The sequence below is a fragment of the Lampris incognitus genome, chromosome 2 (assembly GCF_029633865.1).
Source record: "Lampris incognitus isolate fLamInc1 chromosome 2, fLamInc1.hap2, whole genome shotgun sequence".
Classification (NCBI taxonomy): domain Eukaryota; kingdom Metazoa; phylum Chordata; class Actinopteri; order Lampriformes; family Lampridae; genus Lampris; species Lampris incognitus.
Window position 1 is genome coordinate 124,531,696 of NC_079212.1, and position 144,179 is coordinate 124,675,874.

The 144,179-nt window shown below is 43.5% G+C and overlaps 5 protein-coding genes across 10 annotated transcripts in view; all 5 read right to left on the bottom strand.

Annotated features, from left to right (window-relative positions):
* Nucleotides 1-10,253: 10,253 nt before the first annotated feature.
* Nucleotides 10,254-42,325, bottom strand: LOC130107915 (ras-related protein Rap-1A-like). 5 transcript variants are annotated; one of them, XM_056274713.1, is made up of 8 exons: nucleotides 42,196-42,325; nucleotides 36,743-36,831; nucleotides 31,926-31,994; nucleotides 31,499-31,555; nucleotides 30,462-30,602; nucleotides 24,605-24,748; nucleotides 22,515-22,643; nucleotides 10,254-11,385 (listed from the first exon to the last, which is right to left on the bottom strand). In XM_056274713.1, the coding sequence occupies exons 2-7, from the start codon at nucleotides 36,797-36,799 to the stop codon at nucleotides 22,554-22,556; spliced, it is 558 nt and encodes a 185-aa protein (XP_056130688.1). In that variant the 5' UTR covers nucleotides 36,800-36,831; nucleotides 42,196-42,325; the 3' UTR covers nucleotides 10,254-11,385; nucleotides 22,515-22,553. The 5 variants fall into 5 exon arrangements, with proteins under 5 accessions (XP_056130688.1, XP_056130692.1, XP_056130691.1 ...); XM_056274717.1 differs by lacking the exon at nucleotides 42,196-42,325 and adding an exon at nucleotides 40,875-40,907; XM_056274716.1 differs by lacking the exon at nucleotides 42,196-42,325 and adding an exon at nucleotides 40,871-40,898.
* A 713-nt stretch (nucleotides 42,326-43,038) lies between these two features.
* On the bottom strand, nucleotides 43,039-61,194 carry timm17a (translocase of inner mitochondrial membrane 17 homolog A (yeast)). The gene is made up of 6 exons (XM_056274718.1): nucleotides 61,130-61,194; nucleotides 59,897-59,996; nucleotides 49,339-49,402; nucleotides 48,304-48,432; nucleotides 47,852-47,962; nucleotides 43,039-43,981 (listed from the first exon to the last, which is right to left on the bottom strand). Exons 1-6 carry the CDS (start codon nucleotides 61,153-61,155, stop codon nucleotides 43,905-43,907), a joined length of 507 nt encoding a protein of 168 aa, XP_056130693.1. The 5' UTR covers nucleotides 61,156-61,194; the 3' UTR covers nucleotides 43,039-43,904.
* Nucleotides 61,195-64,855: 3,661 nt separating this feature from the next.
* On the bottom strand, nucleotides 64,856-71,326 carry lmod1b (leiomodin 1b (smooth muscle)). Its single transcript, XM_056273524.1, has 3 exons — nucleotides 70,731-71,326; nucleotides 67,526-69,334; nucleotides 64,856-67,434 (listed from the first exon to the last, which is right to left on the bottom strand). Exons 1-3 carry the CDS (start codon nucleotides 71,001-71,003, stop codon nucleotides 67,408-67,410), a joined length of 2,109 nt encoding a protein of 702 aa, XP_056129499.1. The 5' UTR covers nucleotides 71,004-71,326; the 3' UTR covers nucleotides 64,856-67,407.
* A 2,854-nt stretch (nucleotides 71,327-74,180) lies between these two features.
* On the bottom strand, nucleotides 74,181-81,174 carry shisa4 (shisa family member 4). Its single transcript, XM_056275299.1, has 5 exons — nucleotides 80,945-81,174; nucleotides 76,643-76,820; nucleotides 74,889-75,007; nucleotides 74,469-74,663; nucleotides 74,181-74,255 (listed from the first exon to the last, which is right to left on the bottom strand). Exons 1-5 carry the CDS (start codon nucleotides 81,027-81,029, stop codon nucleotides 74,215-74,217), a joined length of 618 nt encoding a protein of 205 aa, XP_056131274.1. The 5' UTR covers nucleotides 81,030-81,174; the 3' UTR covers nucleotides 74,181-74,214.
* Nucleotides 81,175-94,419: 13,245 nt separating this feature from the next.
* ipo9 (importin 9) overlaps nucleotides 94,420-144,179 on the bottom strand; it is a 55,767-nt gene continuing 6,007 nt past the window's right edge. The window contains exons 7-24 of one of the 2 annotated variants that reach the window (XM_056275262.1): nucleotides 144,113-144,179; nucleotides 143,303-143,403; nucleotides 143,004-143,062; nucleotides 142,333-142,484; nucleotides 141,620-141,718; nucleotides 139,049-139,155; nucleotides 138,560-138,699; nucleotides 136,732-136,894; nucleotides 129,363-129,589; nucleotides 128,697-128,845; nucleotides 119,428-119,556; nucleotides 118,440-118,715; nucleotides 111,062-111,228; nucleotides 106,466-106,599; nucleotides 96,855-96,974; nucleotides 96,131-96,244; nucleotides 95,913-95,989; nucleotides 94,420-95,333 (exon numbers count right to left, since the gene is read on the bottom strand). The exon at nucleotides 144,113-144,179 is cut by the window's right edge and continues 53 nt beyond it. In XM_056275262.1, the coding sequence (XP_056131237.1) occupies nucleotides 95,223-95,333; nucleotides 95,913-95,989; nucleotides 96,131-96,244; nucleotides 96,855-96,974; nucleotides 106,466-106,599; nucleotides 111,062-111,228; nucleotides 118,440-118,715; nucleotides 119,428-119,556; nucleotides 128,697-128,845; nucleotides 129,363-129,589; nucleotides 136,732-136,894; nucleotides 138,560-138,699; nucleotides 139,049-139,155; nucleotides 141,620-141,718; nucleotides 142,333-142,484; nucleotides 143,004-143,062; nucleotides 143,303-143,403; nucleotides 144,113-144,179 (2,392 nt within the window). In that variant the 3' untranslated portion in view covers nucleotides 94,420-95,222. Of the gene's footprint in view, nucleotides 95,334-95,912; nucleotides 96,009-96,130; nucleotides 96,245-96,854; nucleotides 96,975-106,465; nucleotides 106,600-111,061; nucleotides 111,229-118,439; nucleotides 118,716-119,427; nucleotides 119,557-128,696; nucleotides 128,846-129,362; nucleotides 129,590-136,731; nucleotides 136,895-138,559; nucleotides 138,700-139,048; nucleotides 139,156-141,619; nucleotides 141,719-142,332; nucleotides 142,485-143,003; nucleotides 143,063-143,302; nucleotides 143,404-144,112 lie in introns of both variants that reach the window. The other variant, XR_008809874.1, reaches the window with a different exon arrangement.

Genomic DNA, 144,179 nt, shown 5'->3' on the forward strand with positions numbered 1-144,179 from the left:
TTAGTGAAAGGGGTATGACTCCATCAAAAAATGTGGTACTCCTTTATGCGTCTTATTGACCGTTCGACGTGTATTCTCAAGCCAGCAATACTCTGTGTGTCTGTGAGCTCATCACAGCTAAACTGTCCACTTGGGCCTAAAAATGCAGGGATGACAAGTTTTACATCTATTTCATCGAGCAGGTCTTTGATAAGGAAGCCCTTATCGGCCATGACCTCATCACCTGACTCTAAGAGGTCCAGAACACCTGACCTCTTAGTTATCCCCTTATCAGAAATACATCCTGTGTATAGATTACTTACCAGGCTAACTGACCCTGAGGGAGTGATCCCAATTAGGGATTTCAGTGTAGTGTTACTTTTATAATGGGAGTATGTCATGGTGTTCAAAACCTTCGAACTAGCTGTCTCGATGCGGCTCTCTGTGCAGTCTAGTATCACTCTTGAGTTTGAGTAGAATTCCCTGAATACTGGTGGCATTAGCGCATCTACTGCTGCTCTACTAGGCCACATTGGGAGGGTCCCTAACATAAAGAGCAAATAGTTGGCCCACGTCGTACAGTTCCTGCTGACTGTGGCCGGCGACACATTGAATCATACAGATAAATCCAGAGCAAAAAAGCCCTGCCTCACACGGCACAAGAACAGGAAAAACTGATCAATCAGCGATAAATGCTCTGCATGGAAGCCAGACACAGAAATGTGTTCTAGGTTATGGCTGTTCCTTTGCATTTGAGTCCATCGCACCATGGACTCTGTTGTAGGCTGTAAAGCTAGGACGAGTGCTTTGAGGGTGTGGTAATCCTTAAAACCAGTGTAAAACCTGATCAGATTGGGCGCACACTGGAAGCGTTCTAGACCAAAACGCTCACTTTTCAGCTTTTATTTTCGTCCTCCAGGAAAGCGATGCGTTTCTTTACTGCGTTAAGCTGGTCTTCCACAGAAAGGGGCTTCACGTCGTAGTCATGATCAGCTAGAGTCGCCCAAACCTCACTGGACACATGAGGATATGTCATACATGTGGGAAGCAATAAAAATCCACACATTTTCCTGTTATCAAGATGATGTGTCAGAACAGAGCTATCCACTATTGAAAGATTAGTGAATATATATATATATATATTATACGATGCAGTAATCTACATGTTTGAAAAATTGTGTTGTACTGACAGTAACAACTCACCTATCTCCCTCATGTTCCTCTTCATGTCCTCTTCATCTTCTTCCGCTATTAAGTCACCAATGCTACTACAAACAGGAGCAAACATTTCTCAACGTCAAACTTCTGTCTCCCTTCTAATGTTTTAGTCACAGTGAAACTGGTCACCCCAATATTATTTAACTGGCTGTACATGGTGCAACCTCTGCAGCTCAATGCATACAGTAACGTTAAATGTACATGCAACCTCTGCAGCTCAATGCATACAGTAGGCCTACATGTACATAATGTCTGTTGCAATAATAGCAGGAGGAGTAAACATTTAGCCATATGGCATCTTAATGTGTCAGTTGAATTTAGGATGGTACACAGCAGTACGACATGTTGCTTCCAGCAGTGTTTTCAATGAAGTAAGAAGGGGGCATGGCTAAGTTCCCACCGCTTGGGGGTTTTTTTCATCCAAGATGGCCGCGGCGTGAAATGGGCGTATTGCGAAAAGTTTGAAAACCCATTCCTTCGGTCATCTTTTATTTGCACATTTCTATTCTAAAGACGGAAATTCTGTAATGTTGTTATGTTTGGATGTGTGTTGTGTAAGCAGTGTATGTTTAAGTAAGTAAGTAAGTAAAGCACGGAGAACAGTAGTAATGATCAATTGTTTGTTATTCTCTTCTCTCTTACGTTACACGCAACAAGGCATTCATAACATTGGTGCCCCCTACTGGCGTGTGCATAGAACACAACAAATGTGTCACGTGGTACTGCGTAAATTGAACGGTGAAGAAAGATATTGTAGTTTCTACCGATACACAAAGAGGTCAATTTGTCATAGTGTAGATCAATAAAGTATCTCCATATGTGGATTAAAACACCTCATTTTGTGGATTAAAATTTGAATACCTTCCATTGCTTCCAATGTCTGTGTGACGAAAGCAACCCAATACTGATGTATGACGTCACCACATTACATCACATCACATCACAATTACAATGACCTCGAATAAAAGGAGCACTTTCGCTATAAATGGCCATCACGTAACTCACTTACGTAATCTTCTTCCAGTATTTCTCCAAAAAATTCTTACCCTACTCAACCCAGGCATTTTCACCTCGGTTTTGAAGGAATCTCGAGGACCATCTTTGACAAAAGTGGGGGGGGGGGCAAATGATCCCCCCCCCCGTGGCCAAGCCACTGCCATCAGGGAATATCGCTGCCATGAAGGGGTGTACCTGGTCTGTAACTATGTTTAGGGAGGTGGCACGTGTCAAAGTAACGTCCACATGAATACCAGGACCCAAGGTTTCCCAGCAAAACATTGCCCAGAGCATCACACTTCCTCCGCCGGCTTGCCTTCTTCCCACAGTGCATCCTGGTGCCATCTCTTCCCCAGGTAAACGATGCACATGCACCTGGCCGTCCACGTGATGTAAAAGTGATTCATCAGACCAGGTCACCTTCTTCTATTGCTCCATGGTCCAGTTCTGATGCCCACGTGCCCATTGTAGGCACTTTCGGCGGTGGACGGGGGTCATCATGGCATTCTGACCGGACTATGGCTACACAGCCCCATACGAAGCAAGCTGTGATGCATTGTATGTTCTGACACCTGTCTATTATAGCCAGCATTAACTTTTTCAGTACTTTGAGTTACAGTAACTCTTCTGTTACATCGGACCAGACAGATGGCTTTCGCTCCAGACGCGCATCAGTGAGCCGTGGGCGCCCATGACCCTGTCGCTAGTTCACCGGTTGTCCTTCCTTGGACCACTTTTGGTAGGTACTGATCATTGCATACCAGGAACACTCCACAAGACCTGCCGTTTTGGAGATGCTCTGACCCAGTCCTCTAGCTATCACAATTTGGCCCTTGTCAAAGTTGCTCAGATCCTTAACGCTTGCCCATTTTTCCTGCTTCCAACACATCAACTTCAAGAACTGACAGTTCATATGTATCCCACCCCCTGATGGGTGCCACTGCAACGAGATAATCAATGTTATTCACTTACCTGTCAGTGGTTTTAATGTTTTGGCTAATCGGTGTATGTATATATGTATACTTTCTTTAATTACAACAGGGGGCGGGGGCAGAATGGGGGGGGGGGATTCCCATCGGGCAGTTTGAGGGAAATGACGGTGGGCGTCAATTTAGAAAAGGATAATAAATGCAGAGGAAGTGTTTGATATTACTGCGCTTCTCAGCCACTAAAGGGATTAAGGGGCCGATCAAGGCTGCAGTTGAGGTGCTAACAGTCAGAAACAAGAGCGAGGAGTGAGTCGCGCGTGCTAATTCCTCCTCAACCGTTCTCACCAGCAGACATTCAGCATCCTCCTCCACTTGACACCTTCTCCTCGGAGACATAAGGAGCTTAGATGATACAGCAACTTTAAAGGGGGAAAAAAACTTTAAAAAGTGCTTGAGCTCCCCATCTGTGCCTCTTCCGGGCCTTCTGAGAAAACGCCAACGCTCGCCTTTTTTATTCTTGATGTGAACAGAACAGCACAATATTGAAATTGGGGGCTTGCCGTTTTAGCAATGCAAGGAGGCATCTATTACACCCATCAGAAATAAAGTAGGTTAGAAATGTTGCCTGAATTTCCAGCTGAAACTAAGTTAGTATATGCATGAGAGTGTATGTCATGTTAACATGGTTTTGTAGAGCCGAAGGAACGGAGAAGACCGTAGGTTCACACTTTAGCCGTGTAGGCAACTTTCTTTAATCCACGGTAAATCAGAGAGCAACCAAACCACAGCTCGACAGAGCGGAGGTGGCAAGAATAATCAGAAAACTGGCTGGACAACCATAACTTAACCCTGCGTTAACCTGCCAGGGCAACCATGACTTAACCCTTAGTTCCTGGGTTGAATTCTGTCCCCAATACGTGTCCACCACATGAGCCCCCCCAGAATTCGCCCTAGTAATCGAAGTCAGGCAGGCGCGGGGGGACAACAGGCCGTCCGCGGCGGCTCCGGATAACAGGGGCCGGAGTGTCTCTGGGAGGCATTGACGCGGGCCTGTGGAGGTCGGCCTGAGGAGCAGAAGAGGCAGCTCGGGCCTCCACGGGGGGAGGAGGCGGAGCCGGGGGACGACCGCGACGAGGAGGTTGGGCTAACTCCAACGGCTGCGTCAAGTCCAGGTGTGCGGGTTTAACTCGGTCCACTGAAACATGCTCGGCCGTGCCCCCAAAATCCACCACCAGGTGCTTAGTTCCCCGTTCCAGGACGCGGAAGGGGCCGTCATAAGGGGGTTGCAGAGGGGGGCGGTGTGCGTCGTGACGGATGAACACGTAGTCCGCTGACTGCAGACCTGGGGGCACCTGGGACACCGGCGCGCCGTGTTGGGCGGTAGGGACGGGTGTGAAAGCTCTGACCCCGTCCAGCAAGGAGGCTCGTTGGTCCACAGCTGACCAGGGACGCGTTGCATTGGGCATGAAATCGCCTGGGACTCGCAGCGGCGTGCCGTACACCAGCTCTGCAGAGGAGGCTTGTAGGTCTTCCTTCGGGGCGGTCCGCAGGCCCAGCATGACCCATGGGAGCTTGTCGACCCAGTTGCAGTCCTTGAGAGTAGCCCGAAGCGCAGCCTTCATGGACCGGTGGAAGCGCTCACATAGGCCGTTCGCCTGAGGGTGGTAGGCGGTAGTGCGATGAAGCTTGACGCCCAGAGCCTCACCCACAGCACTCCATAGCTCTGAGGTAAACTGTGGCCCGCGGTCAGATGAAAGGTCGGAAGGCGTACCGAAACGTGAGACCCACGACCCAATAAAAGCCCGGGCCACATCAGCAGACGTCGTGGATGCCAGGGGAACAGCTTCAGGCCAGCGCGTAGTCCTGTCCACCACAGTGAAGAGGTAGGTGAACCCATGGGAGGGGGGTAGGGGACCAACCAGGTCGACGTGGACATGGTCAAATCGTCTCTCCGGCACTGCGAAGCGTTCCAGGGGCGCCTTAATGTGGCGGTGTATCTTAGCCCGCTGACAGGCAACACACGAGTCGGCCCACGCTTTCACGTCTCTCTTAAGTCCCTCCCACACAAACTTAGCAGAGGTCAGGCGCACGGATGGCTTACCGCCTGGATGAGAGAGGCCGTGCACAGCTTCAAATACGGGGCGTCTCCAGCTGTGCGGGACGATGGGCCTGGGCTGTCCTGTGGAGACGTCACACAGGAGGGTGGCACCTGTGTCGCTGAAAGGAACGTCCTGCAGGCGGAGCCCCGTGTCGGAGGCCCGGAGACGGAGGATGCTCGGGTCCGTGGCCTGGTCAACGGCCATCTGTGCATAGTCAAGGCCTAGGTGGACCGCTCCAATCACTGCCCTAGAGAGGCAGTCAGCTACCTGGTTAGACTTACCAGCGACGTGCTGGATGTCGGTAGTGAATTCCGAAATGTAGGAGAGTTGTCGCTGCTGGCGAGCGGACCATGGCTCGGCCGTCTTGGACATGGCAAACGTGAGGGGCTTGTGGTCCACGTACGCAGTAAACTCGCGGCCCTCTAGCAGGAAACGGAAATGCCGGACAGCGAGCCAGAGACCGAGGAGTTCCCTGTCAAAAGTACTATACTTGCGCTCTCGGGGTGTAAGCTGGCGACTGAAAAAGGCCAAAGGCTGCCAAGCCCCCCCCACCCACTGTTCGTGAACCGCACCAACAGCATAGTCCGATGCATCCGTGGTTATGGAAATAGGCGCTGTAGGTGAAGGATGCGCTAGCAGGGTAGCCTGGGAGAGCGCAGCTTTAGTCTCGGTGAACGCACGGTCCCGCTCTGCTGTCCAGTCGACCGCCTGGTTGGGGGACATGCCTTTCAGCGCCTCGTACAGTGGCCGGATGATAAAGGCGGCTCGGGGAATGAAGCGGTGGTAGAATGTCACCATCCCGATGAACTCCCTGAGCGCACGAGCTGTTTGGGGGCGCGGAAAGGCCGCCACCGCTTCCACCTTTGAGGGCAGGGGGACTGCCCCGTCCCCAGTGATGCGATGCCCGAGGAAATCAATGGCTGTCAGCCCGAACCGGCACTTCGCCGGGTTGACGATCAGCCCATGCTGGCTGAGGCGTGTGAAGAGGGCATGAAGATGGGACAGGTGTTCTTCCTTGGAGGCGCTGGCGATGAGTATGTCGTCCAAATAGACGAAGAGGAAAGGAAGGCCACGGAGCACTGAATCCATCAGCCGCTGAAAGGACTGGGCCGCGTTTTTGAGTCCAAATGGCATTCGTAGGAATTCAAATAGGCCGAATGGGGTAGTCACCGCTGTCTTGGGGATGTCTGAGGGGTGCACGGGAACTTGATGATAACCACGGACCAGGTCGACTTTTGAGAAGACGCATTTGCCAGACAGGTTTGCAGAAAAGTCCTGGATATGCGGGACAGGATAGCGGTCGGGCGTGGTGGCGTCATTTAGTCGGCGGTAGTCCCCGCATGGGCGCCAACCTCCATCAGGCTTAGCGACGATGTGGAGTGGGGACGCCCACGGGCTGTCGGAGCGGCGGATGATCCCCATGCGTTCCAGGTGCTCGAACTCAGACTTGGCAATGGCGAGTTTGGCGGGGTCGAGACGCCTGGCTCTGGCGTAGACCGGGGGCCCCTTCGTAGCAATGTGATGCTCCACCCCATGCTTAGCGGTGGGTGCAGAGAAGGTAGGCTGGGTGAGGTCAGGGAACTCAGCGAGGAGGCGGGTGAACTTGTCTGCCTCTGAGAGAGAGTTGGCTAGACCTGCATAGGCCGCTTCCCTCCGCGTACATGCGAAGGAGGAGAAGGTTAAGGCATCGACCAGACGGCTGTTCTGAATGTCCACTAGCAAACCGTAAGCGCACAAAAAATCAGCTCCGAGGAGGGGAAGCGTTACATTGGCCATGACGAACTCCCACGTGAAACGTTGTCCACCAAAACACAGTTCTACAGACCGCACGCCGTAGGTGTGGATAGGGCTGCCGTCAGCCGTCGCCAACTGGGGGCCCCGCTCCCCGCCCATGATGTCGACGTCAGTAGCAGGGAGCACGCTTCTCTGTGCGCCCGTGTCACAAAGAAATCGCCGACCGGAGATGGTGTCGAGGATGAAGAGTAGCCTGCTCGTATCGCCAACACTCATGGCCACTACTGAGTGTTGGCCCTCTCGTTTCCCGTCGGCCTGTAGTTGCAGGGGGAACGGCACCGTTTAGCTTTCGCACCAAATCGAGCGTGGTACATACAGAGTCCAGAGGGCTTGTAGCGGTCTGATGCTGTGGCGCCACCGTCGGGCCACGCCCGCGATGTCGGCGGGGGGCCAGTGAAGGTAGGAGCCAGCACCCCGGCATGGGAGGAACGTTGTGTAGCGACGAAGAATCGGTCAGCCTCCTTTGCCAGCTCACGGGGATCAGTGATGGTGGAGTTAGCGAGCGCAGTCTGGACGTGGGGCGGCATGTTGCGCAGAAACAGCTCCATAAACAGGAAACATGGCTTTTCTTGACCCAGTAGGTTTAACATCCTGCTCATTAGCTCCGATGGTTTGCCATCTCCCAAGCCCTGAATTGCGAAGAGGCGACGTGCTCTCTCCGTTGTTGACAGTTCAAAAGTTTCAAGGAGGAGATGTTTAAGTGCGGCGTATTTACCATCGGCCGGTGGGTTGGTTATGAAACCGCTTATCCTGGAAGCCGTAGCGCCCCCCAGCGCTGCCACTACGTAGTAGTACCTGGTCTCGTCTGCTGTTATGTCTCTGAGCGCGAACTGTGCCTCAGCCTGCGCGAACCATGTAGCCGCGGAAGACTCCCAAAACTCCGGCAGTTTAATTGCAACGGCGTTCGTAGCCATAATGTGTGTGGTTTCAGAAAACTTATCCGAAAACCGACGTCGGGGTCACCAGTGTAGAGCCGAAGGAACGGAGAAGACCGTAGGTTCACACTTTAGCCGTGTAGGCAACTTTCTTTAATCCACGGTAAATCAGAGAGCAACCAAACCACAGCTCGACAGAGCGGAGGTGGCAAGAATAATCAGAAAACTGGCTGGACAACCATAACTTAACCCTGCGTTAACCTGCCAGGGCAACCATGACTTAACCCTTAGTTCCTGGGTTGAATTCTGTCCCCAATACGTGTCCACCACAGTTTATGTAATACATCGGTTAGTTGCCGAAAGAGAAAGAAAGAAAGAAAGAAAGAAAGAAAGAAAGAAAGAAAGAAAGAAAGAAAGAAAGAAAGAAAGAGAAAGAAAATGTGATCTTTAACTGCTTTGGGTGGACCAAGTAAAGCGCTTACTGGTCTTTGTTTTTATGTTGCTGTTTATGAGGCAACAAATGATTGCTTAAAGTCCAGTTGCACTTTTGGATAACCATGACCTGGATGAATGAGAACATTCACAGCCAGATCGTTCAAACTAAGCTTTGATTCCTGATCTTCTTTTCTTTTTCTTTTTTTTTCTTCTTTGAAATCACTATGAGCTAACAGAAAGCCTGTGTGTGAGGAGAGAGGATGGATTAAGTCTCGCAGAGGATGAACTTGTTAACATCTTAAAAGCAGAATCACTAACTGCACTGCTCTGCATTATGAGTTACTTTCACATAAGGCCACCTTATGTAACATGACAGTTACTGTAGATATAAGCTCTTATTCAACAGGCTATGACAGCTTCCCACTGGAGATGGGGACAGAGGAGCGTTAATGGCCAGAAGCCGTATGAAGTTTACCGTCCTATACTGCCCCCTAGTGGTCACCAACAGATATCAGCTGTATTCCGCATGTTGGCCTGCCCCAGAAAGCAAAATTGCTGTGGCCCGGATCTGTGCCACACCGACACTTTCATCCCGCCCACATACCGCGTGGAATGACGGCACTGGGGCGGTCCGCTCCTTTTTGCCAGATCTGGACCAGAATCAAGCCATAGCAATGCCGCATGCGCCACATATTTACCAAAGATGGCCCATATTCACCATTTACCACACGGGCCAGTTCAGGGTCACATCCACATTACATGTGGCCGGGAGCAGCGCATCTTTGCCCAAAAAAAACCACGCATTTGATTTGGCATATTTGGGCCATATTTGCTATTATACATGTGGGCCACTTCAGGCTCACATCCATTTTGTCAGGGCCAGAAGAAGGCCATCAGTGCTGCATCATTGCCTGAAGTGGCCCACATCCGGATGCTATCTGGGACATCAGTTTCCTCTGTTTACCCCTCTGTCATACAGATTTTCATTTTAATAGTCAAGCCTCCTTGTACCTATTTGTCAGATTTGTCACACCTAACATAATGAAGCACTATTAACTCCAAGCAGGCCTCTCTATTCAGGGTTACATAGAAAGTCTGCAGTATAGGGGAGGTACACTACATAGCCAAAAGTATCTGGACACCCGAACATCACATCCATATGTGCTTGTTGAACATCTCATTCCAAAACTATAACAGCCTCCACAGCCTCCACTCTTCTGGGAAGGCTTTCCACTAGATTTTGGAACATGGCTGTGGGATTCATTCCCATTCAGCCACATGAGCATTAGTAAGGTCAGGCATTGATGTTGGGGGGAAGGCCTGGCTCACAGTCAGCATAACAGCTCATCCCAAAGGTATTGGATGTGGTTGAGGTCAGGGCTGTGGAGCGAAGTGAAGTTTTTCTACACCAAACTGGGCAAACCTTGTCTTATGGACCTCGCTTTGTGCACAGGGGCATTGTGATGCTGAACAGGGGAGGGCCTTCCCCAAACTGTTGCAACAAAGTTGGAAACACCCAGTTCTCTAGAATGTCATTATATGCTGTAGCATTGGAACTAAGGGGCCTGAGCCCAAACCATCAAAAACAGCCCCAGACCATTATTGTCCTTCAGCTTACAGTTAGCACTATGCATTCAGGCAGGTACCACTCTCCTGGCATCTGCCAAACTCAACACATTTTAAAGTCAACTGCAATATGGAAAACCACACTCCAAAGACAGACTAGTTATGTGATGTGTTGGGCAAGGGCAGGCTGTCCTTTCCTAGGCTCATGGTTGCACCATGTATTGATGGAACTGATTTGGCAGACTGCATTCACTGTATGGAATCAATAAGTAAATAAATCAACAGATTTTTGCACACTGGAGCTGGCGTGCAACTGTCAATTTCCCAACTGTTCTAGTAGAATACATGCTCATTAGTTTGCCATGTCACACTTTAATTTCATGTCTCTTTAAATCAGTCAACTCCACTTTGGATAAAAGTTTAATTCACAAAAATACATTGACCAATATAATGAAAATGTACTAAAATGTACTTTAATAATCCATAAAAGCTGGAACATCATTTGACAGAAAAACACAAGAAGCATTATTAGAGTTGGTTTAGTATAATATATTTCAGCTTCAAGAGACATAGAAATCAATCCTTATTTTTCCCCATATTTCTTCTATAAAAGACCCATTTTTCTGAAGCATTACTATGCAAAAAATGGCATTAGAATATATTATGGGAGCTATGAAATCCCAGTGACTGAGTATAAAATTAAGTCACATCAGAGAGATTTGCAGAAGAGAAAAGTCCATGAACAATAGGGAAAAATAAAACAAAAATACATATTATGGATCTTGTTCTATCACCATTGACATGACAGGCATGGAGGATAGGTGTATGGCTATAAAAAAAAGTTTTCACTTTTCCACTTGAAAACATCTACACTTAATAACAGATGTGTTTTTCATGCTCATTTTTGAATATTCATAATTATAAAACTTAAGAGGTCAACTTCAATGTCTTTCAAATGCGCTATTAATATTGCAAAGATGAAAAATACTGAATCAAAGTATATGTTTTTGTTTTATCTTCTTAATGCTGTTAATTTTTCCTTTTTGTTAAACTTTCCGAAAACTGAAAATAAGGGCTGCTCTCTGGCCTGATAGGAGGATCATGGACATGTAATGTTTTTTTTTCCTGCTTTGAGAGGGGCTTTTGTTAGGCTCTTGACCATTGTTATGGTCGGTTCGTGGTGGTGTTTGTTTGGTGTGGAAATGGAAACTGTCCATTCTGAGTCAACCACTGATGCAGAGACACAGAAGAAGGTCCTCAGAGGTGAGAGACCACAGTCTTCTCTCCAACTCTCTCTCTCTCTCTCTCTCTCCTTTTTCTTGTTCTCTCTTGCAATCTCTTTCTCGTTTAGATCATCCTCATCTTCGATAGGAGAAGGTCAGTCAGCTGATTCACCGTTTATGGCCGATGGTGTGCATGTGGGAGGGAAGGGGCAGGGGGCTGTCGGAATGCTGGCACGTTCCAATCAGGGCAACAGTTCTTCATTACAGCATTCTTAAAAAAAAAAGGAAAAGGAAAGGTGGGACAGGAAAGAAGATTACACCACATATCAACAATAAAAGAGATTAAACTACCTTTTCCCCATGCTTTTTAAAAGTATTGGATTTTTATAATACCATCGCATATTCCATTATTCATCTTGACTCAATAACAATTTTGCACCTATAAGTTCTTGTTTCCCCCTAGTGGCCAAACAGTCACATCACATCCGTCAGCCTGCCTTGCTCCACGGTCAAGAGCAAGGTAGTTGGCATATAAAAAGGAGTTTGACTCAGTGAGATGCTCACAAAAACCCAAGGAACCTACCCAAATTTTAACAGTTGGTAAAACTTAAGTGTCAAGAGAAGAGTGTTTAAAAATTCATCTGCACAACTCAGAATATCAATATCTCATCCTTTAAATGCCTAAGGGATATGGGCAGTAAAATGGAATCTTTGTACAGGGTGTAAAAGTTTGCTCAAGAGAAATTTTTCAGGGGGTAGGTTTTGACAATACAGTATTTACATTGACTACTGCACTATTGAGAATCCTTTTGCAAAGGTGAAAAAACATACACAAATTTAAGTGTGAAATATAGAACTGAGTATTGCCTTTTGAAAGTGACTTTAAAATTAACACAGCATGCAAAAAGGCTCATAATAAAAAAGAATAACAGTCAAGATAACACTTGTGGTTTAGCAAGAAATGCAAGACCTGCAAGGTAAATGCAGGAAATGACATTATACCATATCACAGCCAGTCTTAACTAGAACATAACTGCAAGTACGCAGGTCAGCTCTTCAGCATCTCCCTGAGGATTTGTAAGATCTCCATTTCTGACCAGCTGTGATGACAATGTCTCATCTTGCATCAACATCCTAGTCTGATAGCAGGAAGAGTAGCCAGCTGTGAATGAGGTAACCATGAGGAAGGGAGGGGGCCCTGCCCAAAAACAACTACACCCCTCGATCCAGACATATGTTTAGGTTTTTAAAAAGATAAACTGAAGCAAATATCAAGTTAAACATTTATAGGGATTAAGCTATGCAGGGTACAAACGATTCACTTAAGTAATAGGCAATGAAGTCCTTTTAACGGCAGTCAGAGGCCACCTATGCAGTTTACCCTGAGAAATCTTGGTAACAAAATTTATGGTTTCCTCATTTTACTTTCTAAAGAGCACGGAAACGTTCATAATAATCAATTATAATAATCTTTTAGCAAATCTCTGATAAAAGTTTGTCTGTTCTGCAGCTGAGTCAAAATGCTGCTACTCAAGTCCTTACTAACACCAAAAAAAGTGGATCACATCGCTCCAGCTCCGAGGTCACTATACTGGCTTCCTGTCCGTCGAAGAATTGATGGCAAAACTCTGCTCTTGGTTTATAAAGCACTGAATGGTTTAGGGCAAAAATAATTTCTGATCTTCTGCTACACTATGAACTATCCAGACCTCTCAGATCATCTGGGACAGATCTATTTTCTGTCCTCAGAGTTGAAATTAAGCATGGAGAGGCAGCTTTCAGGTTTTATGTACCACATATCTGGAACAAACTCCCAGAAAACTGCAGGTCTGCTGTGACTCTCCCTTCTTTTAAATCAAGGCTGAAGACCTTCATGTTTACCACGGCCTTTTATTAAATAAAATTTGAAGCTTTTGATTATCATCTTACTGTAACTTTCAGTTTTTGTTTTCAAATGTTTTATTGACTTATGTTGCTCTTCTTAATGCCTTTTATATTTTATGTAAAGCGCTTTGAATTGCCTTGTTGCTGAAATGTGCTATACAAATAAATCTGCCTCGTTCTATATCAATAGTGAGATCAAGGGAGTCTTACAAACATGCTATTACCACTAGGGGGAGACGTTTGTGTTTTGTTCATAAAATGTTCCCTGGCCTACTAGATTACAGATGTAGTTTTCATTATGCTCAAAGAATTGTTTTAATATCTCAAGTATCAGGTATGTAGGCCAACAATCACTATTTGAGTCGAGCACTGCAGGTAGACAAATCAGTGGGCTAACATGGCATCAATGTTACAACTTTGAGCAGATGAACTGCAGAACAAATACAAGACTTGAATTAGATGCAAAATGTAGATGAGCACTAGCATCTTTCCTACTCACTAAGACATATTAATAACATTGTAATCAAGTTATGGGATGGAGCAAAGTAAACAGGAATGGCTGTTATGTCCAAACAATAATAACAGCCAGCAGCCATACCAACATGTACCCTGGCTCTGCTGAAAGACAGAAGCTAAGCAGGCAGGGCTTGGCTAGTACTTGGATGGGAGATCTCCCAGGAAAATGAGTTGCTGCTGGAAGTGGTATTGGTGGGCCAATAGGGGTCAGTCTTCCCTCTGCTCCAGTGAAGGGGACACTGTGCTGTAGGAGATGCCATCCTTCGGATGAGACATTAAACTGAGGTCCTGACTCACTGCAGTTGTTAAAGATCCTATGCCACTTATCGCAAAGAGTAGGGGGTCCCCCGGTGTCCTGGCAAAATTCCCAACCTGGATCTCTCCATCTGGCCACCTAATCATCCCCCATGTAATTGGCTCAATAATTCCTCCCTCTCCACCTCAAACTGATCTGTGGTGAGCATCCTGGCTGCCCTGCTGCCTGGTGGTTGAACAACAGAACCACCCACATATTCTTTGTTATCAGAGGTGGCATTTTCGTATTTGTGCATGCAGGCCTCCTCAACCCCAAGTGAGAGTGTTTTCTCCACTGCTGGAGACACTATTTGTCCAGAAAGATCCCGCATACTACCTGAAAAGGCTGATATGCTGATCTTTCTGAAGAAAAACTTCAGTTATTTTTTGCATAGTCATACATTTTACAAGCAACAAGAAACTCAAAATGTTATTATCCACAAATAGTTCAACCATTACTGCTTTCCACTGTGTTGTTGTCAGGTGGAATATATGAGAGATTAGAGCATTTTCCACTACTAATTATCTACAAATATGACTGTGTTGTTCGGATACCAGTATTTTCCTTGGATGAGTTGTTTATTTATATGTATTTACATTGTTAATGTTCAGTTAATGCTTAAAAATATTAAGATATTTTTGTTATCTAAACATTTGACCTGTTTTTTTTTTACCATGTTGGAATCGAAACTTGGAATCGATAAGAACCGGAATCATTAAGCAGAATCGGAATCCATAAAATTCAAACGATACCCAACCCTACATATTGGTGGTCTTTGAGGTGAGTCCCCCCCCCCCCCAATGTAAAGTGCTTTGGTGTCGAGATAAAGCACTATATAAATGCAATCCATTATTATTAATAATAATAATAATACAGCAAAGCCTTCTCTCTGTAAGAAATGCAGTCAAAATGAAATGATGCTAGAGTGGTCAAACTGATGCCATGGTGATAAATTCTGCACACAAAAAAAAAAGACAACATGTCACACAACAACTACGAAGGAGAAAATCAATGCTTTCCGTTTTTGTAAAACAAAAGTTTATATTTTTTATATGAAAACTGCTACATAAATAAAGTTTTACTTACTAAAGCAGTCTACAATCTAGTGTTTACAATGCTGCAGTGAGTGCACCAAAGTAAAAAACCAACAATAAAGCCATTAGTGGACTGACCTTTAAATCGTATGCATGCTTCTGTAGCGATATCACAAATATGACCATGCATTTTCATGGTATTTTTCTGTATTCACATCTTCTGGTCTACGAACGTCCTTATGGACAGTCAAAGGGAATCAGCATGTGTAAGGCATTTTGCCTGTCCTGCACCTGGCAGTCAATTAACATTTTAGCAATTTCTCCCTATTATCATTTACTGATTTACTGATTCATTTTACCATTTACTGGTTTACTGATTTACTGATTCATTTAAAAAAAATGAATAAATGGAAAGGAAAAAAAAAACACAGGTGATAAACAATTATTCAAGAGGGCAGCTAATATTGGAGACTGACCATGTCAGCCATGAGTCATGTTGAGATAAATTTTAGGACAAGCCTGTTGTACCCAAGTTAAATATCCCAACAACTATGTCCCATTCAAGCTTTGTCCTCAAACTTGCCTTAGTCTAGGGTTTGAGAGCTGGTGGGAGCGGTGCAACAGTAGGGCAGTAATCCCATTAGTATTGGTTCATTGGGTAGCCCAGCATCGGTACGGGGGGTGGCGGGGCAGCCACCGCCCCAGGGGCTGCCGACAGAAGCCTGACTTTCACACTCTCTCTAAAATCCCTCTAACCCAACAACACAGGCAGATAATGGAGTAGTAACACAGTGGGTAGTTCAGTTGCAGTGATGTAAATGTTTTGTTGCTGTGTCAATGTCTGTCTCACTAATCCAGAGTTGCGTTTTTTTTTTCTCTGATCACAAAAACTAAATAATGTAAGCAAATACAACAGTACTACGGGCTGGTTGTGCTACATTGGTTTGGATGTATGCCAACACTGAGGCACAACTCTGATAATATGCTTTGTTTCCACATGTGTAATTAGTGATAATCAGGCTGTCTCCTAACTGAGTGGACTCTGACCAGAGATGAAATACTAATGTAGTCCTGGTGACACTGTGCAACTAGAATTTTCATTTTCAGGAAAAATGAGTTGTAAATCTGACACCATCAGTCTAAATGTCCAAAGGCATCATCAGAATACAGAAGGCAGTAACACCTGTCTGCTGTGGCAAAGTTAGCCATTGATCTCTAGTGCCATGTTTCCACACAAATGATTAGTGACTTTTACGCAATGCTTTTAAAATACATATGGGTGAAAAAAATTCAAATGTTAATCGGTGGTGTGGACAACTAAATTAAACTTAAAATTATACATATATATATAGTGGTGCTTGAAGTTTGTGAACCCTTTAGAATTTTTTATATTTCTACATAAATATGACCTAAAACATCATCAGATTTCACACAAGTCCTAAAAGTAGATAAAGAGAACCCAATTAAACAAATGAGACAAAAATATTATACTTGGTCACTTATTTATTGAGGAAAATTATCCAATATTACATATCTGTGAGTGGCAAAAGTATGTGAACCTCTAGGATTAGCAGTTAATTTGAAGGTGAAATTAGAGGCAGATGTTTTCAATCAATGGGATGATAATCAAGTGTGAGTGGGTGCCCTGTTTTATTTAAAGAAGAGGGATCTATCAAAGTCTGCGCTTCACAACACATGTTTGTGGAAGTGTATCATGGCAAGAAGAAAGGAGATTTCTGAGGACCTCAGAAAAAGTGTTGTTGATGTTCATCAGGCTGAAAAAGGTTACAAAACCATCTCTAAAGAGTTTGGACTCCAGCAATCCACAGTCAAACTGATTGTGTACAAATGGAGGAAATTCAAGACCATTGCTACCCTCCCCAGGAGTGGTCGACCATCAAAGATCACTCAAAGAGCAAGGTGTGTAATAGTCGGCCAGGTCACAAAGGAACCCAGGGTAACTTCTAAGCAACTAAATGCCTCTCTCACATTGGCTAATGTTAATGTTCATGAGTCCACCATCAGCAGAACACTGAACAACAATGGTGTGCATGGCAGGGTTGCAAGGAGAAAGCCACTGCTCTCCAAAAAGAATATTGCTGCCCGTCTGTAGTTTACTAATGATCACGTGGACAAGCCAGAAGGCTATTGGAAAAAAATGTTTTGTGGACGGATAGAAAATAAAACTATATAGATAACCACAATAGAACTTTTTGGTTTAAATGAGAAGCGTTATGTTTGGAGAAAGGAAAACAATGCATTCCAGCATAAGAACTTTATCCCATCTGTGAAACATGGTGGTGGTAGTATCATGGTTTGAGCCTGTTTTGCTGCATCTGGTCCAGGACGGCTTGCCATCATTGATGGAACAATTAATTTTGAATTATATCAGCAAATTCTTATGGAAAATGTCAGGACGTCTGTCCGTGAACGGAATCTCAAGAGAACATGGGTCATGCAGCAAGACAACGACCCTAAACACAGAAGTCATTCTACCAAAGAATGGTTAAAGAAGAGTAAAGTTAATGTTTTGGAATGGCCAAGTCAAAGTCCTGACCTTAATCCAATCGAAAAGTTGTGGAAAGACCTGAAGCGAGCAGTTCATGTGAGGAAACCCACCGACATCACAGAGTTGAAGCTATTCTGTATGGAGGAATGGGCTAAAATTCCTCCAAGCCAGTATGCAGGACTGATCAACAGTTACCAGAAACGTTTAGTTGCAATTATTGCTGCACAAGGGGGGGGGGGGGGGGGGGAGTCATGCCAGATACTGAAAGCAAAGGTTCACATACTTTTGCCACTCACATATGTAATATTGGATCATTTTCCTCAATAAATAAATGACCAAGTATAATATTTTTGTCTCAATTGTTTAACTGGGTTCTCTTTATCTACTTTTAGTACTTGTGTGAAAATCTGATGATGTTTTAGGTCATATTTATGCAGAAATATAAAAAATTCTAAAGGGTTCACAAACTTTCAAGCACCACCTAATATAGCTATCCATCCATTATCCAAACTGCTTATCCTGCTTTCAGGGTCACGGGGAGGCTGGAGTCTATCCCAGCAGTCACTGGGCTGCAGGCGGGGAGACACCCTGGACAGGCCGCCAAGCTATCACAGGGCCCACACGCCCACACACACACACCTACCTATGGACAATTTAGTATGGCCGATTCACCTGACCTGCATGTCTTTGGACTGTGGGAGGAAACTGAAGCACCCAGAGGAAACCCACACAGACATGGGGAGAACATGCAAACTCCACACAGAGGACGACCCGGGACGAAACCCAAGGTTGGACTACCCCGGGGCTCAAACCCAGGACCTTCTTGCTGTGAGGCGACCGTGCTAACCACTGCGCCACTGTGCCACCTATGATTTATATATATAATCAATCTAGTTTATATTATTAAAATATATTATAAAATTAAACTGAAAATTATCCAAATTAAACAGTGAAGAACTGCTCCGTAAAAAAAAAAAAAAAGAATTGTTGACTAGAATTACTTGCTATTGGAAAAATTAAATCTATCAATTTTTAGATATATAGTCTTTACCAGACCATAAACATTGCCACCTGATGCAAGCACACATTTTTTTCTGGTATTTTCCAAGATTCTTTGACATCTACACATTTCCGTTAAGCTTTTCTTTCACACAGCTTTAAAATTTACATTGAAAAATACCTCAGTAGAAACACAGATACGGATTCAATTCAGACTGAAGAGGTTTTGCCGTCATGTTTATCCACACTCAGGTCCTATGCATTTATTAACATGGCTGTGCTCTGGCATTTTTCCATCCATGACAATTACCGGTATATACAATAGGAAAGTTACTTCAGTTTGTTGCTTCAGTATGCTTGTGGACACAGGGGCTTAAGTGAGGGTCCTCTGATGGGAGGGCAGTCCCCTGAGTCAGTAGGCCTTCCTGCCAGCCATTACTTTGACTGACCAAAATCAGGGGCAGTCCATTTTGGGAGTGCTTCCAGACATATTCCCCACCAAGGCCTCTGTCAGGCCAACATGCACAAACGAGCTAACACAAAAGAGTTGTCCAGCCTCACTAGCTGAGATGATTGGAAACATGGGGGCACCAAGCCAGTAATCTTCATGCAAGGGTAAATGCAGAGCACAATATTCAAAATGGTTTTTTTTGGGGGGCGCTCAACACAACGGCCTCCTGATTTTTTTTAGAAATGGGTTGACTGATGCTTGATAATGTCCTATATTGCACTCTTACTCAAATTGGCATGTTAATTTACCTACTCAAATTGTCATGTTAATTTAATTAGTAAATTAACCATACATAGTCTGAGTTATCATTTACACTAGCACTCAGTATGACATTGAGCTATTAGGCAAGTCCATTTTGTTAAATTTTAGGACTTAAAGATAACAATAAATCAATCTACAGTGACTGTAATAACTTCTCCACTGCCAACATATGGCAAAAAAGACTAAGAAATAGGGGTTTGACTTCTATTCTACTGAGAACCGATCGAAAAGGACTTTACAAACCAGTACCCCTTTTCCACCTAGGCAGTTTGAGGACTGATTCGGAGCTATTCCCTAATCTCGAACCAGTTGTTCGCATTTCGACAGTCAAAGAACCGGCTCTCGGCCAGGAAAACTGGTTCCAGAGCAGCACCAACTCTTTGCTGGGCTAGAAGAAAAAAAAAACATCAGGGGCTGTGGGCAGGATTATCATGAGAAACAAGACCAATAGAGGATCCATTACTCGGCAGCAACAATCAGTTCTGACGAATAATGCATGCACCCCTTAACACTCAGTAATGGACACTTCAAATCAAAGTTTGATAGGAATCAAATGGTTTCATCAGTGCATACTTTATTTGGTTAACTTTAACAGAGTGAATTTGAAACCCCACATTAATTTTTCCGCATATAAAGCCTAATTTTTGGAATAACTATCTGAAAGCCTATGCTTACAAACGCATCAACAAAGAACACCAGAGTTCGCCCTAAGAAATATAGAAATTAATCAAGGAAACCTTGTAAAATTCAGACCAATCGGGTGTCCAAGTGGCGTGGCGGTCTATTCCATTGCCTACCAACATGGGGATCGCCGGTTCGAATCCCCATGTTACCTCCAGCTTGATCGGCGTCCCTACAGACACAATTGGCTGTGTCTGCATGTGGGGAGCCGGATGTGGGTATGTGTCCTGGTTGCTGCACTAGCGCCTCCTCTGGTTGGTCGGTCGGGGGCGCCTGTTCAGGGGGGAGGGGGAACTGGGGGGGAATAGTGTGATCCCCCCCACACGCTATGTCCCCCTGGCGAAACTCATTACTGTCAGGTGAAAAGATGTGGCTGGCGACTCCACATGTTTCTTAGGAAGCATGTGGTAGTCTGTAGCCCTCCCCGGATCGGTACAGAGAGTGGAGAAGCGACCGGGACAGCTTGGAAGAGTGGGATAATTGGCCAGATACAATTGGGGGGAAAAAGGGGTTAAAAATCTACAAAAACAAACCATCCGTCAACAGGGAAATACAAGTCTCTTGTCTATGAGACCGGGCTCTTGAGAGAGCTCCAGCCAGCTCACAGTGGGGTCAGTGAGCACGACTGCCCGGCCAGTTGCCAGTTTGTACAGCCTCTTAACTAAAACGTTGGAGCAAATTTTCCTTGTGTCATCAATTTGTGTAAAACTGCCAATATTCGAAATCTGCACAGTTAATTTCTTGCCTCAAAAATTCTCATGCATAACTTTAACGATGATAGCATCTGAAAATTGTAAAAAATTCAAAATCTACACAGTTGATTTCTCACCTCATCTTCAGAGACGTATACAGTGACGTAATGACATGGCTCTCTAATCAGCTTTAGTCCGTGGAAAAGTAAACTGGTTCTTAGAAGGTTCGTAAGTTGAACCAACTGCAAACAAGTTGAACCAACTGCAAACCTGCACAAGTACCAGCCCAGAGCTAGAACTAGGTTCGTGTTGGTGGAAAGGAGGTACAGGAACCAGCAAGTTGTTACTGTCATTTATTTTAATGACAGTAGTGGCACGAGAGTGGGTTAACAGCTTCTGCCCACTTGCATAGATAGCTTTACTCCGATTCCACCAACACTTTTGAAGTTTGATATATGTGATCTAGTTTGGATAAGTGTTCCAGTTTGGATATGTGTTCTTGTAGTTTTTGGATATGTTTTTGTCTTTGTGTTGCACTGTTGTGGGAAACGATATTTTGTTTCATTTCATGTATGCAAGTACATGAAGTGAAATGACAAATAGCGTCCCTGATTCCTGACCATGCCGATCCTTTCCCACTGGTCACTGGCTAATCAGAGAGAAGGCAAAAATCAGTTCTGTGTAGCAACGGTAGCATTGTTGAAGAACCTGAAAATGCCTGTGTCAAGAGTACCCCAAATTATGACACCAAGTCCAAGGTATGGAAAAAATTAGGCACCATTTTCTCTGGATTTTTTTTCCCCATCGGCAGACATGCCAAACTGGTGCTAATTAACAAAGCTAAATTACCAAAAGAGACAAAAATTCAACAAGCTATGATGTTTAAAAAATCTCCCCTAGTGAACCACAGGTGATGGCAGCAGACACCAAGCTAGCAAATGGACAATCTAGTGAGCTCTGTACAAGATTGGCAGCATTAGCAGCAGTTGCTGCTTTTTGATGTGTAAAGCCCTTAACAGTTGGAAAATGCTAAGACTTAACAAGCTAATACAACATCATGCTGAGATTGTGTTCTATATCTTTCTCGTTTGCCTTCAAATCCAGCCAACACACAATGATTCATTCACTGGCCACAGATGGGACCATTGTGAAAAATTTGCCAATGACAGCACTGCTTCACACCAAATCAGGTCTGACTCGGATATGTCAGCCTATTCAGAAACATTTACTGTGCCTGTAACGAATCAGCTGCGCAGGCATGCCAAGTCATCATCATGAGGTGTTAGCTGTGTCAGTTACGGAAAGCAACTGACACCTCCTACATATATCCCCAGCCAACAAGACGCCCAACTGATCCATGGTCACATGGACTGCTTCCTACAGAGACAATGACTAGATTTTTAATCCAGGCCAGAGTTAGATTTAAGCAAACAAGGAGTCAGGCAGTTGTGTTAGATTACTCTTGCCTAGTTAACATGGTGGTATCATCACACTCCACCCCCCCTTATCCAGGTCAATACTGTATACACATGGCCCTTACCCTAAACAACGTTCCTACAAATGCACACTCTTATCCTTTCTTTATGCAGAGGCTTGTGTTTTCCAAACTTATATCTTACTCTCATGTAAAGTGCATTGTATTGCAATTTGGAGTATGAATTTACTATATAAATAAGATTTGATTCACTGATTGATTTATTGATGTGTGTTCATTTAGAGTAACATGGTCCTGTTAATTGATTACACAAAACCAAGATGAACAATGTCAGTGTTAGACTAGAGGAAGGAACTGTGCTGACTGGGCGAAAAACAGACCGATATTCCTTGTGATAGGTGACCAAATTATGATCCACAAAATATCTTTATACAAAACTATTATTATCGATATCCATCAATCAATATGAACATCCAGGCTTGATTTTTTTTCTGAACTGTGACATCATCTTCTGCATTGTGACCATGTGAGTCTGACTGCATGGGTTTTTATAATGTTCTTGATATCAATTTCACAAACACACCTGGCTCAGAGCTGCTGCAGGGGTAGGAAGGGGGTGGTTTTAAAGCAGGACACAGTTGGATTTCTTTTTTGCCTTCTTCTTTTCCACTGGCGTTTTCCTATTTATTTGTCTGACCAGGTCATAGAAGATCTAAAGAAGAGAGAGTCAGGCAAGAGAGGGAGAGAAAGAGAAAAGAAAAACTGAGTGCACTCACACAGACAAGAGTGCTTTTGTCACCAAGGCAAACCGGAATACACCATATCGCATTTAAGCAAACACTTACCAAGGCCTGCATCTCATACAGGATACAGATCATTGCAACCACACACTATCTTTGACAAGGATGTGGGTTTGTGCATAGGGTACATCACAACCTAGCTCATAAAATTGTCTTTATGCATGCTCAATAATCCAGGTAAAGAAACCACAGAAAGTTCAAACAGTTCATCTGACACAACGTTTAGGGGGAGAAACATTTCATCACTCATCCAAGTTACCTCGTAAGTCTCAACTGACTGCAGGTATCCCCCAACCTTATAAACAGCACAATCATATAATGACCGAATCCAACGATTGGTTTCATATGCTAATTAGCATGACCATTAACTAGAGTTACAATGGCCATGCATACTATTCACAGAGGAATGGGGAATAGTTGCAATCACAGCATTGTAAAGATGGCGACAGATGTACTCTTAGCCTGCCCCCCAGTTCAGGGATGGAAGATGCCCAAACAGTGCACCAGCCAATTGGAGAGAGGAGAAGGACAACAGCTGTCTAAGTGTAAACCAGTGGTGATTCCATATGTGGTGGGAGTGTCAGAACAATTGAGACTTGTATTTTCCAAACACCGTGTCTCAGTTGCTTTCAAACCCCAAAACATGCTGTGTCAGAAATTGGTCCACCCCAAGGATCGGATCCCTTGGCACAAACAGAGCAATATATTGTATGCTGTTAAGTGCCAGCAAGATTGCCGTGATTTGTGCATCGGGGAAACCAAACAGATGCTGGCCAAGAGCATGGCACATCACAGAGGAGCTAATACGTCAGGCCAGGACCCAACAGTCTACACCCTTCTACAGGCCAGTGGCGACTCTTTCAAGGATAAGGATGTGCTTGATAGGGAGGAATACTGGTTTGAATGGGGAGTCAAAGAGAACATCTATGTGAAGAGGGAATGACCATCCCTGAACCGAGGGGGCAGGGGCTAAGAGTACATCTGTCGCCATCTTACAATACTGTGATTGCAAACATACCCCAGTCCTCTAACAGTACACATGGCCTTTGTAACTAGTTAATGGTCACGCCAGTTTGCATATGAAACCAATCGTTGATTTCGGTCATTATGCAATTGTACTGTTTATAAGGTTGGGGGACACCTGCAGTCAGTTGAGACTTAAGAGGTCATACTTGGATGAGTGATGAAATGTTTCTCCCACTAAACGTTGTGTCCAGATGAACTGATTCAACTTTTTGTGACCAGCTCATAAAATTTCTGCATTTCAAAACGCCATGTCACAAATTCAAAACACATCTCCTGTTCATTTTCCACATAAAATACAGAGCTTACCATTCGTTTACAGGAATGCCATTAAATACAAGTCACTATTTTAATGCCTAGCTAAAAAAGGAATACCTCCTAAAGATGCATCTAGTATTGTGGCTAGTCTTTGTAAATCAGCTGTTTATTTGATTTTGATATACTTGACTGATCCCAGCAGGGAAATTACCCTCTGCATTTAACCCATCGTAGCTGTGTAGCTAGAAGCAGTGGGCAGCCGCCGTGCAGCACTCGGGGACCAACTCCAGTTCTTCTTTCCACTGCTGTGGTCAGGGGCACAGACAGGAGTATTAACTCCAACATGCATCTTTTTTTGATAGTGGAGGAAACCAGAGCACCCGGAGAAAACCCACCACAGACACGGGGAGAACATGCAAACTCCACACAAAGGATGACCTGGGATGACCCCCATGGTTGGACAACCCCGGGCTTCAAACCCAGGACCTTCTTGCTGTGAGGTGGCAGCGCTAACTACTGCGCCACCTTGCCGCCCACGGTGGCAATATGGGCAAGGCCATCTTTCTTGCTTTTTGTGCGTGCTGAAACTCACGTCGAGGACGTTGATCTTTGACTTAGCGGAGGACTCTAAAAAGGCACAGTGGTTCCACTGTCTGGCTAGATTCTGTCCCTGCTCCTTCCCCACCACACGCTCATCCTCAAGGTCACACTTGTTTCCCACCAAGATCATTGGCACCTAGAAAAAATAAATAAATGTGAATCACAAATTATTCCCACGTTTAAATGACTTGCGCTTTTGTGTGCAAGTGCAATAATTTCATTTAACAGAAAAATAAAACAGCAGGTAATCACAGAGAGGAAATTTACATTTACAATTAATCGTTTCAAATATTTCAGTCTAGTTTTTATCTGCAATGAAAAAAAGAGTCCATGAAAAGGTGAAAGAAAAAAAGGCGGCTGGATAAATTAGGAACAGGAAAGGAGGCAGCAGATGAGTATAAAGATGAGAAAAGATAGGGAAAAGGGAGATGGATGGAGGAGAGATGGGGTTACGCTTAAGAGGGTGAAAGGGAAAGTGCAGGAGTAAAGATGAGGTGAGCGATGTGAGAGAGGAGTGGTAGGGGGCCAAGGGAGAAGAGAAAGAGGGAGTGAGACACCTCATTAGACAGAGAATAAGAGGCAGCAGGGCAGTCATTACACAGTTAAGCATGAGTCAATTACAATCTCATTTACAAGAAGGAGGTCATTATCAGCAGCTTAAGTATTCCGTTCAGTTCAATTTAAAGGCGGGACAGAAAGTTCACTGAAATAATCAGGAGAAATCAATTTATCCCTCTGAAAAACAAAATTTAAGGCTATACAACACAAGACATCTACATAAAAATTAAAATATTTGCTTGAAACCTTTTGCAAGACCTACTCCCACAAGGTCAGATAACAACTACAAACTAGATTAATCTTTCAACAGAAAATTCACAAAAGGTCCTCCTTTAAAGAGAACGTTAACACTCGTTTTAGTCTGTCTCTAACCACCCACATTTTGAAAAATGTGAGAGAAAAAATTGTGTAGGTGAAGAGGAAAGTGATGTGTGTGTGTGGGTGTGTGTGTGTGTGTGGAGTGGCACCTCGCCCCAGCTTGTCACAACTCTATCCAGAGCGTTTAGCTGGCCAATGCTAGGGTATCGCCTTTCTACTTGCCTATTTCATTGGTTTAAAATGCTGGAGCCCACAATTGTCAGCTATGTCATATGTTGCACATCTCGGTGCCTTTGATGCCCACATGAAGCAGGCAATTTGGGGGCACTGATAACAATGTACATTTTATTCCACAGGAAAGACAGCATAGAGTTTCTCCTTCAAAGAAGCTGTGAAATGCTGTCTCTTTTTTGTTTAATTCATCATGTGGACAATCAGCTCTACCACCCTTGGGTCATAACATGTTTTCAGCCCGAAAAAAAAAAATGCAAAAAACAAAAAGGGTTTAACATTTCTCTAATTTACTTTAAAGTAGCCAAAAAACAAGCACTAGTATTTTAGCACTGGTAATCACACCCTGAGCTCTTGTAAAATACTCTATACAGCAACTGATCATATTACCATTTTCAGTGGAAGTGCAATATAGTGACAAAAAGCCACGGGGCATCACAACTGCCATTGCATGTCCTATTGTAAGACACACCAAATCATACACAAAAATCTAACCTTAATCTACTGTTTCATCAGATTTCATTCTCTAAAACAGAAGCAACGATTTGATTTATGTTAAGTGTATTTATTGTCATCCAACCCATACAAGATATTTCATTATGTAACCTTCTTGTGGCCAATCATCCAGCTTATAAACCTATAAAAAAGCAGTGGAACCTAATTGTTTTTGTTTTGTCTCTTTATAAAGGGGAAATCCTCTTCACTTACATCCCTGGACAGTCAGATTCAAATGAACCTTGGCTGTGTTTAGACCCTTTGACCCCCCTGAAAATGCAACCGCTTTTGCTTTTTTGTGCCCTCATTCATAAACGTTAATTGTCCAAGGTCAAGAGGAAGAACTGAAAAAAAAAACTTATTAAAGGAAGGGGCTATTCTGGGCAAAGTCATAGCCCTTGCTGTCACCATGAGTAGGGGCCAGGAGCAGTCAGAGTGCTGGGATGCGTCTCATCCTGCCTGCTGTTTCCTGACCGTCTATCTAGGGAGTGTGGCGGCCAGGAGGAAGTTGTGGCAGCCCCGCCCAACCAAGATAACATCGATTTCCTTCCTGCTTGTCTCCCCCCCTTTCTTTCCGCAAATGTTTGAGCTGGCCTCTATGCTCCAGCTGCTCTCTGGAATGACTTGATAGTGACTGAGCATGTATATGTGTGTGTGTGTGTGTGTGTGTGTGTGTGTGTGTGTGTGTGTGTGTGTGTGTGTGTGTGTGTGTGTGTATGTGTGTGTGTGCGCATCTGAGTGCACCATCTAGTGCAGTGCAGTATTTTCTGGCAGTTTTTCTTTCTTCCCCCAAATCATCTGTTTTAAGGAAAAACACAACAAACATGACAAAGAAAAAAGATGAGCAACAGTTGTCACAGGGATGTCAGTTTTTACCTCTCCATCTTTGACCCAAGTTTAGAGGTCATTTGTTCTGGCACGACAGCAAATCAAGCAAGGCACAGAATGACAAGATGAAAAGGTTTGTGTGTGACACAAGAGGCGCTTTCCACCCATTACTTATGAGGAAAATCTATTTGCGGTAGGCTTGCCTGATAATGTGTTTGGCTGCAACAAATAATTGTGTATAGGGAAACACTACCTCCGTTATCTGTTTCATACAAACCCTGTCCAGAGGCAACCTCCTGACGCTACTCATGAATCTGGAAAAACTGGATATTTGTAAAACAACATGATAGTGTCCCAGCATGCACCAACTTGTTCGACGCCGTATTACATCCCCCCTCCATCTACAAGCGGCATACATATGTTGCTTTTGGAGACATTCTCTCTTTCGATTTTCAGTTCAATGGTGCTTTGTTAGCCTGTATGTTAGGAACACATAAGCGCGCTCACAAAACATTTTTCGCCATCTCTCTTTCACTTTTTCCTCCCCACATCTCTTGCAGTCCATTTTAGACTGTCTGGTATAGTGTCTGTCTCTCTCTGCCTCTTTAAATTTTTCTCTGTCTCTTTCAGTCTCTCCACCCCTCTGTCTCTTCTATGGGGAAGACGACAGGAAGACGGGATGTTTGGATTAGTCCCATGGAGGTTGCTGCTTGATGTCTGATATCTAAACAAGCCCTCGGTGGGGATTGCAGAACGACGGTGCTCCCGGTGGGTTCATGAGTGAACTAGTGGTATGCCTCTCTAACACAAACTTTAAATCCAAGTTGGGCTGAAGGAATGGAGGTGGAGGTATGCAGGGAAGAAGAAAAATATTCAGAGTTGCAGTGTCAGCAGCACAGAGGTGGCGTGAGCCTACTTATAGACTATGCACAGCCCACAAAAGCCCCGTTCAGAGACGCTACAGACAGGTCCTATCCCGCCTGCAAAGGCATCCCAATGATGTTAGGCACTGGACTGCAGGGAATCCAGCAAAGGGAAAATTCTCAGTCTGACTGGGATGAACGGAGCCCAATTTAACTTTGGATACAGGGTCCAAGAGGGCACCCTGGGCAGCTGCTATGGTGTATGGCTCCTATCTTAATTTTTTCCTGAAATGTGTTTTTTCATGTAAAAACTTACTCGACAAATAAAACAAATTCTGATTCTGTCTCCAAACGGAGAGGTGAGTCACAGGCACCGAGTCAGGCATTAACTTCCAATCTCGTCACACAAGTGGAGACAGAGCCGGCGCAGGGAAGTCATAAGACTTCTCTTACGTAAGAACAGTGGAAGGGAAATAAGAGACTTGAGCCTTTAATACGCTGTTGACTAGTCAGTTACTTTACTCCTCCATTTCATGAGACTGTTAATGGTTCTTTTTTTGCTCAACTGTGTTCAACATAAACCCCCCTCTTCAATGCAATGTCATTAAAAGCCCTTTTAATTGAGCTTGGCTAGTCCAGATTGTGTCTGTACATTTTGCCAGTATTACAGTAAATGGTCCATGGCATTCCCATCAAGTGCTGAGAATGAGAGCAGCTGCAGCAGCAGCAACTAAGTAGTTCTATCACAGCATGAAAGCGCTCCCTAATTTAAAACATGTCTTTTGATTTTTTTAATATACAGACAGACAGACAAAGAGAGAGTGAGAGAGAGACAGACAGACAGGCAGAGTCAGAGACAGAGGGAGAGAACCAATGCTGAGCACTTCCTTTGGTGGAGCGTTCCTGTAAGGGGCAATGAAAGATAAACAGATGTCGTGGTCATCGTTGCTAAAGGCTTAAATCACCGATGGAACATTAGCTAGGGCCAGATAAGCACAACTGTTTACAGTGCAGGACACACTGTGAGCTAACACAGCCCCGACAAGACAGTGAAGCAGCAGCGCAGGGAATGCCTTTCTTCCATGTTTGAGGAGCCGGCAATTTGTCCTTTTACGCGAGCTAAGTTAGGGGAACTGAGACCAACTTTGGTTCCCCTGATCATGGCTGGGGGGGGCTGTAATAAGGTATAGCAGGCTCCAAGTCCTCTGTGATTTTGATGAGTTGAGGGTTTCTCTGCATATCAATCCTGATGCTCCAATCGCCCGCACAGAGTGCCAGACCACAGTGAGACCACGGGGAGGGACAAAAAATAAGAGAGAAAGGAAAAAGAGTAAGCAAAAGAGAGAGACGGGGGAGACAGGGGTTGACCAAGAGTGACAAGTGCTGAAAGCCCAATAAAAACAAAAAAGGCAGCGGAGAATGGTGCAGACTGGGGGGGGTGGGGGTGTCAGATCAAGAAAGAAAAAAGAGGAAAGAAAAGTAAAAGAAGATTCTGTGCTGGGCTGGCTGGGGAACAAGCGGCTTTACAGATGGCTGATGGGAGAGAGATGCAGAAAAAAACGGAAAATGGGTGGGTCGGGGGGTTATGGCCATACTCATTCCCTCCAGAGATCACCAAAAAAGGGCATCCTGGATCTTGCTGACGCGCTCTCTGCCCTGACAGGGAGGGGATGGAGAGCTCACACACTCCAAATGTTTCCAAACTTACCAGTGATACTGAGAAATTCAGATGTGTAGTTCACAAGCAGAGAAATGGGAAATTACAGAGAGAGGACATGATTCTACTTTTGGCTTGAAATGTGAAGACATCCAAGCTGAGAGGTTAATTTGAATGGGGGAAAAAACATTGTGTTTTATACACATTAAAAACAAAAAGGCTCAACTCAAGGTGGAACATCCCATGAGATTTCCACCTTTTTACTGTCTGGAATTAAAGACAAGACTATTTGTGACGGGTTAGGAAATTCCCACAAACACAGTTGCGGAGTTTGGTCCAAAGGCATATGAATGATGAACAAATGATGAACTGACATGTCATGCCCATTACTGACTGTGGTGGTTGAGCTTGTTTCTCTATTCTACCATGCACTTTGGCAGGTAGCCAAACAATGTCAGTAGGACCGCTTCTCTTCAAACAGCCCCAGTCACCAGGAATAACCCTGACCGGACCCCCTTCCCTTACGCTACCCTGGGGCATATCCTGCCCATCAGCACATTCATATACCTGCTTGCATACAAGGCCTTGGCCCTTACCCCAACCAGGATTTGTATTCACCCCCTGTACACGTGTACACTCTTTCTCCCCATCTATTGGTAAATACTTTTCTATTTTTCAAACTTGCCCTCACATATGGCACATTGTATTGCATTGTTGTACAAAAACGTGCTTTGTGAATTAAGTTTGACTGACTAACTGAAAATGACTAATGAATTCCTAGTATGCACTGGCTGCTGTTAGATACAAAACAGTGCCAAGAAGGATGGGACATCCCAGATCTTATTTGTGGCCTGTCTGCAAGTAATACTAATGTAAGCTAAACGAGTGCAGTCACTCACATCCTCTGTGTCCTTTACTCGAAGAATCTGTTCCCTCAGGTCCTGGAGGTCGTTGAAGGTTGACTGTGCTGTGATGGAGTATACCAGGGCAAAACCTTGCCCATTCTTCATGTAAAGGTCCCTCATTGCTGTGAACTGCTCCTATGAGGGGGCAAAGAATAGAAATATTAATAAAAAAAATATGTAATACCTAAAAAAAAAAATTTCCACCAATATTGATAAAAATGAGAACACATTAACAAAAATAGTTGGCAAGCCAAGAATTCACTGGTATGTTCGCAACTAACATTTAGACATATTTTACACAGCATTTGTACAACAGTCACTGTAGGCCTAAATCAGCTGGTGTAGTCAAATGGATATAGATCTCATTTTAGGTTTTCCCTCTGCTTTTGATATCATAAAGTATCAGCATCTCTTTACTTTCTATTCAAATTTCAAACATCACTTGTGCAACACCAACATATCAATCTTGCTGTCTGTGACATAGCCTTAGGGAAATTAAACAGCCTGCTCCTGGCAAACCTGTCCACAATAAAGCTTGGGCAAGAAACAAGAAAATGCTATTAGTAGCATGGCATGCTCTACTTAAGCAGTATAAAAACCCTTATTACAGTGATAAAAGCATGACCGGACAGCCTTTCAGCAGATAAGAGCTCTTGATCCAACTCAAAGTTTTAGAACCAACAGAAAAAAAGGTTAAAAAAAAGTTTTTATTTCTCACCACATAACCACATTTTTTCAAATATGATGAATAAAGTTTTTAATCAAGTTTAGGTTTGTTGAATTAATCCTATGCCTATATTGGTATCCATCCTTTTCTCCCTTGACAAACTTCCCACTGTTACTACTCTGGGAGGACAAATGCTAGCTGAGCTATGCTCAGTTATTCAACAACGTGGGTTGAAGACAAATCTTGGCCAGGGTCCAAAATCCTTTAGTTCCATCCATGTCTACTACACACTGATTCAGGGATTATCGGAAACAATGGTGCTGGTTATTGAACAGGGATTTTCATAGGTATAGAGTTCACTTACTGTGCCTGCTGTGTCAAGAATTTCAAGCATACATTGCTGCCCGTCTACCTCCACTTGCTGCATAAGACAGGAGAATGATAGAGTGGTAAGAACAGGTGAAAGAATTTTTAAAAAAAATTAAGCTTTACCTCAAATCAATGAGCATGTTACATTTTACATCACAAATCAAAAAGTCAGTCTGAGAAAAGTCACAAGATGTGAAAACGGGGTAGAAAGAGGCATTGAAAGAGCCTCTCGGTCTGAAAAAAAAAGAATGCTAAGAGAAGAAACAGAAAGATAGAGACAGAGGAAGAATAGAGCACTTATAACAGCACAGTACCGTGATGTGAACCTGCAGACCAACTGCAAGCAATCAGTTTATTCCAGGCCCACACTATCTCCCCTCCCTTCATTCCAAACCCCCTACCCTCTGCCCAGGGACACTTACCTTTCTGTATGAGTCTTCTATTGTTGGGTCATATTTTTCCACAAAGATTCCCTGTACAAACTGAACTGTCTATAAGAGAAGACACAAACCAAGCCAATGTCAGATCAATTTGACCTCCCTCTGCAAGAGCAAAGTATCCAGACTGGCAAATATGGCTGGACCACTATGCCTCCAAGTTATGTGAGCAGAGCACCGTGTCCATATACAGTTAGCAAAACAACTCGATAGGACATTCAGGACATTAAGATATTTACAAAGTTGCTTGGCAAAACTGACATGAAACAGAGCAATCCTTTAGATTATAGGCTCCAGTAAGCCAGGGCAAGGTCTCGAAATTAGTTTTATAGACACACACACCTATCAAACAGTACATAAGGCGGGACTTTGCCCTTTATAACAAGTTTATGTTAGAGGTTGACCGAGTTCACCTACATGCATCTTAAAGTCGAAATGTGTCAGGACCGGCCAGTTTCAGGGATTAACCTGACTATGGCACCTGATCGTGTTACTTAAACAGGGCATACGACATTTCACAGACACTGAAAACCTTTTGATGGCTGACAGAAAAAAAAATACAGGATTCAACTTGGTGTTTTTTTTTTAAGAATCAAAATTTTATTAATTTCCAAAGGGAGATTATAATTTTCCTGTTATTCTGTGCCTGATCCGCATTCATTAAATAAACAAAGGAAAATTATATCTGCAGGCTATATCTATGGCACTCCTATTATCTGATTTATGCTTTGCTTGCCATTTCATGTTGTAAATGGGGTGATTCCAAAGCTGAACAGTGTCAACAAGTAGCTGAAAAATCAACATATCTGTTTGCTTTCACAGGCTCTTAGCCTTAATTGCATATGGTGAGGACACACAGGTAGCTTTGAGGCCATCATCATTTTGCATTCAAGTAAATTCTACCAAGAAATGCATAGTATAGGCCTATGAGGAAGTGTGTTTCATTGCATGCCCAGAACACAAGCACATTAAGTTAACTGTGAGGGGTTCATGTATTATTGTACACTGCTCAAAAAAATAAAGGGAACACATAAGCAATGCAATGTAGCTCCAAGTCAATCACACTTTTGAGATATCAACCTGTCCAGTTAGGAAGCAACACTGATTTGTGAATCAATTTCACCTGTTGGTAAATTGTCTAATTTCCACCAGGTGGAAATTAGACAATTTGCAAGACAACCCCTATAAAAGGAATGGATTTGCAGGTGGTGGCCACAGACCATTTGCCTGTCCTCATCTTTTCTGGCCGATCTTTGGTTAGTTTTTCATTTTGCTAGTGCCCTCACCACTAGAGGTGGCATGAGGCGGTATCTGCAACCTACAGAAGTTGCTCAGGTAGTGCAGCTCATCCAGGATGGCACATCAATGCGTGCTGTGGCAAGAAGATTTGATATGTCTCCCAGCACAGTGTCCAGAGCATGGAGGAGGTACCAGGAGACAGGCCAGTACACCAGGAGACGTGGAGGGGGCCGCAGGAGGACAACAACCCCGCAGTAGGACTGCTATCTGGTCCTTTGTGCAAGGAGGAACAGGAGGAGCACTGCCGGAGCCCTACAAAACGACCTTCAACAGGCCACTAATGTGCAGGTTTCTGCTCAAACAGTGAGAAACAGAATGCATGAGGATGGTATGAGGGCCCGACGTCCACAATTGGGGCCTGTGCTCACAGCCCAACACCGTGCAGCCCGATTGACCTTTGCCAGAGAACATCTTGGTTGGCAGATTCGCCATTGGCGCCCTGTGCTCTTCACAGATGAGAGCAGGTTCACACTGAACACATGTGACAGACGTGAGAGAGTCTGGAGACGCTGTGGAGAACGTTCTGCTGCCTGCAACATCCTCCAGCATGACCGGTTTGGCGGTGGGTCAGTGATGGTCTGGGGAGGCATATCCTTGGAGGGCCGCACAGACCTCTACGTGCTAGCCAGAGGTACCATGACTGCCATTAGGTACCGGGATGAGATCCTCAGACCCATTGTCAGACCATATGCTGGTGCAGTGGGCCCTGGGTTCCTGCTCATGCATGACATTGCTCGTCCTCATGTGGCCAGAGTGTGTCAGCAGTTCCTGTATGTCGAGGGCATTGATGCTATGGACTGGCCTGCACGTTCCCCAGACCTGAATCCAATCGAGCACCTCTGGGACATCATGTCTCGTACCATCCGCCAACGCGATGTCGCACCACAGACTGTCCAGGAGTTGACCGATGCCCTGATCCAGGTCTGGGAGGAGATCCCTCAGGAGACCATCCGTCGTCTCATCAGGAGCATGCCCAGACGTTGTAGGGAGTGCATACAGGCACGTGGAGGCCACACACACTACTGAGCCTCATTTTGAATCGTCTTGAAGAATTTCCACAGAAGTCGGATCAGCCTATGTTCTCATTTTCCACTTTGATTTTGAGTATGATTCTGAATCCAGACCTTAATGGGCTAATGATTTTGATTTCCATTGATCATTCTTAGGTTATTTTGCTCTAAACACATTCCTCTGTCTAATAAATAAAGATTTTCAGCTGAAATATTTCATTCATCGAGGTCTATATTGTGTTTTTAGGTGTTCCCTTTATTTTTTTGAGCAGTGTATTAATGAGGAGGAACAATGAGAGGACAGTTTCATCTCGAGAGTCATTGTTCTGTTCTCTTGTGACATCTTGGAACAAAACTGTCATTCCCAAACTTTTCTTTTTACAGAAGGGCTGGCTGACATATCTAAAAATGATATCACAATGTTAGTATTAGAAAATATCACAATAGGCAATTACATCATGTCCACCCCCATCAAAAATTCAAATCAATATTGCAGAATGTCTTAAATAATCATCGGCTATTTCTTTTTCCTTTCCTTTTGCTTTTGTTTTTATTATCTATTAACACTGAGCCAGTCAACCTGATGCGAACATGGCTGAGAGATATTTATTGAAGCAGAGGCGGGTGACTAAGTGTGACTTAATGACAGAGAAGTGACAATGTGAGTTTGTTGCACACAAAGTTGGAATTCAAGAACAGTTCTTTGGATCCGTGGACTTACAGAAGGCATATATGTTCAGATTAAAAAGTTCTGAAACAAGTACAGTGCATCTAATTGCTCAATATTATGACAGGGCCACCTCTCACAGCAGCATTGTCTGATACCTCTGGGTTCACTAATGTAGTTCAGATCTTTTAACTGCACACCATGTCACCAGTAGCTATGGTGGAAAGCCGCCTACATGTACACTGAACACTCACAAACTGGCCAAAATAATCTACTTCCACTTTTCATAAATAGCCTATCATATATGCGAATTAAAAAAAATAGACAAAGCCTGTATCGAACATTTGACACCACAATGACAATGATAAATTGACAGAACCCTCTTGTTGCACATATCATGTAAGCCTTTTTCTTCTTTAATTAGGTTAGGGCTGGGCGATGTAGACAAAATCAAATATCACAATATTTTTGGATCAAATACCTTGATATCGATATTGTGAGGTTGACCATTGGTGCTTTCACAAAACATTTACACAATGAGATTTTTGATAAATAATCATCAGTAATGCCTATATAATAACTAAGTGGGTAAAACCAAATAATAGAACAGCTAAAACAGCCAGGTAAGTTCAGAAAATTACATCACTTTACTGTAATATAGCCTTTAAAACCAGGAAAAAACAACACTTATGCCATATCACAATATCCACAATCCCAGACAATACGTAGTCTCATATCATGATATTGATATAATATCGATATATTGCCCAGCCCTAAGTTAGATACCTGGTAGAATAGTTATAGACAAGTAGTTGAGGACCGCACTGAAATTTGCCATATATCAAAAACTGACAAGCAAACAGATGGGCTTAAAAGACTGTTATTAAAGCTGCTGAAGGAGAGGTAAGCAATTTTGACAGCTACAAAAAAAATCCACTCCCCCTGCTACCTTTCCTACCTCCCTCCTGTAACCCCTTCCTCCAAACCAGCTTCATGTGAGTGCATAAGTTTGCCCATTTTAAATGGCAAAAATTGTATTGTTGTTGAGAATCTATGTAAATTAAAAAAAGAAGCAAATCTCTTAGTTACACCAACATTGTTTTGGTGAAGCGCTGTTTACTCACATGTGAAGTATTTATAAGGCTCAAAGTACTGGCGGCACCTTGTGTGACAACCTCTGTCCAAGACCTGTATTAATGCCATCATGACAGTAAAATGTATTGCAGTTGTTAATCTATGTATGGAAAAATATATATAATTTTCAGCAAATCCCTTAGTTAAATGTTCACAGAAAGCACTTTTGGTCACCGCTCACTGTTGCTTCTGATGAGCATGCGATGCGTGTTAGCTAGCTACACACACAAACTAGTAGAAACAACTTCTTGCTCAGAGCTGTCCTGACTAAATTAGGCACAATACAGAGCCTATGGCAAACAGAGACCAGATTTTTTTTCTCAGTGCGCTTGCTTTAGTGATTACTGACAGCATGTAATGACAATTTTGCCAAATTCTACCAAAAAGCCTTACCTACTGCAGGTTTAAGGTAGCACTGCAGTAAGAATGTGACTTGTGCAATGTATGACAAATATCGTGGCTGTTCAATTACATTGTCCTGTCACCAAGGTCTACGCTATAGAGAAAAAAACAACACAAGGACTTGGGGTAAAACGCATTTATAGTATGGCCAAAACTTTTGTAATGCATTGTTTTTCCGCTGTTAGTTAAATAGGGATCTTGGCCGGTGCTACAAAGGCTTTGGGAAAGGTTGCAGAGGCTGAGGGAGTGGGTGGTAGGAAGTGGGGTCGGGACAGAGGAAGAGCACTCACCAGAGCTGACTTGCCCACGCCTCCTGAGCCTAGCACCACTAGCTTGTATTCACGCATGGCGGGATCACTTCACCAGACAGCCCAGCAGTCTGCATGGGATAAACAGAGGGACAGATAGCGAGGGAAAGGAAGATAGATGGAAAGAGAATAGAAGAGACAAACAGATTCAAAGTTAAAAAGTTACTGTGTACAAAAACACAACAATAATACTGGAATGTCCCCAGTCTGATTCCAGAGTTTTTCCACTCCAAAGAGGAAGGATTCTAGTCATTCCTGGAGGTATGAACAAGAAGCAGCACAACAATGGAGGGAGCACCCATAAGTGGGGCTGCTGCAGGGTGGAGGAGGTGAGGAATATGTGACCCCTCTCTAACACAAACCAGCTGTGGTATGTTTGTGTGTGTGTGTGTGTGTGTGTGTGTGTGTGGAGAAACCTTAGGGGAGAAGATTCATGGGTTCTGGCACACATGCCTCTAAGTGACACAATCATCTGGCCCATCTTGCACCAAAACACACCCTGCTGTCAGAATTTCTGTGCATTCATTCATTCTTACTTTTGTTGTAAAATAACACTAGAGAATCAGCCTTTGGAGAAGACAGACAACAGCCTGGGGAAGTGGAAATTGAGAGCGGAGGGGAAAAAAAAGTTGTGAAATCACTGGAATATCCCTTGAAGCGACATGGAAGCCATGAATTGTTGGCACATGTCACAGCGCAATATCAGTTAGGTTAGCCAATTGGGTCACAACAAGCTGGGCTCCACAGAGAGGCTATGGGGTCTGGTACCAGTGTTTTCTGAAGTTTGTTTGTAGCAGTAAAGGGTATGGGATGTGGGGTCCAAATGGGTGGCTCCGATTCTAAATCCACCACAGCTCTTATAAGAGCCATATGAAGATTTTTCTATTAAGTAAAATGATCCCCATAAGACTGCTTTAAAGTACAAACAGTCTTGAATTTCATTTAGCAACCAATTTGTTTGTTTCCCCCCTCATTTGGATAATACAGTTAGAAATTCACTTGGCCCAGAGATTATAATTTCCCTGCAGTCACAAGAAATAAACAGAAACGTGAATCCTAAATAGACATGGTGCAAAACAAAATCAAAGTGTTTGCCTTTGACACCATTATGTTTCAAACTATCTGGCAAGTCCCTTCTAGAACTCAAACTATGCATGTACCCATTTGTTAATTTAACCTAGTCACCAACCCTGAGTGCTAGGGCAATATGTGCTTTATATTTTCTGATGATGAAATGATCACATTGATGATGAGGAGTTAAAGACAGTGGTGCTGCTATGCCACAAGAAAATTCACAAGACACACTTCATTCCAAAATGAGAGAATACATTTTCTGTCATATGCCACAAGTTGAAATAGTGTGGAAATAAAGCAAAAATGGGAAGGCTGCAAATGAGAAAGCTGCATAATTATGTTATTAGTGGGGCCTTAAGATGAATGTATAGCACCCAGCTCCAAATAGCTAATAACCACCCATTCTGATATCCCCTTTCTACACCATTTCCGTTTATGCAACAATCTGTTTAAATGATCTTGCGGGGGGCAAAGAAGAGGGGACCTCCAACTACAGTCACGAGGAAAGACCATGTGGGATATAGTGTCCCAGCTGTGAATAATTCATGTTTGTTAATCCTTGCCACAGAGAAGAGTTTTCCTCACACGACTTGGGAGGAGCTGTTCATGGAATAATAGGCAGGGGATTGTTCAAGTGATGTGCAAACACTTGGCCATGTACTTATATGTAAAACAAATGTTAAACTGCCAATTCAAGTATGGGCACTGTGTCTCACATACAGAGATTTTGACTAGGGCTCAACATTCCATAAATTAATGTTTCTTGTATGAACACTGTGGGAAAAATCCTTGTAAAAGGTGGACAACAACAGTAACCCTCCTCAGAGACCAGAGCTGTAAGAATATGGTAAGAATGCATCACAATTCATTATAGACTTTTCACGCCAATAAATACTCTGCAGTCAAATTTCTTCTGTTTTGTCCCATCACTTACAGTCTTCTTAGAGTGAGAATGAAAATGAAACATGTTCTCTTGGCATCCTAACCTGAATCAGAACCCAAAGCAGGTCATGGGTATGTTTCTGGAATGGTCTACCCATGACCTTATGCTAGTTTGTTTAAATAAGCCCGAGTCCTTCAGTGAAAGAAATTTTTTCTCAGTTTGAACAGGCCGAGGAAACCCCCGCCCACTAGAACTATGACAGATACATTTGACTACACTATTTAGCTTACATCCAACCACTTCTTTAAATCCGAGGGTAGGAAAGTGGATGAATCTGACACTTTCAAAATCTTCATTGCAGTCCCTGACAACTATTGTGACTTTGACTTGGGTTCAATCAAAATCTGCCTAAGGTTCTGTTCTATCCTAGCATCATGCTAGGTATTAGCATTAGGTATTACATATTAGCTTTTCAAGAACAGACAAAGAAGAGAGAAATAAAACAGATATAATTGAGTGGGATACTCTCAACACTTCATACAAGAAAAGTTTCACTCAGCGATGCACTCCTTCAGCTAGCTGTCCACACACACACACACACACCCATGTAAGGACATCTCCTTTAAAACCAAACCTGTTTCCACCGCACTCGACTACACACTGTTGTTCCCAACAAAAACACAGAGCTGCCATTCCTCTCCTCTTGTAGTAACCCCAGCAAATAAGGAGAGAGGGGAAGCCACACACAGCAGAAAAAAAATACACACACACACACACACACACACACTGCAGTGACATCACTGTATCACTCACTGCTCTATGGACGAAGGTATGTCTCCATGTAAGGCTGGAAATGGGAAAAATTAGCTTCTGCCAGCAAGGCTGCCTCAAACTAGACAAAAGTGAAAGTGGAATACAGGATAAAGTCCAGAGAGCAAGAGGCCACAACAGGGAACTCAGGCACAATTTGCCGTCATTCAACCAGCCTATCTAAAATTCAGGATCCAGCTAATCACCAAGTTGCTTCCTGTTTTAGCAAGGCTTATCCAATGGCAATAGAGCTGTCACAGCAACTGACTCAGCAGCCAAGTTAGATTGGCAGCTGTCCCCTGTCTCTCCTACCCAGTGCGGATGGCACAAAAAAAACATATCCGATAATCATGCAGTCTGATAGTAACTGCTGTGCCATCTTCTCATTTTCTTGCCATGCGACTCACATGATAATTGCTTGCGTTCCATTCTGCAAAGCAATGCCCACTTGAGGCTTGAGGTTGGGGGCGGGGGTGAGCTAAGATAATATCTGCACCGCTGAGGCATATTCACACCATCATTATGCTAGTAGTTACTCATCCTGTTCACCAAAACCTCTCATATCTTCATCACCTCTTACTCATTTACAGAGGTTATCAAGCAACAACACCTACTACTTTAGGGAAATAACATTATGCAAATGAAACACTGATAGGACAGGCTAAAGTAAATTTGCCAGATTAAAAAAAAACTATTTTCCCAAATTGGCAATTAGGTTATTACAACATTGGACAAAAACTATGAGCTGATCTTCTTGGGCAATCATTTAAGTTAAATGTCTCATGAGACCTTGACTTCTGTGAGGTAAGGATGTTACTTGATTTGACACCAAAAGAAAACATGGATGTGTGAAATAAGTACAGCAATATTCGGCTATTTCAGTGAAGAGTCAAATGCACTGCCCAAATTCTGTCAACATTCCGCACCGAGTCTGGCAAAATGCCTAAAGAAACAAAACAATTCAACTGGATACTGACTGCCAATACCTTTGTGTCTCAAAAAGCGAAATGAGTCAGAACAAGAAACCAGAGCAAAAAAACCTTTGCTGACTTAACAATGAAAAAGTCCCTGATACTTCAGAAGAGGAACCTCGTGTGTGCACATCTTGAAAAAAATTTTTTTTAGATGCAAGACAAAAATTGCAAAACAGCAAATGAGCTGCCTAATAAAACAGGTATTGGGAGCGTTTCAGTGTGCACATTTCACTCTTTTGTTCAAAGTCCCTGACACTGACAAGTGCCAGTTAGGTCCCAACACATGTCTTACAGGGCCATGACCTGAAACTACATCCTATTTCTTGCGGTCTGATACGCCTCATGCTGATAGGATGGAAAAAGGAGTACCTACTAAAATAGCCTCTTCTAGCCTCTGTTCCTGTTCAAGACCCCAGACAGCAAGCTTCCTTGGGGGGGGGGGAATAGAGATTTATAGCCTATATCTCATCACCAAGCCTAGGGTGAAAGAAAGATTCAGGTCACAGAATGGGGCAGATGCATCGTTTCACTCGTTACAGGATGTAGGAAAATACCTTTTGAGAAGGCAGCATCCATGCGTAGCTGAACTAGCGACATTGACAATGTGCTTTGGAGTGGTTGAGCCACTCAACTCTGTGTGTGTGTGCGTGTGTGTGTGTGTGTGTGTGTGTATATATATATATATATATATATATATATATATATATATATATATATATATATATACACATGTGTGTGTGTGTGTGTGTGTGTATGTGTGTGTGTGTGTGCACTTTGGGCATGGAAAACCCACCTTTCCTGTTTCCTAGTACGGTCCCTGCACTGAAATAACCAGCAACAGGCTGCTTTGCAGTTTGGACCGCAACAAGATAAAGTAATTTTGAGCTTTCTAATTATCCTACTGAATATAGCTAGCGTTAATGTGCTCACCGCGGTAGCATACGCTTATCACACCGGGTCATACTAATTCCCTGCTATTTGCGGTGACTATTCCCCGGGGCGAGTACATTCCATTTAACATTGGCGTTAGATGTGTCCAATTATAAATGCAGTTTTCTGAACATTTCACAAATTCCCTTCGATCTGGAAGACCGCCCACCAACAAAATACCACAATCACACCATAATCGCTGATCCCGGAAATTGGGACCAGCATCTGTCTGTACGGAATCCGTTTTCCTCACCAGAAAATAGCCTAAGCCCCGTTAACTAGCTCGTTAACAAAATACCGCTAACTAGCTAAGCGCGACGGGCCGCCGACACTTCACAAGCTAGCAATGGCTCGTCAGCTAAGCTAGCTAGCCGATACATTCTGTCCCAGTGCAAGGTTAAAACAAAGCTACAATATCCAACAGCATTTTTCAGTCAAACACTTCGCCGCATTTAACGTTTCATCTTGATTACGTGCAACGTAAAATATTCTACCCAAACACAACCCAATCAATTCGCTCGGGAAGCCCTTAGCAGATTGCTAACGTTACCTGCCCTTCCGCCTGGCCTTGACTAAAATGGGAGTGCACAGTCGGTTTTGTGCTTGCGGGGAGTGCGAATTCTTCTCACTACACGCAAAATATTACATACACCAAGAAGGTTGTCCTACTAGCTTAATGTCCCCCTAAATACTGTGCTGCACACTCTCTCGTAAATGACTTAACTGACAGTCTGTATCTGGTAAAGTTTGCCGTCCCCACTTACCGTTTCGCGTTCGCTGTCTCTTGCCACTCCGCAAGTGTCAATTTCCCTCCGGCCCCTGTGCGCAGTAGACGTCATTCCCAACTATTTCTCATTTTTTCTTAAAAGGGCATGACAGACTGTGACACTTACCCTCACTCATTTACATACTGACGGCGACTAATTAAGAGTCAAAGGGAAGCCACGTAATCAGCGTTATTGTACGTAAAATTTATTACCGTAGTTTTGCAAAACGGACAATTTCTTAATGCTGTATGGCGGAAGACCCGCAATTCAAGATTCTTAATGGTGAATTTTTTCAAACCTAATAATTACAGAGAATTGTGAGACGTTTTTTGTGGTATGTCATCCTAAATCACCACATGATTTGAGAATAATAACAGCTCTATATTCTAAATAATAAAGATAATAAAATAACGGGATGGAGTTGCATTATATTGAAATCACCATCGGGGGCTCTTCCATCTAGCCATTCATCTAAGTTTCCTTCACAAGCACACACAAAATCCTATCAAAGAGACCCAATTCAAGATAAACCAGATGTGTCCAAAACAATATATTACAAAAAAAGTTTTACAATAATGTGAGCTAATAAAAGAAGTCTCCCTCATGTGTACTGCATCCACTGTAAACACGTCCTAAGAGCCAATTACCATTTACACAATAGTGAGTAGAAAAAAAGAATGTGTTGAGCACCCCCTAGTGGGGAGGACCATGAGTAGCCCTGCTAAAGCACAATCTGTAGAAGGAATTGTGCAAACACCTAAATAGATAAAAACACTCATAAGCAGAACATTTACACTCTAGGAATATGATTAGTTGTATTCAAAAGGCTACAACATAAACACGTTTTTAAACGTTTTTATTATTATATGGTTCAATCTGTCACAGATTTACCGAGCATCAATCCCTTGCTTGAGTTTGTGCATAAATTCTTACTGCCCATGCCATCCTTTGCCATTAGCAGTTCTTTCTATATCTTGGTGAGGAACTTAACACCACTGTCATATCTGACAAGACAAACTGGTACAATTCTCCACAACTAAGAATAAATAAACCACCATAAAAAACTGATATCTCAGGTATTGTACTGAATGTAATAAATGTAATAAATGCCTTCAAATGAAGTCAAATAAAAAGGTCAGCCAAATGTATGATATCTACAAAATGGCCAACCCAAGCAGGTGACACCATTAAGGCAAATAAACAATACATAGTTGAATACATGCAGAAACCTTTACTGTACATACATACATACAATTTAGTATCATTCACTACTGTCCATCTATGACATGGTTTTATGCTAGATTTAAAACTAGCCAGAGCCCGCCTGCCTTTAAGTCCCACTTGCGGGCTTGCATACATGTATGTTAGTAAAAAAAAACAAAAAAAAAACACATGCTGCCCCAACAAGGCAACAAATGAAATATCTATTTCCACATATATCTATACCGAACCAGTGTCAGATGAACTAGCTGCAAATGACAAGGCTGAGGATGGCAAAAGGCAAATCTGTACATGGCCCCAGAAAGAGATGGAAAATAGCAATGAGTTCTGCCCTCCATGTCTCTGACAGTCTATATAGTTAGGTGCAATAATAATTGCTTGTTGTGTGGTCATTTCCAGCTCCATTTCTTCTGTGTAACTTCAGCAAGGAATTCAAAAGGCCTATAGGATGAGAGGGGAAAAGGTGGGTGGGTGGGTGAGTCCCCTCACTGATATTGTCTGTAATCTCCAAAGGAGGGTGCAGGCATGGGGGCAGGGGCAGGTTCCTCAGAAATTTGTGGACCTGGGAAGATAGATAAAATATAAATTTAAAAAAGCAAAGATAAAATTCAAGGTCATTTAAAGGAGCAATCGGTGGCCATTGATTTTGGGCAGAACTTAGAAATATTTTCAAATCCTTAAACCGAATTTGACATTGCCCTTCCCAATCAGAAAGCATCAGGATGCCTCCAAAGCCACGCCCCGAAAACACATGCACAAGCCAGACACACCAGCTAATGGAAGCGAAAGCATTTCACCTGAGACTAGCATCATTCTGAGCGGAGCCGAATTAGCTGTACCGAATGGATGTCACACACGTAAGAGAAAACTAACTTTATTATCATAATGAACATAAACAAAGAACATGTCTATTGTTAGCACTCACAGCAATCACGACTGGCTCGCTAGGTAGCTAGCAGGCAGCTATATGTTAGCAACTGGCCTTTGTGTATGCGCAACTGTTATGCGCATAACAAACACACATCACTGAGGGTTTGATAGACAGCTCACTCGTTCCAATCATTTGACTTGGTCATTCGTTTAATTGGATGTCATTGTTTTAGCTCCTGCCCCTTACAGGAACGATGGATTTTTTTTTTCATTTCAGTGTCAAACGTCTTATTTTTGAGTACTATTGATTACTGTCGAGATATAATAAGAAATTTAAATTTTTGCCAAAAATAGGCGGCAGCCTATAGCTCCTTTAATTAAAGCAAGAAAGAAGTCTTATTGGAAATATTGTTTTTAAACATTTTAGATGTTTCAAGTGGGCAATATCCACAATTTTTGTAGACCTTCCTACATCTATGTATTGTATTCCTGTTCAACATAACATCCACCTTCTCTGTAGAATGAAGACAACACAAAAGCCCTTTGTCATCATGATAGTAAACTAGAAGAGTGTAGAGCTCTGCCAGGCATATCCTTCCCTTCTCCGGTGCTTGGACTTGGGTGAAAAAGTAGCTGAGGAGTTAGCACTCAATTGTGGTATGAAACAGATCTTTTTTTAAAAGGCTTTGAATCCCCACAACCACGAGAGGTCCTTGATCATACTGTCATTACTGCACAAAAATTATTAGGCTGACAGGCCCAGTAGTATGCAAGATTAGCAGTGGACAGATTAAAACACACACGGATAGAAAAAAAAGCAATGTTTTTCCTGCCATTATAAGCCTTTTGTGCAGTGCCCAAGTTGATTGAATGGAATATATGGAGGACAAAAGTTTTTAATATTCAGCGCTCAAGCTAAAAAAAACCTACCTAATAAAAACGTTTTGCCTGTCAGTCTGTGGATGCTCACACGAATGCGACCAAGTCTAATATGAACTTGCAATTTCCAAAAAGAAAAGGTTTGCTATGCAATCATTTTGGTCTAAACCTAACCGTCTTTATTTTCGTAATAAAGCTGGGTAAAATATTTATGCTTGCGTGACTCACATTAACAGTTGACTCAGTTCGGGCAGCGACAAGAATATGCAACACTTCCTGTTTTGACTCCAACCTAGAGGAAGTTGTTCTTTATAACTTTTGAACTTTTTGGATTATCAAAATTCTTTTAATAACTTTTGATCACATCACTGCCCGATGAGTCAACCGTAGATGTGACTCACACATGTGTGAGCATAAACGTTTACCCAGCTTTATTACATTATGAAAATAAAGACAGATGTTATTATTTTTGGTTCATCCAGTGTTCCTCCAGTTCTCATGTGCTGTGATTAGCAGTGAATGATTTGCTGACTTGAAAAATACAATTTATTTCTCATTTACTTTCAAGAGTCATACAGTCACTGCCCGATCTAAGTCAACTGTGCGCCTGTATGACTCATATCTACAGTTGACTTAGATTGGGCAGCGACAGACAGCAGCCATGGTTGAGCGAGCTAGAGAGTGAATGAAGAGAGGGAGCGGCGGTAGCGAGAACAATAGTTTTTCAAAGGTTTTGAATCACCACAACCACAAGAGTTTCTTGATCATACACTCGTAACTGCATAAAAATTTAGGACGACAGGTCCAGTAGTATGTGAGATTAGCTGCGGACACTTGCGCACGCACACACACACATGCACGCACACACACACACGCACACACACACATCCACACACATGTGCATACACGCACAGAAAAACACATAATTCCTGCCTGGAGGAGCTAAAAATACTAGAGATACACTGATCTACATTTTTTCCAATTCTGATACCTGAATTTGGATATCTGCTAATACCAGAGCTTTTTTCTTGAATATTATTATTTTTGTTGTTGGTATTATGTGTAAGGTTACATGAGGCTATGGTAAACCACACAGCACTTCTTGTTAAAAGAGCAAAAATATACAAAAATGTATTCATTCATTATCCAAACCGCTTATCCTTACTCAGGGTCGTGGGGATGCTGGAGCCCATCCCAGCAGCCACTGGGCAGCAGACGGGGAGACACCCCGGACAGGCTGCCAGACCATTTAAATTTATTCCAAAGCAATTTATTTTAACTGTAGTTTAAGTAGGCTTCACATATGAACAGGTATAGAAGTGCAAATTGCTATGTCAACTCTTTAATGTGTTAAGCGACTTTAAGAGTCAAACTGTGCTTTTTTTTTCGTCTCCAAATTGCTACTACTTTTGGCTGCTACCGTTAGGGGTCGCCACAGCAGATCATCCATTTCCACCTCTTCCTGTCCTCTGCATCTTCCTCTGTCACACCAGCCACCTGCAAGTCCTCTCTCACACCATCCATAAACCTTCTCTTTGACCTTCCTCTTTTCCTCTTCCCTGGCAGCTCCATATTCGGCATCCTTCTCTCAATATACCCAGCATCTCTCCTCCACACATGTCGAAGCCATCTCAATCTTGCCTCTCTTGCTTCGTCTCCAAAAAGTCCAAACTGAGCTGTCTCTCTAATATACTCGTTCCTAATCCGGTCCTTCTTCGTCACTCCCAATTAAAATCTTAGCATCTTCAACTCTGCCACCTCCACCTCGTCTTTTCGTCAGTGCCACTGTCTCTAAACCATACAACATAGCTGGTCTCACAACCATCTTGTAAACCTGTCCTTTAACTCTTGCTGGTAACCTTATATCGTAAATCACTCCTGACACTGATATAGACCGTGTCAAGCCTGGCAGCACAAACCCTGTTCCCTGAAACCTTTACCCATGTGTACTGCGTAGTGTTTGAATTTTTTATTCTGAGCATCAATTAAATCAAATTGTGACAATAATAGAAGATTGTAAATGTGGTTGTTCACTTGTCCTGTCCTGTCGCTTATCGTCACCGAGACCCAGGGGGAGAATAATAACATTGTCTTCCTCCTTCTCCTGGCTCTCGGTGACAGGCAGGTCCGCCGCCAGCCTCGTCTTCCCCATCATTCTGCGCCTCTTGCCCGGGGTCAGCTGCAGTGGCTCACACACAGCACACACACAGCACACACACAGCAGCGCCACTAACTCCACTCACACTGGGTCCCTCTGATAGATACGTCATCTACGGCCATTTTATCTTTCTCTGAATTACAATGGAGTTAAGAAGACTCCAGGTTTACATTTTTTGAGGTTTCACTCGTTTCCCCATGACCATCAGCCTCGTTACTCCTCCCGCCTCCTTGCTACTCCCCCCTTCTTCAGCAGCCTGGTCAGTAGCTTCCGCATCCCGCTCTCTATGCAGGCAAGTGAAGCGCTTGTGTACCACATCCTCACACCCTTCACACTACCTGAACTTAAATATACCATTTTAGCTATGGGTTTAAAATTGTATTATTACATATCTATAATTCATAAAAAAGTCAGACTATGGAATCTGGATCGGTAACATCAGTCTGCTATCCGATGAGTGAATTATGTTGGTATCGGCACCAGATATCGATATTGGATCGGACCCAACTCTAAAAAAATACTCACCAGTTGGAAACTGTGAAGAAGCAAATCTAGTAAGCAAGATTCCAGCACCCTCTATCAAAGCCAGCAAGATACCTCCCATGGCTGCCGAGCCTACCATGGCTACTGGTCCATCTAAGGAGAACAGAGAGGCAAAGCTGAACTTTTGGATACTTATCCACACAAGAGTCCACTTTTAAGGCAGTATATACAGTTTTAACAGAGAAGCTAAAGCAATATTAAGTGGTGAATCTGCCTCTCCCAAGGGGAATACTATGTCATAGATACGACTAATTAAAATTCTTGAAGCTTAAAATATAAAAATACAACCAATGCCTGGTTGTTTATCAGCAACAGCAGCTGAGTCACTACATTAAATTGTTCTATTTCTATCACCCAAGTCTATGCCATTTGCTACACACCAGCTTCATATAAACCTAAAGGCTATCATCTATCTATCTGTGAATTTCACTCACTTCTTGCAGCAAGGATGGCTCCAGTCATGGCCCCACTTGTGATTGAGTTCCAGGGATCCTCTTTCCCCCGCACCTTCACCAAACCACAGTCAATCATGGAAAAGAGGCCTCCCCATACTGCAAAACTACCTGCAACCCCACACACCCAAAAAATAAGCATTAAAATACACTGCATAACAAGCAGTGAGATACTGCATATAATGACTCCTTTCTTTTGAAACTACAGACAATATCTGTTCCTTATTAGTATAGAGGCTTAAGTCCTTGCCTGACTCAGTAAGAAGGCCAGCCGCATATTACAAAGCAATAGTTAGATTTAGATATTTACATTCTCTCCTTTTTTTCTTTTTTTTTTTGGATTTTTTTCCCCCTTTTTTCTCCCCAGTTGTATCTGGCCAATTACCCCATTCTTCTTCCCCATTCCGAGGAGGGCTGCAGACTACCACATACCTCTTCCGATACATGTGGAATCGCCAGCCACTTCTCTACACCTGACAGTGAGGAGTTTCACCACGGGAATGTAGCAGGTGGGAGGATCACACTATTTCCCCCAGTTCCCCTTCCCCCCTGAACAGACACCCCGACCGACCAGAGGGGGCGCTAGTGCAGCGACCAGGACACATACCCACATCCGGCTTCCTACCCACAGACACAGCCAATTGTGTCTGTAGGGACTCCCGACCAAGCCAGAGGCAACATGGGGATTTGAACCGGGATCTCCGTTTTGGAAGGCAATGGAATAGACCGTTACACTACCCGGACGCCCCTATTCACATTCTCTTAAGAAAAAACTCTCTCACAGACACTGTTTGATACTCTTGGGTTTTTCTCTATTTTCAAACATTACATAACTATCCTTGTGTATTTATGCTGAGCACTTCCCAAGTCAAATTCCTTGTATGGACAAAAATACTTGGCAATCAGACTTGAGCATGGTTATGCCAAGGCCTTGTCACACAATTTCTTCAGATTATTAATGGCATTTAAAAATCCTCTGGAGTGAAGCCACCTTTAAATTCAAAAAGATGTTCTTACCTCCTAACTGTGGGGCTCTGGTCTTAATGGCCGTCATGCTACCCTTCATTCTGTGGCTCATCCCCTACAAGAGCAGGCAACATGCCACACAGGTCAATACAGATTCCATGCAAATTCAGTCACCTAATATATCATCTAACGTTTCTCATGTTTGACTCTTTCAAGGCATGGACACAGATTAGTTCCCTCTATTCTATTCTATAATTGTTTCATGTGAAAAAAAAACAATTTCACAATTACCAGTAGAAACAAGTTCTTAAGGACATATCAGGATTGGAATCAAATTGGGGTGCAGTTTATTAAACTCAAGTCTTTCAATTTAGTTTTAGCTTATGAGTACAATTTAGTTGGCTTTCAGCTTTTTGAAACTATGCTAGAGCAGTCACAGCAAAATGCCATGTTTTAAGGGAAACAAGATATAGCTATTAGGTCTGTGTACATTGAGGAACACAGAATATCAATGCAAAGTGAGCAGCTGGAATTGTTTATCATATGCAATGGCATTGTCAGCAATCTCAGCTGACAATTAAGCAAACAACTTCACTTTCAACTTATCACGTCAACTGTAACATCAGGTACTGCCTGATGTTTTCTTTTTTAATGCAGGGACAAATGTGAAAAGTTGGTTGAATTTTTCTGTCTTAGTGTGTTGAATTGGGTTGGTGTGTAGACCCCTAAATATCAGCATAAAGGATTTAACATCAGATTCTGTGTATTAGTGAATGAATGAACAAGAAAAAAAATGACAGGAGATGGGGCGACTTGCTAAATTTCATCAGGTATTTCACATGCATTTCATATTGACATAAGTTTGTGAAAAGACAAATATGACATGGTGACAATTCCTACTGACTTTACTTGATTCACAAAGAAATAACATGTCACATTGCTTTTTAAGACATTTTCATCTTATTAATGTGCCGCTCTCCATTTGTTTTTGTTTTTTTATTCTTCACTTGAGATAAAAGTTGTTGAAGCCTTCCCTTGTTCCTTGCTAAAATTACAGATGCTCACATGGCATATAGCAAAGGCAATCTATTACAATGTTGATGGCTCAGTTTGTCAAACTATCCTGTCTGCCATTACATACAAAGTCCTAGGTAGTGAGATCACAGGTAACATTCAGGCAGGATGGAAAAAAGGAACACTTGTGTCATGGTTTTATGCAATATTGCATAAGAAAACTCTTTAAAAAAAAAAAAGTCAGAGAAAATGATCGAACATGCTGGATTGGGGACTGTTAATGCCCAAATTGATCAGTGTCAAAACTAAGCATTAGAAGGGTTGACATACCTTAACACCCCTACGTAATTTCTGCGTTCCGCGTTCACGGAGAGCTGCAGACTTGTGCACGGTCTGTGGACGCGCATGCGGTTTCATTCATATTATAATTGAGGGTCCGTGTCCGTCTACTGTTCCACACATGCATATTAAGAAAGAACTCCAGTCAAGTAGGTGGTGGTAATGCACCTAAACTGGTTTGCCAACTGCCATTATAACACTAAGAAGAGCAGAAGCATTTGGAATAAAAAAAACGTCAACCTTAGGACAGGCAAGAGGAAGAGCTCCTGTGTTTGTGGGTTTTAGCTACACAAGAAAAAGGTACAAAGATATAATGTGCGACTGCTTAACAAGAATAGGACCAGGGATAGTGAATACAGTAAATTGGTGCAAGAGATGAGAAGCATCGATGAGGAAAAGCATCACCAGTACTTTCAGATGTCGGCCTCAAAGTTCGATGAAATGGTGCGTTCCATTGCCCCTCATACATTGAGCACAAAAAAACACACAGGGCACCTATGGATGTAGCTGAAAGGCTGGCTGTGACTTTACGCTTTTAACTACATGATCTTCGCAGCAAAGTATAGCAACAAGTTACAGATTGAGCTGTAGCACTAATGATTATTCCTGAGGAGTGCCAAGCCGTGGCAGCACGGTGGCACAGTGGTTAGCACGGTCGCCTCACAGCGAGAAGGTCCTGGGTTCGAACCCCGGGATGGTCCAACCTTGGTGGGTCATCCCAGGTCGTCCTCTGTGTGGAGTTTGCATGTTCTCCCCGTGTCTGCGTGGGTTTCGTCCAGGGGCTCCGGTTTCCTCCCACAGTCCAAAGACATGTAGGTCAGGTGAATTGGCCGTACTAAATAGTCCCTAGGAATGAATGGGTGTGTCGGCCCTGTGATGGCCTGGTGGCCTGTCCAGGGTGTCTTCCCGCCTGCCACCCAATGACTGCTGGAATAGGCTCCATCATCCCCGGGACCCTGAGAGCAGGATAAGCGGTTAAGACAATGGATGGATGGAGTGCCAAGCTATATGGAGTAGCCTGCAGCCAGAGTTTGTTGCCTTCCTGTACCAAGCACAGTGGGCAGACATAGCACAAGATTTCTGACTGATTTGGAACTTTCCACTGTATTTGAGCACCATCGATGGAAAGCATGGGCAGCTCAAACCACCTCCAAAGTCCAGTAGCGACTCCTTCAACTACAAATGGACCCATTCCATTGTTCCCATGGCTACATGTGATGCACATTACCACTTCAAGATGGTGGACATGAGAGCCTATGGTCGTGAACGTGATGGTGGCATATTCCAAGAGTTTTTTCGATTCAAGGCTCATCAGTCGAACCAGGGCTCAAGACTAACGGCGTCCCGTCATCTCGGAGAAGATAGAAAATGTGTTCGGGACAATCAGAGATCTTCCCCGAGATGCCTCCGGGATGAAAGGGATTTTTGTATGTACAGTATGTATGTTTGAGTAACTATTGCTTAGCAAATGAAAACGAAACCTTGCACTGACTTAACTAGATCGCTGTCACTATGGCCACTCACTATCACTGGCTTGCTACTGAGCACGAGACCGATGAAGATTCTGAAATGTTCCCACAGCACCGGTCCATCTATCCCCTCAGTCACAGTCAGCTTACTGACTGGCAGGGCCTCGGCATGTTGTGGTGGTTAAAATAAGAGGGCACTGCAGCATCACTTTTAACGACCGCCAGTACACCTGAGAACCCCCGAGTCTGAGGTAAGGAGTAAGGACACATGTAAATGGATGTAACTTAGTTTTTATATTGTATTTTTAATGTACTTATGATCGCGGTGAAGTTGCTAGGTCACGTCAAAATCCGAAAACTCGATCTGTAAACTCATTATCGATGAGGGTGGCTAACGTTAATCTCTGTTGAAATAGGCTGCAGCGAGCTAGTTGGCTGCTAGCCGTTAGCTGTTTGTAGCTGGTGGCCAACAAAGTCCTGCAGTGTTTGACAGAGCTAACCTCCCCTCAATAGCTCCATAGCGTTAACAACTAACTGAACTAATGTCAGCTAATGAAGCTAACCGCTAACAAAGCTAATAGAGCTTACAGCTACGTTACAGCTAAAACATACCAGGGCTGAGAGTATCTGTTCGGAGAAACATGTGGCATTTAACATTGACCTGCTGTTTCAAAAGAAATTAATTTCTTAAACTGTAACACATAGTTTCCCATATTTTCCCACATTTTGTGTCTAGTGACTAATGTGGACAACAATTTGTGGATGAATTTGTACAGTCACGAAATGGGTTGCGTGTAATTCCAGTGGGGCAAATGCACACTGTTAGTACAGCCACGTAAAGTGCTTGTTTTTGCCACAGGCTCATATTGTTATGTCGGACAACTTTATGAAAGAATCCCTCAGAGATAGACATTTCTGTGAATTAATAACATCATTTTAAACATAGAAACAGCTGCTCTGCAAAGCCACCAGACTTCATTTGCAGTAACACTAGTTATATTCCATCCATCCATTATTTTAACCGCTTATCCTGCTCTCAGGGTCATGGGGATGCTGGAGCCTATTCCAGCAGTCATTGGGCGGCAGGCGGGGAGACACCCTGGACAGGCCGACAGGCCATCACAGTTACACTCACCGGCCATTTTATTAGGCACACCTGTCCAGCTGCTCATTAATGCAAATTTCTAATCAGCCAATCACATGGCAGCAACTCAATGCATTTAGGCATGTAGACATGGTCAAGTCGATCTGCTGCAGTTTAAACCGAGCATCAGAATGGGGAAGAAAGGTGATTTAAGTGACTTTGAACGTGGCATGGTTGTTGGTGCCAGACGGGCTGGTCTGAGTATTTCAGAAACTGCTGATCTACTGGGATTTTCACGCACAACCATCTCTAGGGTTTACAGAGAATGGTCCGAAAAAGAGAAAATATCCAGTGAGCGGCAGTTCTGTGGGCAAAAATGCCTTGTTGATGCCAGAGGAGAATGGCCAGACTGGTTCGAGCTGATAGAAAGGCAACAGTAACTCACATAACCACTCATTACAACCGAGGTATGCAGAAGAGCATCTCTGAACGCACAACACGTCGAACCTTGAGGCAGATGGGCTACAGCAGCAGAAGACCACACCGGGTGCCACTCCTGTCAGCTAGGAACAGGAAACTGAGGCTACAATTCGCACAGGCTCATCAAAATTGGACAATAGAAGATTGGAAAAACGTTGCCTGGTCTGATGAGTCTCAATTTCTGCTGCGACATTCGGATGGTAGGGTCAGAATTTGGCGTCAACAACATGAAAGCATGGATCCATCCTGCCTTATATCAACGCTTCAGGCTGGTGGTGGTGGTGTAATGGTGTGGGGGATATTTTCTTGGCACACTTTGGGCCCCTTAGTACCAATTGAGCATCGTGTCAACGCCACAGCCTACCTGAGTATTGTTGCTGACCATGTCCATCCCTTTATGACCACAGTGTTCCCATCTTCTGATGGCTACTTCCAGCAGGATAACGCGCCATGTCATAAAGCTCGAATCATCTCAGACTGGTTTCTTGAACATGACAATGAGTTCACTGTACTCAAATGGCCTCCACAGTCACCAGATCTCAATCCAATAGAGCACCTTTGGGGTGTGGTGGACCGGGAGAGTCGCATCATGGATGTGCAGCCGACAAATCTGCAGCAACTGCGTGATGCTATCATGACAATATGGACCAAACTCTCTGAGGAATGTTTCCAGTACCTTGTTGAATCTATGCCACGAAGGATTAAGGCAGTTCTGAAGGCAAAAGGGGGTCCAACCCGGTACTAGCAAGGTGTACCTAATAAAGTGGCCAGTGAGTGTATATTGTTGTACTAAAACACACTTAATTCAAACTCCACAGAAAAACAAAATAAAACTCAACACCATCTAGGTTAGTCTTTCCACTGTTACAGCAATAACTAACTCTGGTTTGGTTGAAATAAAGTCCTTAATTCACCACATTAGATGTGTAGATATAAGGAGAGGAGAGAAAGAGCATGATGAGCCTATATATATGTGTGTGCGTGTGTGTGTGTGTGTGTGTGTGTGTGTATAATATATACAGGTGTGCGTCTCTGCGTGTATGTACAGAATATGTATGTATTGGGGGCATCCGGGTAGCATAGCAGTCTATTCCGTTGCTTACAAACACAGGGATCGGCGGTTCGAATCCCCGTTTTACCTCCGGCTTGGTCAGGCATCCCTACAGACACAATTGGCCGTGTCTGCGGGTGGGAAGCCGGATGTGGGTATGTGTCCTGGTCGCTGCACTAGCGCCTCCTCTGGTCGGTCGGGACGCCTGTTCAGGGGGGAGGGGGGACTGAGGGGAATAGCGTGATCCTCCTACATGCTACTTCCCCCTGGTGAAACTCCTCACTGTCAGGTGAAAAGAAGCGGTTAGTGACTCCACATGTATCGGAGGAGACATGTGGTAGTCTGCAGCCCTCCCATGACTGGCAGAGGGGGTGGAGCAGTGACCGGGGTGGCTCGGAAGAGTTGGGTAATTGGCCAAGTACAAATGGGGTGGAAAAAATCCACAAAAAAAAAATATATATATATACATGTAAGTACTATGTTTCTCCTGTATCTTTTACTGTGATGTTTTTCGTAAGTAGTGAATGAATGAGCTTTTTGACCAAATCAATTATATTCTACTTTTCTACAGAAACAAAAGAGCTCTGGCTATGAAGCAAAACGGAAAAGCTAAATTCTGCCTGAATGGAAAAACTGCTATTCATTCATTGACTATGATGAAGCTGCAACTTATGTACTGCAAAACATATAGGAGCTGTCGAGCTCAGGCAACGGGGAACAGCCTGTTCCACGGTGTAACTGGACAGAAAGTAAGAGTGAGAAGCAATAAAGAGCATGCAGCCATGACTGCACACAAATCAGCTGAAGATGCTCTACAAGCAAGAGATCACCCAGAAAGAGGAGCACTAGCGTCAGCTTTTGACAGGATGGATGCGGCAATAAAAGAGAAGAAGGTGAAAATCTTCAACATAGCCTACTTCATTGCTAAAGAGGAGGCCGCCTTCACCATGTTCCCCAAGCTAGTGGCTCTCCATCACATCAACGGCCTGGACCTCAGAACAACATATAGTAATGACCAGGCATGCCGAATGTTTATCACAGCCAACGCCTCATGCTTCACTGAAGAGCTTCACGAAAAGTTGCAATCCGCCAATTTCTTTTCAGTCATATCTGACTCTTTAGTCAACCGATCAGTGAGGGACCAGGAGCTTATCTACTGCACCTACCTTCAGAATGGCAAACCAGTGAACCAGCTCATCCAGATTGTTGCCCTGGAGCATGCTCATAGCCAGGGCATTTTGGGTGCTATTCTCGCTGGACTGTTTAAGGTCGGAGTGGGAGAGGAGGACCTCAAACAGCATCTTGTTGGCCTTGGGTGTGATGGAGCTGCCGTTACGCTGGGTGTGAACAACGGAGTGACTGACAAGCTCCAATGTTTGGGCCCATTCCACTTCCCAATCTGGTCTGTGGCTCATCGTCTAGACTAGAGCTAGCTGCTCTAGACTGTGTCTAAAAGGTTCCTCAGCTACAAGACACCAAGCAAACCCTACGTGCCATCCACAAGCATTACACCTACTCTGCCAAGGTCACACGGGAACTTTAGGAGATCAGCACAGCAATGGAGAATTCCAATGTGAGACCAGGCAACACTGAAGGTACTCGCTGGCTACCACACGTCGCACGCATAATTCTGTTACTAAATTCTGTGACTGTTCCTTACATGCTAGTTTAGGGCTAAAGCTACTGATTATTTTCTTTATTGAATAACATGCTGAATTTTTCCCCTGTTAATCTTTTAGTTTATGGAAAACACTGTGAAACATATTCATCACTATTTCCCAGAGCCCAAAGTAAAGTCTTCAAGTTGCTTCTTTTGTCCAGCCAACAGTTCAAAACCCAAAGACTCTTAATTTACTGTCATAAATGAAAAAGAAAAGCAGCAAATCCTCACATTAAAGAAGCTGTAACCAGCAAATGTTTGAAATTTTTCTTAAAAAAATAAATTAATTAATTAATTAATGTAATTCTTTATTGCCTCATTCCAATGTTGTTTTTGCAATGCCACTAACAACAACAACTACAGATGACAATAAAATAAAGAAACAACATTTTGATTCTGGGCTGGTTCACATTCACTTTGGGACAGTTAAACTTGTTTTTTGGGACGGTTCCGGGACGTTGATGAAAAAAGTTAGTCTGGAGCCCTGGATGGAACACTGCTGATACCACCACCAACCACCTTGCCTTTCACAGATGTTATCAATCCACATGCCTTTGGGGGATATGTGGCTTTCCCACTGCATCCAAATCTGATGCGTCCATATCCAGGTAATTATTCTTTACCATAATTATGTGAACATCACAATAAATCACAGTATATATATCACGTGTTCACACATCACACATAATACACTTAATGTCATATTACCATGTTATTATATGCAAATTACACTGGCTTTTTGTGTTTACCGTCATCTTCACACAGTATTTGTAGTCCTGTTATTTCCATTTTCACAGGCTCCAACCTCAACATAGAGCAAACAACCTACAACTACCATCGTTGCCGGGCACAAAGGATAATACAGAATGCTTTTGGCATCACGGTGGAGTGTGCTTGGTCGTTCAATTGAGTGCAGCCCAGACAACACTGTGCATACAGTGAAGGCTTGTGTTGCTCTACACAACTTCCTGACACAGCAAATTCAGAAACAACAAGATACATCCATGCCAACTACACAGACAGTATAACCCTATCTGGAGACATTGCGCCAGGGGAGTGGAGGCGGCATGTGGAGAGGGACAGCAACCTTCTTGATCCAAGGCAGCTGTCCACAGCACAGGTAACATGGGCTGTACTCAACACCCAGCACAACCTCATGACTTTCTTTCAAGCATCTGTGGGACGTGTACCATGGCAAGACGCAGTTGTAAGAAGAGGTCTAATGAACTAAAGAATTGTTTCACAACGTACAAGTTGTTGATTTGGAACTGTAACATGCTGTAACACTTTGCAGTACATAATAAAACGCGAAAGCTTGAAAACTTTAAGTGTCTTCTTTGAAAACTGAAACATTTTTGAAAGTTACTGTTCCACAAACCCTCCAAAGACTTGTCAAAGCTGTGAAGTGTATTTAAGAACAAGTGAGCATAAATGAAAAGAACATGGTGTATATATAGACTGATATAAGATATAGTGTAATCCATCCATTAGCTGAACCGTTTATCCTGTTCTAAGGGTCGCGGGGATGCTGGAGCCTACTCCAACAGTCATTGGGCGGCTGGCGGGGAGACACCCTGGACAGGTCACCAGGCCAACACAACGCCATACAGTGTAATATGCATATAAAATATATATATACAAGTATTTTATATCTATTTTATATGCATATGTAGGTATACCAAATAGTGCTATGTGCCTTACATATAGATAAGGCCTATGGCAGCCTGTCCAGGGTGTCTCCCCGCCTGCCGCCCTGTGACTGCTGGGATAGGCTCCAGCATCCCCGCGACCCTGAGGGCAGGATAAGCAGTTTGGATAATGGATGGATGGATAGATATTCAACAATCTGAAAATATGACATGTAATAAAAAATACAATAAATATAATATAAACAGTAAAAGCTACAACATATAGTCCTATAGATAGATAGATAGATAGATAGATAGATAGATAGATAGATAGATAGATAGATAGATATAGATAGATAGATAGATAGATAGATAGATAGATAGATAGATAGATAGATAGATAGATAGATAGATAGATAGGGCCTATATGTTATGAAACATTCAACAATCTGAAAATATAATTAATATAATATAAACAGTAACAGTTACAAATTAACAGTTTAACATTGGCGCTCTAGATACAAAAATCAACAGTACAAGAAGAGTAAACACAGTGTAGAACCAACAAATCTAGCTTTTCTCCTATGGGCTGCATTCTCTTAGCATGCCGAAAGGCATGCGGCACATTCCAAATTTTGCTTCCATCTTCTTTCTAGGGTGAGTTCTTCCGAGTTTTATGTTGGTTGGCAAACAACCGCCACCTACTGGAATGGAGTGTGTATTGGAGCATACGCAGTCGGCGCGCTTGCCATGCGGACAGTCCGCATGGTCACAAATTCTGGGCTGCACGCGGACATCCGCATAGGAGTCCACGCAGACCCTTGCAGACACGGGCAGATGATGGATGACATTTACAACACGCGGACCAAAGAGGACCCTCACAGACAAGCCGAAAGTATGAATTGGCCTTTAGACTTGTTAAAACAATCAATGTTAACTAAAGTTGGGTACCGAACTCAATACTTTTAAGGGTATTGGCCAAATTACGTCAGTACTACCAAGTATCTACTCACGTTAGCACAATCAGTGCCAAATTTCGGTACCTTGAGAGCGGGTAGTGGTGTGAATTAAAATAAATATTGATAAGATTCTTTATGAGCCGTTCAAAAAATCTCTCCTTGTTTACCGCTTGTTCCAAGTGTGCATCTGGGTGAGAGAGTATAGTTAAAAAGAAAGAGAGAGACTACATTACCCCTCCCCTAAACCTACTAGAGCTTGTTCAAACCCAACAAAGTCAGGGCAATGGCGAGCTGAAATTCGTTCATTTGTTTTTGCTTTTTTTAATCCATCATTTTTCTCCAACCCCACTACAGTAACTAACCTCGCTGCTACTACTCCTTGATCAGGATATCACATGTACTTCCTCCAAGACACACACAACAGCGTTCTCAGACTATGCCCTGGTGACTGTGACAGGCCACAGGTTGTCGGGATGGGTTTGGGAGGGGAGAGGGAGGTATGTAGGGAGGGGTTTTATTTTGTGTGGTGTGTTATGACAAAATGTTGTAAATAAATAACAAAATGTTCTAGATAGATAACAATGTTGAAATCTAGAAGTTTGGACTTATTTTTTCAACTGAAATTAAATTTTTGTTATTACAGAGAGAGTAAAGTACCGAAAAATGGTACCATTGGGTACCGAATTTCAGTTACTGGCACCGGTTCAAATGTGAACGGTACCCAACCCTAATGTTAACCCCAGGTTTTTGAGAAATCTCATTGTTTTAAACCATGTAAAACCTTTAATAAAAATGTTGCCTTTACTATTTACTCCCTATAAATATGGTTTTGTTTCCACACAGACACACTCAATTCAAGTCTGCCCCAAGTTGTGAGAGTTAGGTAACATTGTACTTGTACTATTTACATGATAGAACAACTTACTGCAGGTGCATTTCTAAAGCCTTTGACTGCCTGGAAGATTCCACCTCCAATGGCCCCCATTGTGAAGGCACCACCACAATCGTCCACAATCCTCCACGGACTAAAAGAACAACAAGGACAAACATTGCTCACAGTTCAGCATCAGAAGCAGCTTTATTGACCAAGTGTGCCTACGCACACGAGGAATTGACTCCGGTTCACAGCAGCTTCTAGCAATTGCAAACTGACAAAAGAAGAAGAAAAAATGAATATCCCTTTTAGGGTAGAATTAAAATATGCCCCCCCTCCCCCCATGTGAATTAAGGGTCTAAGTGTAGTGGATGTCGTTTACTTCATCTGCCTGCTTACTATGTGGCCATGTAAAGCGCTTTGGGAATGTAAATATGATCGTTGACACAGAATAAACTTGAGTTGGATTCACGTGTTCAGTCTCGGACAGAGTTCTTCGTGTGTGTATAAATCTCATTATTGCTGGAAATTTTGTTCCTGATCTTCCCAACGGATATTCAGAGTCGTGTAAAGTACTGCAAACCGTAGGCGTACTAGATTAACTAGGTGACCGTGTGTAATTTCAGGGTTTTGGTCAAATCAAGTCAAGTCAAGCCAATTTTATTTATATAGCCCAATCAACTCCAAATCAACTCAAATCAAACTCCAAATCAAATCAACTTCGATTTCATAAAAAAAGCGAGCCAACGTAACCCGACACCGACATAAAAGCTAAATCAACACATTACAAAGCAGATACTTCACTAGTCTCTCATTACACAGCGACGTTTCTACAATTTTAAAGCCAGACACAAACAGAAACTGGGAAGCTAGCTCAAAGCAACCGGCTAAGACGACTTTCATTTGCTCATTTCAATCAAAAAGCTAACACTCATAAACAAGCGGCTTGGTGCCAATAGTGTCCAACGATGCCCGTGTGATTTCAACTATTTAGATCGTTGGAATACAATGACCAGCTAGATAACAGATAAATGTAAATCATACTGAAAAGCTACAAAAACTACAAGGTCACTAGCAACGTGATTCAGGTAGACCCTGCTGACATACGCTACACAACGTTAGCATTGTTGCTAATGTTAGCCAGTAGCCGGAATTAAAGTTGGGGAGGAAGCTATGCGAAATTGTTTAAGAGTAATAATGCCGACTTCACTTGCCATTTAAACAAACAGACTTCGTGTACTGGTTTACAGACACCTTACAGGGTTTTTTTTTATCATGACTTACCATGGTTCTCGGGCATATTCCTCCATTTTGTTCCTCAACTGTTCCCTCTGACGCAATCACTATCAGTGACGACGTCACGACCAAACGTAACCATTAAAGGGACATTTCAAACAAATCAAGTTAAAATAAATCTAATTTCAACCTTACAAAAACACTGAGATAAAAGCTCCAGTCTAATGAACTACCTGAATCGACACAGGTTTACACTTTCGCAACAAAAAAATGATTCCAATACATCGTTGTTGTTGCCGTTGTTATTGAATGCAGACTTAAATAATGGCCTCGTGGAGTATAAGGGAGTATGAAAAAAGGGAGCAAGAGGCAAAAACTAACCCCAGGGTGGTATCGTCATCACCGGCGGTCACTCGGGCTCGAGTATGACTGTCCTCTTTCTGGGTCCCTCTGAGTCAACAGGTGGGCGTAGAGGCCGATCCTGGAGCCGCATAATGAGAGGACACCTGCGCAACAGCTTTTTACATGAAGAGGCTGGTGCGCCTGCAGCGCCACACGGTCCTTGACAGGGGGTGCCCAGAGTCCAATGGCATGGAGAACCAAGACAACTGGGAGCCAACCTCTGTTGCAACCTTCATCCGCCTTCACTGCCATTGTGACCTGGAGACATCTTCCGCCAGTTCCGCCGTTGAGGTCTTTGATGGATCGCGCTTCGTCTGGAACCTCCCCCTTGACCCATCCGCCTTGGGTGACCCTCCCAGAAGCCAAGCTCCGGACGGCATAACTCTTGGGATCATTGGTACACGCTAGCTTCTCCACCACGGAAAGGGGCGATCCAGGAGAAGAAAAATATCCTATACCCAGGGTGGTATAGGATGGCAGCTTCGACTGTTATGCAAACGATTATACTTATCTACACGGCCCTTAATGACGCTTCTCATCTTTTGAGAACTTTTGGGAATTTGTGTCAGAAATTTAATTCTGTATGTCTGTAAAGTTGTTTTTTTTTCTTTTAAATGCTGAAAAAAAAGTCAAAATGGCCATCAATGGTCCCGCAAAACAATACACTTTCCAGCACGTTGACAGGATGTAACTACATAATATTTCAAAACCACACTGTCAAATAAACTGCCTTTTTTTCTATTCTTCTCTATTTTTGCCTCACTTTAAGGCCATCACCAAAATATCCTTCCTTTCATCTTCATAATATTGCTAGGATCCATCCTATCCAAACAATGGTGAAATCCTAATACATGCAATTTGTATCCTCTAAACTAGACTATTGTTATGCCTTCCCCTTCTCTCAGGCCTGTGCAATTCAACCCTCGAAAACCTTGAGCAAGTTCAGAATGCTACAGCCAGAATTTTAACCTAAACAAGGACTTTTTATCCTATTCTATTCCTACACTATTCTTATCTCCCTGGCAACCAATTTATGCTAAGTCTGACTTGAAATTGCTGCTTCTGACAAACAGCTCTAAATAGTTTGGATCCATCCTGCCTATCCAACCTACTCTGTCACAGACCATTGTTCATACTGTTGCAACAAGGTCCCGAGACTCAAAATTCCGTCCACACTGAGTCATTAGTATGTGAAAGGAGCAGATTTGTATAATCTATAAAAAAAAGCAAAATGTATATTACTCCAAATTACTGCGACATCACTTTAAAAAAAATTGTGAGAGGAAAACTACGTAATCTACTCCTGTTTTGTTGATGAAATGAATGCAAGAAATTAATGAAAGCCATTTTATTTGACATTGTATTCTTACAATGAATTTATTCTCTGCATTTAACCCATCCTATTGTATAGGAGCTGTGGGACAAACTCCAATTCTTCTTTCCATTGCCTTGGTCAGGGACACAAACAGGAGTATTAACCCTTACATGCATGTCTTTTTGATGGTGGGAGGAAACCAGAGCACCCGGAGGAAACCCACAGAGACACGGGGAGAACATGCAAACTCCACACAGAAAGGATCCAGGATGGCCTAGGGTTCGAATCCGGGACCTTCTTGCTGTGAGGCAACAGTGCTAACCACTGGCCACCATGCCGCCACATAATATAATTATAACATAATATAATTATAATATAATATAATAATAACCACAAAAAAGGAATTGATGGGGCGTCTGGGTAGTGTAGAGGTCTATTCCATTGCCTACCAACACGGGGATCCCGGTTCAAATACCCGTGTTACCTCTGGCTTGGTCGGGCATCCCTTCAGACACAATTGTCCGTGTCTGCGGGTGGAAAGCCAGACGTGGGTTTGTGTCCTGGTCGCTGCACTAGCGCCTCCTCTGGTCGGTCAGGGCGCCTGTTCAGGGGGGAGGGGGGACTGAGAGGAATAGCGTGATCCTCCCACGTGCTACATCCCCCTGGTGAAGCTCCTCACTGTCAGGTGAAAAGAAATGGGTGGCGACTCCGCTTGTATCGAAGGAGGCATGCAGTAGTCTGCAGCCCTCCCTGGATCGGCAGAGGGGGTGAAGCAACGACCGGGAAGGCTTGGAAGAGTGGGGTAATTGGCTGGATACAACTGGGGAGAAAATGGGGGGGGGGGAAATCCATCCATCCATCCATTATCTGAACCACTTATCCTGCTCTCAGGGTCGCGGGGATGCTGGAGCCTATCCCAGCAGTCATTGGGCGGCAGGCAGGGAGACACCCTGGACAGGCTGCCAGGCCATCACAGGGAAATCCAAAAGAAAGAAAATAAAAAAGGAATTGATTATTGTGGTATGTCAACTCCTCAGCCATTTTACTCTACTTTTATCTTCCCAACTAAGTCTCATATATGTGTGTGTGTGTGTGTGTGTGTGTGTGTGTGTGTGTGTGTGTGTGTGTGTGTGTGTGTGTGTGTGTGTGTGTGTGTGTGTGTATGTGTGTGTGTATGTGTGTGTGTGTGTGTGTGTGTGTGTGTGTGTGTGTGTGTGTGTGTGTGTGTGTGTGTGTGTGTGTGTGTGTATATATACGTATATGTATCACAAGAAGAGGGAGCCAAGACTTAAAATTATCACCTAACACAAGAGAAAGTCTAGACTTACACTTCTTTCCTAAGCAATCCTATTACTGATGCAGAGACCAAGCAATAGGCTATACTCTGATCAAAATGTCAGTATCCTGATGGTCAACAAAATTACTTATCAGAATACTTTTGAATAATGGGTGGGACTATGCATTTCATCAGTGATAAAGTCTGCCTTAAATACACACGTTTGGCTTTTAACTAACTAGTCATCTCAACATTTTCTCAACAATTCCTTCACCTATCTGTCTCTCTCCAAGTGGGATCAGTGCTGTTGGTCAGAGGAGCTGTAGCTGAGAAGCAAACTGCTGGCCCATGGCCCATTATTGAGAACGGGAGAGGAATGAATTGCAGAGCATGTCTCCAGTGAGAAATGACCAAATATAGGCATTTTGGGATACAGAGGCTGTAGCAGGGTGATGGAGACTGGAGACTGGACCATTGCTGCTCAGCTCACTCTCGCCAAACCAGCCTGCTGCTGTTCAACTCGCTGTCTTTGGCTCCTGGGCTGGCTGGCTGGGGAAGCGCTCTCATGTTTCTATGTAATATTAAAAATGGTGTGCTAGAAGGAGCCAGCTCTTTGGCAGCAGAGGATGAAAGTCTCCAAACTTTCCTATGTTGGCTGCAGAAAAACAGACGCTATGTATTGTGCTGTGTATGATGATGTAATATCTTCAGATTCAACTCTACCTTTGGTTGTGTGAAGTAAAACGAGTACTACTCAGACCTCACAACGATGCATTACAAAACTCAACTTAGTATTTGAAAACAGATATTTCACTGGAATAAACATTACATAACACAGAAAGGTGAATCAATTCATCTGGACACAACGTTTAGTGGGAGAAACGTTTCTTCAGTCTCAACTGACTGCAGGTATCCCCCAACCTTATAAACAGCCTAGTTGCATAATGACCAAAACCAACAATTTGTTTAATATGCAAACTGGCATACTGAGCATGTATAAAGACAAACATTACAAATTGTACCTTGCAAGAGAACAGCATATTTGTCTTTCCTGTATCTTCAGTCCATTGGATTCAGCCTCTTGATTTGTCTAGGCCCGATGAATATTCCAAGGCAGAGGTCAGATACCACATGTTCAAGGACTAACTAATATAAGCCATATACCCTGCTTTGTTCCAGCTTCAAAGACACCATATAATTTACAAAGTTCTTTTAGATACAGGTGGGACAAAAACTGTTTTCAGTTAGTCTTTTTAAATGAAGAAGCACATGAAAAAGAACTCCTTGGGTGTGCGATTTTTACATCAGTGTGATGGTGATTTTATCATATAATTTACACCAGCATTGCAAGGATGTGACACTTTTAAAACTAGGAAAGAACAACATTTATATGACAGGCTAATGTCTTATCCGTGGCATGGTGGTGCAGTGGTTATCGCGGTCACCTCACAGCAAGAAGGTCCTGAGTTCGAGCCCCGGGGTCATCCAACCTTGGGGGTCATCCTCTGTGTGGAGTTTGCATGTTCTCCCCGTGTCTGCGTGGGTTTCCTCCAGGGGCTCCAGTTTCCTCCCACAGTCCAAAGACATGTAGGTCAGGTGAATCAGCCATACTAAATTGTCCCTAGGTGTGAATGTGTGTGTGTGAGTACGTGTGTGCGTGTGTGTGTGTGTGTGTGTGTATGTCGGCCCTGCGATGGCCTGGTGGCCTGTCCAGGGTGTCTCCCCTCCTGCCGCCCAATGACTGCTGGGATAGGCTCCAGCATCCTGTGACCCTGAGAGCAGGATAAACGGTTTGGATAATGGATGGATGGATGGATAGATGGTAACGTATTGTGTTTTCACAGTGTTATTGGTTTTGAACACCAATCTATTTATGACTCTAATATCACACCAAATGAACATGTTGCTCTAGCAACATCCAGATTTGATACAGGATGTGCATAATGGAAATATTGTATCCTAAGCAGCCTTATGGAACGTCATACACAACATTAAACCAGTGTGAAGCCAATGACGGACAAACGAAACAGAACACAGGAATAAACCTCGCTATCACACTGAAAAAAATGCTTATAGATTTTGTTTTCCCAAGTGAATTATAATGTTTTCCCTTGTGTAGTGATTTCAGCCAGGTTTAAAGAATTACATCGGTGACTTGCCATTGCAAACATACCATTATCTTTTATTGAAGACATACAGGCTCCGTAAGTAAGGCATGTGTATTCATAACAGATAGCCCTTTGTTACAACAGTAATCAGCAGAGTGCCAATCTAAATTGTTTTTTTAATCACATTAGAATAGTTTGAAAATGACACTTAAAAAATATGGAATAAGTCAACAAGACTTGCGTAAGGTTTATAGAAACCAGTTATAATTTTAGAAATCCCTATCATTGGGACATGTATGATGTATGATGTAAAATATCTAAGACATTCATTCACCCAGCCCAGAATAATATACCAAAAAAAAAAAACCAAAAAAAAAAAACCCCAGCCATTCCTACTTCCTAATGTAAGAAAAGAAAAGAAAAAAACAACTAAAGAGCACTTTCATTCTAGTCTTTTTTCATAGACCAGAATGTCACTGGGCTGCTAAGCAATGCGTTAAACCTTGCCTGAGATGTCTTGAGATTTGGCAATGAGGCACACTCATCACAAATTATCTTCTTTTACTTCTCTGTTTTATGCTGTTCTTCTTACTCAGTTGGTGTGAATTTCTGAAGTCAACCCCCCAACTTTTACAAATTCCCTGATATTTTTGCCATTTCAGAATTCCCAGTTTGTGCAGAATTCCAAGTGACAAGCATGAAGTGGATATCCTCTCCACTAATAAATAAATGGTCAAATTATCGTCCAATATATCTATGACTGATTTTTATAGATGAATTCATAGTTATTTTCAATCTCTTACCAAGCTCCCCCAACTCTCCCAACACACTCACATTCAGCCACATGCACAGATCAACATATTATATGATATTATATGCATTGTATAATCTAGTGCAAATAACAGGCAAAGCGTCAATAGAAACTTAAGACGAACACCAACTCATTCATGGCGCTCTCCACCGTGGCTATTAGAGACCCCTTGAATTGGTTATTCTCCATAATGTCTTTTTGGTCCAGTGTTTGAGGGGAGAACTCATAGTGAGGGCTACTCAGCAAACAAGTGAACATGTCATGTCTCACTTTCTCACTTTTTCCTTGCCCTGTCCCCATATATCCCACAGTACGGTTTTATCACAGCCCGTAAGCGAGTTTTTTTTTAAGACCTATGGTGAGATGTCAGCTCTCCCTTGTTCTTTTGTCTAGCTCTCTATTCCAATGAGACCATTACTGCAACCACTTCGGCACTGGAACCTGTGGGAGATAGAAATATGAAAATGTAAACACATGTTCATAGAAATGTACAGTGGCGATACTATCTCATCCATATCTTTAGTCTACATACCTTCTTGAGCTGGTCAATATTGCTTCCCCTGATAGAGGCAAGTAGTTGGTCCCGCGAGCTCTTACTGCCAGCTTTTCCATCCCGCTTTCTCTGTGACACTGGGGTAAGGGAGTTCCTCAGGGAGTCCAATTCCAGCATGGGAGGAGGGGGCGGTGGTGGTCCACCCCCAGGAGGAGGTGGAGGCGGGGGTGGCACTGGGCCTCCTGTGCCCCTCTTTGGAGTGAGCTTTGGTGATGGTTTTGGCGAGGGCATGGGGGAGGGCATAGGAGACGGTTTGGGGGAGGCCTTGGGTGAGCCTCTTAGAGAGCCTCCACTGCTCATCTTAGGTACCGCTAGTGTCTCCTTCTTCTCTCCATTAGCCTGGGCCTGCTTCTGCTCCTGCAGACGTCTCTGTCTCTGCCGGTCCATATTGCGACTTAATATGTTAGTCATGGTCATTCTGGGCCCGGCCAACTCAAAATGGTATCCCAGCTTAAGCAAGGTGGTGTTTTCTTTGAGAATCTTGGTCATCTCCATTTCCGTCTTCCCCCCGCAAATATGCCGTTGGTTGTGGAAGCGCAGCTCCGTCAGGGTGGCATTGTGCTGCAGTGCTTGAATAAGGGAGATGATGCCCTTGCCGGTGAGATGGTTGGAGTCAAGGTTGATGCTGGTGATTGTCTTGTTGCTACGCAGGGTGCCAGCTATGGCATAAGCCACGTGGTCGTCAGCCCGGCAGTTGGCCAGGGCGAATGTCTTAACATGGGTGTTGTTATGCAGGGCCTCCGCAAACTGAATGAGTGTTTTAGTCTTGATAACCTCTGAGTTGTTGACGTTGAGCTCGAGCAGAGAGGGGTCATTGTCTCGAACTTGTTCCATCAACTCATCAAACATACTGGAATCTTCATCCTCCTCCTCCTCTTCCATTGCCTTGCTGTTGGGGCTCTTGCTGGCGACACAGTTGCCAACTTTTTCGGTTCCTTCTGCCTTGTTGGGTTTTGACCCTTCCTTGTTTGCAACTTTCCGTTTAATGTCCTCTCTTTCCATTTTATTCTCCTCAACTTTTTTCTCTGCACTAGCCTTTGCCTGCCTCTCTTTCACGTTGCCATTGTGCTTTCCCTCCTCATCGTTCGCTTTCCTTTTTTCCAACTTTTCATCTTTCACTTGTATGTCACTATCGTTCTTCTCAGACTTTTGCCGCTCAAGTTTTGAATTTGGCTTGTCTTTATCTTCAGCTTTTCTCTCTTCTACTTTAGGCTTCCTCTCCTCTGGTTTATTCTCCTGAACCTGACTCTCTTGGACTTTGCTCTGCTTCTCCACCATTTTGGAGACGAGGCCTCTCGTTCTGATGTCCTCCTTTCTTTCTTTCTCCTTGCCTACCTCCTTTTCACTCTTCACTCGCAGCTTTGAGATAATGTCCTTAGTTTTGCTGTCATCCCTTTTTCTGCTGTCTTCCTTTCTCTCTTTCTCTCTGCTGTCATCTTTTTTCTCCTGTAACTTGGAGATCATGTCTTTCGTCTTGTTACCAATGCTCTCTCTATTCTCCCTCCTGTCTTTTAGCTTGCTGTCCCCACATTTCTCTTTGTCTTTGGTTTCCTCTTTAACGGCATCACTCTCCCGGCTGTCCTGCTTAGTGTATCTACCAGAGAGCCGGACCCGCTCCTCCTTAGAGAATTCAGGTCCTTTACTGTTTCTTTCCTCCCTCCTAATGTCTCGTTCACTTGAGATACTAGCTTGCCTCTGTAACCCAACTCTGTTGTCGTCATTCCCCTCCTGACTCAGGCCCATCTTCCTCAGGTATTCCTGCTTCCGGCTCTCCTTCCTCGGCTCACCCTGCAGATCGGAAGGTGTTGATGTTGTTATAAAGTTAATAAGGAAAATGCCTGGTTTAATGATATAGCAATATGAAGAGAAAAAAAAACCCAGGAATCTGATGGAGTTGAATAAAACTTTCATAGGCTGTAGTGATTAATTGTAAATGGTTAGCTCTTAAAACCAAAATGTAACCTAAACCCTAGTAGAAAAGATGGGCCATGCTTTACACAGGTAGATGAGAGTTGCTCTCTAAGGGGAATTGACCATGAAATTGGATCAAAATGATTTATGAGACATCCATTCCTTTTAAAGTCAAGCTGGACATGTTCTCTCAGACATATACAAAGTATTACATAACCGATGATGTAACACAGGATAACACAACTGCATCAGCAGCCATATCGCCGTACTACAAAATGGCTGCCCATCCACTGTGTTATTGTAAATACACAGTCTGTTTGGCAATATGTGTGTATGTGGTGAGCAAAAGGCTAGGGAACTCTTTTATAGTACAGGGATACATTAGCGGAGAGTAGCTTGCTAAGTGTTTGATTTGTGAGCTCCCCATCTGTTTTGCTGCGGGAGGCCAAAGGCCTGGCAGATGTATCCATAAAAGGCAGTGAGTGTAGGAGCAATCAACCGAGGAATTCCATCAGGCCGGGATTAAGAAGGTCCACAGGGCCGAAACTCAATCGACTGAAGTGCCTTTCCTTTAAACACAGCCTACAGCAAAACCTCTCGAGCCCCCTGGCTCCTTCACACCGTATCTGGGAGGGCTTTCCATGTCAAAAGCTGTCAGTGAAAAAACTTTTACAGTGTGACACGAGGATAAAAATAACAGTAATGGTAATGACAATAAGGTCCCTATGTTATTGGGAGGCTGTTTCTTCCCTTGTGAGAGGATGATTAAGAATGTGAAATAGCTGCAAGTAAGCCTCTAGGAGAGGGAATGTTTTTCCTGGCACAGAAACCAACTCTGGGGAGCCACTATTTATGAGCTGATGGACTCGGTGTCTATGAGGTCCAGTTGGCAGATAGCTTCAAACAAAACCAAAAAAATATCACTTGAAAGCTATACTTAGAATACCTAGGGAGGCTGGATGCTATGGGGTACATTATATGTTATATAGCCTGGATAGCCATATGTTGCAGAGACTCTTTAAAACTCACCTATCTGCAAGTTGTTTGAACAAAACAAAACAAAAAAAACCTTGGTGGAATCCCATTACAGACAAACGTGGAAGGAAAAATAGTACACAAGTTAAAATAACTTGATGCATAAAGACAAAGTTGAACCCAAAACTCTTGTTAACTCAAAAAGCTGTGTTCTATGTGCCAACCTAACACAAAGTAGGACTTAACACATTGGTCAGAAATGCATGGTGGAGGTTGAATTATTTCTTTGCTGACATACCTCAAATGACTGCTGTCTCAGACTGAGCCTCCCTTTAGGGTCACTCTCTCGTCGGGCGTCCTGGACGTTGTTGGTCACAGGCGGCGTCGTTTGGCTCTCACCATGGTCAACGATCTTACCTTCAGTCGGGTCAAGGTCGGGGACCTTCATCATATCCTTCTCCAGTTCCTCCATTTCCTCAGGGGACAGTGTGGACAGCAGGTTGTCCAGGTCCGGGTCCTCACTGACCTGGCGGCCTGTACGGGTCAAACCCCTTACTTTCCTCCTGGACATAGTTGCCTGAAAGCTGGGTTAAAAAAAATAAAAGGCGAGGCTGGAGAAGAAAAAAAAAGAAAGAAAAGAGAAACTGGATGTCTGTAGTGCCAGTAGTTGGGAAGGAGTGTGTTAGAAAAAAAATCCCTGCTTTCTTAGAAAATACTATGTTGTTATTTCTCCTCTCGTTGTAAACTGTTGAATATTCCCATAGGCCAAAAAGGATGTCCTGCTGTCCTGTCCTCCTCACCGAAAAGCCAGGGGAGGCATCAATCCTGTTGAAATCCTGTCGATGGACTCACTGGAGGCTGTGTTGCAGTCAGGGGTACCAGTGACGGACTGCAATAAACTCGCATCATCAAAGTAGACTGAGGCTGGGACATTCCTTGAAATCCTGTGAAAGTGCATGCCCATATTTAGCCCAGGGTATACAGTCCTTTAAAGGCAATGGGAAGGGCCCAGGTTTACAGAAATGCCAGACCATGGTAAAACAGCAAGACTTCCGCTTCCAAAAATCATATTGTTATTTTCATGAGGCTGTAGTTTCCGATTACTAATCATGAAAAGTATTGGTAAACACACGACGGATGAGAATTTTTAAAATACACTTGATGCCAAAGGAAGACGTGTCAGCTTTTGTTACGATGTTTTCCTATTAGCTGATCATCTTAAGCAAACATATTCTGAACATTTAGGAACGACAATGCAAGATTATTTACGACATACTGAAGAACACGTAACACAAATAAGTATGATGCAGGGCAAAGTGATTGACAGACTAACATTTGTTAAGAACCAACAATCATTTAAGCACTGTTTATTATAGACAACTAGATGTTGGTAATTAACTACAAAAAATGAGCATGTCTTTCAAGGTAATCTATGTGTAAAGTAAATATTTACTTATGGATTATATCTTGACTATTAGTTGGATTTGAAAATGTCTTTATGGACATCTAGTGGTCAAAACATGTAAACACATAGGACGCTTCGATTAGCTAATGAGGCTACAAGAAAACAAAAATGTTTAAAGATGAAATAAGACACAGTGGAACACCGTTTTGTTTACATTCCAAAGTTAAACTTTATGTTAATAGAAATAAAAACTTACTTTATATTACAATTTCACACCACCCATTTGACAATAGACAAAACGTCATATGGACAGTTCAACTGCACCCAGTGTTAACTCCATTAACCCACTCTGAATTGATCAGAAGCACAAACAGAAACACTTAAGCAAATATATGCCAAATTATGCCAGTGTCTTAGGCAGAAAACAACCGTGTTTTAATTGTGCTTTACAAAGGCGCGATTAATCTGTACACATGGGTATAACCATTCCCATAACCAAGTATTGTATTTTACGTGGTAAACACATGACAATAATTCACATGTTATTCATCTCAATGGGTATGAAACTGAAACAAAATGCAGCAGCAAGCCTAAAGGACTTGTTTGTGCAAATATGACTCTTAACTGCCACAGGATGCCGACATAAACTTCTGTAATTTGATCAGACAGTGAGAGAGAGAGCGAGCGAGAGAGAGAGAGAGAGAGAGAGAGAGAGAGAGAGAGAGAGAGAGAGAGAGAGAGAGAGAGAGAAAGAGAGCGAGAGCGAGAGCGAGAGCGAGAGAGAGAGAGAGAGCGAGAGAGAGAGAGAGAGAGAGAGAGAGAGAGACGCTTGAGACATTACGTTCTATAATTCAAGCGTCTTACAAGGGCAACACTGTAAGAGGGCTGTTAACTTGTCTGTCCAAGCTGGAAAACAGGAACCCTGACTTGACTAGAGACTGCATGTAATAACCATAAACTTACTGGAAGATGAGGAAAATGTAATTCACTTTTGAAAGCATGGTGATCTTTTTGGCTTTGTAGCTTGGCCAGAAGAGGAAAACCCGTTCACAGTAACAGTTGATCTCCATAATAAATATAGTACAATACCAAAGGGAAAGATGGCAAAACTTAGTGCTCAAAATGTAAGCTTTTATATTACAAAGATAAGACCTTTTTAAAACTCGTTACAATATGAGAAAATATTCAGCTGTATTCATTTACAAAATTGTTAATAGTTAATTATCGCTTTTTTCCTCACGGGGAACCATTGTAAGGCGGGACACTGTTTTAATCAAGCATCCTGACCGGCATCTCTGTTAACCTGATATGTTACAAGAAATAAACGTTTAACATAGACTTAACAGACAAACAGTTCAAGCTGACAGTGTTGGACATGTCTAATGACAATATAAAATTAGTCTAACATCTATTTCTAACTTATCAGTACTAGAAGAAGCAGGATGATAACCAGTAAGTTTGACGGGGTGATGTGCTAAGCATTTCCTTGCCTTGGCGACACCACTGCAAAATGACAAACGAGCGTGAAACTTGAGTGCTAAAGTTGGCATGGACAGTTGTCATTCAGGTATGGAAGATAAATTATCATTAAGCTGCCAGGTGTATTTACCCCAGTGTGCTAACTAAAAGTGATGGCTGACTTAAAGGATTCCAACACAAAATGGGAAGTACCATGCCATAAAAAAAAATGTTCAAGGACACTGGAAAAGACCACACACCATTTGAAAGAGAACGTTCTCCATCTCTAAATTTTAACACACATCCTCTTTCTCAGGATTTGCTTTTCTCTTTTACCAACAGACTTGAAAAACATACAAACATGGGTACAAAGATGTCACATTTCATATGGGGGGAATGTAGATTGGTGTCCAGGATTACCTTTAATGCAGCCTTCGACAGTAATTGACTAGTTTTACATAACACCAGCGAAGTGACTCGCCACCCAACTTCCATGATGCATACATCATTTCACTATTCCCTTTTTGCCCCCCGTCTCTTCGGTAATGACCAGTGACCTTCAGGGTAAAACTCTTGTTTCTGAGGTGACTCTGCATGACAGCAGAGGAGAGATTACCTGCTTACCTCACCACAAGGGAAAGTGTAACTTTCCCTCAGTGAAATAGGTGCAGGTTCTGGAATTAAATTTGACTAATGCAAATTTTGTTTTTAGCAGAACAAGATTATAGCTAAACAAATGCCTGAGAAGAAAAAACACTTAAAAGTGCCTGTATTATTTTATTTTTTCTTATTATTTTCTCTTTCTGTTAAATCCTACTGTGTGTGTGTGTGTGTGTGTGTGTGTGTGTGTGTGTGTGTGTGTGTGTGTGTGTGTGTGTGTGTGTGTGTGTGTGTGTGTGTATTTATGAGTATGTACCCCTCAATGGCCAGGGTACTGTGGTGGAGAGTAAGGTGGAGGAGCTGAAAAAGCAACAAAAAAGAAAGTTATTTCTTCAATATCCTAGAAATTCTTCATATCTTACTCAAAACACACATTTATTCATTATAAACACTATGAAGAAAGCCTTGACTAAAATTACCATCAAAAAGTTTTATTCTTGGAAAAATGACTAGTACTAAGACTCTAAAAATTCAGAAACAAAATCAAGTCCTTTGCTAATCCTATCATCCTACCCTGGCTGTGTACAGGGTCTGCCATTGGATAATGGGGATAGGATCCAGGCTGCATCATGGGATACTGCGGGGGCATGCCGGGGTACTGGGGTGCCATTCGGTAGCCAGGGTGTGGATATTCGGTTGATCCTAGTGGCTTGCCATAGGCATCATACATGGGCTCCACCGGATAGCTGGCCATAGGAATCTGCTGGGCTGGAGGTCAACAACATGCACTTTATTGTTAGAGCAATACAGTTTACTCCCGACAAAAAAGACCTTCGTTGCCAATTAAACAATGAAGTGTTTGTCTTTTGTGTGCATGTGTATGTACGTCACACAGAGCGAGATAAATAGAGAAAGCAAGAGAGAAGAACAAGCAGGGACAAGGACAGTAAGTGTGTGTATATGTGTGTCTGTGTGTATTCGCATAACTTTTACCATCATAATGCGTCCTGCCCCTTTGTCGTTGCCGCCTCTCGTAGAGATAACAGCAGCAGCACACCATGATCACAACAAAAAGAAAAATGGAGGAGGCAATACCACCTATGGTGGTGAGACTGAGGGAAAACAAAAGGAGAGAGGGGGCAACACAGTTAGAACAAGAGGAAATGAGGATGTGTGTGTGTGTGTGTGTGTGTGTGTGTGTGTGTGTGTGTGTGTGTGTGTGTGTGTGTGTGTGTGTGTGCATTTTCAGGGGGACAGGTCCGACCTCAGTTTAAGCTCATATGCCACTCACAACAAAAAGAATAAAATGATTTTTCTCCATGTCCAATCTTGTTTTGTTGGGTTTTTGCTTTGGAAATCATTAAAGGGGTAGGGATGCACTGAACAAAGGAGAAGCCTCTCTTTTAGAGCCAGACCCAGGGTAGTGTGTTATACAGCATATCTATCATCTATCTATCTACCTATCTATCAATTCATCCACCCACTCATCCACCTACCCATCTATCTGTTTATCTGTATGTCTGCTTGTATGTACATATGCTTGTATGTTTCCATCCCTCCCTGTCAATTTATCTTTATTGCTCCCTTTCTAATTCATTGACCTCACAGACTAAGCAAAGCAACAAATCTCTCTACTTCATTGGCACACTGCCACCTGTCAGTCTTATCTACTGTCAGGGTTAACAAGCTTCTGGAACCCTGCCTGGCACTGGAAAGTGATGGATGGTTTCCAGTAACGCACAGGAAACTGCTAGGTGGCAGCCTGTCAGGTACAAAGTTGCTTAGACTGGTGTTATCACAAATCTCTCACAGTGGACCTGGGATTAATCCACTTCTAGATGCAGAGATAGCTGACATAACAGAAGAACTAATGAGGAGGTACAGCACTTTGGGGACCCTAAGCAGAGTCAGTCAATTGTGGCCAATGGGAACTGGCCCCAGTGAGTGTCCAGACTTTGAGATTTACAGCTGAAATAACAGCCTCGTTCCTATGTGTGACTACTGTGGCTAATAACACAAAGTTCTTTACATTAAATCTAGAGAATGACGTAGATATAGGTTTAGATTGTTCTCTGCCCATTTTTAAACAAGATCACTTTTTTTGACAAGGGGTAGGCTATCTAAATGGTGTTCTCACTTTTATTTCAGCATCAATCACCCTTTACATAAAGCATACCATATCGGGAATTAACATGATTTCATTTACCTTTAATAAGACTCATGTAACTGTAATGGAGATGACTTTGGCCTGAGGAAGAATAACCAAAAATAACCTAAAATGTTGACTGTAAATGTGGAGAAGCAAGGTCAATTCACTTTGAATTTATTTGCTTGAAAAACAACTCAGAAACTGAAAGATGTTTATTAGATAGTCTACCCCATCTTTTCTATTTCTATTTCATTTGATTTGGGGATCCGCTGCTCTACATGTGCCATTCACAGCAAAGCTCCAACATTGTTTGATTATATTTGTCATGGCATGAGATGGTCTAGATAATCAAAAATTAAAAAAAGAGAGAAAAAGAAAAAAGAAAGAAAAAGAAAAAAGAAGGAAAAAGAAAAAAGAAGGAAAAAAGAAGAAAGGAAGAAAAAAATACAAAAATACAAATTAAAAAAAAATGCAAATGCATTTATAACTGCGGTTAAACACCCCTATATGTTCCAGTATACAATTCATTTATAGGTACAATGTAATGTCACATATACTCTCTTCCCCTCAGTGCCCCAACTTTTAATGCTGTCCCCACCTCAACTGGAAGAACATGCAGTGTTTCTGCTCCCCCTCTGTGATCATCTTGAAGCCATCCAGGCAGCAGTAGCGTCGGTGGCAGTCCCCACAGCAGAAGGTAATGAGAGGACAATCAAAGCCATTGTGCCACGTCCCATTTTTATCCACGTACCACAAGCAGTCCTCATTGGCACCCACTACAAGACAAGTTTAAGGTTATTGACAGCCATCTTTCTGGGATGGTCAACATAAGGACATGGACACAATGTTTGAAAGTAGAAAAGAAAAACAAGGAACATCGAGCATTATTCATATAATCATATGTAGGTGCACCTATGACTGTTCAAGTGGCAAGAAATGTAATTTGCAACTAAGTAAAACATAAGGTAACCAAGGTGTGGGAAGAGAAAAAACGACAGAGAACATGAATTAAAAAAACGGAGGTGGATTTGAGAGCGAGAGAGACAGAAGAGGCAACTCAGACCTCAGTTCAATGTTTGATGTATTGCCTTCCATACTTTCTATTCTGCCCACATACACGTATCAAATAAAATCTCATGCATGCTCCCTCCAAATCCTTTTTTAAAATTATCAGTTTGTTTGGTGTGTGTGAAATGGGTAAATAAATAGAGAGGCAAAGCAGCTATGATCTGATGATTAGCATGCACAGAAGGTCTTTGATACTTTCTATCACTGGTGAAAGTAAGGCAACAGCTAATCCATTAAAATCCAAGTCATGAACCTTTTTGCAGGTTCTTATCTTTATGTTTTCCATCAGGTAGGACATTCCTGGGAAAAATGACACAGCACAAAGCATTTTACATCTCCATCGTAGCAACTAAATGCTGAAAAAGAAGGCAGGTAGCTGCAAGTCCAAAGAAGAAAATTGGTTGTGACAAATTAGCAGATATGGTGGACTGAGCTCACAGTATACCTTTATCAATAGATGCAACAACATCAGTAGCTCAAACTACCGGGGAAGGTGCTAATGTGACTGCAGCTGTATTTCATGTTGAATGGATCTCTGGGAGAGGGCAGCATGGTGGTGCAGTGGTTACCACGGTGGCCTCACAGCAAGAAGGTCCTGGGTTCGAGCCCCAGGGTAGTCCAACCTTGGTAGGCATCCCAGGTTGTCCTCTGTGTGGAGTTTGCATGTTCTCCCCATGTCTGCCTGGGTTTCCTCCACGTGCTCCGATTTCCTCCCACAGTCCAAAGACATGTAGGTCAGGTGAATTGGCCATACTAAATTGTCCTTAGGTGTGAATGTGTGTGGGCCCTGTGATGGACTGGTGGCCTGTCCAGGTTGTCTCCCTGCCTGCCGCCCAGTGACTGCTGGGATAGGCTCCAGCATTCCATGACCCTGCTTAGGATAAGCGGCTTGGATAATGGATGGATGGATCTCCTGGAGCTGAAGAGGCTGTGCATAAATTACCATTGATCAAAACAGGTGTCAGGAAGGTAAATAGTAGTATGTAAACACTCATGTTCGGCCCATCTCCACCCACTCACAATTTGAAAAAGGCAAAAAAAAAGTGCCGTACAGGACAGTGGAGGTGCTGTTTTAGTAGAACTTCTCACCCCAGGGTCTCACAAGTCGAGAGTTTCGTCGGCTAACACTGGTATGTAGCCTTTCTATTCACTTCATATTTAACCAGTTTCACTCACTGGATCCCACATTTTGTATACGTCACACGGGTCTCGCAACGTTGATGCCTCCGTATGACGTAGACAAATCGGAAAGAGGGGCAATTGACCTTTCGTAAAGTACCGCCCCAGAACGGTGCTTGTCCAATCCTACCTTAGCAACGATCCATCAAGCTTTCAAACACACAACAAAATGCTGAAACGGTGTGCCTATGGGATCTGCAAATCGGATACTAGCTATCTGAAAAGTTTGGAGGGGTGTAATTTTCTTTCCCTTCCCGAAAACCGGAACGCAAGAAGCGCAATGTCGGTAATAGATTTCGCAGTATAGCAGACCCCATGGCCAGCTTAATCCATCCAAAATCAACAAAAATACCTGTCTGCTCCAAGCTAAGCTTGCTTCTAGCTATGATTTATAGCTAATACAGCTAACGTATTATTACTGTTACTTTTACCCACACAATGCGCTGATTTCTTCCTTCATATTTTGGTGTTTTCCGGCTACTTCCTGGATAGTTCTGAAATGCTTGACGGGCATAGCAACAGTAACTAAGGGGGGCGGGACTTTGCGAAAGGTCAATTGACTGCAATGTGTGTTTTACCCCGGAAGGAGAAAGCATCGATTTTCTTTCTCATAGTGGCCATGTGATGCATCGCGGTTTTTTTTTATAAAAATGTATCATGAAGGCAAATAGTTTTGCCATCCTACCAAAATACAAATGGTGTCAGTTCACAAAAAAGCAACAAAAAAAAAAGTTTGCACCCTCTTTCAACGAAGATGACAGATCAGGATTGTAACTTAAAATTCAAAAGTTTTTCTTTTCTCTTTCAAAATTTGAGAAAGCTGCTCAGCTTCTCAGTTACAGATTCTGTTTTTTTCTGCCCTCCAGAAAAGGTTTTATCTATTTTGAACACGTTATGGCTATTCTTTTTGTTTTGACTGTACTTCATATTTTCTGGCCAAACACATTCCTGACACATTATTCAGCAACTGCCTGTGGCATGGGTTGAAGGCTGAAGGGCATTCAGGACTTAAACACTGCGGCACCCTGGTGGCTCACCTGGTAGAGCGCGTACCACATAAGGCTGAGTCCTTACCACAGTGGCCCGGGTTTGAATCTGACCTGGGCCCTTTGCTGCATGTCATCCCCTTTCCTGTCTCTCTCTTGACTATCGCTATCAAATAAAGGCGAAAAATGCTTAAATACCTAGTGGGACAATGTGAGGTGAAGCACAGAAGCAAGTTAAATCCTAACGTAAAAGACAGTACAATTTACATCTGCAAAGATTAATACAGCTCTCGAAATAGACAGAAACGTGAGAAATACTTTTCAGCCTATGAGATCAGCAAAATGCAAGACTGCTCTATATAGACAATAAATGGGTGACTTGGTAAATGGGGCCCTCGCAGAATGCTGCAGTTTTTTAAAATATATCGCTATCAGCATTGCCTTGCCTTAATGTCACAAATACATAACTACTGATTATATCATTATATCATCAAATTCATTTTTAGCGGAGCAGCTCCAAATAACACATCTTGGTGAGATCATAAGTTTGAGTCTTTCATTTGTGGCTATGGGGAAAGACCAATCCTTAAGCCTATACTGTTGGAGCTATCCCATGGCATAAGACTGAACGGAATATTTAAGAATGAGTAGGTTTCTCCGTTTTTGGGGGGGTGGGGGGTCAACCCGGTACACATCAGAGGCACAGTACTCTAGGGGAGGCTTATGAGCCTGGTTCTCTGATGTGGGCAGCCACAAGTGTGTGAGGCATTATGCCTTGTTGAAGTAACATGGTTTCTCTGTGCACTTAACCTTGCAATTAGTTATTTGCAATGTATAAAAAAGTCCCTGCATTCACACTTTCTCCCCTGAAATATGGATTCTGAACAGTCAAGGAAACTTCATAAGCAGCTGTCTGTTTAACCCACTTCTATTTATTATTGTCTGTTGACCCTACTGAACTAATTTTGGACGATGGCCTTCAAGTGCCAATGCTGAGGACGGTGACTTTGCACTTACGATGATTTGCACGAGCTTCAATGCTCGTGCAAATCATTTCAAATCCGCACTAACCCATTTATATGATGTGAACCTGACATGTTGAACAGGTCTCTTTTTCAAAGGTAGTTTTAATCAGTTTGGGAGAATTGAGTCGCTTTCATGGTTAAACCTTTAAAAATAGATTTGTTCAGTGCAAAACGAGTAGCGTTCAAGATCGTAATCGTAACATTTTATTACTTAAGCACTAATAAATGGAGACACGAAATAAAGCTAATGCGTGATATAGGCTACTGAAACATGGGCTAACATATATACTTAGCTAAACAATAAGCTTCACCTTTCTGGTAACCGTCACCAGGCTAAAACCATGCAGCTAACCTAGTTTTTTGTTTTTGAACCATCACGCAAACACAACGATATAACGTGTTTGGTACCATAAATGCACGGACTGGCAAGGCTTGCTTTTACTGAGCTGATGCTCAAAAGACGGGGGAAAACACGCACGCAGAGAGAGAGAGAGAGAGAGAGAGAGAGAGAGAGAGAGAGAGAGAGAGAGAGAGAGAGAGAGAGAGAGAGAGAGAGAGAGAGAGAGAGAGAGAGAGAAACGTAGCATGGCGGGGATGTTTTGTTTTGAAGGGATCTCCTGCCGCGGCCTGGCGTGATCTTACCCTGAGGAGCGGAGAGGAGGACGGTGAGCGTCACCAGAGCCGATGCGATAGCGGTCATGTTGCCCATTGGAGACAACGTCCTCATCCCGATAAACTGCAAACGCAACAAATAAAGCGTGGGCGTGTTCGAAACTGCGGCTCCGTTTTACAGCGGTGCGTCTTTTGTTTATGTCGTCTGCGGAAATGCGTTAACTTATTCAAGTTCTGAAATAGCTCGTCGGGATGGACGAGTCGATCACTCATCCGTCGAATTACACATCGCGTCTGTGTGACGCCGTCCTCCCTGGGCTGAGATGAGCCCGAGAGAGGCAGAGCGCCTCCCCGCCGGCCCCGGCGAAAAGAAGAACAAACGTATCATCGTCCATCATCCGTGCGGCCGTTCTGTCCATTCTCTCAAGTAAAATGATCTCCCGCAGCATAGCGCACCCCCCCCCCAATTTTTGAGCAATTGCCCAATTTCCTTATTTTATTAGGTTTGGGCCATACCGCTGTTTGTGCCCATTTCATTCCACGCACTCATAGAAAACTGTAATGTCCGTAGACGCCTTGTCTTACTGACATAAGAACAATTCAAGAACGAGCCGACTTCGTAGGTTCTTAACTGTGTAGCTTTTACTAGCGTTCATCCGACATACAACCTTCATAACATGCGCTTCTAACTTCCTGTATACGTCACGCGCACTGCACGTACACCCGTGAGTAGGTCAAGTTAAACACGTGACCTTTCATTCATTACATCTCCCCCTCTAAGATGATTTTCTAACCTGTATATCACCCCCCTTTTCACAAAAAAAAAAATAAAAAATCCCCCACAGTACACAAGTCCATACGCCTCACAAATCCAGCCGGATTGCTGGCTTGCTCACCCTGCCAGAGCGAGTAACATATGGTGTGGAAGTTGGCCTTTCTGCTGCTCGGGACTCATCCATGTTTCCATTCTCCCCTGGAGTGACATGGTCAGGATCCCTAATGACAAAGGTGAGTGTTTTAGGTGTGGCCAACAGGTGGCGCCTGTTCCTTCTGTAATGTTCACCTTGAGCTGTCTCCACTATGTAGGATCTGGGAGTGGAGCTCTGACTGTGAACAACTGCTGGCATTGTCCATGTTTTCTGTCCATCAGGTTTGGTGAGTACTGCGTCACCCGAGTTCAGTGGGCGCAGTGTCCGCACGCCGTTCCTGCGGTTGTAGTAGAAAGCCTGCCTCGATTTGGCTGCGGTGTCAGCGGTTTTGATCAGTTCCTCTTTAGGCCAGGCCGGTTTCAGGTTATGCTGCAATGTGGGTAAGGTGGTTCTGAGTCTCCTACCCATGAGCAATTCCGCTGGACTGGCTCCAGTGGAAGAAGAGGGTGTAGCTCTGTATGTCAACAGGGCGAGGAGAGGGTCTTCCTGCCTTAATATGCTTTTGGCTATCTGAACAGCCCTCTCTGCCTGTCCATTACTCTGGGGGTAGTGTGGGCTTGAAGTCACATGGATGAAATCATAATCCTCACTGAACCTCCTCATCTCTTCTGAAACTAGCTGTGGCCCATTATCACTAACTACAATTTCAGGGATACCAAAACGTGCAAATGTAGCCTTCAGCCTAGCTACAACCTGACTGCTAGTAGTTGTTGGTAGATTTAGGATCTCCAAAAACCTGGAATAATAGTCAGACACTATCAAGTAGTTTTGCTTTTTGTACTCACACAGGTCTATGCCAACTTTCTGCCATGGTCTGGATGGGAGCTCACTTGACATTAAAGGCTCTTTTCTCTGTGTGTTCTTGTGTTCTCTGCAGAATTGACATTGCTGTATCTTTGTTGTAATGTGCTCTGTCATTTTGGGCCACCACACTGACTGGCTAGCTCTCTCTCTGCACTTAACTATCCCCTGGTGCCCGTCGTGTATTCTGTCTAAGATCACCTCCCTCATCTCTGTGGGAATGACGATACGACTGCCTCTGATGACTAAACCATCTACCTCAGATAACTCCCCTCTCACCTGATAAAAGTCTCTGACTGTCTCCGGCACTTTATCGACATACTCAGGCCAGCCGTGTCTGATGAAGCCCAACACTGTCTGGAGCTGCAGATCCCCATCCGTGCTCTGTTTTATCTCCTGCATCCTTTGAGGTGTGGCAGGCACCTGGCACACGATGGCATCAATGTGCGCTGCAACATCATCATGAGAAGCACCATCTCCGTAGCACTGCTCTGGGCCTCTGGAGAGTGCATCAGCCACAGCTAAAGTTTTGCCTGGTGCGTATTCAGCCACTGCGTTGAAACGCATCAGCCTCATTAACAGTCTCTGGCACCTAATGGGCACATTATCCAAGTCTTTGCTGTTCATGAGAGGCACTAGTGGTTTATGATCGGTGACAAGTCTGAAATTGTCAAGCCCAAACAAGTACTTCTCGAACCTTTCACATGCCCAGACGCTGGCTAAGCACTCTTTCTCGATCTGTGCGTACCTTGTCTCTGCGTCACTCAGCCGTCGGGAGCAGTAGGCCACGGGCTTCCAGTGTTCCCCGTGCTGCTGGAGCAGAACGCCTCCCAGCCCGTAGCTGCTGGCATCTGCTGACACCACCGTAGCCTTAGTGACGTCGTAAAAGGTGAGTACCGGGGCGGTGGCGAGTGCTGCTTTAAGGTCTTGGAATGCTGTGTTCTGTGCAGGTCCCCACAGCCACTCTGTCGTTGCTTTAAGCAGTCCATAAAGCGGCTGACCTACAGTGGACAGCTCTGGGACGTATTTTGCCAAATAGTTCACCATCCCGAGGAACCTCTTGAGCTCCGTCACGTTCTGGGGCTGAGGAAAGTTCTCTATTCCGGCCACTTTGTCCGGGTCAGGTCTGATGCCTGCCTCGTTGATGATATGATCAAGGAAGCGGACTTGTTTCTGTTTGAACTTGCATTTCGCTTGGTTCAGTTTGAGACCTGCTGTTTCAATGACCCCCAGCGCCTCTGCTAGGCGCCGGTCATGGATTTCCTCAGTCTCTCCATGTATAAGGATGTCATCCATGTACACCTCTGTGCCCTCTAGCCCGGTCAGAGTTTCCGCCATCTTTCTCTGGAAAATCTCTGGAGCACTCGTTATACCAAATGGAAGGCGGCAGAAAGCATACCTCCCAAATGGGGTGATGAAAGTGGTGAGCCCCCTGCTGTCTTCATGCAAGGGGATCTGGTAAAACCCACTTGCTGCATCCAACGTTGTGAAGAACTTTGACCCTGCGAGCCTTGGCATTATTTCCTCCATAGTGGGCAGCACGTATTTCTCACGTTTCACCGCTCGATTCAGCCTCCTGAGGTCAGCGCAGCAGCGAACCTCTTTCTTGTTCGGTTTCAGCACCGGCACCATAGCGGCGCACCATTCTGTGGGCTGAGTCACTTTTTCAATAATGCCCTCATTTTCCATGCGCTGCAGTTCTTTCTTAACCAGTGGTACAAGTGGCAGCGGTATCCGTCTGGCTGTATGCACCGCGTATGGCTGGGCACCCTCCACCAGAGCTATTTTCACTGGGTCTGTTTTCAGCAGTCCACTTGAACCGAAAACTCCACTGACCTCATTCATCCGCTTCACTAGACCCATCTCCACTGCCTCTGGACGACTCAGCAGACAGCTGCCTCTCCCCTTGATCACATACACTGGAAAGGAGTATTGTTTCTCCTTGTAGTTGGTTGTGGCTTGAAACTGTCCTATGCAGCTGATGTTTCCACCTGGGCTTATGAAGCATGTGTCAGGAGGTCCCAGTTTTATGTTTGGCTTCAGCTTTTTAAATGTCCCTTGGTTGATAACAGTAGCGTCAGCCCCCGTGTCAATTTTAAAGGTTATTGGTACATCACTTATTGTTAAACTAACAGTCCAATCTTCCTGACTGCTCTCTTTGCCAACTTCTCCCAGAAAGTACAGCTGTTTAACCTCTTCAGTGACTTCTCTCACCGCTTTAGAGTGACATACACGCTCCCAATGTCCCTTTTTATGACACTTGTTGCACTTACTGTTCGTTGCAGGACACTTCCGCTCATCGGTGTGCTGCGTCTTGCCGCACCTCCCGCATTCATCTACTTTGTTGGTTGCCGGACTGCCGCCACCATGACGCTGTCCGCCCTTTTTGTTTTGGCGTTCGTCCCGCCATCGGACAACACTGACGTTAGCCAGCTGGGCCTCTGGTTGGTTAGCTTGGAGGCTGAGCTGCTTTGTTATTGCCTCCGCCTGGCGCACTTGTTCAATGACTTTCACCAGAGTAAGGTCCGCTGTGAGCTGGAACTGACGGGAGAGCACCTTATCTTTTATGCCCACTACCAGACGATCTCCGATATGTTCATCCCTCTTGTCCCCAAACTCAGTGTTCAGACAGCTCGTACAATGTCCGGATGTACATCTCCGCTGTCTCTCCTGGCTGCTGGCTACGTTGATAGAAGCCCGCCCTCTCATGGATGATGTTACGGCGGGGAATAAAGTAGCCGTCGAACTTTTTCAGTACGATATCATAGTCCACTTTATCACCCTCCGCCGCGAAGTCAAACGAGCTGAATATCTTTTCAGCCTCGCTGCCCATTGCATAAATCAGCGAACTCACTTGAATCTCCCCGTCGTCTTTATCCAGCTTTGTCGCGAGCCTGAAGCGCGAAAACCGTTGTCTCCACTCCGGCCATTCAACGGGGCAGTCAAACTTGAATTCACTCGGCGGATTAAACTTCGGCATGACCGCTCGTGTTCCGATACACAGACTATTCTGACACCATGTAATGTCCGTAGACGCCTTGTCTTACTGACATAAGAACAATTCAAGAACGAGCCGACTTCGTAGGTTCTTAACTGTGTAGCTTTTACTAGCGTTCATCCGACATACAACCTTCATAACATGCGCTTCTAACTTCCTGTATACGTCACGCGCACTGCACGTACACCCGTGAGTAGGTCAAGTTAAACACGTGACCTTTCATTCATTACATCTCCCCCTCTAAGATGATTTTCTAACCTGTATATCACCCCCCTTTTCACAAAAAAAAATCCAGAATCTATGAATATGCAAATTATTTCCAACCCTAGTTCAACCTCCCTCCGCCACTCGCCTGCAGTGCATATACCCACCTGCTCGGTGCTCCACGGAACACGACTCGACGCTGATTGGACCATGATATTCAGACGCAGGACAAACTGTCAAGAACAGCCACAGCTAGCATGGCACTGTGGTAAAATGTGATTGAAAAATTGTCTTTTCCCTTTGATGGTGTGTCGCCCGATATGCCCTAAGGAACAAACCGCCCACGATAAATAGTCTTATATTCCAACAGTTTTATTACAAACTATGACTTTTAAATTGACAAACATCACGTGTGTAATTCATGGCACCATTCAAACGGGATCCAAAAAAAAAACTATTTGTCTCTCGTCGTTGATTACCGTGGGGGACACCGGAAAGGGAGGCTGCGGTAAGGGTAGCCGCAGGTGGTTTTGCTGATGCTAAGGTTACACCAAAAGGCTCTTTGCTGCTAGGAGTGAAGCTAACGTTAGTTTGCTGCTCCCAGCCTGTTTTTAGTAACGTAGGATTTCACTTTCGACGCTCTGTTGTGCCATCTTCTGACTCTGTTCGTGTTCTCCTTGTGCCGCCCTTTTGGAGGCAGGCCAACATTATTCTGAGGCTAATGTAACGTTAGTTAGACTAGCCGCCGACAGAGAAAAGCAGGGAGGCGAGAACAGGTGAGTGTCACGTAGTGACCCAAGGGTAGTGCAGTTTTTTAGGGCCATTATGAATCCCCCCAGAGAACCTGATATGCAGAAGGCAGAAAGGAGAGGCAGCTTGTGACAAGTGCCGCTGCGCAAGAAAAAGTCACGATACACCAGAGTAAAATATAGAAGTACCGATACAGCGTACCAGTGAGTACCAGCCCACTTTTAGCCCATTATCAGTTAATGGGCTAAAAGTAAATGGGCTAAAAAGTGCAAAACACCGTTCTGGTCATTAGAGAGATGCCTGATGAATGCATAGGAGCTCACTGTAAAAGCATTGGGAGTCCCTTGCTACATTTTCTTAGAGGTGTGAATTTCAATTTTAGTGTGAGGACTTTAGACACTCTTCAATAGTATGGCAAGATCTCTTTAAGAAACTGTTGATCTTAGGGAAAAAATATGGACATCTCTAGACTGCTGCTTTCCCTCTAGGTTCTGTAAAAAAAAAACGATGTTTTTTAAAAAAATCATTTTCTACATTGTTTTGGTGAACCACCTCTCCAAGAGAAAAAAAATTATTCAAAAAAGATTAATCAGAGTCATTATGCTCATATTTAAAAGTTGACTTGCTATTCGTCTGCTTCAGACCTGGGGAAAGAGCATTAAAAAAGGACTACAAATACAGTGCATCCGGAAAGTATTCACACCCCTTCACTTTCCCCACATTTCGTTGATACAGCCTTATTCCAAAATGGATTAAATTCCTTTTTTTCTCTCATCAATCTACACACAATACCCCACAATGACAAAGTGAAAAAGGTTGTGTAGAAATTTTTGCAAATTTATTAAAAATAAAAAACTGAAATATTGCATGTACATAAGTATTCACACCCTTTGCTATGACACTCGAAATTAAGCTCAGGTTCATCCTGTTTCCACTGATCATCCTTGAGATGTTTCTACATCTTGATTGGAGTCCACCTGTAGTAAATTCAATTGATTGGACATAATTTGGAAAGACACACACCTGTGTATATAAGGTCCCACTGTTGACAGTGCATGTCAGAGCAGAAACCAAGCCATGAAGTCAAAGGAATTGTCTGTGGACCTCCGAGACAGGATTGTATCGAGGCACAGATCTGGGGAAGGGTACAAAAATTTTTCTACAGCTTTGAAGGTCCCGAAGAGCACAGTGGTCTCCATCATTCGTAAATGGAAAAAGTTTGGATCCACCAGGACTCTTCCTAGAGCTGGCCGCCCAGCCAAACTGAGCAACTGGGGAAGAAGGGCCTTGGTCAGGGAGGTGACCAAGAACCCGATGGTCACTCTGACAGAGCTCCAGCATTCCTCTGTGGAGATGGGAGAACCTCTCAGAAGGACAACCATCTCTGCAGCACTCCACCAATCAGGCCTTTATGGTAGAGTGGCCAGACGGAAGCCTCTGCTCAGTAAAAGGCACATGACAGCCCGCTTGGAGTTTGCCAGAAAGCACCTAAAGGACTCTCAGACCATGAGAAACAAGATTCTCTGGTCTGATGAAACCAAGATTAAACTCTTTGGCCTGAATGCCAGAGAGAGCAGGGTGTCGGTGGAAACTATGCTACTGTTGGGCGAAGGAGAAGGAGAGGGGGAAAGCATGTCCAGAGGCAGCTAGAGAGGAGGAAGGGTAGGCATGTGGAGGTGAGAGTTGGAACTTTGAATGTTGGCACTATGACTGGTAAAGGGAGAGAGCTGGCTGACATGATGGAAAGAAGAAAGGTAGGCATACTGTGTGTGCAAGAGACCAGGTGGAAGGGGAGTAAGGCCAGGAGTATCGGAGGTGGGTTCAAACTCTTCTACCATGGTGTGAATGGGAGGAGTAATGGGGTAGGGGTAATTCTGAAGGAAGAGTATGTCAAGAGCGTGCTGGAGGTGAAGAGAGTGTCAGACAGAGTGATGAGTATGAAGCTGGAAATTGAAGGTTTATTGCTGAATGTTATCAGCGCATATGCCCCGCAAGTTGGGTGTGAGATGGATGAAAAAGAAGAATTCTGGAGTGAGTTGGACGACATGGTGGAGAGGGTACCCAAGGAGGAGAGAGTGGTGATTGGAGCGGACTTCAATGGACATGTTGGTGAAGGGAACAGAGGTGATGAGGAGGTGATGGGAAGGTATGGAGTCAAGAAGAGAAATGTGGAAGGACAGATGGTGGTCGATTTTGCGAAAAGGATGGAAATGGCTGTGGTGAACACATATTTCAAGAAGAGGGAGGAACACAGGGTGACGTACAAGAGTGGAGGAAAGTGCACACAGGTGGACTATATCTTATGTAGAAGGCGCCATCTAAAAGGGATTGGAGACTGCAAGGTGGTGACAGGGGAGAACGTAGCTAGGCAGCATCGGATGGTGGTCTGTAGGATGACTTTGGAGACCAAGAAGAGGAAGCGAGTGAAGACACAGCCGAAGATCAAATGGTGGAAGTTGAAGAAGGAAGACTGTTGTGTGGAGTTCAGGCAGGAGTTAAGACAGGCACTGGGTGGTAGTGAAGAGTTGTCAGATGGCTGGACAACCACTGCAGAAATAGTGAGGGAGACAGCTAGGAAGGTACTTGGTTTGTCATCAGGACAGAGGAAGGAAGACAAGGAGACTTGGTGGTCGAATGAGGAAGTACAGCAAATTATACAGAGGAAAAGGTTGGCAAACAAGAAGTGGGATAGTCAGAGAGATGAAGAAAGTAGACAGGAGTACAAGGAGATGAAGCGTAAAGCAAAGAGAGAGGTGGCAAAGGCAAAGGAAAAGGCGTATGGTGAGTTGTATGACAGGTTAGACCAGCGGTCGGGAACCTATGGCTCGCGAGCCATATATGGCTCTTCCGGTGACGGCATATGGCTCCCAGACAATTTTGAGTTGAAAATTATTATTTTTTCAAAAAAATCAGTTTGGAACTGATTTTAAAATACTTGTGATATTTCTTAATAATACTGTGTCATTTTAAAGTAAACAGAAATTAGTTTTGAAGATAAATTTCACGGGTCACGGGTCACCCGTGGGTCGGGTCGGGAACCAATGGCTCGCGAGCATGTCCGGGTCATTGTAAAGGTGAAGAAATCAATTTTATCAGATAGCCAACTAGTTTATCCGCTTCAACCCTTGTAACGGAAAAGATGGCGAAAAGAAAAAAAGACGATGATTACCGTGCGTTCCAGGCTGCGTGGACAGAGGAATTTGCATTTGTGGAGAGAGCAGGATCAGCGGTATGTCTAATATGCAATGATAAAATTGCATCGATGAAACGGTCAAATATAAAGCGGCACTTCGATACGCACCATGCTTCATTTGCATCGAAATATCCAGCGGGGGACAGACAGCAGGAAAAGGGCATGCAAGGAGCTACAGCGGAGAGTGCAGACGAGTCAGCAGTAACTACGTGTGTGGACCAAGCAAGGTGACGGGAATTCCGCTAGCTTTGCGGGGGCTTTGGCAATAGTAAGGAATGGAAAGTCATTCACAGATGGCGAGTATGCCAAAACATTCATGCTTGATGTGGCCAATGAACTGTTTGATGACTTCCCAAATAAAGACAAGATAATCAAACGAATAAAAGACATGCCCCTGTCAGCAAGAACTGTGCACGATCGTAGCATCATGATGGCAAATCAAGTCGAGGAAACACAAATTAAGGACATAAACGGCGGGACATACTTTTCTCTCGCGTTAGATGAGTCAACAGACGTTAGCCATCTATCTCAGTGCAGTATCATTGCCAGGTATGCTGCAGGTGACACACTGCGTGAGGAAAGCTTGGCTGTTTTGCCAATGAAAGGGACAACAAGAGGAGAGGATTTATTCATGTCTTTCATGGAGTTTGCTAAAGAAAAAAAACTACCGATGGATAAACTTATTTCTGTCTGTACTGATGGTGCACCCTGTATGTTGGGGAAGAACAAAGGATTTGTAGCGCTTCTCCGTGAACATGAAAAGAGAGCCATCCTAAGTTTTCATTGCATCCTGCACCAGGAGGCGCTTTGCGCTCAGACGTGTGGCCAGGAGCTTGGCGAGGTGATGTCTCTGGTCATTCGAGTGGTCAACTTTATTGTTGCCCGAGCTTTAAATGATCGCCAGTTTAAAGCTCTGTTAGAAGAAGTTGGGAATCATTATCCCGGTCTGCTTTTACACAGCAACGTGCGTTGGTTGTCAAGGGGGAAGGTGCTCAGCCGTTTTGCAGCTTGCCTGAGTGAAATCCGGACTTTTCTTGAAATGAAAGGCGTCAAGCATCCTGAGCTAGACAACACTGACTGGCTCCTGCAGTTTCACTATCTCGTGGACATAACTGGCCATCTGAACCAGCTCAATGTGAAAATGCAAGGTATTGGAAATACAATCTCATCCCTTCAACAAGCAGTGTATGCATTTGAAAGCAAGCTGGAAGTCTTTCTCAGGGACATTGAAACAGGTCGTCTTCTGCACTTTGAAAGACTGCAACAATTTAGAGATGCATGCTTAGCAAGTGACTCCACTCAACGTCTGGATCTCCAGCAGCTAGCTGGCTTTACGTCCAATCTCCCGCAATCATTCAAAGCACGTTTTGGAGAATTTCGTGCGCGCACTGGTCTTTTCAAGTTCATCACTAATCCACATGAGTGTGCAGTGGACAAAATCGACCTGACATGCATCCCCGGGGTCTCTATCGGAGACTTTGAGCTGGAAGTTGCTGACCTGAAGGCATCAGACATGTGGATGAGTAAGTTCAAGTCACTTAATGGAGAGTTGGAAAGGCTTGCGCAACAGCGAGCAGAGCTGGCGAGGGAACACAAGTGGACAGAAATGAAAAATCTTCAACCTGAAGACCAGCTGATTCTTAAAACTTGGAACGAGCTTCCTGTGACATACCACACAATGCAGCGTGTGAGTATTGCCGTATTGACCATGTTTGGCTCTACATATGCATGTGAGCAGTCATTCTCGCATATGAGGAACATTAAGACCAACCTACGCTCACGTTTAACTGATGGAAGCCTCAACGCCTGCATGAAGCTCAACCTCACCACGTATGAACCAGACTACAAGGCCATCAGCAAAACCATGCAGCACCAGAAGTCGCATTAAAAGTGAGACATATTTAATTTATTATACGTTAAAAATACTATATGGCTCTCAATGAAATATATTTAGAAATATTTGGCTTTTATGGCTCTCCCAGTCAAAAAGGTTCCTGACCCCTGGGTTAGACACTAAGGAAGGAGAAAAGGACTTGTACCGATTGGCTAGACAGAGGGACCAAGCTGCAAAGGATGTGCAGCAAGTTAGGGCGATCAAGGATAGAGATGGAAACGTGCTGACAAGCGAGGAGAGTGTGCTAAAAGGTGGAAGGAATACTTTGAGGGGCTGATGAATGAAGAAAATGAGAGAGAGAGAGAGAAGGTTGGATGATGTAGGGATAGTGAATCAGGAAGTTCAGCGGATTAGCAAGGAGGAAGTGAGGGCAGCTATGAAGAGGATGAAGAGTGGAAAGGCAGTTGGTCCTGATGACATACCTGTGGAGGCATGGAGATGTTTAGGAGAGATGGCAGTGGGGTTTTTAACTAGATTGTTTAACACAATCCTGGAAAGTGAGAGGATGCCTGAGGAGTGGAAAAGAAGCATACTGGTACCGATTTTCAAGAACAAGGGCGATGTGCAGAACTGTAACAACTACAGAGGTATAAAGTTGATCAGCCACAGCATGAAGATTTGGGAAAGAGTAATAGAAGCTAGGTTAAGAGGAGAGGGGATGATCAGCGAGCAGCAGTATGGTTTCATGCCACGAAAGAGCACCACAGATACGATGTTTGCTTTGAGAATGTTGATTGAGAAGTATAGAGAAGGCCAGAAAGAGTTGCATTGTGTCTTTGTAGATTTAGAGAAAGCTTATGACAGAGTGCCGAGAGAGGAGGTGTGGTATTGTATGAGGAAGTCAGGAGTTGCAGAGAAGTATGTAGGAGTGGTGCAGGATACGTATGAGGGAAGTGTGACAATGGTGAGGTGTGCGGTTGGAATGACAGATGGGTTCAAGGTGGAGGTCGGATTTCATCAAGGATCGGCTCTGAGCCCTTTCTTGTTTGCAATGGTGATGGACAGGTTGACGGACAAGATCAGGCAGGAGTCTCCATGGACGATGATGTTCGCGGATGACATTGTGATCTGTAGCGAGAGTAGGGTGCAGGTTGAGGAGAGCCTGGAGAGGTGGAGGTATGCACTGGAGAGAAGAGGAATGAAAGTCAGTAGGAGCAAGACGGAATACCTATGCGTGAATGAGAGAGAGGACAGTGGAATGGTCAGGATGCAAGGAGTGGAGGTGACAAAGGCATTTGAGTTTAAATACTTGGGGTCAACCGTCCAAAGTAACGGGGAGTGCAGTAGAGAGGTGAAAAAGAGAGTGCAGGCAGGGTGGAGTGGGTGGAGAAGTGTGTCAGGAGTGATTTGCGACAGAAGGGTACCAGCAAGAGTTAAAGGGAAAGTTTACAAGATGATTGTGAGACCAGCTATGTTGTATGGTTTGGAGACAGTGGCACTGATGAAAAGACAGGAGGTGGAGCTGGAGGTGGCAGAGCTGAAGATGCTAAGATTTTCACTGGGAGTAACGAAGAAGGACAGGATTAGGAATGATTATATTAGAGGGACCGCTCAGGTTGGACGGTTTGGAGACGAAGCAAGAGAGGCAAGATTGAGATGGCTTGGACATGTGTGGAGGAGAGATGCTGAGTATATTGAGAGAAGGATGCTGAATATGGAGCTGCCAGGGAAGAGGAGAAGAGGAAGGCCAAAGAGGAGGTTTATGGATGTGGTGAGGGAAGACATGCAGGTGGCTGGTGTGACAGAGGAAGACGCAGAAGACAGGAAGAAATGGAAACGGATGATCCGCTGTGGCGACCCCTAACGGGAACAGCTGAAAGTAGTAGTAGTTATTTTTAATAAATTTGCAAAAACTTCTACAAAACCTTTTTCACTTTGTCATTATGGGGTATTGTATGTAGATTGATGAGGAAAAAAAGGAATGTAATCCATTTTGGAATAAGGCTGTAACATAACAAAATGTGGGGAAAGTGAAGGGGTGTGAATACTTTCCGGATGCACTGTAGCTCATCAATTTAAGATGGATTTGATCTTACTTGACTTTTTAACAATTTCACCTGTGGACATCCCAGTTCCATAAATAAATCATGTCCTATTTCAAAACATTATGAATATTATCGTTTTGATTTGGGCTACAGTGGATTTTTGTTCCATACCAGTAATGGCAGACAAATGTATAAACCTTAACAGATTTATGGGTTCATTAGATTTAAGCATTTAGGGGTTAATGCTATAATGTCATCAACATTTTTCAGGAGAGCCATTTTTTCTAATAAAATATTGATGTCTTTTGATGCTCGTCCGAAGTGGAGAATCTTCTGCTGGACAGCCAGCAAGTGTGATGCTCTTGGAGAATGTAGGGTTAAGTATACAGTCTGGGAATCAAACTTGGCCCCACCTTTTAGGAGGACATACTTATCACCAAGTAATCTTACTACCCCAAATATCTAATGTTGCCAAAGTAAACAAACAAACACGGAAAAGCCATGGAGCTACTTTCTTAAAAAATAAACAAATAAATCAAATTTCCGGGGGTGGTTTAAGGGGGCATAAAAAAAGTATCACACTCCCCCATCTTGGGAGAGGTTAGTGCTTACTTGAGTATTGAAAAATAATAACATTGTACCTTCTCATGATTCTCAATGCTTCGTCTGCTTTAAGTATGACTGAAAGTCTGCCCATATCATTCCTACCTGGGAGTATAACAAAGGGGGCACAAGCTGAAAATATTGCCCTGTCAGGACTTTTATTTAGAAAGATTTCAAACCCAAACTCCAGTGGGTACAGGGAAATGACAAAGCTGTGGATCACCATGGCAACAGTGTGAATTCAATCCTGCCCACCATACCCTCAGACATGACAACTGGTCTAAGAGCTTTTCATTTCTCTCCAGAAAAGTCAACATTTTCTGAAAATAAGGCCGCCAATATTTCTCTCTTAACTCATAGGACAATTCTTTGACCGTAATTACATCAAGTCTCTTGGAAGCATTTTTTTTTCTTTACCCCCCCCCCACCAAAAAAAAAAGTGTTTATACAGAACCACAAAAATAATGGGTTGGGTTACAAATAGGACATGGTAAAAACAGTCTTTTCATATTTCATGGTTTACCTGCCCTGCTGGTAAACCACAACCCCTCTGTTTAGTTCTAGTCCAGCCCTTTTCTAATCCAAAACGCGAGAGGGAGGTGAGATAGAAACCATTGCGTAAATGACCTCCGAGTCTCCTATGGGCACATACCTGGCTGGTCTCACACATCTCTCTACCCTCACCCCTTGTTCATCCTCTTCTTTACTGTCAGGAGTCCTCCAGACCCGTCCAATCACAACCAACATATATGGCGAAAACGGGATCTGTGGGTAAGTGCATGTCCGTTTCTTCCTGCTCCATTTCCTCTTTCCCCCCTTGCCCATCACTCTGTACTCCTGTTTTTTTTTCCTTTGTTGTGAATCTAATGAGAGCACACGAGGATGGGGGTGAAAAGGAGTGTCTTTATGAGCATTGGTCATGGAAGAAGGGGGGTGGGTGGAGGGGCGAGGCTAGAGGCCTATAGACTGCAGGGCTCGTCTCTCAGTGTCATTGAGGTGGCTGGAGAACATGCTGTAACAAGGCTGCTGGGAGAACTGGGTCAGGAAGTCTGTCAGGTATGCCTAGGGGGTGGAATGACAAAAAACAATTGAGGCCATTGCAACTGTTACTATTGTAAGGACTAGTACTATTAGTGATTTTTCTGCTGTGACTACTACTACTTCTATTACTGCTTCTACTCCTACTACCAACCATGTAGCAAGCAATACTTCATTTAGCCCGTTGCCTAAAGCTGTCAAGAGCACAGGGTACCTTTGCCCACATACTCAGGGGTCACTTGACAACATGAGCTTTTTAAATGGGGTGCAAAGAATTTTAGGTTGTAGTATAAACTAAGCAACATGCAATTACATAAAAGGAAAATCCACACCAATAGCCATCCTAATCATTTTGAGATATTTATAAAAAATCTTCCACATGCTAAAAGTTTAAAATAAGGCTATGTTGGAATGAGTGGTTTGACTTGGGGACATTTTCACAATTTCCAAGCATTTTTCTTTACTTAATGTGATGCTTAAGACTACTATAAAAAATGCATGCACTTTTTAAAAACTAACTGCCACATTTAAGAATAAAAACTGTAGGAACAATACAAAATTCAAACAATAAAACCAAAAAAATCATGTTTAGAAATGGTGCACCTGTAGGTCAATCTGATATATGGGGTCCTTCAAGGCATCTGGATCATCTTCCTCATCGTCCTCATAGTAGTTGTCATCTTTGGAAAAAAATCAGATCTACGGTTGATATTCAGACCACATTTTCAGTTGATGGTGAGAACAATATTTATGCGATAATCGCTCAAAAAGGCCACAAAAAAAAAGGCAGGAACAACTGCTGTGCTTTAAGATTCTACTACCGTATTTGTTGGAGGCAATCAGATCTGAGAGCAGCTGCCCTGCCAGCCCTTCATCTTCATCATCGTCATCTCCCCCTCCCTCCTCCTCCTGGTCCTCCCACATGCCGCTGGAATCTGAGAGAGGAATAAATCAGTTGGTGATGAGTCGTTGGCTGTGCTCATCTTTAATTCACCGTCTCGAAACACAAATGTAGGGTTACGATTTACTCATAAACTCACAATGTGGAGTGATTACCATGACATCAGCCAACACATGATTGCATATTGCGCACAGTGCCTGCACCATGTGACATTTTTTGATATGGCTTCAACACAACAAACTGCCAGTCACCACTGCTGTCATTGTTTACAACTCTACTGGGTCACATCTGAACAATGTAGCCCCCGTGCATTAGTCTGCAAAGATATGACTGGACCGTCCAATTTTTCGACAAGCTGACCGTCAGTCAGCACACGGCCATCGCACCACCTTTTAGAAACCCTTCTCAATGAATAGGCCAGACCTAATCTAAAGCTCAAGATCAAAGATTAATATGAACAACTTTTAAGATTGGTCTGGCCTGCCAGACAACCAACAAGTTTGCCTACTTGTTGGTTGCCTGGCAAAGGGGTAGACAGTCTGCTGTGTAAGATATTCAAAAATTAAGTTCCCCCTCACCAACAGATGTACAAATTAAAACTCTCAAGGCCCCTGGAAGCTTCCTATAGAAAGACATAGATGTACCCTGGCTCCAGTCTGCTGCATTGGCCCTGCTGGCATTTGCCTCCACTACAGACGACAGCTCATTGATGATCAGCTTGAAGATTTTCACTAGTAAAGGAATGTTGGTCCACCGTTCTGGATCTATGGAAGAACAAACAGGAAAAATAAGAATTCTAGAAGACATGTATGTTAAGGTTAATACTCCTGTCTGTGCCCCTGACCAAGGCAATAGGAATGAAGAACTGAAGTTGGTGCCTGGGCACCGCAGCTACCCACTGCTCCTAGCGACACAGCTAGGATGGGATAAATGCAGAAGATGAATTTACTCACGGAGATTAATGAAGTAAATCTTAATCATAATCTTATATTGGGTAGATCAGAGTTTATTTTGTCAGCTACAAGGGAATAATCAACAATGAAATAACAGAGATGCCCTCAATAATTAAACCTGCAAATGTTTGCTGTGCAACCAAGTTATATCAGTTAAATCAATAAAGGAAAGAGTTTTTGTAAAGCAGTTGAGCCCTAGATGGCCAAAACCAGAGAGCTTGTGAACTTGTGAATGTGGTCTGACTCTTGAGATTTGTTAATCCTCAGAATACCTCACTGTAAAGGCCTTTACATATCAGGGGCGTTTTTCTCATGCGATTAATTCACACGTCAATATAATTTTTCGAACTATTGTTTTTGTCATGAGCACTTTCACATAGAACGTGAATATTCTGTGCACACCAAAAAGGGACGACTTTTTCCCCCTCAGAATGAGGTGGATTTTTCTGAACTTTTGCGTTGCAGATAAAGGCATCAACCAATCATGTTGCGCAGAACAGACGTCACATCAAAAGCCTAATGCCAACAGTGGACCTGTTGATTGTTCATGTCAGGGCTTGAGACTAACGGCATCCCGGAGACAATAGAAAATTTGTTCAGGATGATCAGAGATCTTCCCCGGGACGCCTCCGGGACGAAAGGGACTTTTGTATGTACAGTATGTATGAGTAAACTAAACCTTGCGCTGATTTAATCAGAGCGCGTCTGTTCATGCTGTAACTATGGTCACTCACTATCACTGGCTTGCTACTCAGCACGAGACGGATGAAGATTTTGAAATGTTCCTGCAGCACCAGTCCATCTGTCCCCTCAGTCACAGTCAGCTTGCTGGCAGGGCCTCGGCATGTTACAGTGGTTAAAGCAAGAGGGCATTGCAGCATCACTTTTAACGACGGCTAGTACACCTGTGAACCCCGAGTCTGAGGTAAGGAGTAAGGACACATGTTAATGGATGTAACGTAAGTTTTTATATTGTATTTTTTATGTACTTATGATCGTGGTGAAGTTGGTAGCATCAAAATCCGAAAAGGACGCTGTAAACTCATTATTGACAAGGGTGGCTAACATTAATCTCTGTTGAAATAGGCTGCAGAGAGCTAGTTGGCTGCTAGCTGTTTGTAGCTGGTGACCAACACAGTCCTGCGGTGTTCGACAGAGCTAACCTCCCCTCAATGGCCCCAGCGTTAACAGCTAACTGAGCTAATGTCAGCTAACAAAGCTAACCGCTAACAAAGATAATAGAGCTTACAGCTACGTTACAGCTAAAACACACCAGGACTGAGAGTATCTGTTCGGAGTAACATGTGGCGTTTAACATTGAACTGCAGCTTAAATGGAAGTTATTTCTATATTTTTTAAACTGTAACACATAGTTTCCCATATTTTCCCACCTTTTGTGTCTAGTGACTAATGCAGACAATTTGTGGATGAATTTGTGCAGCCACGGAATGGGTTGCATGTAATTCCAGCGGGCAAATGCTCACTGTTAAGGTACATCCATTTAAAAGTGCTTGTTTTTTGCCACAGGCTCGTATTGTTATATCGGACAACTTTATGAAAGAATCCCTCAGATAGACATTTCTGTGAATTAATAACAAAATTCTAAACATGGAAACAGCCGCTCTGCAAAGCCACCAGACTTCATTTGCACTAACACTAGTTATATCATTGTACAAAAACACACAATTCAAACTCCATAGAAAAACAAAATAAAACTCAACACCATCTAGGTTATTCTTTCCACCGTTACAACAATAACCAATAACTCACTCTGGTTTGGTTGAAATAAAGTCCTTAATTCACATTAGATGTGTAGATATCAGGAGAAGAGAGAAAGAGCACGATGAGCCTATATGTATGTATGTATGTATGTATGTATATATATATACACTACCGTTCAAAAGTTTGGGATCACCCAAACAATTTTGTGTTTTCCATGAAAAGTCACACTTATTCACCACCATATGTTGTGAAATGAATAGAAAATAGAGTCAAGACATTGACAAGGTTAGAAATAATGATTTGTATTTGAAATAAGATTTTTTTTACATCAAACTTTGCTTTCGTCAAAGAATCCTCCATTTGCAGCAATTACAGCATTGCAGACCTTTGGCATTCTAGCTGTTAATTTGTTGAGGTAATCTGGAGAAATTGCACCCCACGCTTCCAGAAGCAGCTCCCACAAGTTGGATTGGTTGGATGGGCACTTCTTTGAGCAGATTGAGTTTCTGGAGCATCACATTTGTGGGGTCAATTAAACGCTCAAAATGGCCAGAAAAAGAGAACTTTCATCTGAAACTCGACAGTCTATTCTTGTTCTTAGAAATGAAGGCTATTCCATGCGAGAAATTGCTAAGAAATTGAAGATTTCCTACACCGGTGTGTACTACTCCCTTCAGAGGACAGCACAAACAGGCTCTAACCAGAGTAGAAAAAGAAGTGGGAGGCCGCGTTGCACAACTGAGCAAGAAGATAAGTACATTAGAGTCTCTAGTTTGAGAAACAGACGCCTCACAGGTCCCCAACTGGCATCTTCATTAAATAGTACCTGTTAGAGCCTGTTTGTGCTGTCCTCTGAAGGGAGTAGTACACACCGGTGTAGGAAATCTTCAATTTCTTAGCAATTTCTCGCATGGAATAGCCTTCATTTCTAAGAACAAGAATAGACTGTCGAGTTTCAGGTGAAAGTTCTCTTTTTCTGGCCATTTTGAGCGTTTAATTGACCCCACAAATGTGATGCTCCAGAAACTCAATCTGCTCAAAGAAGTGCCCATCCAACCAATCCAACTTGTGGGAGCTGCTTCTGGAAGCGTGGGGTGCAATTTCTCCAGATTACCTCAACAAATTAACAGCTAGAATGCCAAAGGTCTGCAATGCTGTAATTGCTGCAAATGGAGGATTCTTTAACGAAAGCAAAGTTTGATGTAAAAAAAATCTTATTTCAAATACAAATAATTATTTCTAACCTTGTCAATGTCTTGACTCTATTTTCTATTCATTTCACAACATATGGTGGTGAATAAGTGTGACTTTTCATGGAAAACACGAAATTGTTTGGGTGATCCCAAACTTTTGAACGGTAGTGTATATGTGTGTGTGTGTGTGTGTGTGTGTGTGTGTGTGTGTGTGTGTGTGTGTGTGTGCCCCAACACCACCCCACTATATGATATACATAAATTACCCCATTTGACATTACCTTGTTATATTCTAAATGTATGCCATTTCAACAGTGCCCTGGTCATTTAAATGCTTTTTCAAAACAAGCTCCAACCCTTTACCCCATTGGTTGTAATGTTTTCTACCCCACCATTGGTTGCTGTGCATCGTAACTACCTAGCCCATTGATTGTAATAGTTCAAATGTTTTCTCCTCTCATTGGTTGCTGTCCACCGAAATTAGGAGCATGACGCGGGACAACGTATACTGTGTGTTTTCTTTGTTGAATCACATTAGCAGCTGATGAGTGCGCAATACACGAAACAAACTTGTACTGCTAAAGTGTTTTTCCTACATCTATATTGATATATACACTCACTGGCCACTTTATTAGGTACACCTTGCTAGTACCGGGTTGGACCCCCTTTTGCCTTCAGAACTGCCTTAATCCTTCGTGGCATAGATTCAACAAGGTACTGGAAACATTCCTCAGAGAGTTTGGTCCATATTGACACGATAGCATCACGGAGTTGCTGCAGATTTGTCAGCTGCACATCCATGATACGAATCTCCCGGTCCACCACATCCCAAAGGTGCTCTATTGGATTGAGATCTGGTGACTGTGGAGGCCATTTGAGTACAGTGAACTCATTGTCATGTTCAAGAAACCAGTCTGAGATGATTCGAGCTTAATGACATGGCGCGTTATCCTGGTGGAAGTAGCCATCAGAAGATGGGAACACTGTGGTCATAAAGGGATGGACATGGTCAGCAACAATACTCAGGTAGGCTGTGGTGTTGACACGATGCTCAATTGGTACTAAGGGGCCCAAAGTGTGCCAAGAAAATATCCCCCACACCATTACACCACCACCACCAGCCTGAACCGTTGATACATGGCAGGATGGATCCATGCTTTCATGTTGTTGACGCCAAATTCTGACCCTACCATCCGAATGTCGCAGCAGAAATCGAGACTCATCAGACCAGGCAACGTTTTTCCAATCTTCTATTGTCCAATTTTGGTGAGCCTGTGCGAATTGTAGCCTCAGTTTCCTGTTCTTAGCTGACAAGAGTGGCACCCGGTGTGGTCTTCTGCTGCTGTAGCCCATCTGCCTCAAGGTTCGACGTGTTGTGCATTCAGAGATGCTCTTCTGCATACCTCGGTTGTAATGAGTGGTTATTTGAGTTACTGTTGCCTTTCTATCAGCTCGAACCAGTCTGGCCATTCTCCTCTGACCTCTGGCATCAACAAGGCATTTTCGCCCACAGAACTGCCGCTCACTGGATATTTTCTCTTTTTCGGACCATTCTCTGTAAACCCTAGAGATGGTTGTGCATGAAAATCCCAGTAGATCAGCAGTTTCTGAAATACTCAAACCAGCCCGTCTGGCACCAACAACCATGCCATGTTCAAAGTCACTTAAATCACCTTTCTTCCCCATTCTGATGCTCGGTTTGAACTGCAGCAGATTGTCTTGACCATGTCTACATGCCTAAATGCATTGAGTTGCTGCCATGTGATTGGCTGATTAGAAATTTGCGTTAACGAGCAGTTGGACCGGTGTGCCTAATAAAGTGGCCGGTGAGTGTATGTGTGTGTGTGTGTGTGTATATATATATATATATATATATATATATATATAAAGCGAGCGTATGTTTGTATGTTCGCTTAAAACTCCAGAAATACTCATTGTACAAAAAAAAGTATCTTTAGAATCAGCACTTTCCAAGGATTCAAAAAATATTTCAAAAACCAAGTAAAAAAATTGATTTATTTGCGAAATTGAGTTTATTTTGTGACGATTTGTGGCGGCGGCGGATTTGTGGAGATTAATACCCACATTGGCAAAGAGGCTTGATAAATGGATTGAAAATTATGACATTAGATAATTTTCGTTAACAAGATTAATTTATTCGACATTCATTTATCACATGTATCATATCATATATTTCATCATCGCTTATATCGTAAAGATTCGATCGTGTCTTTCCAGTGGTCAAGGGAGGCACTACACATTGTCAATGCTAGCCCGAAGGCACGCAACGTGGTTTACCCTGAGGCGCTTGAGCACTGAGCGATTAATACACATATTGGCAAAGAAGCTTGATGAATGGATTGAAAATTATGACATTTGATCAATTTCGTTACTAACATTAGTTTAGTCGACATTCGTTTATCACATGTATATCATAAATTATCCTACATCGATTATATCGCAAAGATCAGATCGTGTTGGTTATTTTGGTGAGAACATTTTCCCTGGGCAACGCCGGGTACCTCTGCTTGTGTATATATATTCATTCATTCATTCATCCATTCATCTTCAGCCACTTCTCTGGGGTAGGGTCGCAGTGGCAGCAAGCTAAGTACAGCACTCCAGATGTCCCTCTCCCAACAACGCCCTCCAGCTCCTCCTGGGGGATCCCAAGGTGTTCCCAGACCAGACTGAACATGCAGTCCTTCCACACACACACACAAACACACACATATATATAGCGTTTTTTTCCCCTGAAACTGTCAATGGTGTTGAAAGTGCTCAACTAATGAGCGGAATATCAACATGTATACAGGAAAAGTATCTGTGTTGATCTTTTCCTGTATCCGTGTTGAGATATATATATATATATATATATATATATATATATATATATATATATATGTGGGTGTGTGTGAGTGTGTGCGTCCGTCTGTGCGTGTATGTACAGAATATGTACGTATGTTTCTCCTGTATCTTTTACTGTGACATTTTTCGTAAGTAATGAATGAATGAGCTTTTTGACCAAATCAATTATATTCTACTTCTCTACAGAAACATAGGAGCTCTGGCTATGAAGCAAAACGGAAAAGAAAATTTCTGCCTGAATGGAAAAAGTGCTGTTCATTCATTGAATATGATGAAGCTGCACAACTTATGTACTGCAAAACATGTAGGAGCTTTCCAGCTCAGGCAATGGGGAAAAGCCTGTTCCACAGTGTAACTAGAGAGAAAGTAATAGTGAGAAGCATTAAAGAGCATGCAGCCACGACTGTACACAAATCAGCTGAAGATGCTCTACAAGCAAGAGATCACCCAGATAGAGGAGCACTAGTGTCAGCTTTTGACAGAATAGATGCGGGAATAAAGGAGAAGATGGTATAACTCTTCAACATAGCCTAGTTTATTGCTAAAGAAGAGGCCGCCTTCACCATGTTCCCCAAGCTAGTGCCTCTCCATCATACCAATGGCCTGGACCTCGTCACAACACATAGCAATGACCAGGCATGTTTGAATGTTTATCGAATGTTTATCACAGCCATCGGTTCATGCTTCACTGAAGAGCGTCAGGAAAAGTTGTATTCCGCCAGGTTCTTTTCTGTCATATCTGACTCTTCAGTCAACCGATCAGTGAAGGATCAGGAGCTTATCTACTGCACCAACCTCCAGAATGGCAAACCAGTGAATCAACTCATCCAGATTGTTGCTGTGGAGCATGCCCATAGCCAGGGCATTTTGGATGCTATTCTGGCTGGACTGTTTAAGGTTGGAGAGAAAGAGAGGAGGACCTGAAAAAGTGTCTTGTTGGCTTTAGGTGTGATGGCGCTGCCGTTATGCTGGGTGTGAACAACGGAGTGGCCGCCCAACTCCAATGTTTGTGCCCATCCCTCGTCCAAATCTGGTGTGTGGCTCATCGTCTGGAGCTAGCTGCTCTAGACTGTGTAAAACAGGTTCCTCAGCTGCAACACATCAAGCAAACCCTATGTGCCATCCACAAGCACTACAACTGCTCTGCCAAGGCCACACAGGAGCTTCAGGAGATCAACAAGGCAATGGAGATTTCCATTGTGAGACCAGGGAACACTGAACGTACTCACTGGCTACCACACATTACACGCATTAGAAGCCTTGATGAGGAACTACAGGCCCATTTTGGTACACTTTGGTACCATGCCAGTGACCCTAATGACAGGGAAGCAAGTGCAGCCATGAAGGGGAGGGCAAACCTTGGACCCAGTCGCTGAAGCAGTACAATATACCGCTTTTCATTCACCTCATGCTGGATGTCTTGCAAAAACTGAAGCACCTCAGCCTCTTATTCCAGCAAGAAGGCCTCACTTTGCAGAGGGTCTCAGATGGACTGCAGACAACAACACTGGCTCTTATGGCTATGCAGGTGAGAAATCATTGTTTAAGATTTGGCGTCATTATGTGTCAAATGTCAAGCAGAAAATGTTATTTGTAATTGACACACATACATATTTTATTATTCATAATTACATAATTTTATTTAATGTCACAGCTCAACATGATTAAAGTTATTTTTTTGTTTTTGTTTTTTTGATGATTAAAATTACTTAAGTGTTTTGAGTTTTTCTTCTTCTTTTAACTGTAGACAAACCCAGGACCAAAGTTATGCCAGTTCATGGATGAAGTTGGGGCTGGAAATACCTGACAAGGCATCCAGATATGCAGGACCAGTGCTGATGACGACAATTTTAACACCCTCAAGCTTCGCCTCACCAATGGCTTCTGTGAGTTTGTGTCAGTGATTCAAGAGTCTGGAGACTGGCATACTGAAGGCAACCTCCACACTGTTTGACCTGTCCAACTGGCCAGAGGACACCACCGAGCTGGCAACATTTGGCACCATTGAGCAGAATGTTTTTATGGAGCATTTCCATCCAGTGCTTGAGACATGTGAGAACTTTGAATCTGTGGAAGCAGCTAGGAGAGAGTGGCTTGACCTCAAGATTCTCGTTGCCCGCCACTACAGGCACCTTGATTCCCAGGTGCTATGGCAGTGGCTGATACAGGGTGCCATTGGAAGGGAGGGCCAGTTCTAGCATATGCAGGTGGCAGCAGAGATCAGCCTCATCCTTCCCATGGGCTCCTCTTGCTGTGAGCGCGGCTTCTCTTGCATGATGAGGATCAAGTCAGACTGGAGGTCCTGCTTGTCAAATGAAATGCTTAACTGCCTACTGCAAATATCTGTTCATGGTCCTCCTGCACAGCAGTATGACTCTGTGAAAGCAGTGACAAAGTGGTGGAGAAATGGCTTTAGAGTACGAAGGCCTCAGTACAAAGACTGAGAAAACAGACTGAGACACAGAATGTTTAAATAATTCTGTTACTAAATTCTGTGTCTTACTGTTCTGTTCCTTACATGCTGGTTTAGGGTTAAAACTACTGATTATTTCCTTTAATATGCTGAAAATAATATGCTGAATTTTTTCACCATTAATCTTTTAATCTATGCAATTGTTAAAACATTGTGAAAAATGTTCATCACTATTTCCCAGTGCCCAAAGTAGTCTTCAAGTTGCTTCTTTGTCCAGCCAACAGTTCAAAACCCAAAGACTCTTAATTTACTGCCATAAATAACAAAGAAAAACAACAAATCCTCACAAAGAAGCTGGAACTAGCAAATGTTTGATTTTTTCTTGGAGAGAAAAAAATAAAATCAATTTAATTATTTATTTCCTCATTCCAATTTTGTTTTTGTAATGCCACTAACAACAACAACTATAGATGATGATAAAGTAAAGAAACAACATTTTGATTTTGGGACAGTTCACATTCACTTCGGGATGGTTAAAATTGTTTTTCGGGACGGTGGTGAAAAAAGTTAGTCTGGAGCCCTGGTTCATGTTTCTTATCAATGACAAAGGACATAAAAAGTATAAATATAATGAACTCAAGGACACCTTGTGGAGAAGCACCCCCGAGCAACTAGGCTATCAGGATAGTGAGTAGGTTATGTAGTTTACTTTTGAATGTAGCAGAGTTGGTAGCAAGGCAATGCTTCCTTGCCAAACCAGAGATGGTCACGGTACACTGCAACAGAGGAAATGTGCCTGGCGGGGGTCAGGTAAACAACAGGTGGGGGTCCTCCTGCAACCCCGAAGCAAAGAAGAGGAGATCCCCGTGCACCACACCGCCATACTTGAACCCGCAGGCTTGAGCCCCCTTACGTCTCGCGATTTTGCAAGAGAAAGCTAGGCATCATTGCCAGTATGAATAGTTTTGATGCAAAATATTCGCAGGCAAGTATTTCGCATTTTCTTGTTGTTTATTCATCACGTCCCCAGTGTGTAAAAGGCCTTAAGAATGTGGCATAGCTCAGTTTGGAGAAATGATAAAAGTAGAGCGTTTTAGTGTCCTTACTCTTGGCAGATTTGGAGCGTGTACGTATGCCCTCGTCAAGGCTGAAGATCTCCTCTCCTTTCACCACAATGTCCTGGAGACGTTTGTCATTGGTATTAAGGCCATGCTGGAGGAGCTTGCAGAGGGCCACCGTGCTGCGAAGAAGCATAAGATGGTATATCAATTTCCATACCGTTTCATCCAATTCCTCTCAATTCATCTTGTCACTGTGTTCAGCAGTTCAAACTTTTTTTCAACAGGTAAATCCGCAATAAATTCTTAAAACTGTATTCGAGAATTGTCCCAGCAGTACTGTTTTTACAATAGTATTACCTCCCCTTTATACCAGCGGCACTCATTATTACCACCTTTTGCCACTAGAGGGAGCTGTTGGCCTATTATGCACATCCCACACTACATCGCATGATAACTCAAAGTTTAAGGACACCTCTGCTAATGTGACTGCAACTGTCCCAAGGTTGTGTTAAAATATCATACCAGCAAGCAATATCACATGTTGATGATGACCGGCTGATTTAATCAAATCAAATGTCTTTATTTCGAACATGCAAAAGAAAAGAAAAAATGACCAAGCATTAAAAAAAAAAAATTTTTTTTAAAAAAGGAAAAAAAAAACCCAGAAGAATTCAACAAATGAATTCGCAAGAGAATCCAACAAATATGTTCAAAAAGGAGCAGGAGGAAGTTACTACTTATAATTTTCTGCCCCTTCATGTTCAATTAATAAACCTAAATAATAAACTTAGTATTTCATTCTCAATACCTATTGCAGAATGACTCAATTGAAAAGCAATAAAAGCAATAAAAAACAAAAAAAACTAAACAAAGAAAACAATAACAATGATTTCCAAAAACAACAATAACAGCATCCACCATGGGTGTCATGGGTGAGAGAAGCAAAACCTCCTCCTCATCCTTGTACCTCTTCAAAACACATTTTTGTATCTCTTTTTGAATTGATAAACTTGTGCTTTCACTGAGTTCTTTATCTAAACCATTCCACAAACACCCCACAATTTGAAATACACAATTTTGCGAGTGGTATGAACAGCGTTTCTTAAAACTAAATTTTCCTCTTAAATTGGATGGGGATGATTTGAATGGGACCCAGAGGTAAGCTCTGGGGGGAAGGCCTCTCCTACCCCCAGATGCCAAGACGCCTTACAGGGAGCACCCCTACAGACAATACTAGAGCGGCCCTGACAACCTTGGTTACATTGACTAACGCCTGTCTGCCATGGCAGCTCTTGCTTTACGCAGCCGACAAAAGTAATTTTCCATTTTGCCTTTGGTTTGGTCCTTTCTTACATTGGACGCCTTACAAGAAAGGGAAAATCGGAACTGATCAAAACTTGTTTAATGAGTGATGCCCGCTCACCTCTCACAAGTTATTTTCGAAGAATTAGAAAGTCGTTTGTTTTTCTCCTTTTTGATTTCAATTTTGTTAGGTTTTTTTTTCTGAAGTTACTTCTTTCTGACCCTATTATCCCTCCTAGTTTGTTCTGCACTGTTGACAATTTCTTAAACTGTTCTGGATTAGTCATTTCTAATAGGGTAAGTCAAGTCAATTTTATTTGTATAGCTCAATATCACAAATTACAAATTTGCCTCGAGGGGCTTTACAGCAACACAACAGTGGTTCCTTTATTCTCTTTCTAGTCTCAAAGCAAACATTATACGGTTTTTTTTTTTTATCTGTTGAGGGTCAGTTGCAGATTGTCATGTAGGCTACGTTTCAAAATCCTGTTCTAATATAGCAAAATAAAAGAGCCGTTAAAACTTTCAATCATGTAATGTAGAAACAAACAAAAACCAGACAAAAATCTTAAGTAAAGTGAAGGAAAAAGAATCAGGGTTAATGGATTTCAGTACAATTCAGGTTTTCCCGCTGAATCAACTAGCCCTGAAAATGGATGGCGCTGGAGCGTCGGGCCCATACCCGGCCGTCACCAGCAGCAGGAGCCTTGCCATGGTGTGCACAGAAGCCCAGGACGCGGGCGCGGGTGGAGCCGCTGTGGGTGCACATGCAAATATTCAAACGAGAACTTTGAAGGCCAAAGTGGAGAAGGGTTCCATGTGAACAGCAGTTGAAAATGGGTAAGTCATTCCTAAGAGATGGGTGAACGCCGTTCAGAAGGAAGGGGTGATGATCTCTGTTGCCCCCCGTCGATCGAAAGGGAGTCGGGTTCAGAGCCCCGAATCTGGAGTGGTGGAGATCGGTGCCGCAAGGCTTCCAGTGCGGTAACGCAAGCAATGTTATTCTTTAACTTATTATTAATTGGGGATCAGCATCTTGGGTGTATTGTAGCTGTAGTTGGCTGTATTGTATTGCCTTTTCTTATCAGGCCCCATTCTTGCGGAATACCCTGCCTGCTGCCATCAGACAATGAGTCTGTTGAATCCTTTAAATCCAAACTTAAAACTGATCTTTTCGCTTTTAAACTGAGTACATCACAACTTATACTGCATAGCGGTCGTTTCTTTCTCAGTGAATTTACCAAGCACAGTTCTACCGACATGATTATCGAGTATAGATGACTGACTATTGTAAACTGTTCTCTTCTCTCACATCTTTTCTCTCTCTCTGAATGATGTCTTCTCCTTTCTCTCCTCCTGTGTATGTGAATGATGTGATGTGAGTTTCCCCCGTGTGCATGTGTAGTCTGTCCTCCTCCCAGGTCTCCGTGGTAAAGGTGGTCGCCACCTGGACACTCCTTGGCACTTCATCACATTTTCTTTATATCTTATAAATCCATATAATTTTGTTATCCTGTTTCAATGTTATATCCTTGTCCCACTTCAATGTGTGACTAATGATTTTTCTTGTCTCTACTCCTGTGTATGTGAATGGTGATGTGAGTCTCTCTTGTGTGCATGTGTAGTCTGTCCTCCTGCCAGGTCTACATGGTGATGGTGGTCGCATGGTTCAGGTGCTAGGCTGTTCCGGTGGCGTCTGGACACTGCTTGGCATCTTCCTTATCATATTCTTCATACATCTTATAATTGTATTATAATTCTGTTATCCTCTTTCAATGTAGTATTCTGTAAATTGTGTTTTATTCTGTACACACAACATCCATTGCACATCTGCACATCTCAGGAGAGAGATCCCTCCTCTGCTGCTCTCCCTGAGGTTTCTTTCTATTTCTTCTCCCTGTTAAAGGGTTTTTGTAGGGAGTTGTTCCTTATCCAATGTGAGGGTCTAAGGACAGGATGTATTGCTGTAAAGCCCACTGAGGCAAATTTGTAATTTGTGATATGGGGCTATACAAATAAAATTGACTTGACTAGCACACATTCATTCAATTGATGTTGTAATTGAACACTTGTGCTGGAGCAATAATACGCACTTTCATTTTGTAAGTACATAATAGCGGTATTGATGGTGTGGAGTTAATAACACTAATGCTGCTCTTATGCCAGAGGTAAAATTGGCCACCTTGAAATACCTTGTAATGGGAAGAGATGATATCTTTATCCTAACAGTCAGAATCATATTCATTTGCCATGTATCCCTTGGCGTGCCAGGAACATGGTTTGCGATTTATTCATAGCTGGACTTTTAAGCAAAAGATTTTAAACAAATATTCACAATCAGTCAATTTTTATGAGGATTCACTGATATTTTAATAGTTTACATGTTACCGAATATCAAATTGTTTGATTAAAAAAAAAAACAAAAAAAAAACAACAACAAAAATATGCAATATGAGGAAAAATAGGAGCGAATAATTAAATTCAACAATGGGATGGAGAGGCATGCCATGTGCTTATGATTTTGGATTTGAATATCGTCAAATTAACAAATCAACAGATCTACTACTACTTTCGGCTACTCCCGTTAGGGGTCACCACAGCAGATCATCGGTTTCCATTTCTTCCTGTCTTCTGTATCTCCCTGTCACACCAGCCACCTGCATGTCCTCCCTCACCACATCCATAAACCTCCTCTTTGGTCTTCCTCTTTTCCTCTTCCTTGGCAGCTCCATATTCAGCATCCTTCTCCCAATATACCCAGCATCTCTCCTCCACACATGTCCAAACCATCTCAATCTTGCCTCTCTTGCTTCGTCTCCAAACCGCCCAATCTGAGCTGTCCCTCTAATATAATTATTCCTAATCCTGTCCTTCTTCATCACAGCCAGTGAAAATCTTAGCATCTTCAACTCTGCCACCTCCAGCTCCGCCTCCTGTCTTTTCGTCAGTGCCACTGTCTCCAAACCATATAACATAGCAGGTCTCACAACCATCTTGTAAACCTTCCCTTTTACTCTTGCTGGTACCCTTCTGTCGCAAATCACTCCCGACACTCTTCTCCACCCACTCCACCCTGCCTGCACTCTCTTCTTCACCTCTCCTCTGCACTCCCCGTTACTTTGGACAGTTGACCCCAAGTATTTAAACTCGTATGCCTTCTTCACCTCTACTCCTTGCATCCTCACCATTCCACTGTCCTCCCTCTCATTCACACATAGGTATTCCTTCTTGCTCCTACTGACTTTCATTCAAAACAACAAATCACCAGATAACCCACATAAAATCTGGAATAAAAAAAGAAATCCGGAAAAAGAAAATTCATTCCAACTGATGTCTGACCTGACTTTGCCCTCGTACTGTCCGTAGAAGAGGTGCTGCCGGCTCATCCACTCTGTCATGACGAACTCCAGGGCGGGTTTTCCTGTGGGGCCAGGCAGGCTGCACAGGAACTCCAGCAGGGGCTCCAGCTGGGAGTGCACCAGGTGGGCAAACACCATGATCAGAGACTGTAGATAGGAGAAGTGGGGCGCAGGAAGAGAGATAAGGTAAGGCAACTTTATGTTGGGCAAAATACAACAGATAGATAAGTTAGATAAATACTTTATTGTTCCGAGAGATTTGTTTTCACCCTTTGTATAGCGCCTCACTAACAGTGAACACATGTACACATATAACACACCACAAAATATACAGAGAACAGGGAGACAATACATTAAAGCGGCAGTAGACAACTTTTTTGCTTTAACTTATCATTATGAAGTAAACATTGATTGCACAGTGTAATGGCTATAGACTATACACAATGGGTGTTTCGATAAGCCTCACTTTGACTATGCAATTCTGTCCGCCACCGGGTAGGATCTCGTGGGAAAATGAAGGCTCCGTTTTTGGCACAACGGAAGTGTGTCAACCATTGCGCAACAAAAATAGGAAGAGGACAGCACTTTTGTTTTTTCGCGGTAGCCATCCCCAGTAGTGGAAATGGAGGAAGGAAGAACAACCATAGTGACAGCAGAAACTCTACCCAGCAAGAGAAAAAGAACCCTGTTGACGGAGGAGGCAAGATGGCGAACAGGGAGAGTGATAGAAACAGAGGTAAAACAAGCGTGAACCTCAGACGGGCATTCATTCGATGGAGAGTGCTCCGGGACTTGAGAGAGTTCCAAGTCGACATTCAGCTGGCATTCTTTCTACAGGGTTCCTACTCTTTTCTAGAGATCATTTTCCAGGACATTTGCAGTGATGAGCGAGCTAGTATGACAGACAGGGATCGCGCCATACACCAATATGTTCCTCTCTGTGAAAGTCTGATTTAAAAGATGTGCAGTCTATGGCTATAACTTATCTATGAAATCATCGCTTACATGCTTATAAATTATGACAAATTGATCATAGAATAATGCAAACATACCTGCAGATGTACAGCACTTCACTTTATTAGTATAATAACCAAGTTACATGATGGTCTGGGCAACCCTCACCTCAGCCTTCTCTTTTCTCTCTTATTTCCTCTCCTGTCTCTTTCTCTAAAAAATAAAAATTAGGCCAAGTAAAAAATAAAGAGCCAGCAGAAGTATCTGGCACCTGTCTTACTACTACTACTACTAATAATAATAATAATAAAATCAGGAGAATCAGTGCATAACCTAACATAAATTGGCCTTAATAGAATTGAATAACATTCAAATGTCTGTGACCACAAACATTCATTTTCCAGTGCTGTATCATGGATATTCGTCCTGCAAAGTGGTCAATATAAAACAAAGCAAATGTCACTTTCAAATAAAAATGTTCCTCATTGAGTTTAGTGTACTCTTGACACTCTCCTGCAGGTTTTCCAGAGTTTTTGCTTGAGCTGCCAGGTCTTCCCTTTTCTCTGTAACACTTTTGTGATAGGCATTTGATTTTGACAGTAATGTGAAGTCCTGCTTTTTCTCTGCCCTGACGGCCATTTCATCTGCATCATCTCAATGCTTTGCATTATTCTTTGCCTTTTTGCTTTGACATTTTCCATTTCATAGTGGAGGTCCTTTCTTTACTTCTCAATTGCAGTTTGGTCTTTTTTCTTCTTTTCATCCTCCAGGTGCTGCACATAAACCTCATTCAACACTGCAAAGGAGCAAGGATGAGGTACTTTCTGCAGAGCTTCATCCATTGAATGCCCAGCCATTGCATCCTGAACCAAGCGGAATGCTACTAGAGCCCTCTCCTTCAGGTATTCTACAAGCATATCCTTGTTGACAGAGTGCCCTCTTTCTACTGCAGCTTGTCCATGAGACAGTGAGAGGAGACGTTTCATTATGTCCCACAGCGTTGCATACTCTGCTTTGCCACTGACAACTCTTCCAAGAGTCATCAAACCTGAAGCTGTAAACAAAATCTTGGAACTCTGCTTTATGGCTTGCACTGACATGCAATGATCATGCTTTATACTGAGCAAGAACTTTGTCACACTCTGAGGCAGTGTACCATCCCGCATTGAGGAGAACCTGTAGGAGTTTCCCAAATATTGCTATTGCACTTTCAGCTTCCGTTACCATGGTCACAGGGTCAAGGGAGCTCATGTGCTGCACTGCCGGGTACATAAGAGGACGTCTCTCCATAAATTTCTTGCAGATCACAGCAAGCAAGGAGACACATTCTTTCTAGAACACCTGTATATTCACTGAATTTTCTTGGAGCTTTTCAGATGCTTTCTCCAAAGCTTGGTTTGTGGCAAATCCTATATCCAGCTGTTTGAGTGGCAAATGGGTTGCTTTATCTTGTGGGTCCAGTTTCAGCAGCTGGAGAGGTGTATTTATCTTCTCCAGTTCTTCCCTTTTGATAAAGCATGACAGCAAGCCTCTCAGCGTGGACTGGAGCTCCTTTGCTAAAAAAAAATGCCCCATTGGGGCATCTGTCTGGAATGTCTCCAAAAAAGGCTTCAGCTGTCTAGCCACAAATGCAAAAAACTGGAGCTTAGCCTGAAAAAGATGGTCATGAGTGGCCTCTTTTACTGTACAGTAGAATGCAGATGATGGCACTTTACTTTTCGGAAGTTTCTTGTGGCTGCTGATGTATTCCTGCACTGATGGCCACACTTCTATTGCCCGCTCAGTAACTGCTAAGTCTTCCACCCATTGATGGACACAGAACTTCAGAGGAAATGTTGTTTTGACCACCTCAATGACGTCCTCTCGCCTTGCTGGTGAGTCATAGAACAACTGCCAAAGAGCTCTCAGTACATCTCCCACCTTCCAACCTGTCTCCTTCTCTCCATTTTGAAAACTTTTATGCACAACATGCAAACAAGAACTTCCCAGATTGATCATCTTTGGCGCATCTGGGTCCACTTGGCTCTTGTCCTCTTAGAATATCCTCAGGAACTTCCAGTTAGGGCCATGCATGGAGACCCGCAAGAGCTTATGAGGATCAAGTGGTGAAAGGGTTCTCTTGATTCTCTCCGAAAGCTTCTCTGCTTGAGTGTGTCCCATAAACTGTGAATCAAAATAGTGCACAGCTCCCATCCCTTCGTGTTCACTCCGGTACTGCCCAACAACATCCATCATTTCTTTCTGTGTCACTTTATTTAGGCATTCACCAAAAGACACTACACAGCACTTGTGTCTACATAGCACGTGTCTGCCATTCTTCTGTAAGTTGGGTTGTTGTGAAGCGTCTAGTGTGTTGGTGTAGTGTTCTGTGCCTATCACGTGTCACTCTCAACCTTCACCGCTGGCTAGCAGAAATGCAAACAGGAGAGCCGAGCACATAAGTCTCTCCCTGCCAGTACACAGCCTCTCCAACAGCAAGCTCTATGTAGTGCCTCCTCGTGGCGACACACGGTAACTGGGTACACCTTGGACCCTGGCTGAACTACAAGGGACTCGGAGGAGGTCTGGCCCCTAGACGTGCGGTACGCAGGCCCACCGGTGTGTGGATATTCCCCGATGCCCACGAACCAGCCCCCAGCTATGGGTTAAATAGTGCCACTGCCTTGTGGATACCTCAGGAGAGGAATAAGCTACGGGAGTAAACCCCTACAGAAAATCAACGTCCACAGTGCTGTTTTTTGTTTTTCTTGCCCTTCTGTATCTGTCTAAGTCGGGAAGTACTGCTGGCATCGCGTGTGGCTGCTGCTTCTCCCTCTTGTAGCCCCCCCTTCCCATCCACACCTGTATGTTTGTGCTATGTTTATCTGTTGTCTTGTTTCACCCCGTTTATTGTAAAGCGACTTTGAGTGTTAGAAAAGCGCTATATAATATTGATTTATTATTATTATTATTGATAAACTGCTCTTTGAAATATGGACACAAGCCAAAACATACAAAGTAAGCCGATTTTGTTGCACCACATGAAAACCGTTTGGCAATCTCACTGTCTGGGAACATCTGACCAACAATGACTGACATATCAGAGCTAGAGTTGAATGAGTAGTGTGACATGACCATCTTGATTACCCAGCAAATCTCTGCTTCAAGCACATTACATTACAGTCATTTTGCCGACGCTTTTATCCAAAGCGACTTACAATAAGTGCATTTAACGTAGGAAATCAGGAGAACTACTAGTCATCAGAGGTCATAAGTGCATCTTTTCTCTAAACAAGCATCTAAGAGCAAGCACAGCTTGGCTTGAAAAAAATGGCTAGTTGCCTTGTGCTCCTGAGCTTTTTCCCTGTTCACTTGTACTTGACACTTGTAATACTGTGCTTCCATGACTGCCACTTTCCTTATGTACAGTGGCTGTTTGTGGCTCTTGGTTTGTTGGACAGCTCCTTCCTTCTCCTCTGACTTTTGAAGGTGTCACCCTCATGAAATGTGTTATTCTTCTCTCGTTTAATTGTCCAGCAACTTTGACATGGCCTTGCCCTCATGCATGACTCTTGAGTGCTGAGATGCCTATATTACCAACATCAACAGACTTCTTGCAACTCTTGCAATATGCCCTATGCACATCTCCTGATACTTCCCCTAGCCAGTCCCTGAACTGGGGTCTTCTCTCCACTCATTTTTGAACTTGCACCGTCTTGACATTCTGTCACTCACTCCTGTAATTAGAGGACAACAGGACAATATTTCAGTATATGGGCATAACCTTTATGTTTTGTCACTACTTTTACTTCTATCTCCTCTTACTGTTTTTTTTTTAATTTCTTGCCTTGTTTTAATGCTGTTTTAATATTGTGATTATATTTTTATATTTTATAGAATTCCATCATTGTATTTTATTTTGTTTCTTTTGGAAAGCCCTGTGTGCTCTATGCTTGGCAAGTGCTATGTAAATAATGTATCATTATCATTTTTTATAACTTGAATACCTTTTTCTTATGAATTATATTAACAATTGCTGACTGAACACCAACAACACAAATAGTAGACAGCAATTTTGCCTACTGACAAATCTAGACTGAACTTTACATACCTAAATGTACAATTCCAAGTTAGAGTGGAGTTTGCTAGGATTATTAACTGCTAGAGATGTGAACGACAGGTTTTTGTTATTTGTTGTTTTCTTTCATTTGCAAATCAATCTGGGGGCAATTTAGACAGACAGCCAGCAACGTAGATTAAATGGTCGCCAGGTATACAATCTTGGAATACTCCACAAAGCTTACAAGGTAAGATAGCTGTGGGTTGCGCAGATGCCTTGAGGCTTCACAAGCCTGCAACAAACATTGTTTGAACGTCTGGTCAACTTTTCAGAAGAAAAGCTCTATAGTCAGCTTGTAAGCTAGTACGTATTGCTGAACCAAACTTTCTCGTGCTTTTATTTTGAAGGCAAAAATCGTTAAAGCGGAAGTGTACTGTGATTTATTATCTCTGACAGTTGCTGCCATGACGGAGATTGCCTCGAGGTCAAGGGTAGCAATGTTTCATACTCCTACACCTGTGGCTTTGTCACAGCCTGCCAAACACTGTAACCAGTGGCTTGTAATGAACAAACAGGACAATCATTTAGCCAAACGATCTACACATAGCAATAATAATAATAAAAACGATTTCTGATTGAAAGTCGGTCATTTAGTCAACATATTTTTTCACATCCCTATTAACTCCTACTGACTCTTCTTAGTTTATCACACCATACTTTAGCCCCATTTAACCTTAACAATACAACATTGCATTTGAAGAGACGGCACCAGCAAAGTAAAACAATAGTTAGCCAGTATTTAGCCGATGTTCGACTCACATACAGCTGGGCTCCCATTCATTATTATCCAACTCGCTCAACAATGCCCAACACACATTTGAAACTACTGCTCCTAGCCATAGTTGAATCACAAACCTTAAACCTTTGCAGGCAAACACAAGCTAGCAAGTAGGGATGGAGAAAACTCACAAACTTGAACTTGATCTGTAGCATCGCTTGCATACACTAGCCAGGGGCTTGCTGGAATCCTTTGGCTTTCCTGGATAATTCATCTCAAATGCGAAGTAGCTAATATTTTCTGTTTTCTTTGTCAATCAAAATCGGTCGCGGAGGCTTGGCAATCCGTAGGCGACTTGCCTCCTTTAGTTTAATAAGTTACGTTAACAAAGTGACAAGACCAAATGGAGTGCATGACGATTCAAGAACTGGGAGCTCGATGTGGGCTTCTGTGTGTATGTGTGTGTGTGTGTGTGTTTCAGAGCAGAGCAGGTGAGAAATATGGAAATATTATTCGTTTTGAGGCACTCCTATAGATCGCCTAGTAGTTAATTCTAAGCTAAAAGAAAATAGAGGAATGTTGAACTAATTTTCCAGGACATTTTAGTTTTTCTCTAATTTTCCATGACTGGAAAATTGGTCAGCTATTTTCCAGGTTTTCCAAGATGCGTGGGAACCCTGTTCTACCGGATCAGTAAGTAACACAACCTGCCTACTTACTAATACCACCGATGTTTTACTCTGCCTTTATCATAGCACTGAGATTGGGGTTTCTAGTTCAAATTGGGATTCTTACAGTTGTTCCTTGCTTTAGACAATAGCCAGGCTTGCTAATAAATGGAAAGTGATCCGGTTGTCGTTGCGACAGCGACACAAATAATAATACCCCTTGGAAACACAAAGGGGGAAAGTTGAAATGTTGTCTGTTGTCTTCTATTTAACAGAAGAGTTTAGAGGCTCAGTGAGTTGAGAACGTCAATGGCAGAAGGAACAAAGCTCATTTTAAAGTGGGCCCATCTCCAGGTGAGGGACCTGTGCCTGAGACCAGATGGAATCAGTGTGAAGAATGGGTTAAGGGGGTGAATGGGATTCTGAGTTATGATTAGTGCTCTGCATATCATGGCTTTGTGATTGAAGTCTGAAATGTAGGTTGGGGATGGGAAAGCCAGTGACTTCGGATGTGCTGTGCAAGACATGGATGAGCCAGTTCCTATTGCTGATTGTTAAAATGATGAAGAAACAGGGGAAGCAGTAAAATAGTATGGGCTGAATTATATTTTTGTAAAGCAGCAGGAGAAGGTGAGGTTCATTAGAAAGCTCCTCGAATTTATGAATGACAGAGCGACTTTGCTGGCAGGATTTATAGATACCAGTGGTGTGTTGGTCCAAACAGAATTGAACAGTGACACCAACCCTTTCATAATGCTAATTAGTTATTAGTCAGGAGTATCATTGTGTGTTTGATGCTAGAACAACAACATGGCTTTCTTTTTGTAATTACAAATACTAGTATTTGCAAAGTGGAGTTAATATTTGTGGTGCAAATGTAATGATTTTTTTAAAAATAGTATTCGTATTGCTCATTCACCTGCATGACACTCAATGTCTCTGCCTGCTGCATCTTACTGAGGATGGCTCTTAGGATCTGGTCTAGCTGGTCCCCCAGCTCTGTGCCAGCCCGGGAAATCAGTGTGGACACCAGCCTGCCCACGAAAGCCGCCGTGAACTCTGAGGTCCTGGGGTCCAGGAGCTGGTTGACTACTTGCATGACATACCATAGGCCGCTGTTCCCCTGCTCATCCCTCCACTGGCCTACCTGCTCCAGGGCAATGGAGACATAGGCCCGCAGACACTCACCACCATTCTGGAGAGGAGGGGGAAAGAGTCAACAGAGAGAATAGAGGCAACGTTAATGTTTGACACTGGTGACCTTGGGAGAAAGATTAGGGTCATGTGAAGCAGTAAATGATGGAGAACCACTGATCACTGAACTGCATTTACTGGGATAATCCCTGAATAAGAGGTGGAAGTAAAAAGAAATTAACAATAAAAGTAGAAGTGATGGAATTGCTTGTGAATTAAAAGCAAGCATAATAAAAATTCAAGTAATAAAAAAATTTGAGATAATTTGTGACTAGGCCCAATTCATCCCTTAAATTACAAAGTCAATTTTTGTCAAATGCAAGTCATTGGACTACTCTACACCCCCTCTTTGTGACAAGGTTGGAAAATTATGATAATTTATAAGGGAATTGCCAACTCTCTGAAAAAGGAAAAACTGCTATTATATCCTAGAGAAATTAATTATTTAGACATTAAATACAGAAAAAAGTACACACTATGTGTTTTTCTATGTTTTAGCAATAGATTAAATTTTAGGTGGAAAAGCACTGGCCTCGGGGAGTAAACAATTTTACAAATACATCCAATAAAATACTTATTAGGATCTAATCTAGTTCAAGAAATTACATGTATGATATCACCCGTCTACCAGATTTACCTGCCTGTCCCCTCTAAACAAATATGACAAATGTAAAATAAAAAAAACAAAATCCCATAGATTTTGGTGGTTTCACCTGCATGATTGTGTTATCATCAGTGCGGAGGGTGCACTGAGCCACAACAGGGAAGGCCTGACAGACCAGCATCTCAGACAGAGGGGCTTTGGTGTTGCGCACCACTGTCGTCAGGATGTCTATGGATGTCTGTAAAGAGAAACCACACATGGTAAGAGTGAAATTCAACTTTCTGAGGAACTGAAGAACAACTTGTTGACCACCACATACATTTTTTTGATTTTCTTGCAGTGCATGAATTAATGTTTCGATTGGTGTGAGGCCTTTCCTACACAAGCCACAGCAGAGGCAAAGCAGAATTTGTGGTTTGTCTGTGAATGTTCTCATTCATCCAGGTCACGGTTATCCAAAGGAGTTGAATCAAGTGCAACTGGACTTGGTATATATCCGTGATGACGTTTCGCCTCTCATCCAAGAGGCTTCCTCAGTTCGTGCCTTTCTGACTAGACGAAGCTAGTCTGACTGGCTGGTGATGAGACTGAGAATTTATCCTCTTGGGAGTCGGTGTCAGAGCTAATGATGTCCATTGCTCTTTGTGTCCTGATGTTTACCAACACCTGTCGCTAACAAAGCCAAGGTTTGCCAGTTGGACCTTTGTGAAAACTGCCACACGTTCCAAAAAGACCAACCAGGTGAGCGACGAGGAGAAAAGGAACAGAAGGAATAGCACAGTCATCCCATATGTTTCTGGGGTCTCCGAGAAACTCAGGAGAATTTTCAACAAACACCGCATCCCGGTATACTTCAAACCCAGCAACACACTCCGACAAAGACTGGTTCATCCCAAAGACCGTGTACCACACAACCAAAAAAGCAATCTGGTGTATGCTGTACAATGCAGTGAGGATTGCACTGACCTATACTACATAGGAGAAACCAAGCAACCACTACACAAACGGATGGCCCAACACAGAAGGCCAAACTTCTCAGGACAAGACTCAGCAGTCTATCGACACCTAAAGGAGAAGACACACTCCTTCGAGGACAGCAACGTACACATTTTGGACAGAGAAGATGGATGTTTTGAAAGAGGGGTGAAGGAAGCCATCTAAGCAAAACTGGAAAAACCATCCCTCAACAGAGGAGGAGGTCTGCGACACCACCTATCTCCCACTTACAATGCCGTCCTTTCATCTCTACCCAGGAGACTCAAGAAGCCTAGCCTCCAAGACCAACAGTCGGTCACTAACGGCTCCAACGACTCTCATAACCACTGAATAATGAAGTCGAAACTAACACCCCCAACGACCGTCGCTGCTAAACAAATGCAAATCAACAGCTCCGATGGCGACTGGCGCAGCTGGACATCGGAGCACAGAAGAGCCACGCATATCAATAGCTCCGATAACGACGGGCGCGGCCAAACATCGGTACACAAAAGAGCCACTCATATCTATGGCTTTGTTAGCAACGGGCATTGGTAAACATCGGAACACAAAGAGCCATGGACATCATTAGCTCTGACAACCACTCCAAAGAGGATAAATTCTGAGTCTCATCACCAGCCAGTCAGACTAGCTTCATCTAGTCAGAAAGGCACAAACTGAGGAAGCCTCTTGGATGAGAGGTGAAACGTCTTCACGGATATATACTGTAACGTGCATGGATAAGTAGACACATTGGTCCTTGACTAACGGGTCGGACCCTTTAGTCGACTGGTCAATGTTGTCGCTTGCGGAGTGGGAGACACGGGTTCGCGTTCCGGCTGTGGCGACAGTCTCCCAGACTGCCCCCCGAATTCGCTACGTTGGTGTCAGAAGTGGGATGGTGAGACCGTGAGGTCATTGGAAGCGCGTGTGCCTAGAGGCGTGAGGGAGCTGATATGCTGAAGCACGGGGACGTGCTTCCCGAAGGAGGGGGGTAGTGTAACGTGCATGGATAAGTAGACACGTTGGTCCTTGACTAACGGGTTGGACCCTTTAGTCGACTGGTTAACGTTGTCACTTGCGGAGCGGCAGACACGGGTTCACGTCCCAGCTATGGCGATGGTCTCCCGGACTGCCCCCCGAATTCGCTACAATACCAAGTCCAGTTGCACTTGATTCAACTCCTTTGGATAATGTGTGGTTTCTACAAGTCGCTAGTCATGAATCAGTTCAAATGTTGATCAAATTTAAAGCCAACTTTTCAATAGTCCAAAAATTTAAAAAAAATAAATAATAATAATTAAAAAAAAACAAACAAACAACGAGTTTCCATTAGCCTATTTCAAGTGATTAAAAACATTTCCGTATGTGAAGGACAACATCAAAAACACTGAAGAATTAGGTGCTCTTGAGCATATTTAAAAATCAATTCCCTTGCTGTATTACATATATCTTACAATTCAACTTCTACAATTTAAGCGATTTTAAAGATATTACTGACAGATTTAGGTGTTCCCTCACTTTTTAGTTTATCCTTTGTACTTTTTTATTCACAACACGAAGAATTTTCATAAAAATTGTGTGAAATATAAATCACAGGATGAAAAGACTTGAGTAAAGAACAGGAAATTATACAAACAACTGGAAGCCATTACCAGCAGCTCTGCCCATTTAATAATACTGGACTTCCACTTTGGTGAGCTTGAGAGCCAGATGAGGGAAATGGGGACAGCCATTTTGAACTGCTGTTAAACTACATTTTTTGGGCCCACAGATGGATGAATTACAGATAAAAAGAAATCACATGAGCAAGATCTGCCATTTCATCGCCACCATCACCGGTGTCTAAATTCTCAGATTATGACTGGTCTTTAAATAAGCCACAATTATAAAGGTTATGTGCATGCACTTATGGCAAAACAATGAATTTCATTAAACATCACATTAAACCCTTCACTTTAATCAGTCTTAATAATGAAGAAAACAATGCAACATATTTTACAGTCATTAAGTAGAAACACTTCATTTCACACATTTTGTAGACAGTAAGTGGAATGTGGATTTCATTAAGATTGACATTCAACCAATTCAATAATCTGTCAACACAAGAATCTGTCCATAAAATGATGCAGAAGCTTTTGTGTTAAATACCAACACTTAAGTATATCTATGTATATCAGACAGAAAACGAAAAAAAAAAATCAAAACGATATATATACACACACACTCACCGGCCACTTTATTAGGCACACTTGTCCCACTGCTTGTTAACGCAAATTTCTAATCAGCCAATCACATGGCAGCAACTCAATGCGTTTAGGCATGTAGACATGGTCAAGATGATCTGCTGCAGTTCAAACTGAGCATCAAAATGGGGAAGAAAGGTGATTTAAGTGACTTTGAATGTGGCATGGTTGTTGGTGCCAGACGGGCTGGTCTGAGTATTTCAGAAACTGCTGATCTACTGGGATTTTCACGCACAACCATCTCTAGGGTTTACAGAGAATGGTCCGAAAAAGAGAAAATATCCAGTGAGCGGCAGTTCTGTGGGCGAAAATGCCTTGTTGATGCCAGAGGTCAGAGGAGAATGGCCAGACTGGTTCGAGCTGACAGAAAGGCAACAGTAACTCAAATAACCACTCATTACAACCGAGGTATGCAGAAGAGCATCTCTGAACGCACAACTAGTCGAACCTTGAGGCAGATGGGCTACAGCAGCAGAAGACCACACCGGGTGCCACTCTTGTCAGCTAAGAACAGGAAACTGAGGCTACAATTCGCACAGGCTCATCAAAATTGGACAATAGAAGATAGGAAAAACGTAGCCTGGTCTGATGAGTCTCGATTTCTGCTGTGACATTCGGATGGTAGGGTCAGAATTTGGCGTCAACAACATGAAAGCATGGATCCATCCGGCCTTGTATCAACGGTTCAGGCTGGTGGTGGTGGTGTAATGGTGTGGGGGATATTTTCTTGGCACACTTTGGGCCCCTTAGTACCAATTGAGCATCGTGTCAACGCCACAGCCTACCTGAGTATTGTTGCTGACCATGTCCATCCCTTTATGACCACAGTGTTCCCATCTTCTGATGGCTACTTCCAGCAGGATAACGCGCAATGTCATAAAGCTCGAATCGTCTCAGACTGGTTTCTTGAACATGACAATGAGTTCACTGTACTCAAATGGCCTCCACAGTCACCAGATCTCAATCCAATAGAGCACCTTTGGGATGTGTTGGACCGGGAGATTCGCATCATGGATGTGCAGCCGACAAATCAGCAGCAACTGCGTGATGCTATCGTGTCAATATGGACCAAACTCTCTGAGGAATGTTTCCAGTACCTTGTTGAATCTATGCCACGAAGGATTAAGGCAGTTCTGAAGGCAAAAGGGGGTCCAACCCGGTACTAGCAAGGTGTACCTAATAAAGTGGCCAGTGAGCGCTCACCGGCCACTTTATTAGGCACACCTGTCCCACTGCTCGTTAACGCAAATTTCTAATCAGCCAATCACATGGCAGCAACTCAATGCATTTAGGCATGTAGACATGGTCAAGACGATCTGCTGCAGTTCAAACCGAGCATCAGAATGGGGAAGAAAGGTGATTTAAGTGACTTTGAACGTGGCATGGTTGTTGGTGCCAGACGGGCTGGTCTGAGTATTTCAGAAACTGCTGATCTACTGGGATTTTCACGCACAACCATCTCTAGGGTTTACAGAGAATGGTCCGAAAAAGAGAAAATATCCAGTGAGCGGCAGTTCTGTGGGCGAAAATGCCTCATTGATGCCAGAGGTCAGAGGAGAATGGCCAGACTGGTTCGAGCTGACAGAAAGGCAACAGTAACTCAAATAACCACTCATTACAACCGAGGTATGCAGAAGAGCATCTCTGAACGCACAACTAGTCGAACCTTGAGGCAGATGGGCTACAGCAGCAGAAGCCCCCCCCTGCCACTCCTGTGGCACCCGGTGTGGTGTGGTCTATGCCACGAAGGATTAAGGTGTACCTAATTAGGTACACCTTGCTAGTACCGGGTTGGACCCCCTTTTGCCTTCAGAACCTCCTTAATCCTTCGTGGCAAAGATTCAACAAGGTACTGGAAACATTCCTCAGAGAGTTTGGTCCATAATGACATGATAGCATCACGCAGTTGCTGCTGATTTGTCGGCTGCACATCCATGATGCGAATCTCCCGGTCCAACACATCCTAAAGGTGCTCTATTGGATTGAGATCTGGTGACTGTGGAGGCCATTTGAGTACAGTGAACTCATTGTCATGTTCAAGAAACCAGTCTGAGATGATTCGAGCTTTATGACATGGCGCGTTATCCTGCTGGAAGTAGCCATCAGAAGATGGGAACACTGTGGTCATAAAGAGATGGACATGGTCAGCAACAATACTCAGGTAAGTTGTGGCGTTGACACGATGCTCAATTGGTACTAAGGGGCCCAAAGTGTGCCAAGAAAATATCCCCCACACCATTACACCACCACCACCAGCCTGAACCGTTGATACAAGGCAGGATGGATCCATGCTTTCATGTTGTTGACGCCAAATTCTGACCCTACCATCCGAATGTCGCAGCAGAAATCGAGACTCATCAGACCAGGCAACGTTTTTCCAATCTTCTATTGTCCAATTTTGGTGAGCCTGTGCGAATTGTAGCCTCAGTTTCCTGTTCTTAGCTGACAGGAGTGGCACCCGGTGTGGTCTTCTGCTGCTGTAGCCCATCTGCTTCAAGGTTCGACGTTTTGTGCGTTCAGAGATGCTCTTCTGCATACCTCGGTTGTAATGAGTTGTTATTTGAGTTACTCTTGCCTTTCTGTCAGCTCGAACCAGTCTGGCCATTCTCCTCTGATCTCTGGCATCAACAAGGCATTTTTGCCCACAGAACTGCCGCTCACTGGATATTTTCTCTTTTTCGGACCATTCTCTGTAAACCCTAGAGATGGTTGTGCGTGAAAATCCCAGTAGATCAGCAGTTTCTGAAATACTCAGACCAGCCCGTCTGGCACCAACAACCATGCCACATTCAAAGTCACTTAAATCACCTTTCTTCCCCCATTCTGATGCTCGGTTTGAACTGCAGCAGATTGTCTTGACCATGTCTACATGCCTAAACGCATTGAGTTGCTGCCATGTGATTGGCTGATTAGAAATTTGCGTTAACGAGCAGTTGGACAGGTGTGCCTAATAAAGTGGCCGGTGAGTGTGTATATGTATATATATATATATATATATATATATATATATATATATATATATATATATATATATATATATATATATATGTATATATGTATATGTATATGTATATATATATATACACACTCATTAATATCAGCTGCTAATGAGTATATTTATATATATTCATTAGCAGCTGATGAGTGAGCGATGCACGGAACAAGCTTGTACTGCTATGTATTAAAAGTTATTTTTCCTACATCTATATTGATATTCCGCCCCTCATTAGTCGAGCACTTTTATCAACACCATTGATGGTTTCTGAAAAACAAAAAAACTATATATATATATATATATATATATATATATACATACACATACACACACACACACACACACACACACACATACATACACATAACTTTGTTAAAAGAAACACTCAACGGTAGGAAAAGTGCTCAACAAATAAGGAGCAAATAATCCAGTTAATCAAGTAAATTCTCTATGAGACAGTACAAGCCTGTTTCATGCCACAAGATGCTGATGATTGCTTATGGCATGAAACGGGCTTGTACTGTCTCATAGAGAATTTACTTGACTAACTGGAATATATATATATATATATATATATATATATCATAGTTGCTGGCATCCAACGACGATAAAACCACACAAAGTGTGTATAGAAGCCCAGCTAGCTGATACGCAAGTGTCCTGGACAGACAAGCCCTTAAGCAAAGCCCAAGACAAAACTATTCCTCTGGTAGAGTGTGCCCGCACTCTCCCAGGTAAACTCAAGCACTTGCTGCTGTAAGCCAGAGAAATGGCCTCAACTATCTAATGAGAAAGACGTTGCTTTTACAGAGCCTTGCCCTTAACTGGATTAGCGAAGCAGACAAACAGCTGATCACATTCACAAAAAGGCTGAGTATGGTTAACATACGTGCTTAAAGGCCTCACAGGACACAACATATGCAACCTTCCATGCTCTTCTGAGGCGAAAGGAGGAACGGACAGTGAACTTAATTCAAAAACCAATGAACTGTAGGACAGGCATGACTTTAGGAATATATGCTGTATTAGGGCGTAGTGTCACCTTCGTATCTACTGGTGCAAAAACCACGCATGCTGGATGTATTGACAAAGCATGAAAATCCCCTACCCGTTTAACCTAAAACGAGGGCTGTCTTATATGAGAGAAACTTTATGTCATCTGACTCCAAGGGTTCAAAAGGCGGTTCACACAGAGCATCAAGAACTAAGTTAAGATCCCAGGGAGGAATATTGGGCCGCACAACTGGTTTCAATCACCGTATGCCTTTCATAAACTAAACTTAGCACAAAAAGTAAGGAAATTTGTGTTTGGTAGATTATTTCTTTGTTGTAACAATGCTTCTTGACAATAAATCTTATATCAGGCACCTTAATGTCAGCACCTGGGGTACCAGAAGCTCAAAACAAGAGTCAATAACAACAGCAAAATAAGCTGTTTGGCATTGGCAGAGAAGATTTGGCAAAGTTTTCATGGGCGCAACCCACATACTCAGCTCTGCTGGCTCATCCCACAAATGCATATTCCTTACAAATGGGGCACTATTTAAAAGGGAAATAAACAGGCTTTCCAACGGTATAAGATTTATTGCCAAGAAGCACTGTTACAACAAAGAAATATTCTACCAAACACAAATTTCCTTACTTTTTGTGCTAAGTAAATATGGCCAGAAGGTGCACCGCCAGCAACACTCCACGAAAACCCACATGAAAAGTCGATATTGCAGCTAAATAGAGCTTAATGGTAGAAAAGGAACGGCTCTGCTCCATCAGGTCCTGAAGGAATGTCAGAACATCCACCGTCCATCCATTATCCAAACTACCTATCCTACTCAGGGTCACGGGGATGCTGGAACCTATCCCAGCAGTCAATAGGCGGCAAGCAAGGAGACACCCTGGACAGGCCGCTAGTCCACACACACACACACACACCTAGGGACAATTTAGTATGGCCGATTCACCTGATCTACATGTCTTTGGACTGTGGGAGAAAACCGGAGCACCCGGCGGAAACCCACGCAGACACGGACAGAACATGCAAACTCCACACAGAGGCCGACCCGGGACGACCCCCAAGGTTGGACTCCCCGGGGCTCGAACCCAGGACTTTCTTGCTGTGAGCCGACTGCGTTAACCACTGTGCCATCCACCATAGAACACTGAAATGGAATCAAACCCCATCCTTGACAGCACTGCTCAAATGTACGCCACTTATAAGCATACAGGCCCCTGGTCAATGAAGCCCTTACACTCTGAATGGTAGCTACAACATTGGAAAGTAGGCCCCTGGTCATTAAGTTTAACCTCTCAACAAGTAAGTACGCAGACACCACAGCTCTGGGTGATGCACTATCTCCCCCCCTGCCTGAGATAGAAGATCCTTGCAAGTTGGGAGACACCAAGGCTCCCCCAAAATGAGGTTGACTATCTCCGCATACCATACTTTTGCTGGCCAACAGGAAGCCACCAGAATCATGGATAAGCCCCCCTGGTGGACCCTCTCCAGGGTGGGCAAAATCAACTCCACTGGTGGGAATGCATACATTAGAGTCTGAGGCCATGGATGAGCCAGAGCATCTATTCCCAGTGGTGCATGGCGTCTGTCAAAGAACAGAGGACAATGTGTTTTTTCTGGAGGCGAAGAGATCTACGTCAGCCCTGCCAAACCAATCTCATGTCTCCGCGACCACCTTGGGGTGAAGTCTCCATTCTCTGATATGAGGTCATACTACCATATTTATATTTTTAGAGCTTTTCCGCCATTCAGATCGACCCTATGCGCATAATTCGAATTTTGGTGTCTTTATGGTGGCCTAAGTGAACTTTCAGGCTGGTCTTCATAGAAAAGTATCTTTTTTTTAAAATAAGAAAATATAGTTATGTCTGCAGGAGCCCTGAGAAAGGTGTCTTACTCCATGCCTTGCTTGGGATGCTGCTGGTGATGATGCTATATAGCCTAGGGGGTGGGACCAGGCCACCATGCATCACCGCTGTTGTAGCTAGAAAAGCGCTATAAAAAATGCAACTTGATTGATTGATTGACACCTCATTTGCCTTTCTGGTGTGAATAGAGGCAAGACTGAAGTGGGCGTTATATCCAATACAATATGTGTTGTACCGAGTGAAAGGGAACCACACCTTGGTTGTTTACCCGTGGCTACTTACAGCACAGAGTCCAGAGGGGATCTTGTCTGGGGGAGCCTGCATGATGCTGACCAGAGTGGGGATGAGGCGCATCTGCATGGGGCCCTGGCATCCTTCAACTTGGGCCAGCTCCTTAAAGATGTCCTGGGCTAGAGATGCCACCACAGGGTCTGGTTGGCGTGGTAGTGATGGGACATGAAGAAAAAGACAGGAGAAAAAGTTAGTCAACAGAGAGGAATGAGAGAGAGGGAGGTGAACATGTTCTGAACCAAGCAACCTTGGAAATGGGTCTCTAATCATCTGAAGCACGACTTCTGAAGAAAAAAAATGTTTTGAGTAGCAATACACTTTTATGGGATTTACATTCAAAAGGGGGACTTTCAGTTTGAGTAAATACGGCAAAAAAGAAAAAAATATTGCTTTCTCTGGAAACTGTAGCACATTGTTGTCTCTCAGCTTGGCTGACATGTTTATCTTTCCAGTACCAGGACACAAGAATGTAATGCATATGTAAGAATATTATTCTACCCTTACAAATCAACATAAGATTACTGAACATGTTTCTAAAACAGGTAAACGTTTAAGGAAATTAAAAAAAAACAACTTAAGTGCAATGCAGGATGGGAAGAGCATAAAGACCCAGCAGAAAGAGGGGCGCGGCTGGTGAATGAGCGATGTGTACTGTACCATTGTTGTATTTGAGAAAGATGGCAATCGTGAGGGGGCAGATCTTGTTCTCAGCACTGGTGGTGAAGGCAGGGTCCACGGTGCAGACGATGCAGAGTGTCTCCATGACGAGGGTGAGCACCTCCGAGCTGAACTGGGCCGCCAGCTGCACCAAGCCCTCCAAGATGCTGGGCAGGAAGGGCTCCAGGACGTGTGTGCTCTCAGACAGCTTCAGCTGGTCACAGTACCTGCAGAGCGATGCATCAATTCAGGCCGCCATTTACACTTGCTGCTAAAATACACCTCGAATGATCGGTCAGAATCAGGATCCAATTGGGATGAAATCTGGATATTGTCATATCGTGATATTCAAATTTTGTTGTCTAGATCACCGATAGCACGAATCATTTAAATTAAATGTACAATTGAGTCTGAAATATTTGAGGGAGTATTATTATAAAAATAGTTTTGGTTTGATATTAAACATTTCTATTATTTTACAGCTCAATGTGATGATGAGCTTCAGGTGGATTCTTAAACAATTGTTTTATTTTTGTGTAGATATGATATACATTGATACTGTTTAAAATTACATGATTGCCTTGATAATATTTGACACATATCATCGAGCATTATTGCACACTATTCAGCCAGTGTATGGCTGTCAGGAGAATCTATGGCAAGACAAACTTTTGGCAATAAAAACATCTCAGCTCCACTTTGTACATTAATCAGACATGATAAACTTTCCAATTTTCTTAAGTACAGCAATTTTTTAGTTCTAAGTCTGGACACTTCTGTTCCTTGTCCTAAATCAGACAGTGAGCCTGATGACTATTTTTTTTCTATTTCCAAGACATTTTTGAGAAACCCAACTTGGTAAGTTTCAGTGTTTTCAGCATGAATGTAGAGCAACTCAAGGTTTTGATGCTTAATGACAAAAAAAAAAAAAAAAAAACTTAAGCCTTGGTTCTCCTCTTTCATCCATGGGAGAAAATAAAAAAAACGTTTAGCCCTCACAAGTATTCACTATCTGAGTGACTTGCCACCGTTGCATTCTGTCTTCATTACATTACAGTCATTAAACCGACACTTTTATCCAAAGCGACTTACAATAAGTGCATTTAACGTAGGAAATCAGGAAGATTACTAGTCATCAGAGGTCATAAGTGCATCTAAGAGCAAAACCAGTGCTAAAGTAAAAGCGCAAGAAAGATTTTTTTTTTTAAATGAGTGAATAGAATAAGTGCTAAGAACAAGTAACAGGGTAGCAGTTCTTGAAGAGGTGAGTTTTCAACCTGCGCCGAAAGATGGGCAGCGACTCTGCTGTCCCCACATCAGTGGGGAGTTCATTCCACCACTGTGGGGCCAGGACAGAAAACAGCTGTGACCGGGTCGATCGGCAGCAGGGGCCTCTGAGCGACGGGACAACCAGGCATCCCGAGGCAGCAGAGCGAAGTGGTCGGGCGGGGGTGTAGGACTTGACCATGACCTGGAGATAGGAAGGAGCTGTTCCTTTCACTGCCCTGTAGGCTAGCACCAGAGTCTTAAACTGGATGAGAGCAGCTACTGGGAGCCAGTGTAGGGACATGAGAAGGGGAGTTGTGTGGGAGAACTTAGGGCGGTTGAACACCAGACAAGCTGCATCTTTCTGAACAAGCTCCAGAGGTCTAATGGCCGGCGCCGGGGCACCAGCAAGGAGGGAGTTGCCATAGTCCAGCCGGGAGATGACCAGAGCCTGGATGAGCACCTGTGCCGTCTCGTCAGCGAGGAATGGGCGAATCCTCCTAATGTTATAGAGGAGAAATCTGCAGGAGCGAGCAACCGATGCAATGTTTGCAGCAAACAACAGTTGGTCGTCCAGGATCACACCCAGATTCCTCGCAGTCCGAGTTGGCGTCACCACGGTGTTTTCAATGGTGATGGCCAGGTCTCGGTGTGGGCAACCTTTCCCTGGAAGAAACATCAGTTCTGTCTTGTCCAGATTGAGCTTCAGGTGGTGTGTCGCCATCCACTCTGAGATGTCAGTCAAGCATGCAGCAATGCATGTCTCTACTTGTGTGTCAGAGGGAGGAAAGGACGAGATCAGCTGGGTGTCATCGGCATAACAATGGTATGAGAAGTCACGCGAGCGAATAACAGAACCCTGGGATGTCGTGTACAGGGAGAAAAGCAGAGGACCCAGAACTGAACCCTGTGGAACACCTGTAGTCAGTCTGCAAGGCTCCGACACAGATCCCCTCCATGTCACCTGGTAGGAGCAACCCATCAGGTAGGATGCAAACATTGAGAGTGCAGAGCCTGTTGACACCCAGCCCCTTGAGGGTAGAGAGGAGGATCTGGTGGTTCACTGTGTCGAACGCAGCTGACAGGTCCAGGAGTATCAGGACAGAGGAGAGAGTTTGCTCTCGCAGAGTGCAGCGATTCTGTCACTGCAAGGAGGGCCGTCTCTGTCAAGTAACCCACCTTGAACCCAGACTGCTTGGGGTCCAGGAGGTTGTTCTGGTGGAAGTACAAAGAAAGCTGGTTAAAGACAGCATGTTCGAAGGTTTTGAATAGAAAGGGTAGAGGGGAAAACGGTCTGTAGTTTTTGACGTCAGAGGGGTTAAGTGATGGTTTCTTGAGAAGGGGGGTGACTCTAGCAGTCTTGAAGGCAGATGGGAAGCATTCTGCCTGGAGGGAGGTGTTGATGAGGTGGGTTAGAAAGGGAAGGAGTTCAGGTGCTATAGACTGAAGAAGAGGGGAGGGGACCGGGTCAAGGGAGCATGTGGTGGGGCGACTGGATGTGATGAGGTTGAGGGGGAGGGGAGCGAGTGTGCAGAGGGTGGGATACTGCAAGCAGCACTAACCAGGTGGTGAGAAAAGGAGGATCTGATGTCGTTTACCTTCTTGTCAAAGAAGTTAGCGAAGTCATCAGGGAGAAGGGAGGAAGTAGGAGGAGGAGGTGGGGGTTGAAGAAGTGTAGAGAAGGTTTCAGAGTTTCTTAGGATTAGAGGCAGAGGATAGGATTTTAGAGTGATAGCATTAGCAGCAGAAAAACCCAGCCACTGAGGATGCACAAGCCAGTGCATCCTTAGTGCCGGTCCCAAGCCCGGACAAATGGGGAGGGTTGCGTCAGGAAGGGCATCCGGCGTAAAATCTTTACCAAATCAAATATGCGGATCATAAATAAGACTTACATACCGGATCGGTCGAGGCCCGGGTTACCAACGACCGCCACCGGTACTGTTAACTAGCAGGGTGTCGGTGGAAACTATGCTACTGTTGGGCGAAGGAGAAGGAGAGGGGGAAAGCATGTCCAGAGGCAGCTAGAGAGGAGGAAGGGTAGGCATGTGGAGGTGAGAGTTGGAACTTTGAATGTTGGCACTATGACTGGTAAAGGGAGAGAGCTGGCTGACATGATGGAAAGAAGAAAGGTAGGCATACTGTGTGTGCAAGAGACCAGGTGGAAGGGGAGTAAGGCCAGGAGTATCGGAGGTGGGCTCAAACTCTTCTACCATGGTGTGAATGGGAGGAGTGATGGGGTAGGGGTAATTCTGAAGGAAGAGTATGTCAAGAGCGTGCTGGAGGTGAAGAGAGTGTCAGACAGAGTGATGAGTATGAAGCTGGAAATTGAAGGTTTATTGCTGAATGTTACCAGCGCATATGCCCCGCAAGTTGGGTGTGAGATGGATGAAAAAGAAGAATTCTGGAGTGAGTTGGACGACATGATGGAGAGGGTACCCAAGGAGGAGAGAGTGGTGATTGGAGCCGACTTCAATGGACATGTTGGTGAAGGGAACAGAGGTGATGAGGAGGTGATGGGAAGGTATGGAGTCAAGAAGAGAAATGTGGAAGGACAGATGGTGGTCGATTTTGCAAAAAGGATGGAAATGGCTGTGGTGAATACATATTTCAAGAAGAGGGAGGAACACAGGGTGACGTACAAGAGTGGAGGAAAGTGCACACAGGTGGACTATATCTTATGTAGAAGGCGCCATCTAAAAGGGATTGGAGACTGCAAGGTGGTGACAGGGGAGAACGTAGCTAGGCAGCATCTGATGGTGGTCTGTAGGATGACTTTGGAGACCAAGAAGAGGAAGCGAGTGAAGACACAGCCGAAGATCAAATGGTGGAAGTTGAAGAAGGAAGACTGTTGTGTGGAGTTCAGGCAGGAGTTAAGACAGGCACTGGGTGGTAGTGAAGAGTTGCCAGATGGCTGGACAACCACTGCAGAAATAGTGAGGGAGACAGCTAGGAAGGTACTTGGTGTCATCAGGACAGAGGAAGGAAGACAAGGAGACTTGGTGGTGGAATGAGGAAGTACAGCAAATTATACAGAGGAAAAGGTTGGCAAAGAAGAAGTGGGATAGTAAGAGAGATGAAGAAAGTAGACAGGAGTACAAGGAGATGCAGCGTAAAGCAAAGAGAGAGGTGGCAAAGGCAAAGGAAAAGGCGTATGGTGAGTTGTATGACAGATTAGACACTAAGGAAGGAGAAAAGGACTTGTACCGATTGGCTAGACAGAGGGACCAAGCTGCAAAGGATGTGCAGCAAGTTAGGGCGATCAAGGATAGAGATGGAAACGTGCTGACAAGCGAGGAGAGTGTGCTAAGAAGGTGGAAGGAATACTTTGAGGGGCTGATGAATGAAGAAAATGTGAGAGAGAGAAGGTTGGATGATGTAGGGATAGTGAATCAGGAAGTTCAGCGGATTAGCAAGGAGGAAGTGAGGGCAGCTATGAAGAGGATGAAGAATGGAAAGGCAGTTGGTCCTGATGACATACCTGTGGAGGCATGGAGATGTTTAGGAGAGATGGCAGTGGAGTTTTTAACTAGATTGTTTAACACAATCCTGGAAAGTGAGAGGATGCCTGAGGAGTGGAGAAGAAGCATACTGGTACCGATTTTCAAGAACAAGGGCGATGTGCAGAACTGTAACAACTACAGAGGTATAAAGTTGATCAGCCACAGCATGAAGATTTGGGAAAGAGTAATAGAAGCTAGGTTAAGAGGAGAGGTGACGATCAGCGAGCAGCAGTATGGTTTCATGCCACGAAAGAGCACCACAGATGCGATGTTTGCTTTGAGAATGTTGATTGAGAAGTATAGAGAAGGCCAGAAAGAGTTGCATTGTGTCTTTGTAGATTTAGAGAAAGCTTATGACAGAGTGCCGAGAGAGGAGGTGTGGTATTGTATGAGGAAGTCAGGAGTTGCAGAGAAGTATGTAGGAGTGGTGCAGGATACGTATGAGGGAAGTGTGACAATGGTGAGGTGTGCGGTTGGAATGACAGATGGGTTCAAGGTGGAGGTCGGATTACATCAAGGATCGGCTCTGAGCCCTTTCTTGTTTGCAATGGTGATGGACAGGTTGACGGACAAGATCAGGCAGGAGTCTCCATGGACGATGATGTTCGCGGATGACATTGTGATCTGTAGCGAGAGTAGGGTGCAGGTTGAGGAGAGCCTGGAGAGGTGGAGGTATGCACTGGAGAGAAGAGGAATGAAAGTCAGTAGGAGCAAGACGGAATACTTATGCGTGAATGAGAGAGAGGACGGTGGAATGGTCAGGATGCAAGGAGTGGAGGTGACAAAGGCATTTGAGTTTAAATACTTGGGGTCAACTGTCCAAAGTAACGGGGAGTGCAGTAGAGAGGTGAAAAAGAGAGTGCAGGCAGGTTGGAGTGGGTGGAGAAGTGTGTCAGGAGTGATTTGCGACAGAAGGGTATCAGCAAGAGTTAAAGGGAAAGTTTACAAGATGGTTGTGAGACCAGCTATGTTATATGGTTTGGAGACAGTGGCACTGACGAAAAGACAGGAGGCGGAGCTGGCAGAGTTGAAGATGCTAAGATTTTCACTGGGAGTAACGAAGAAGGACAGGATTAGGAACGATTATATTAGAGGGACCGCTCAGGTTGGACGGTTTGGAGACAAAGCAAGAGAGGCAAGATTGAGATGGCTTGGACATGTGTGGAGGAGAGATGCTGAGTATATTGGGAGAAGGATGCTGAATATGGAGCTGCCAGGGAAGAGGAGAAGAGGAAGGCCAAAGAGGGGGTTTATGGATGTGGTGAGGGAAGACATGCAGGTGGCTGGTGTGACAGAGGAAGACGCAGAAGACAGGAAGAAATGGATACGGATGATCCGCTGTGGCGACCCCTAACGGGAGCAGCCGAAAGTAGTAGTAGTAGTAGCATTAGCAGCAGAAAGGGAGGAGGAGAAAGTGGAAAGAAGAGATTGGAAGTTGAGAAGGTCCTCTGAGAGTTTGCCTTTTCTCCATTTGCGCTCTGCCACTCTTAGGCTCTGTCTGTCAGTATGTACTTAGTCGGACAGCCAAGGGGCAGGTGGAGTTGGGCGTGCAGGGCTGGAGTTTAGGGGACAGAGATTGTCCAGAGAAAAGGAGACGGAAGAGAGAAGATCAGTTGCAGTGTCAGGGGGTAGGAGAGAGAAAGATTCAGGTGTGTGGAGGATAGAGGTAACAGAGGAAGAAAGATCAGTGGCGGAGCGAGGGCGGAGGTGTCTACGGGTGGAAACCATGTGGGTAGGGGGAGGGCTGTGGGGGGTGAAGAGAGGTAGAGAGAGTAGGACATGAAATAGCAATCAGAGAGCTGGAGGGGAATAACAGAGAGATTGGAAATAGGGCAGTGTCTAGCAAAGATAAGGTCCAGCTGGTTGCCGGCCTTGTGGGTAGGAGGAGAGGATGAGAGGTGAAAGTCAAAGGAGGAGAGGAAAGAGAGAAGAGGATCTAGCTTCATGGGTGGGCATTCATTTTAAAAAGGTATGGACACCATTTCTAACATACTTTGAGAATCTCACCAAGACAACAAATTGGAATGATTTATAAAACCCAAGTGTTATCCCCATTAGATATCCCGTAGAGTGGGAGTGGAAGGTGTCACATTAAACCGGCAAAATTTTACCATAAAAATGGTCCTTATAGCTTTACAGCACATAAGACTAAACGGTGCATGTCACCCCCCCCCCCAAAAAAATCCTTAAAATTACATCAACATAGGTACACACATAAAGGATGACAGACATTGGCCATTTCAAAAACACTTTGGACAATGAACAAAGCGAACACTATCAGCCTCCAAATGAGGGAAGAAGTGGGAATAACAAGTGGGCTTGGGTAGTCTGACGTAGGACACATATCCTGAAAAAACCCTAGCTGCATGTTCCACTGTGACTATTCATACACGCTCATTCGACTCCCACTTGACGCCTTGAACATTCGAGGGAGCAGAAATTACCCCCCCCCCAAAAAAACAAAAAACACTGATAATGGATAACGTCTTCATCTATTGGCCAAACCCTTGTGACTCTGTATTACACTTCTTTTAAACCCAAAGCTAAACTTATTTTTTTTCCAAGAACATAGGGGGGGAAAAAAAACCCTCTAGGCTGCTCACCCCCAGATGGCCCTGACAGCGGAGATGCGGACAGAGGGCGGCTGGCTGTCATGGAGGCCGCTGACAGTGGCCTGGAGGAACTGCTGGATGAGCTCAGGAGACATGGCCGCAGTGAACCGACTGGCCGCCCACAGAGCACGGCCGAGCAGAAATGGAGACGCCGCTGGTGGTGGTGATGGGGAGAGAGAACAGGCGCCAAATTCAATGTGTGGAAAGTCAATTAACATCACGGCTATAATGGAAAAAGTCACATCTGCACACTTAATAAACGCTCCAGTAGTGTTAATTTATTACCACATCAAGTGACATATTTAAGCACCAGCTTTCTGTGAGACAACAGAGAGGGTAATCTAGTCATGGAAATATTACATGTGGTGGTGATAAATTTACACCATGGGAACATTTATGAACTATCCAGGCTCTACTTATTTCCATTGTAGGGGCTTCGAGAGAGCTGTGAAGTGGATAGGGGTAGATTTGGGGATGTTGGAAAAGAGTGCCAGTAATGGGAAAGGTGTGGTTAACTGGAGCAATACATTTTATGGCCTGTTCAAATGCGAGGTAATGACGCATTCCACTGAATTGTTGTCTCAGTTCATAGGTCAGAAATCTCATGGAAAATGTTATACTGTACAGTTTTCTTTTGGTATCAGGGGAGCAAAAAGAAGGAAACTACAGTGTAGGACTTAAGAAACTACACACGGATCCTGTTAACACGGCCCGTTTTTCATATTTAGTGTGTGTGTGTGTGTGTGTGTGGGGGCTTCCTCAACCTAAATTTGTGCTTTTTAATATAAAAAAGTAGATTCGGGAGACATACGCTTTGTGTCCACATCAAACAGCTGCAGCAGTCGCCATTATAAGCGAACAATACTTGGTTACAATTCTGAAACACAAGGCCCATAACAGCAAATGTGCATTGCTCCAACACCAACTTTAAATCAATGTTTCTGAGAACAGAACTGACCAACCTTTCTATGAATATTTTGACCATATCCACTCTAATTATTACTGCTGTAGCTACCAACAAACCCTGAAACACGTTGTGATTGTTTCACAAAAATGATATACATCAGTACAGTACAACAGTGTGAGCATAGTTCCCTCATTAACCAAGTACTTGAGTAATTACTCCTTTGGCTATCCAGACCAACAATACCATCTACTTATACTAGATGATTACTTGTCAAAGCGCCGAAGAAACAACAGAATTAAAATAAAAAGGTCAAGAAGCAGCACTCTAGGTGGAGGCATTTATATATTGTTTGTTCTTATTCACAAGTGAGGGTAGATGGGGTCATACGATTGACAGTTGAATAGGGATTGCAAATGCAGATTTCTCAGCAATTACTCCTGTGCTGTATGGCTTGTCCTTCATAGTTGGGTAAGGAGCTCAGCCATCCAGGAGAACCTCAAAGTCCAGTTGCTGCTCCAACAAACTGAAAAGTTGTCTAAGGTCTCTCTAAGGGTCAAATCTCCTTTTGGAGGTATACTAGGTATAGATGGGTTCGCCATGGAGTGTAGAGTCGCCATGGAGAAGGATGTCTGGGTCACCCTGATGACCTTGTTACCACAGTAAAAACTGGTTGCAGAAGATGGATGAATGGATAGATATGGAAGGATGAGGTAACACAATATTAAGACAACAAACAAATTTCCATTTTCCAAATTTCATTATCGAGTTTCAGAGACTGATAAGAAAAGTATTCCAGCAGTTGTAAAATTAACGGTAGCCCAGAGTTCTGGTTCAGTGTTGGCCAACAGATTGTTTCCCCAACATACACAACTCACTGTAAGCCTTTCAAAGATCAATTCATGGAGGACTCACCAGTCAAGTTGAGATCAGCAAGGATAACATTGGCCAGGAAGCCGTGCATGTCAAACTGGATACGGCCATTCTTCACATTTTCTGTGATGATGGCCTTCACAGAGCCCAGGGCCAGCATACATGCCTCGTGGATCTTCCACCTGGTAAAAAATAAAAAATGTAGACTATAAAAACAAATATACAGAATAAAGAGAGAGATGGTGAGATTGAGGCTGACGCAAAGAGAGAAAGACAAATTAAAAGTTATTTTTACTCTCTTTTTTTATGTGTTGCCATGGTTTGGTAATTATCCTTGGAAAACCATCGCTTTAACCCAGTTTGTATTTCTACACTCCCCAACCCCTACCTACCCAACAAAAATAAATTAAACCTACATCATAAATGGTGCATGTTAATGAGTGTGCGTGTGTGAGTAAAGAAAACAGAGTGACAAAAACAAAAAACAAAAGAAAGCCCATGAATGAGAGAGCAAACAGCCGGATAAGTCACCAGTGCTCGTTGCCACTGTTCTTGGCCTGTTCCGCCTCTTGGAGGTGTCTGGTTGCTGCCGCCGCCAGCGCTGCTGCACTTTCATTCTGAAACTCCGTCGCAACCGCCTGCAGGTAGGGGTTAAAGGTTACATTCATTATACATCCTCACAGAGTGTAAGTCAACTTGAGAGTGTGCGGGCAAGTCACGCATAGCTATGCAACTGTAGCAAACGTGAAAACCGTACATTTCTGACCACTGCTCTCAGCATCACCGTTGCTTGGCAGCTCAGATTTCCGACTACAGAACATACAGTTAATGGTAACAATTGCTATCCAATCGTTTTTGAAGGCCGAGACATTTTTTTTTTGTTTTTGTTTCGCAGTTTAAACTTGAATGTTAACGCTGTGTTGAGGAGGCTGTCCATGTGGGAGAAGGATGGAGGAGGTAAGGGCAGGGGCATGCTCTTCTAGGCCTGTGTGTTGGTACAGATGTCTGCTAATCATCTGTCCTTTCTTCACCTGTAATCATAATTCACTCTAAAACCAGCACAATTTCCACTGCACATAGATCTGATCCAGTTACATCAGTGTGGGTAGGACCTTAAAATCATCAGTTTGAAAAGTAACTCTGCAACTGATATTCATTTGTCATCACGAGTGTTTGGCCCACAGAAAAGTTGAACTTAACCGGAGTTTAAACAGCGAGATTTGTTTTATGGATTAGTAAGAGAAAGTTCCAGTCAAAGGCTACTTTGGGCATCCGGGTAGCATGGTGGTCTATTCCATTGCCTACCAACACGGGGATCGCAGTTCGAATCCCCATGTTGCCTCCGGCTACAGACACAAGTGGCCGTGTCTGCAGGTGGGTATGTGGGTATGTGGGTATGTGTCCTGGTCGCTGCACTAGCGCCTCCTCTGATCGGTTGGGGTGCCTGTTCGGGGGGGGATAGCGTGATCCTCCCACGCGCTAGTCACGTGGTGTGAGCAGAGCAATCTGCAGCTAAACGTGACTAAGACAAAGGAGCTGGATGTTGACCTGAGGAGAGACATGACATCAGTGACCCCTGTCTCCATCCAGAGGGTCAGTGTGGACACTGTGGAATACTATAAGTACCTGGGGGGTGTATGTAGACAATAAACTGGCCTGGGCTAAGAACACTGATGCCCTCTACAAGAGGGGACAGAGCCGTCTCTACTTTTTGAGGAGGCTGAGGTCCTTCAACATCTGCCAGACAATGCTCAGGATGTGGTATGAGTCTGTGGTGGCCAGTGCTCTCCTGTTTGCGGTTGTGTGTTGGGGCAGCAGGCTGAGGGTAGCGGATGCAAACAGGCTCAATAAACTGATCCGCAAGCCCAGTGACGTTGTGGGTGTGGAACTGGATTCTCTGACGGTGGTTTCTGAGAGGAGGACACTTGAAATTACGGGCTATCATGGACAATGTCTCCCACCCACTCCATGACATGCTGGTTGGGCACAGGAGTACTTTTAGTAATAGACTTATTCTGCTGAAAAGCACCACAGGAGGTCATTCCTGCCTGTGGCCATTAAACTTTACAACTCCTCCCTCAGACTCAGACTGTCAGACACTCTGAGTTAATGGTCACTGGATTGGCCCTGTTGAGTTTTGTGTTGTTTTGTGCTGCTTGTTGTGTGCTGCGGTAGTGCAGTATAGATAGGGTGTTATGTGCACCATGCTTGATGATATACTTTGTTCTTATTTCTATTTCTTATTTAACTTTTATTTCTGTTTGTTTCCGTTTCTATTTTCTTATCTTGTATCTTGTTAGTTTTTAGTTATTAGAGCGTGTGTGTCTGTAATATAACTCAATTTCCCCTTGGGGATAAATAAAGTATTCTGATGCTACGTCCCCATGGCGAAACTCCTCACTGTCAGGTGAAAAGAAGCGGCTAGAGACTCCACATGTATCGGAGGAGACATGGTACTCTGCAGCCCTCCCCGGATCAGCAGAGGGGGTGCAGCAGCGACCGGGACATCTCGGAAGAGTGGGGTAATTGGCCGGATTCAATTAGGGAGAAAAAAAAAAGAGGGGGGGGCTACTCTGTATTCTCTGTATACTCTGTAGCTGTTTATTTTTTTCTGAATATTCTGCCTTTAGATTTATATTTTACCTTTTGTATATTCTTCACATGATTTTAATTTTGGTTTTCAAATTTCACTGTTGAGTGCAAACGCGAGCTGGTGTTTCACTGCACTGCACTAATAACTGTCATGACTACAACAACCATACTATTCTGACACCTGATAATGCTGCTGGGTCTGTAAGGTTAACTCATCCTTCAAAATTTCTCATGTGACGTTAGAAAGCCAAGCATACTAAGTCAAGCCATTTTCTGGGCTGAAGGTTTACCTCACAACACACAAAGACTTAATGGGTCCTTTTGTGCAACAATGGCAACAGACAGACAACAAAGCTCTTGCTCAATTTCAGCAAAATCCCATAAGGAACAAGTAGGGGATTAACTGCAGTCAACAAGCGATCTTATTATCAGCTTTAAACTGGAGCAGTCACATTTTTCCCCACTCTAGAGGAGAGAAATGGCTTTAACAATCATACACGCTACTCTTACCAGTAGTAAGTCCTGAGCAGAGATCCTGACAGAGTAGGAGAAGGTGTCATCATCTTCATCCTCCACAAACTGCTGAGGGTTAGCTGTCCAAACTTTTATCTGGAAACAGAAAAGTGCAAGCCATCCGGCAACATACCAGTAATTATCTATGTAAATGTATAGCCAGTGTATTTACAGTTTTAACAAATTCCTTCTTTATAAAGTCATCACTTGAACTTCTGCTACACACTTCAATTAAACTTGTTCAAATGCACATGAATGCTGCACTTATGCAAGGTGGATCAACAAATAATAATTATAATAATAGAGAATGTTTATCTTAGAGACTAGGTGCATATGTTTCATAAAAAGAAAGCTGTATTTTTCAAACAAGTCTATAGACCTTTATGGTAGCTTACAGTTGCGAGTACATTTTCTTAGTTTAATCACCTAAGAATCCGTTGCATTATTGACCTTGACTTTATACTTTCGAATGCGGAGTTAAAAACAAAATCTAACTTGGAAACCAACTGAGGTTTCCCTTTTAGAGGGTTTACGTCGCCAACGAGGCATTTATGCAACATGACCTGCATTGACCTAGGGTAACATGCAATTCCAGTTCACCCTCAGGTACACAATTAAACATTCATGTTTAAGGCAGCTACAGGCATTTGCATTGAAGGGATCACTTACACAGGCAGTCCCCCCCCCAAAAAAAATACACACACACACACCTGATCTTCAGTGATCTGCATGTAGAGGATGATATAGTAGATAAGTTCAGGCAGGGCCTTCTTCACAGTGCTCTTAAACTTGTTGTTCTCCAGCAACGTGTGGACAAACTCAAAGATACTGAACACCAAGTTCTCAAAGCCCAAAACCTCACCTGCACAAGTGAGACATCAGCAAGGGTGAAATTATTTGACGAACATATAGTCCATATATTTCACAACCAGTGGTCAAGAGCTTGCTCTTGCAGCCATATTACATCAATGGACTGGTTCAGCACACTTTACTTAGATAATACAGTCCGTGCCTCAAAATGCAATCCATTGTACTTTAATCAAATGTGTGCTGAAACAAAAAAACAAAAAAGCAAACACAGGAATGTGTGTGTAGAGGGTTAATATGGATTCTGGTTAGGGCAAAGTATATGTATGTACATGTATATATGATGTTCTTGATAGGCAGTTTTAGGGCAGGAGAAAGACTCTGGGCTAAGGGAATGTTATTTAACCTTAATTAAACCAGGAAGTTGCCTTGAGATTAAGAATCTTTTTTAAGGGTATTGGAAACAAGCTGTGCAAAGAAATTGAAGCATCAATATGTTTATGACAATGATGAAATGAATGATGAAACCACAGCAGGTTTAAGTGAGGTTGAGTGTGATAAGAGTATTGCCCACCATCTGAGTCTACTGGGTCATCCACTTCTTCTGTGTAATTAACCTCTGTTCTCACATAAGTGAAGATTTGGTTAAAGAACATAAAATTCCAAAAAAAAAAAAACATCTTGTCTACCTTCCAACTCTCATTCTTACATGCAAATTCCTGGAAAGTATCCTTATTGTCATATCTTATATATTGTATAACTTAACTGCACTTCTTGTTTAGTATGTATTGATTACATTTTCTCTTATTATTTGACTTTGGGGAAACCATAAAAATCCTTAGAAAATCAAACTGCTGCACGGTGTAAGGATATAAAGATGCACTTTCAGTTAAGGTATTCCACACAATAGGCAATATCTGCTGCATGGAGGACACCATCGGTTTTGGAAAGTTCTTCACCAGTGCCGTCACCGCCTTGAAGAGGAAGGAGGGGGGGGGGGACAAAAAAACACCAACTTCAAAGCTCAATCAGCATTTTGACTGGGGTCATCAGCTGTATAACACATGCAGTCTGTACAAGGGTTCACTTTTTCACAATTTTCTAACGTTTTGTCCAATTTTAAAACTTTTTATGATATAGAAAATGAACGTATAACAATTTGCCACACTCAACTGTCTTCTTCTTCTTTCAGCTTTTTGTTTTTCAGATTTTAGTTTGTGTGTGCCACACTCGACTATAATTCTTGGGTTTTTTTTTTTTTTGGATTTTCCCCCCTTTTCTCATCCCGATCTCTGCTCCACCCCCTCTGCCGAGCCGGGGAGGGCTGCAGACTACCACATGCTTCCTCCAATACATGTGGAGTCGCCAGCTGCTTCTTTTCACCTGACAGCGAGGATTTCGCCAGGGGGACGTAGCGTGTGGAAGGCTCACGCCATTCCCCCCACTTCCCCCTCCCCCCCGAACAGGCACCCTGACTGAGGCGCTAGTGCAGCAACCAGGACACATACCCACATCCGGCTTCCCACCCGCAGACACGACCAATTGTGTCCGTAGGGACACCCAACCAAGCCGGAGGTAACACAGGGATTCGAACCAGCAATCCCCGTGTTGGTAGGCAATGGAATAGACTGCAATTCTTGACAACAACTCCCATGATGCTACGTACTACACTAAAAAGCCCACCTTGAGAACCTCCATCTTGAGCCCGCTGTCAGAGGAGGGACCATCGGGCATCTGCAGGGCATGCACA

Bases quoted from the DNA above. Each gene is read 5' to 3' on its own strand.
- LOC130107915 (XM_056274713.1), bottom strand. From the start codon at position 36,799: ATGCGTGAATACAAGCTAGTGGTGCTAGGCTCAGGAGGCGTGGGCAAG. The intron at 30,603-31,498 runs GTAAGTGAACTC...GCCCCCTCATAG, and splicing joins TTCTTGACACAGCAGGCACA to GAGCAGTTCACAGCAATGAG. The intron at 24,749-30,461 runs GTGAGTGACTGC...TATTTTTTCTAG, and splicing joins GAGTAAAGGACACAGAGGAT to GTGCCAATGATCTTGGTGGG.
- timm17a (XM_056274718.1), bottom strand. From the start codon at position 61,155: ATGGAGGAATATGCCCGAGAACCATG. The intron at 59,997-61,129 runs GTAAGTCATGAT...TTGTTCTTTTAG, and splicing joins GAATATGCCCGAGAACCATG to TCCGTGGAGGATTGTGGACG. The intron at 48,433-49,338 runs GTAAGAACATCT...GTGGGGTTGCAG, and splicing joins CAGAGCCCCACAGTTAGGAG to GTAGTTTTGCAGTATGGGGA.
- lmod1b (XM_056273524.1), bottom strand. From the start codon at position 71,003: ATGTCCAGGAGGAAAGTAAGGGGTTTGACCCGTACAGGCCGCCAGGTC. The intron at 69,335-70,730 runs GTATGTCAGCAA...TCCGATCTGCAG, and splicing joins TGAGACAGCAGTCATTTGAG to GGTGAGCCGAGGAAGGAGAG. The intron at 67,435-67,525 runs GTATGTAGACTA...TATCTCCCACAG, and splicing joins ATATTGACCAGCTCAAGAAG to GTTCCAGTGCCGAAGTGGTT.
- shisa4 (XM_056275299.1), bottom strand. From the start codon at position 81,029: ATGAGGACGTTGTCTCCAATGGGCAACATGACCGCTATCGCATCGGCT. The intron at 75,008-76,642 runs GTGGGGACAGCA...GTTTTCCCTCAG, and splicing joins TGCATGTTCTTCCAGTTGAG to TCTCACCACCATAGGTGGTA. The intron at 74,664-74,888 runs GTAAAAGTTATG...GTTGACCTCCAG, and splicing joins GGGCAGGACGCATTATGATG to CCCAGCAGATTCCTATGGCC.